The sequence below is a fragment of the Oncorhynchus nerka genome, linkage group LG18 (genome assembly GCF_034236695.1).
Source record: "Oncorhynchus nerka isolate Pitt River linkage group LG18, Oner_Uvic_2.0, whole genome shotgun sequence".
NCBI lineage: Eukaryota > Metazoa > Chordata > Actinopteri > Salmoniformes > Salmonidae > Oncorhynchus > Oncorhynchus nerka.
The window spans coordinates 76,417,481-76,520,477 of record NC_088413.1 but is presented as its reverse complement, the minus strand read 5'-3'; the positions used below and the strand labels follow the sequence as shown (position 1 = coordinate 76,520,477).

The 102,997-nt window shown below is 43.8% G+C and overlaps 3 protein-coding genes across 6 annotated transcripts; 1 reads left to right on the top strand and 2 right to left on the bottom strand.

Moving 5' to 3' along the window:
- Positions 1 to 18,618: 18,618 nt before the first annotated feature.
- Positions 18,619 to 36,856, bottom strand: LOC115133265 (ankyrin repeat and EF-hand domain-containing protein 1-like). The gene is given in 12 exon segments (XM_029666321.2): positions 18,619 to 18,983; positions 20,507 to 20,641; positions 21,502 to 21,656; positions 26,127 to 26,353; positions 27,513 to 28,027; positions 28,361 to 28,680; positions 29,191 to 29,314; positions 33,044 to 33,117; positions 33,120 to 33,192; positions 33,474 to 33,673; positions 35,504 to 35,639; positions 36,123 to 36,856. Coding segments are annotated over 12 exon segments (2,355 nt in total). The 5' UTR covers positions 36,363 to 36,856; the 3' UTR covers positions 18,619 to 18,827.
- A 3,349-nt stretch (positions 36,857 to 40,205) lies between these two features.
- On the top strand, positions 40,206 to 56,272 carry khk (ketohexokinase). 4 transcript variants are annotated; one of them, XM_029666325.2, is made up of 9 exons: positions 40,206 to 40,438; positions 41,023 to 41,139; positions 41,878 to 42,012; positions 42,470 to 42,604; positions 52,213 to 52,285; positions 54,047 to 54,193; positions 55,079 to 55,167; positions 55,413 to 55,570; positions 55,733 to 56,272. In XM_029666325.2, the coding sequence occupies exons 1-9, from the start codon at positions 40,347 to 40,349 to the stop codon at positions 55,828 to 55,830; spliced, it is 1,044 nt and encodes a 347-aa protein (XP_029522185.1). In that variant the 5' UTR covers positions 40,206 to 40,346; the 3' UTR covers positions 55,831 to 56,272. The 4 variants fall into 4 exon arrangements, with proteins under 4 accessions (XP_029522185.1, XP_029522186.1, XP_029522187.1 ...); XM_029666326.2 differs by lacking the exon at positions 41,878 to 42,012 and having other exon boundaries at positions 40,208 to 40,438; XM_029666327.2 differs by lacking the exon at positions 42,470 to 42,604 and having other exon boundaries at positions 40,208 to 40,438.
- On the bottom strand, positions 55,873 to 84,358 carry LOC115133270 (hippocalcin-like protein 1). The gene is made up of 4 exons (XM_029666334.2): positions 84,116 to 84,358; positions 63,739 to 64,287; positions 58,878 to 58,983; positions 55,873 to 57,032 (listed from the first exon to the last, which is right to left on the bottom strand). Exons 2-4 carry the CDS (start codon positions 64,114 to 64,116, stop codon positions 56,935 to 56,937), a joined length of 582 nt encoding a protein of 193 aa, XP_029522194.1. The 5' UTR covers positions 64,117 to 64,287; positions 84,116 to 84,358; the 3' UTR covers positions 55,873 to 56,934.
- Between the last annotated feature and the right edge of the window lie 18,639 nt (positions 84,359 to 102,997).

Below are 102,997 nucleotides of genomic sequence, written 5' to 3'. Positions count from 1 at the left end.
TCCTCTAGTGGGTTGTTCTCTGTCACACGCCATCTCCCTCAACCTCTCCTCCAACAGTCTGATCAGCTCCTCTAGTGCTCTGTTCTTCTCCTGCTGTTGCTTTTTATATTGTTGAAGATGTCTCACCACAGTCCAGAGAGCAGATATGTAGCTCTCCGGGTCTGGTTAAGGGGGTGCTGTTGTGCTGGACTGTTGTCTGGGTCTGTGCTGACTGGAGTGTAATCACCTGCTGTTCCAGCTCCACATGCCTTACCTCCAACTGGGTCAATGTATCCTTCATTTCAATGAGGGGGTAGTACCCTGTGCTGGGAGGTTGACTTTCCGCTTGGGGTTGCTCATCTGTGGGGTTATATAATGAAGAGGTCTGGTCTGACCCGCTCAGGGTGGGGGGTATCTTTCTCAAGGGAGAGCTTCTCCTGCTGGGCTAATTATTTGATTAGGTGAAAGTCCATCTGAAACTGTTTGGGGTTACCCTGTACCATTACTGTTCCGGACTTATAGAGGTTTATATTAGCTGACTCTGAGTCCTCGTTGTCTAGTATCCTGGGTTTCCACCCCTCATTAACACCCCCTTTCTTAACAAAGGGGTAGTGAGCTAATATAGCACTGTGCTATGCCAGGGGAGGGTCTGTGCTAATATAGCACTGTGTCATGCCAGGGGAGGGTCTGTGTTAATATAGCACTGTGCCATGCCAGGGGATGGTCTGTGTTAATATAGCACTGTGCCATGCCAGGGGATGGTCTGTGTTAATATAGCACTGTGTCATGCCAGGGGATGGTCTGTGTTAATATAGCACTGTGCCATGCCAGGGGAGGGTCTGTGTTAATATAGCACTGTGCCATGCCAGGGGATGGTCTGGTTAATATAGCACCATGCCATGCCAGGGGATGGTCTGTGTTAATATAGCACTGTGTCATGCCAGGGGAGGGTCTGTGTTAATATAGCACTGTGCCATGCCAGGGGATGGTCTGTGTTAATATAGCACTGTGTCATGCCAGGGGATGGTCTGTGTTAATATAGCACCGTGCCATGCCAGGGGATGGTCTGTGTTAATATAGCACTGTGTCATGCCAGGGGAGGGTCTGTGTTAATATAGCACTGTGTCATGCCAGGGGAGGGTCTGTGTTAATATAGCACCGTGCCATGCCAGGGGATGGTCTGTGTTAATATAGCACTGTGTCATGCCAGGGGATGGTCTGTGTTAATATAGCACCGTGCCATGCCAGGGGATGGTCTGTGTTAATATAGCACTGTGTCATGTCAGGGAATGGTCTGTGTTAATATAGCACTGTGTCATGCCAGGGGATGGTCTGTGTTAATATAGCACCGTGCCATGCCAGGGGATGGTCTGTGTTAATATAGCACTGTGTCATGCCAGGGGAGGGTCTGTGTTAATATAGCACCGTGCCATGCCAGGGGATGGTCTGTGTTAATATAGCACCGTGCCATGCCAGGGGATGGTCTGTGTTAATATAGCACTGTGTCATGCCAGGGGAGGGTCTGTGTTAATATAGCACTGTGTCATGCCAGGGGATGGTCTGTGTTAATATAGCACCGTGCCATGCCAGGGGATGGTCTGTGTTAATATAGCACTGTGTCATGCCAGGGGAGGGTCTGTGTTAATATAGCACTGTGTCATGCCAGGGGATGGTCTGTGTTAATATAGCACTGTGTCATGCCAGGGGATGGTCTGTGTTAATATAGCACCGTGCCATGCCAGGGGATGGTCTGTGTTAATATAGCACCGTGCCATGCCAGGGGATGGTCTGTGTTAATATAGCACTGTGTCATGCCAGGGGAGGGTCTGTGTTAATATAGCACTGTGTCATGCCAGGGGATGGTCTGTGTTAATATAGCACTGTGTCATGCCAGGGGAGGGTCTGTGTTAATATAGCACCGTGCCATGCCAGGGGATGGTCTGTGTTAATATAGCACTGTGTCATGCCAGGGGAGGGTCTGTGTTAATATAGCACCGTGCCATGCCAGGGGAGGGTCTGTGTTAATATAGCACTGTGTCATGCCAGGGGATGGTCTGTGTTAATATAGCACCGTGCCATGCCAGGGGATGGTCTGTGTTAATATAGCACTGTGTCATGCCAGGGGATGGTCTGTGTTAATATAGCACCGTGCCATGCCAGGGGATGGTCTGTGTTAATATAGCACTGTGTCATGCCAGGGGAGGGTCTGTGTTAATATAGCACCGTGCCATGCCAGGGGAGGGTCTGTGTTAATATAGCACCGTGTCATGCCAGGGGAGGGTCTGTGTTAATATAGCACTGTGTCATGCCAGGGGAGGGTCTGTGTTAATATAGCACTGTGTCATGCCAGGGGATGGTCTGTGTTAATATAGCACCGTGCCATGCCAGGGGATGGTCTGTGTTAATATAGCACTGTGTCATGCCAGGGGATGGTCTGTGTTAATATAGCACTGTGTCATGCCAGGGGATGGTTTGTGTGGAAGATGAGGTTGCTGATGTTCCCATTTTTATAATAGTCAGCAAAAAGTATCTTGATTTTCCATAAGGAGCTTCATTTTGTGATCTTTTCTTGCCTTATCATTCTTTACATACACAGGGTACTGTATTTGAATTTACCTCTGAACAGCGGGAGGGAGCTTCTAAGGCCTCTCCATTTGGTTGGAGTAGACTGTGTGACTCTCCTGCCATTGTTGGGCTAATGGGCTTTGCCACCTCTCACTTGACACATCAGTGCTAATTGAAGTTCGATCAAGCTTGGCAGCATTAATTTAGCATTCAGTCCTTATAAAGTAATGTAATTTTCTTCTTGGCTTTTGGAAATAAAATATAGCTTCAGACTAAACATTACTCACTCAGTTTTAGGTTGGAGGGTGTTTTCAGGTTTCTGTTGTTTTCCAGAGCATTTGCTGTATAGCTTTGGATAATAATCTTTGGTAGTTGTAAGCCTTCCAGGTGATCCGTAATTCAGTTCAAAATCAGGTTGTAGGTTTTGAGTTTTGATTTGGAGTGAAGGTTATGTTGTAGAGGGTAGCATCCCATATTAGTTCCTGACAAAATATCAAAGTTTATCTAACTCTAAATCTATATTTTTTAAATAAAAATACTGAAAAATGCAGGAGCTCATCTGATCATGACCTCCACTGTGCTCTCTGTCTCCTTATCTGTGGATCTCTCTCCCCCCAACTCTCTCCCCCCCTCTATCTGTGGATCTCTCTCTCTCTATCTGTGGATCTCTCTCTCTCTATCTCTCTCTTAACACTAGACCTGAGCCCTAGGACCATGCCCCAGGACTACCTGACATGATGACTCCTTGCTGTCCCCAGTCCACCTGGCCGTGCTGCTGCTCCAGTTTCAACTGTTCTGCCTTATTATTATTCGACCATGCTGGTCATTTATGAACATTTGAACATCTTGGCCATGTTCTGTTATAATCTCCACCCAGCACAGCCAGAAGAGGACTGGCCACCCCACATATGCTCTCTCTAATTCTCTCTTTCTTTCTCTCTCTCGGAGGACCTGAGCCCTAGGACCATGCCCCAGGACTACCTGACATGATGACTCCTTGCTGTCCCCAGTCCACCTGACCATGCTGCTACTCCAGTTTCAACTGTTCTGCCTTATTATTATACGACCATGCTGGTCATTTATGAACATTTGAACATCTTGGCCATGTTCTGTTATAATCTCCACCCGGCTCAGCCAGAAGAGGACTGGCCACCCCACATAGCCTGGTTCCTCTCTAGGTTTCTTCCTAGGTTTTGGCCTTTCTAGGGAGTTTTTCCTAGCCACCGTGCTTCTACACCTGCATTGCTTGCTGTTTGGGGTTTTAGGCTGGGTTTCTGTACAGCACTTTGAGATATCAGCTGATGTACGAAGGGCTATAAAAATACATTTGATTTGATTTGATCTGTGGATCTCTCTTTCTCTATCTGTGGATCTCTCTCCCCCCTCTATCTGTGGATCTCTCTCTCTCCCCTCCCTCTCTATGTGGATCTCTCTACCCCTCTCCACCAGTGGATCTCTCTCTCTCCCCCATCTCCCTCTATCTGTGGATCTCGCCCCTCCCTCTCTATCTGTGGACCCCCCCCTCTCTCTCCCTCTCTATCTGTGGATCTCTCTCTCCCCCTCTCTCGCTCCCTCTCTATCTGTGGGTCTCTCTCTCCCCTCTCTCGCTCCCTCTCTGTCTGTGGATCTCTCTCTCTCCCCTCCCTCTCTATCTGTGGTTCTCTCTCTCTCCCCCACTCTCCCTCTCTATCTGTGGTTCTCTCTCTCTCCCCCACTCTCCCCCTCTATCTGTGGATCTCTCTCTCTCCCCTCCCTCTCTCTCTCCCTCTCTATCTGTGGTTCTCTCTCCCTCCCCCACTCTCCCTCTCTATCTGTGGGTCTCTCTCTCTCCCCTCCCTCTCTCTCTCCCTCTCCATCTGTGGATCTCTCTTTTTCTCTCAATCTTTTATGATCTCACTTTATCAATCTGTTCATGTTATTTTTCTGACCGTCCAGTTCTTGAGTGGTTTAGATCATGTTGTTCTCAGGGTTTTGACTAAATAGTTTACAGGTTGTGTCAGAATTGACCAGAATGGACTTTTCATAGCAGGTTAGGAGAATTTACCCAGCAGGTTTGGATAATTAACGTAACAGGTTAGGAGTATTAGGTTAATATTAGGAAAAGGGTTGGGGTTAGGAATAGCTCAAATACGCCAAAAAAAAAATCTACTTCTGATGTCAATTTGACATAAGCTGTGTTCTATCTACCCATGACCTTTATATGTGGCAACCAGTGTGTTGTGAGATGTGTTTTCTGTGATTGATTGATTTAGGCTCCTTATCTGTGCTGTGAGTCAGTCACCACTGGATAGAGCAGGGTTATCTAGAGAGAGAGAAAGTCATGAGTCTGTCACCACTGGATAGAGCGGGGTTATCTAGAGAGAGAGAAAGGCATGAGTCAGTCACCACTGGATAGAGCAGGGTTATCTAGAGAGAGAGAAAGTCATGAGTCTGTCACCACTGGATAGAGCGGGGTTATCTAGAGAGAGAGAAAGGCATGAGTCAGTCACCACTGGATAGAGCAGGGTTATCTAGAGAGAGAGAAAGTCATGAGTCTGTCACCACTGTATAGAGCGGGGTTATCTAGGAGAGAAAGGCATGAGTCAGTCACCACTGGATAGAGCAGGGTTATCTAGGAGAGAAAGTCATGAGTCTGTCACCACTGGATAGAGCGGGGTTATCTAGAGAGAGAGAAAGGCATGAGTCAGTCACCACTGGATAGAGCAGGGTTATCTAGGAGAGAAAGTCATGAGTCTGTCACCACTGGATATAGCAGGGTTATCTAGGAGAGAAAGTCATGAGTCAGTCACCACTGGATAGAGCAGGGTTATCTAGGAGAGAAAGTCATGAGTCTGTCACCACTGGATATAGCAGGGTTATCTAGGAGAGAAAGTCATGAGTCTGTCACCACTGGATATAGCAGGGTTATCTAGGAGAGAAAGTCATGAGTCAGTCACCACTGGATAGACCAGACACAGGGTTATCTAGGAGAGAAAGTAATGAGTCAGTCACCACTGGATAGAGCAGACACAGGGTTATCTAGGAGAGGAAGTCATGAGTCAGTCACCACTGGATAGAGCAGACACAGGGTTATCTAGGAGAGAAAGTCATGAGTCAGTCACCACTGGATAGAGCAGGGTTATCTAGAGAGAGAAAGTCATGAGTCAGTCACCACTGGATAGAGCAGGTTTATCTAGGAGAGAAAGGGAGAGAGGAAATGGTAGACTGGGGAGGAGGACAAGGGACGAGGGTACCGGAGTGTTACAAGCTGGTGTGTGTGTGTGTGTGTGTGTGTGTGTGTGTGTGTGTGTGTGTGTGTGTGTGTGTGTGTGTGTGTGTACACACAAGTACTGTATGCATTTCAGTGGCGGTCTGAGTGGTTAAGAGTGTGTTTTTTTCGTAGAGTCGTAGAGTGTGTGTCAGGGTGTTCTACAACAGAGAGAAACGATGTGACATGGCTGAGTAGACACATGGCAGTGATACATAGTCTGTGTTTCAGTGTTTGCTGGTGTCCTATCTACATAAACAAACACATCTGTCTGTTTACCTAGTGATCCTGGGTGACCCACTGATTACTAATACAGTAGCTATATTCTCTGATCTTCACTCAGAGGTGCACACAGGTTAGCCTTCTGATCTGAACGACCTTCACTCAGAGGTACACACAGGTTAGCCTTCTGATCTGAAACGACCTTCACTCAGAGGTACACACAGGTTAGCCTTCTGATCTGAACGACCTTCACTCAGAGGTACATACAGGTTAGCCTTCTGATCTGAACGAACTTCACTCAGAGGTACACACAGGTTAGCCTTCTGATCTGAAACGACCTTCACTCAGAGGTACACACAGGTTAGCCTTCTGATCTGAACGACCTTCACTCAGAGGTACACACAGGTTATCTGTCTGATCTGAACGACCTTCACTCAGAGGTACACACTGGTTAGCCTTCTGATCTGAACGACCTTCACTCAGAGGTACACACAGGTTAGCCTTCTGATCTGAACGACCTTCACTCAGAGGTACACACAGGTTATCTGTCTGATCTGAACGACCTTCACTCAGAGGTACACACTGGTTAGCCTTCTGATCTGAACGACCTTCACTCAGAGGTACACACAGGTTAGCCTTCTGATCTGAACGACCTTCACTCAGAGGTACACACAGGTTATCTGTCTGATCTGAACGACCTTCACTCAGAGGTACACACTGGTTAGCCTTCTGATCTGAACGACCTTCACTCAGAGGTACACACAGGTTAGCCTTCTGATCTGAACGACCTTCACTCAGAGGTACACACAGGTTATCTGTCTGATCTGAACGAAGTTTTCAATTTAGCTCATATATCCTGATGGACTCAGTCATTGTCTCATCTGTATGTGCGGTGGAGGTGGATGCTATTGGTTGGGGGATGAGTTCCACCAATTACAAGAAAGCTTTGAGTGTGAGAAAAGTGTCAAAACTTACATTTTAATTACACTATTCTCCTCTATCTGCCATATAAACCTCATAGGATATCATAGTTGCACCAGTGCGTGTGCATTTGTGTGTTTGTGTTTAGAACCAGGCTAGTGTTCAGAATACTGATTCTGCACGGTTGAGTCAGAGATACACGTACCACAGTGGACTAATCCATGCATGTCATAGAGCTAGATGAAAGATTTAAAATGCCTTGCCATTTCACCTGAACCGAATACCTTATCCAAAATTAAATGTCTCATATCTTCTCAAGCCTGGTTCTCATTACTCCGTCCGGATCGGGAAAATCATATTCTATTGATTGCTGTATATATGTTCCATTGATGCCTCTGATGTTCCAACAATAACAGTTATTTATTGATCACGGACACCTTAGTCAATGGTGGATTGTCATGATTTACAAGCAGTATTAGGTACTGGAGGCAAGGCAATCCTCCGTGATGATTAAACAGTGCATTGCTGAACACATACTAAAGCATAGATCACTCACACAGTCCAGGGCTCTGTACCAAGTGCCACCTTATTGCCTACATAGTGCACTACTTTTGTCCAGAGCCTTATCGTTCTAAGGGTTTAACCAAGCAGTGAATGTACAATAAATATGAAGCTGCTATGTCACATGTATGTTGTCTCTAATAGACATGTGACATGCCTTGTAAATACGAGCCAATTAGAAACCTACTTAATATCCGCTAGCTGGGGCCAATAAACCTTTTAGTTTCCTTTATTTAAATAAGCTAAGTCATTGAGAACACGTTCTCTTTTACAACAATACTATCTGACCACGATAGAGCATGTCATGTATGCATTAGAATGGATGGCTGAGGTGCTGATCTGTTTGCAGTCTATGTGAGTGTTACCTTCGTCTTAATGAGACCATAACATCCCCTATAGAGCTATTCTAAGTGATATACTATACAACACATGTCCCAGTACATGCAGGACCTGGTTCATTAGGAGGGTAATGGAGAAAACAGAGGCCCACTGATTTCAGGAAGAGAGTCTGCCGCTGCCATTGGTTTGGTATAAGACTAAGGCTACATTCAGACAGCCAACCCAATTCTGATCTTTTCCCCCGACTAATTTGTCTTTCGACCAATCCCATCAGATCTTTTCACATCAGATCTTTTTCTGAGCTGATCTGATTGGCCAAAATAATTAGTCTGGATGTCTAAACGCAGTCTAATTGCTTCCTGATGTATTGAGTGTCGCTGTGAATTCAGAGAGGCTCTGCATGCTATAGAGCAGTTTCTTTATTCTTAATTCACTAGACTGGAGGGCTGTAGTGTATGGGAATGATTGTGCACTGTTAGACTGGAGGGCTGTAGTGTTTAAACCTCCACCCTGTTAGACTGGAGGGCCGTAGTCTATAAACCTCCACCCTGTTAGACTGGAGGGCTGTAGTCTATAAACCTCCACCCTGTTAGATTGGAGGGCTGTAGTGTATAAACCTCCACCCAGTTAGACTGGAGGGCCGTAGTCTATAAACCTCCACCCTGTTAGACTGGAGGGCTGTAGTGTATAAACCTCCACCCTGTTAGACTGGAGGGCTGTAGTCTATAAACCTCCACCCTGTTAGACTGGAGGGCTGTAGTGTATAAACCTCCACCCTGTTAGACTGGAGGGCTGTAGTCTATAAACCTCCACCCTGTTAGATTGGAGGGCTGTAGTCTATAAACCTCCACCCTGTTAGACTGGAGGGCTGTAGTCTATAAACCTCCACCCAGTTAGACTGGAGGGCTGTAGTGTATAAACCTCCACCCAGTTAGACCGGAGGGCTGTAGTCTATAAACCTCCACCCTGTTAGATTGGAGGGCTGTAGTCTATAAACCTCCACCCTGTTAGACTGGAGGGCTGTAGTCTATAAACCTCCACCCTGTTAGACTGGAGGGCTGTAGTCTATAAACCTCCACCCTGTTAGATTGGAGGGCTGTAGTCTATAAACCTCCACCCTGTTAGACTGGAGGGCTGTAGTCTATAAACCTCCACCCTGTTAGATTGGAGGGCTGTAGTCTATAAACCTCCACCCTGTTAGACTGGAGGGCTGTAGTCTATAAACCTCCACCCTGTTAGACTGGAGGGCTGTAGTCTATAAACCTCCACCCTGTTAGATTGGAGGGCTGTAGTCTATAAACCTCCACCCTGTTAGACTGGAGGGCTGTAGTCTATAAACCTCCACCCTGTTAGACTGGAGGGCTGTAGTCTATAAACCTCCACCCTGTTAGACTGGAGGGCTGTAGTCTATAAACCTCCACCCTGTTAGACTGGAGGGCTGTAGTCTATAAACCTCCACCCTGTTAGACTGGAGGGCTGTAGTCTATAAACCTCCACCCTGTTAGACTGCAGCGTCATGTGACTGGTGAACCAATCCTAATCTAGAAACAAAAGAGCTGGAGGAAGCAGTCATCTGCAACTGAAAAATGGTGGAATATTAATTAGCATTTGTGTTACAATCATGATTATAGGTTGTCAGTAATGGATACTGACGCTAGCATAATAGAATTTACATTTCAAACAAATGTGTCAATCAGACAATACACTTAATTTAAATGCAATCTATACAGCTATACGATTTTCCATGCGGCCAATGGTCAAATATACAGTATATTGCTTGTGAAATCCCAGCACATCTATACCCTGGGGTGATACACAGTAACAGAGAGGTACTACTCCTGCACGGCAGGTAATCACCATGTCAACAATATCCTGCTAGCAGCTGAACTCATGACCCCTTTATTTAGGTGTGAATCTGTTACACTAAGATTGCTCTCCTCCTCAAGCGTTAGGGGCATCCAATCCCAGTGGGAATGCCCACAGGGACACTTGGAACACACACACACACACACACACACACACACACACACACACACACACACACACACACACACACACACACACACACACACACACACACACACACACACACACACACACACTAATGTGTCTTCTAATGTAGAATGTAGAGTCCACTCAGATTCTAATGTAGAATGTAGAATCCACTCAGATTCTAATGTAGAATCCATTCAGATTCTAATGTGGAATCCACTCAGATTCTAATGTGGACTGTAGAATTCACTCAGATTCTAATGTAGAATGTAGAATTCTCTCAGATTCTAACGTAGAATGTAGAATCCACTCAGATTCGAATGTAGAATGTAGAATTCACTCCGATTATAATGTAGAATGTAGAATTCACTCCGATTATAATGTAGAATACACTCAGATTGTCATTCTATAGTGTCAGATTATTGATAGGGCCAACCTTATCCACATTCATAGTGCTGTCTCTGATCTACAGTATGTAGGTTAGGTGATACATAATCGTTATTGTATAAGACAGTAGCATACTAATTCATGCAGTTATTACATAGCGATATGCCCATACATTAAGAACACCAACACACTGGCAACATGAGCAGGGACAGATAAATGCATCACATCCCAAGGGGGGTTTCAGTGTGAAGAGAGTGGGTGGAGAAAGAGAGTGTAGAGAGAAAGAGAAAGATGGGGGATGGAGAGACGAGAGAGCGAGAGAAAGATAAATAAATAAATGAATAAGGAAATGATCTCAACAGAGAAAAATGTCCTCATGTGTGCTACCTATATCCCCCCCAATAAAATCCCCATACTTGCACGATGACAGTATTCCCTCCCAAATATGCCCCTCTAGACACAACTATGACAAAACAATCAACAAAAACAGATAGTACATGGTAGGCTTTGAGGAGACTCCTATGGTAGGTACACCTACAGCTCATCCCTTGGCAGTAGTACTGTAGATTACTTTATCACTGACCTCAACCCAGAGTCTCTCAGAGCGTTCAGTCAGTCCACTAACACCTCTATCAGATCCCAGCAAAATCACAGTCTACCTGAACAGAGCAAAACTCAATCATGAGGAATCAAAGCCAAAGGAACTGAGTAACATTAAGAAATGCTATAGATGGAGGGAAAGTAGTATAGAAAACTACCAATTTTTTTTTTTATAGATAACAACAAATTCAATCCCTTTTAGACAACTTCCTGGACAATACATTTCACTGTAATAGTGAAGGTGTAAACTTGGCAATAGAAAACCTAAACAGTGTATTTGACCTCTCAGCTTCTCTAACAAATCTAAACATTTCAAGAAACAACCTAAGAAAATGAACAACAATGACAAATGGTTTGATGAAGAATGCAAAAACCTAAGAAAATAATTAAGAAACGTTTTCCAACCAAAAACATAGAGACCCAGAAAACCCAGAATCTACACCTTCACTATGGTGAATAACTAAAACAATACAGAAATACACTACGGAAAAAGAAGGAACAGCACGTCAGAAATCAGCTCAATGTAATTGAAGAATAGATAGAATCTAACCACTTCTGGGAAAATTGGAAAACACTAAACAAACAACAGGAAGAGTTATCTATCCAAAACGGAGATGTATGGGGTAAACCACTTCTCCAATCTTATTGGCTCTATAACAAAGATCAAACAGCAAAAACATATACATGATCAATTAAGAATCATCTATTAAAGACGACCAGAATCCACTGGATTCTCCAATTACATTGAATGAACTACAGGACAAAATAAAAATTCCCCAACCCAAAAAGGCCTGTGGTGTTGATGGTATCCATAATGAAATTATAAAATATACAGACCACAAATATACAGACCACAAATATACAGACCACAAATATACACACCACAAATATACACACCACAAATATACACACCACAAATATACACACCACAAATATACACACCACAAATATACAGACCACAAATATACACACCACAAATATACACACCACAAATATACACACCACAAATATACACACCACAAATATACAGACCACAAATATACAGACCACAAAATATGCAGACTAGAATTGTCTATACTTTAACATCATCCTCAGCTCTGACATCTTCCCCAATATTTGGAACCAAGAACTGATAACCCCAAACCCCAATCCACATAAGTGGAGACAAGTTTGACGCCAATAACAACCATGGGATATGCGTCAACAGCAACCTTGGGAAAATCCTCTGCTTTACCATTAACAGCAGACTTGTACATTTACACAGAAAAAACAATGTACTGAGCACATTTCAAATTATCTTTTTACCAAATTACCGTACAACAGACCACATATTCACCCGGCACACCCTAATTCACAAACAAACAAATCAAAACAAAGTATTCTCATGCTTTGTTGACTTCAAAAAAGCTTTAGAATTGATTTAACATGAGGATCTGCTATAACAATTGATGGAAAGTGGTGTTGGGGGAAAAACATATGACATTATAAAATCCATGTACACAAACAACAAGTGTGCGGTTAAAATTGGCAAAAAAAACACATTTCTTTCCACAGGGCCGTGGGGTGAGACAGGGATGCAGCTTAACCCTCTTCAACATGTATATCAACACATTGGCAAGGGTACTAGAGCAGTCTGCTGCACCCGGCCTCACCCCTACTAGAATCTGAAGTCAAATATCTACTGTTTGCTGGTGCTTTTGTCCCCAACCAAGGAGGGCCTACAGCAGCACCTAGATATCCTGCACAGATTCTGTCAGACCGGTTACCAGGACCACAAATATAAATTCCATCTAGACACCGTTACCCTAGAGCACACAAAAAACTGTACATACATCGGCCTAAACATCAGTGCCACAGGTAACTTCCAAAAAGCTATGAACGATCTGAGAGACAAGGCAAGAAGGGCGTTTGATGCCATCAAAAGGAACATATAATTTGACATACCAATTAGGATCTGGCTAAAAAATACTTGAATCCGTTATAGAACCCATTGCCCTTTATGGTTGTGAGGTCTGAGGTCAGCTCACCAACCAAAAATTCACAAAATGGGACAAACACCAAATTGAGAATCTGCTTGCAGAATTCCGCAAATATGTCCTCCTTGTGTAACGTAGAATACCAAATAATGCACGCAGAGCAGAATTAGGACGATACCCGCAAATGATCAAAATCTAGAAAATAATTGTGTACAGCATCACCGCCAGTTATGACGACTGCTTGGCATCCAACCTTAGGGCGCTACAGAGGGTAGTGTGTACAGCTGCTTCCTGCCATCCAGGACCTATACACCAGGCGGTGTCAGAGGAAGGCCCAAAAAATGGTCAAAGACTGCAGTCACCCAAGTGATAGACTTTTCTCTCTGCTACCGCATTGCAAGTGGTACCGGATTGCCAAGTCTAGGTCCAAAAGGCAGTGATGGAAAAATACCCAGTTGTCATACTTGAGTAAAAGTAAAGATGCCTTATAGAAAATGACTCAAGTAAAAGTGAAAGTCACCCAGTAAAATTCAAATTGAGCAAAAGTTTTTTTTAAATATTTGGTTTTATATATGTATCAAAAGTAAATGTAATTGCTAAAATATACTTGAGTATCAAAAGTAAAATTCTAAATAATTTCACATTCCTTATATTAAGCAAACTAGACGGCACAATTTTCTTGTTTTTTAAATGTACGGATAGCCAGGGGCACACCAACACTCAGACATAATTTAAAAACAAAGCATTTGTGTTTAGTGAGTTCGCCAGATCAGAGACAGCAGGGATGTTCTCTTGATAAGTGTGTTAATTTGACCATTTTCCTGTCCTGCTAAGCATTCGAAATGGAACGAGTACTTTTGAGTGTCAGGGAAAATGTATGGAGTAAAAAGTACAATATTTTCATTAGGAATGTAGTTGAGTAATAGTTGTCAAAAATATAAATATTAAAGTACAGATACCCCCAAAAATGACATATGTAGTAGGGTAAAGTATTTTTACCTAAGTCATTTACACCACTGCCAAAAGGCTCCTTAAAATTAACAGCTTCCACCGCCATAAGACTGCATAACAATTAATAAAATGGCCACCCAGACTATTTGCATTGACCCCCCCCCCCCCCCCCCCCTGCTGCTACTCGCTGTTTATCTGCTATGCATAGTCACTTCACCCCTACCGACATGTACAAATTACCTAGACTAACTTGTACCCCTGCATATTGACTCGATACCGTTACCCCCTGTATAAAGCCTCGGTTATTTCATTTTTTTTAAACTTTAGTTTTTTAGTAAATATTTTCTTAACTCTATCTTCTTAAAACTGCATGGTTGGTTAATGGCTTGTAAGTAAGAATTTCACGATAAGATATTTCTTACATCTGTTGTATTTGGCGCACATGACAAATACATTTGATTTGATTTTAATCTTGGTAAGATCATCATATATTGCAGTGTATGTGTCACGACTTCCGCCGAAGTCGGTCCCTCTCCTTGTTCGGGCGGCGTTCGGAGGTCGACGTCACCGGTCTTCTAGCCATCGCCGATCCACCTTTCCATTTTCCATTTGTTTTGTCTTGTCTTCCCACACACCAGGTTTCAATTCCATCATTACATGTTGTGTATTTAACCGGTTTTTTCCTGTAGTGTTTATTGTAGTGCTTGTGCACGTTATGCTGGTGTGTAACGTTTTTTTTCCTGTAGTGTTTATTGTAGTGTGTGTGCACGTTATGCTGGTGTGTAACGGGTTTTGTCCTGTAGTGTTTATTGTAGTGCCTGTGCACGTTATGCCGGTGTGTCCCGGGTTTTGTACCCATTGATTTATTGTTCTGTTTACGGTGGTTTTGTTAATTAAACTGTGCCGTTGTAAATCAGTTTTTGCTCTCCTGCGCCTGACTTCTCTGCCGCCAGTACGCACCCCCTACAGTATGTGACTGTGTAGGCCTACTGAATGGTAAGTATCCTCTCCTCCTGTCTGTCCAGTCAGCAGAAAGCTGATATCTCTACCCTGAGGGACTATCCTGTCTGTCCAGTCAGCAGAGAGCTGATATCTCTACCCTGAGGGACTATCCTGTCTGTCCAGTCAGCAGAGAGCTGATATCTCTTCCCTGAGGGACTATCCTGTCTGTCCAGTCAGCAGAGAGCTGATATCTCTACCCTGAGGGACTATCCTGTCTGTCCAGTCAGCAGAGAGCTGATATCTCTACCCTGAGGGACTATCCTGTCTGTCCAGTCAGCAGAGAGCTGATATCTCTACCCTGAGGGACTATCCTGTCTGTCCAGTCAGCAGAGAGCTGATATCTCTACCCTGAGGGACTATCCTGTCTGTCCAGTCAGCAGAGAGCTGATATCTCTACCCTGAGGGACTATCCTGTCTGTCCAGTCAGCAGAGAGCTGATAGTCCCTCATGGTAGACAGACAGAGAGCATCATCTCCTACACGTCCAGAGGGGATGTGACTGTGTAGGCCTACTGAATGGTAAGTATCCTCTCCTCCTGTCTGTCCAGTCAGCAGAGAGCTGATAGTCCCTCATGGTAGACAGACAGAGAGCATCGTCTCCTACACGTCCAGAGGGGATGTGACTGTGTAGGCCTACTGAATGGTAAGTATCCTCTCCTCCTGTCTGTCCAGTCGGCAGAGAGCTGATAGTCCCTCATGGTAGACAGACAGAGAACATAATCTCCTACAGTTCCAGAGGGGATGTGCTCAGTAGTCATAGTCAGAAACGGACTGGCCAAAGGGCAGTTTGGGCAAAACTCAGATAGTCTGGTCCATTTTTAGACAAGTGTGCCTGTCCAAATGGATGGTTTAGTGCAATTGATTTGGTTAATATAACGGACCTCGAGGAAAAACTTTGGCCAATGTAGGGGCCTTGGGGAAAACAATGGGCCAGTGTGGTAGAAATGCCCAGGCCAATTTCTGGTCCCAGTCCGTCCCTGCTACATACTATTGATCTAAATAATGGAGCCGGCCCCTGTCCCCTCCCCTCTACCCTCACCATTATCCCTGACTCACTCTCCTCTTATCTCCTTTCCTCCACCTCATTCTCTCTATCCTTCTGTTCAATCCCTCCCTCTAACTCCACCCCTCCGGTACCTCCACCTCATTCTCTCTATCACTCTGTTCAATCCCTCCCTCTAACTCCACCCCTCTGTTACCTCCACCTCATTCTCTCTATCCCTCTGTTCAATCCCTCCCTCTAACTCCACCCCTCCGTTACCTCCACCTCATTCTCTCCTTATTCCTCTGTTCCATTCCCTTATTAACAGTATCACTCATCCTCACCCAGTCCCTCCCTCTGGTCTCTGACCTCCCCCACTACACTCTTAGTAAAAAAAACTTGTTGTAAAACCATTTTTGGTACTATGTAGACCCTTTTTTGGTTCTATCTGGAACCAAAAAGGGTTCTACCTGGAACCAAAAAGGATTCTATCTGGAACCAAAAAGGATTCTACCTGGAACCAAAAAGGGTTCTCATTTGGGGACAGCTGAATAACCCTTTTTTCTAAGAGTGCACCCTCGTTCTAGTTCCCTCTCTCTCTCAGCCCTCCAACCATCTCCTCATGAATATCTCCTCCTTTAATGTCTCACGCTCAAAAATCCATTCCCCATCTTTCTCACCCTCCCACATTCCATCCCTCCGTGTCTCTCCCTCCATCTGAGAGTCATGTCTATCACCTCAACAGCATGTTTCACTCTACCCTTCTCTCTCTCTCTCCTCTCGTTCTCTCTCTCTCTCTCCTCTCGTTCTCTCTCTCTCTCTCCTCTCGTTCTCTCTCTCTCTCTCCTCTCGTTCTCTCTCTCTCTCTCGTTCTCTCTCTCTCTCTCCTCTCGTTCTCTCTCTCTCGTTCTCTCTCTCTCTCCTCTCGTTCTCTCTCTCTCTCCTCTCGTTCTCTCTCTCTCTCTCCTCTCGTTCTCTCTCTCTCCTCTCGTTCTCTCTCTCTCTCTCCTCTCGTTCTCTCTCTCTCTCTCCTCTCGTTCTCTCTCTCTCTCCTCTCGTTCTCTCTCTCTCTCTCCTCTCGTTCTCTCTCTCTCTCTCTCCTCTCGTTCTCTCTCTCTCTCGTTCTCTCTCTCTCGTTCTCTCTCTCTCTCTCCTCTCGTTCTTTCTCTCAGATCCCTTTACTGGTTTGAACCCATTCAACACAATGACTCCAGAGGTACAAACCGTGAACACATCATGTTGTTTCACAGCAAACCAGCTCAACATTAGGCTCCAATGGGAAGAGTAGTCTACCTACTAACAGTGCCCTTTCACACGCTGAGAAGAGTTGGCTCCCGTTGTTTTCTCTGCCTTCTTGGTGGCACTGACATTTAATATGTGTCCCAAATCGCACCCTATTCCATATATAGTGCACTACTTTAGACCAGGACCCATGAGGCTTGACACATACTGTCCCAGGTCTCCTCTCCTTCATCAGCACAGGCCGAAAACACAGGATGGGTGACAACAAAGGCAGAAGCCTACTGTAGTTATCTTTTCCCCATCAACAGGCTAGTGAAAGACTGAAGCACAGACTACCGGCTTGGAGAGAGAGAGGGATACTGGAAGGATGGAGGGTGTGTGTGTGTGTGTGTGTGTGTGTGTGTGTGTGTGTGTGTGTGTGTGTGTGTGTGTGTGTGTGTGTGTGTGTGACAGGTGGTGCTCACAGCGAGAGGGACATGTTGTATAAGCACATGAGGGTGGGGTGAGGAAGTAGATGTTGCCAATGAACCCCGGGCCTGGAGATGTGTTCATTTAGCTTGTTAGTCTTTCTGTTTACTATGTAAACAAACGATGGACATTTACAGTGTCAGGTATACACACATAACTACTGTGACCTAAATGCAGTAAAGAAGGGGTTGTAAAGGAATAGGAAAGATTAAACCCTCTTGCTTTCATCTGCAGGATATCTGAATAAAACAGCTATCAACTCCTATCAACTCCTATACTATTAACTCCTATTAACTCCTATCAACTACTATACTATTAACTCCTATTAACTCCTATCAACTATTATATAATTAACTACAATAGTATCAACTCCTATCAACTCCTATACTATTAACTCCTATACCACTAACTCCTATCAACTCCTATACTATTAACTCCTATCAACTACTATATAATAAACTACAATACTATTAACTCCTATATAATTAACTACAATACTATTAACTCCTATCAACTACTATATAATTAACTCCTATACTATTAACTCCTATCAACTCCTATACTATTAACTCATATCGACTCCTATCAACTCCGATACTATCAACTCCTATACTATTAACTCATATACTATCAACCCCTATCAACTACTTTACTATCAAGTCCTATACTATCAACTCCTATACTATCAACTCCTATCAACTCCTATACTATCAACTCCTATACTATTAGCTCCTATCAACTCCTATCAACTCCTATGCTATTAACTCCTATCAACTCCATCACTATTAACTCCTATCAACTCCTATACTATTAACTCCTATCAACTCCGATACTATCAACTCCTATACTATTAACTCATATACTATCAACCCCTATCAACTACTATAATATCAATAAATAAGAATATTAACTTTAATTAAAACATGTAGAGCACAGGAGGCTGCTGAGGGGAGGACGGCTCATAATAATGTCTGGAACAGAGCGAATGGAATGAAACCACGTGTTTGATGTATTTGATCCCACTCCACTGATTCCGCTCCAGTCATTACCACAAGCCCGTCCTCCCCCAATTAAGGTGCCACCAACCTCCTGTGATGTACTAAGAACGGTGGTGTCTATCGTTATGTTACAATGCTTCAATATGGCATATGTGACCTGTATTTCAGTAACAATATGATAGCATGCTGGCATTATAAAAAACTGCTAGTTGAATCAAAACTGACTGGACATATGGTTTATTTTTGTCTCTTTCTGCGTGCATCTGAAATGGACCCCTATTCCCCATATACTGCACTATGTTGACAAACACTATGTTTGTGCCATATGGGCCCTATGGTCAAATGTAGTGCACTATATAATAGGAAAGGGGTTCCATTTGGGACAGCCTGTCTGTGTCAGTTGTCGAGGCCTCCCAGTTCCTGGGCCTTCTGCCTGATGTTCTGGTTGAAAGGCATCATGAAGTCCTCAAAGTCCACCTCGTAGGACAGACGATCTCTCCTCTCCTCCTTCCTCTCAATCAGCTGGCTGCTGGTCAGCTGCTTACCCCACACCTGACAAGGGAGTGAGGAGGGAGAGAGAGAGAGCGAGAGAGAGAGAGAGAGAATTAGGGGAGAAAGAGAGAAGGAAAGATCGGGAGAGAAATAGAGAGAAGAGATGTTAGTGAGAAAAAAGAGAGAGGGGGGTGGGAAGGGCAGCAGAGCGAGACAAAGAGGGTGGGTTGGGAGAGGGGCAGCAGAGCGAGACAAAGAGGGTGGGTTGGGAGAGGGGCAGCAGAGCGAGACAAAGGGGGGCAGCAGAGTGAGACAAAGAGGGTGGGTTGGGAGAGGGGCAGCAGAGCGAGACAAAGGGGGGACAGCAGAGTGAGACAAAGAGGGTGGGTTGGGAGAGGGGCAGCAGAGCGAGACAAAGGGGGGACAGCAGAGTGAGACAAAGAGGGTGGGTTGGGAGAGGGGCAGCAGAGCGAGACAAAGGGGGGCAGCAGAGTGAGACAAAGAGGGTGGGTTGGGAGAGGGGCAGCAGAGCGAGACAAAGGGGGAGGGACAGCAGAGCGAGACAAAGAGGGTGGGTTGGGAGAGGGGCAGCAGAGCGAGACAAAGGGGGGACAGCAGAGCGAGACAAAGGGGGGGACAGCAGAGCGAGACAAAGAGGGTGGGTTGGGAGAGGGGCAGCAGAGCGAGACAAAGGGGGGACAGCAGAGCGAGACAAAGGGGGGGACAGCAGAGTGAGACAAAGGGGGGTACAGCAGAGCGAGACAAAGGGGGGACAGCAGAGCGAGACAAAGGGGGGACAGCAGAGTGAGACAAAGAGGGTGGGTTGGGAGAGGGGCAGCAGAGCGAGACAAAGGGGGGACAGCAGAGTGAGACAAAGAGGGTGGGGTGGGAGAGGGGCAGCAGAGCGAGACAACATTGGGGGAGAGGGGCAGCAGAGCGAGACAACGTTGGGGGAGATGGGCAGCAGAGCGAGACAAAGGGGGGAGAGGGGCAGCAGAGCGAGACAAAGAGGGGAGGGGGCAGCAGAGCGAGACAAAGAGGGGGAGGGGGCAGCAGAGCGAGACAAAGGGGGAGGGGAAGCAGAGCGAGACAAAGAGGGGGAGGGGGCAGCAGAGCGAGACAAAGAGGGGGAGGGGCAGCAGAGCGAAACAAAGAGGGGGAGAGGGGCAGCAGAGACAAAGAGGGGGTTGGACAGCAGAGCGAACCAAGAGGGAGGGGAGGGACAGCAGAGCGAACCAAGAGGGAGGGGAGGGACATCAGAGCGAACCAAGAGGGGGAGAGGGACAGCAGAGCGAACCAAGAGGGGGAGAGGGACAGCAGAGACAAAGAGGGGGGAGTGGGACAGCAGAGACAAAGAGGGGGGAGAGGGGCAGCAGAACAAAACAAAGAGTGGGGAGGAGGGGCAGCAGAGCGAGACAAAGGGGAGGAGGGAGAAAGAAATTGACGTTATGTAATAGCCACCTAAGAGTGCGTCCATAGCGAAAACAAGTTTAGAACAAAACAACAGGCTAATCAAAGGATGAGGTCATTGGCTAGATCAGGTGCCTTCTGTCACGGAGGAAGCGGAGAAGTGGGGAACCTACTGTTTTTGGCACAAAGCTGATGTCGAGGTGGTTGGTGGCTCCGCTGGTGATCTGGGTGTTGAGGAAGATGATGTTGTCCTTCAGAGAAACCTTCCTCACCGTCGTCTCAGAGGAGGTCGCAGACACAGAGTCAGACTGGATGGAGACGGATAGACGGAAACACACACACACACGCACACAAACGTTACACACGAAGACACACATGCACAGGCAGATCCACACATCAAATCAAACACTACACATAACACACATAGCAAATAACATACATATTGAAGCATATGTCATACATTTTTTTTTAAACACACTGAGTATACCATACATAAGGAACATCATCCTAATATTGAGTTGCACCCCCCCTTTCCTCAGAACAGCCTCAATTCATCGGGGGCATGGACTCAACAAGGTGTCGAAAGAGTTCCACAGGGATGCTGGTCCATGTTGACTCCAATCTTTCCCCACAGTTGTGTCCAGTCGGCTGGATGTCCTTTGAGTGCTGGACCATTATTGATACACACGGGGAAACTGCCTAGCGTGAAATACTCAGCATCGTTGCAGCTCTTGACACACTCAAACCGGTGCACCTGGCACCTACTACCATACCCCATTCGAAAGCACTGATATATTTTGTCTTGCCCATTCACCCTCTGAATAGCACATATTAACACAATCCATGTCTCAATTATCTCACTAGAACCTGTCTCCTCCCCTTCATCTACATGTCTCCTCCCCTTCATCTACATGTCTCCTCCCCTTCATCTACATGTCTCCTCCCCTTCATCTAACTGACTGAAGTGGATTTAACAGGTGACATCAATAAGGGATCATAGCTTTCACCTGGATTCACCTGGTCAGTCTATGTCATGGAGAGAGCAGATGTTCTTAATGTTTTGTCCACTCAGTGTATATACAAGACACATAAAACTAGTCTGCAGTATATGTATGTTTGTAACCATGGTGAGGAAATAACATAACCCCACAACCAGGTAGTTATTTACCTTAGGAGCAGCTAGACTGGCTAGCTTGGCCACAGGTTTGCCTCCTCCCTTCCCCTTCCCCTCCTTGGACTTGGGGAGGCTGTCAAACTTAGCCTGGACCAGATCAGTTATCCTGATGTCTCCATATGCTCTGGCAATGTCCAGGCAATTCTGCTCTGAAATGAGACCCATAGCGTTTGAATTAGAACCCTATTCTGTACCTTCCTGAGTAACATAACAGTAGCTAAAGTAGTTACACATGCTCTAGATACACGGTGGTCTTACAGAGCTCAGTTGACACAGCGTGGCGCTTGCGACGCCAGGACAGTGAGTTCAATTCCCGGGACCACCCGTGTGTAAAAAAATTAAATAAGTTTATTCCCACATGACTAAGTCAATTATGATAAAAGCATTGGCTAAATGGCCTATATTATTATACTGAACAAAAATATGAATGTAACATGCAACAATTTCTAAGATTTTACAGTTCGTTCATAGAAGGAAAACAGTCAATTGAAATACATTCATTAGGCCCTAATCTATTGATTTCACATGACTGGGCAGGGGCGCAGAGAGCCTGGCCCAGCCAATCAGACTGAGTTTTCCCCCCACAAAAGGGCTTTATTACTGACAGAAATACTCCTCAGTTTCTTCAGCTGTCCGGGTGGCTGGTCTCAGACGATCCCGCGGATAAAGAAGCCGGATGTGGAGGTCCTTGGCTGGCGTGGTTACATGTGGTCTGAGGTTGTGAGGCTGGTTGGACGTACTGCCAAATTCTTTAAAACAATGTTGAAGGCGGCTTATGGTAGAGAAATTAACATTCCATTCACTGGCAACAGCTCTGGTGGACATTCCTGCAGTCAGCATGCCAAATGCACGCTCAGTCATTGTGTTTTGTGTGGAATTGTGTTGGGTGACAAAACTGCACATTTTAAAGCAGCCTTTTATTGTCCCCAGCACAGGTGCACCTGTGTAATGATCATGCTGTTTAATTAGCTTATTGATATGCCACACCTATCAAGGGGATGGATTATCTTGGCAAAAGATATTCTGGTTAGAGCCATTTTATACTGTTCTGTGAAGGGAGTAGTACACAGCGTTGGATAAGATCTTCAGTTTCTTGGCAATTTCTCACATGGAATAGCCTTCATTTTTCAGAACAAGAATAGACTGATGAGTTTCAAGAAGAAAGTTATTTGTTTATGGCCATTTTGAGCCTGTAATCGAACCCACAAATGCTGATGCTCCAGATACTCACGTAGTCTAAAGAAGGCCAGTTTTATTGCTTCTTTAAATCAGGACAACAGTTTTCAGCTGTGCTAACATAATTGCAAAAGGGCCTTTTTGGCCTTTTAAAATGATCAACTTGGAAATGCTAACACAACGTGCCATTGGAACACAGGAGTGATGGTTGCTGATAATGGGCCTCTGTACGCCAATGTAGATGTTCCATTAAATATCAGCCGTTTTCCAGCTACAATAGTCATTTACAACATTAACAATGTCTACACAACACTGTGTTTCTGATCAATCTGATGTTATTTACAAAAACTGACCAAAAAATGACTTTCTTTCAAAAACAAGGACATTTCTAAGAGACACCAAACCTTTGAAAGGAAGTGTATATTAAAATCTAAACCAGTGATACACAGATACACATGGAGGTAATAATTGGAAATCAATGTGGACAAGAAATAGCATAGATAACATAACAGTCGTCCTCTACTCTGGAGCTTTCATACATAACAGTAGTCCTCTATCCTGCACCTTTCATACATAACAGTAGTCCTCTATCCTGCACCATACATAACAGTAGTCCTCTATCCTGCACCTTTCATACATAACAGTAGTCCTCTATCCTGCACCTTTCATACATAACAGTAGTCCTCTACTCTGGACCTTTCATACATAACAGTAGTCCTCTATCCGGGCACCTTTCATACATAACAGTAGTCCTCTATCCTGCACCTTTCATACATAACAGTAGTCCTCTACTCTGGACCTTTCATACATAACAGTAGTCCTCTATCCTGCACCTTTCATACATAACAGTAGTCCTCTATCCTGCACCTTTCAAACATAACAGTAGTCCTCTATCCTGGACCTTTCATACATAACAGTAATCCTCTACTCCTGACCTTTCATACATAACAGTAGTCCTCTACTCTGGACCTTTCATACATAACAGTAGTCCTCTATCCTGCACCTTTCATACATAACAGTAGTCCTCTATCCTGCACCTTTCATACATAACAGTAGTCCTCTATCCTGCACCTTTCATACATAACAGTAGTCCTCTATCCTGCACCTTTCATACATAACAGTAGTCCTCTACTCTGGACCTTTCATACATAACAGTAGTCCTCTATCCTGCACCTTTCATACATAACAGTAGTCCTCTATCCTGGACCTTTCATACATAACAGTAGTCCTCTACTCCTGACCTTTCATACATAAGAGTAGTCCTCTACTCTGGACCTTTCATACATAACAGTAGTCCTCTATCCTGCACCTTTCATACATAACAGTAGTCCTCTATCCTGCACCTTTCATACATAACAGTAGTCCTCTATCATGCACCTTTCATACATAACAGTAGTCCTCTATCCTGCACCTTTCATACATAACAGTAGTCCTCTACTCTGGACCTTTCATACATAACAGTAGTCCTCTATCCGGGCACCTTCCATACACAACAGTAGTCCTCTATCCTGCACCTTTCATACATAACAGTAGTCCTCTATCCTGCACCTTTCATACATAACAGTAGTCCTCTATCCTGCACCTTTCATACATAACAGTAGTCCTCTATCCTGCACCTTTCATACATAACAGTAGTCCTCTACTCTGGACCTTTCATACATAACAGTAGTCCTCTATCCTGCACCTTTCATACATAACAGTAGTCCTCTATCCTGCACCTTTCATACATAACAGTAGTCCTCTATCCTGCACCTTTCATACATAACAGTAGTCCTCTACTCTGGACCTTTCATACATAACAGTAGTCCTCTATCCTGCACCTTTCATACATAACAGTATTCCTCTACTCCTGACCTTTCATACATAACAGTAGTCCTCTATCCTGCACCTTTCATACATAACAGTAGTCCTCTATCCTGGACCTTTCATACATAACAGTAGTCCTCTATCCGGGCACCTTTCATACATAACAGTAGTCCTCTATCCTGCACCTTTCATACATAACAGTAGTCCTCTACTCTGGACCTTTCATACATAACAGTAGTCCTCTATCCTGCACCTTTCATACATAACAGTAGTCCTCTATCCTGCACCTTTCATACATAACAGTAGTCCTCTATCCTGCACCTTTCATACATAACAGTAGTCCTCTATCCTGCACCTTTCATACATAACAGTAGTCCTCTATCCTGCACCTTTCATACATAACAGTAGTCCTCTATCCTACACCTTTCATACATAACAGTAGTCCTCTATCCTGCACCTTTCATACATAACAGTAGTCCTCTATCCTGCACCTTTCTCTCCACCTGTCCACAGTTGCTACAGGGATTTTGGGGATGATAGACCTGTTATCGTATCACATTTTAATTTCACGCGTGAGTGAGGAGCCAGAGACTGTGAGCTGGGCTGGAAGAGGTTGAGGGGAGGTGGACGGGGTGGGGGAGGTGGACGGGGTGGAGAGGGGAGATGGACGGGTGGGGGGGGGAGGTGGACGGGGTGGGGGGAGGTGGACGGGGTGGAGGGGGAGGTGGACGGGTGGGGGGAGGTGGAGAGGGGAGGTGGAAGAGGTTGCAGGGGAGGTGGAAGGGGTGGAGAGGGTTGGGGGAGGAGGTGGGAGGGCTGGAAGAGGTTGCGGGGGAGGTGGAAGAGGTTGCGGGGGAGGTGGAAGAGGTTGCGGGGGAGGTAGAAGGGGTGGAGTGTTGGGGGGAGAAGGTGGGAGGGCTGGAGGGGAGTGGAGTTATACATCACATCAAGGGAAACAGGGCCATCTGCTGGACTATTGATAACATGAACATGCCACCCTATTCCCGATACACTGAGTTTACAAACATTAAGAACACCTTTCTAATATTGAGGTCATGGACTACAAGGTGTTGAAAGCGTTCCACAGGGATGCTGGCCCCATGTTGACTCCCATGCTTCCCACAGTTGTGTCAAATTGGCTGGATGTCCTTTGGGTGCTGGACCATTCTTCATACAAACAGGAAACTGTTGAGCGTGAAAAAAACCCAGCAGCGTTTCAGTTCTTGACACACTCAAACCGGTGCGCCTGGCACCTACTAACATACCCCATTCAAAGGCACTTAAATATTTTGTCTTGCCCATTCACCCTCTGAATGGCACATATACACAATCCATGTCTCCATTTTCTCAAAAGGGCTATTGAAATCCTTCTTTAACCCGTCTCCTCCCCTTCATCTACACTGATTGAAGTGGATTTAACAAGTGACGTCAATAAGGGATCAAAAGCTTTCACCTGGATTCCCCTGGTCAGTCTATGTCATGGAAAGAGCAGGTGTCCCTAATAATTTGTCCACTACCTTTTGACCAGTCTTACCAAGCGTTTAAAAGAGTATGAATAGAGTAGTATAGTACAGTAGAGTAGTATAGTATAGTATAGTACAGTATAGTAGTATAGTGCAGAGTATGAATAGTAGTACCTTTCTTGTTCTCTGCCTGCACCTTGGCTCCGGCCTTGATGAGGTAGTCCACACAGCACGGTCTGCAACTCTCGATGGCCCTCATGAGGGGCGTGGCTCCATTCATGGCCACGGCGTCCACCACTGACCCAGAATGCACCAGGAGGTCCACGATGTCCACCTGGCCTGCATGGGAGGCGTGGTGCAGTGGTGTCCAACTAAACTGGTCGCACGCGGTCACGTCAGCACTGTAGCAGATCCATATACCTGATTAATGGCCAATAACCTGATCACTGACCGATTAACCACCCGCCAAACCAGTAAAGATGCATCGGCAAGTATCGAATAAGATTCACTCAAAATAGGGATCAATAGACTTGATAAGTGAAAGCCCCTTGTGGTCCAGAGCTGGCTCATTGACTAATGATCAATAAAAAAAACGTATCACTACTGAATAAACCAGCATCAGCACTGAGACCTGATCACTACTGATTAAACCAGCATCAGCACTGAGACCTGATCACTTCTGAATAAACCAGCATCAGCACTGAGACCTGATCACTACTGATTAAACCAGCATCAGCACTGAGACCTGATCACTACTGAATAAACCAGCATCAGCACTGAGACCTGATCACTACTGAATAAACCAGCATCAGCACTGAGACCTGATCACTACTGTATAAACCAGCATCAGCACTGAGACCTGATCACTACTGATTAAACCAGCATCAGCACTGAGACCTGATCACTACTGATTAAACCAGCATCAGCACTGAGACCTGATCACTACTGAATAAACCAGCATCAGCACTGAGACCTGATCACTACTGATTAAACCAGCATCAGCACTGAGACCTGATCACTACTGAATAAACCAGCATCAGCACTGAGACCTGATCACTACTGAATAAACCAGCATCAGCACTGAGACCTGATCACTACTGATTAAACCAGCATCAGCACTGAGACCTGATCACTACTGATTAAACCAGCATCAGCACTGAGACCTGATCACTACTGAATAAACCAGCATCAGCACTGAGACCTGATCACTACTGATTAAACCAGCATCAGCACTGAGACCTGATCACTACTGAATAAACCAGCATCAGCACTGAGACCTGATCACTACTGAATAAACCAGCATCAGCACTGAGACCTGATCACTACTGATTAAACCAGCATCAGCACTGAAAATGAGGAAAAGCAATACTACAGGGCTGTATAATGCTAATTGCTCACCAGGATTGGGGTCAATTCCATTTTCAATTCAAATTGCAATCCCAATAATTTTTTCATGCTTTTCAATTAGGAACATTTGGAATTGGTATTTGGTTAACTTTCTTAATTGACTGGAATTGAAATGGAATTGACCACAACCGTGGTATAACGCTCATTGCTCACCCCAGGCTGATGAGGAACTTGGCCACCTCGTAGTTCCCGCTCCCGCAGGCCGTCATCAGGGGCGTCTTATAGTAGCAGTCCTTCACATCCACAGGGACCCCCTGACTGAAGGCCAGGCTCAGAGACTCCAGGTCCCCCGTCTTCACACAGTAGTTGATGTTGATATAGATTTTCTCCGGCTCGTCCACGTACCACGCTGAGTCGTCTTCGATGGGGTGGCCCGGCGGGTGGTCGCGGTCGAACCGCTTGGTGTCGGTGAACTGCTGGTAGCTCTCCACCATGAAGTTTGGCGGCCCGCCGTCCTCGCGCCGGAAGATGAGCTCCGGAGGGACAATGCAAATGGGCATGGGGAGGACGAACTTACCTTTCTTTTTCCCCTTCCCCCCTTTCCCGGCTTTCTTCTTCTTGGGCTCGTAGGAGGGAAGGGTAAAGGCTTTTTGGAGGTAGCGCACCCCTTTGAAGAAATCAGTCACGTTGATCAGTCCCTCGCGCTTCTTGTCGTGCTCCAGAATCACCTGGATAGAAATAATCACAACAATTCATTTTAATTTTATGTGTTTTTCTTCTGGCATCCATGAAGCTATAGATCAGGACATACTGCAGAATAAGAGCACAATGTAAAACACTATACTAAACCGTCTGCTTCTCAAATTACACCCTATTCACCTTTTTATTGAACTACTGTAGACCAGAGTCACTGTGAAGAAAATGTTCTGCTTTGCCCATGAGGGTTGTCATTAAAGCCATAAACAATAACACAACCCAACATCCCACAGATCAGATATCAAACACATACAGTTAAACATCAGCTCTATACATTCTAGAATGACAATCAGTTCTAGAATGACCTTCTGGAGGTTCTCATCATCCACTGGCGCCCGGTGATCCTGCAGCACCGCCACAAACGTCTCCCGGGTAACCGTCTCCACGGGACCCACAGCCTCCTCAGCGATCTCCATGGCGGTGCGAAGCGACGCCTCGTGCTCGCAGGACCAGTCGTGCAGCGTGAGCGCCCACAACTCATTGGGATTGACGGCACCCGGTTTGGAGAACTTCACCTCCAGACGCTCTGCCTTCTTCAGCTCCTTCATGGCTGGCTTCTGGTTGTTGTTCTTGGCAATCTGACTGGGGATGAAACCCTCAGTGTTCTTCAGCTTGGCGTTGCAGCCTGGGGTTGACACAGGAGGCAATTTGAATTTTAAAATGTAATCTACAGGTAAGAGTTGGCTGGCTTTATCTACAGTATATATGGTGCTGGGTTAGAGTTGCTTGACTTTAGCTATAGTATATATGGTGCTGGGGTTAGAGTTGCTTGACTTTAGCTACAGTATATATGGTGCTGGGTTAGAGTTGCTTGACTTTATCTACAGTATATATGGTGCTGGGTTAGAGTTGCTTGACTTTAGCTACAGTATATATGGTGCTGGGGTTAGAGACTTTCTAATCTTCTGTGGATGAAAGAGAGGTCAACACCCGTGGTCCTAGAGAGGTACAGGGTGTGCAGGCTTTTTGTTCTGTCACTAAAACGCATCCCATCACTAAAACATCCGATTCGGCCAATCAAATGTCTTCATGAGCAGTTGACTGATTTATTGAATTCAGTGTGCTAGCTGTGCTGGGCTGGAACCAAAGCCTGCACAACCCGTGGGCTCTCTGCCCAGTCAGTCAGGTTCCCCACCTCTCTGAGCCAGGAACCTGCAGCACTCAGTGAAGCCTCCAGCTGCAGCCAAGTGCAAGGGGGTGTTCCCGTCCAAGGCAGTCACACTCAAGTCTGCAGAGTAAGCAGACAGCACCACTATCACCTGGAAGGGAAAAGAGAATTAGACCTAATCTATCAATTTGATTTATTTTTAGGGTTGCAAAGCTAGCAGTAATTTACCAAAGTTACGGTAATTTTGGTAATTAACAGGTACTCTATGGCAATGTGCGGTAACGTTGGTAATGTACACTTGAATAACTTTAAAAAATATATATTCCTATATAGTATTAATTGTTGTGTACAGTACCAGTCAAAAGTTTGAACACACCTAATCATTGAAGTAAAAAAGAAAAACTATTTTCTACATTGTAGAATAATAGTAAATACATGAAAAACTATTAAATAACACATATAAAATCATGTAGTAACCAAAAAAAGTGTTTTTAAAAAATCACTATATTTTAGCACCATCACACCCCCTCCTCCATGCTTCACAGTGGGAACCACACATGCAGAGATCATCCGTTCACCTACTCTGCGTCTCACAAAGACAAGGCGGTTGGAATCAAAAATCTCAAATTTGGACTCATCAGACCAAAGGACAGATTTCCACCTGATTATTGTCCATTTCTCGTGTTTCTTGGCCCGAGCAAGTCTCTTCTTCTTATTGGTGTCCTTTAGTAGTGGTTTCTTTGCAGAAATTCGACCATACATTTATTTACTGTATATATGTATTTATTTTGCTCCTTTGCACACCAGTATTTCTACTTTGCACATTCATCTACTGCAAATCTACCATTCCAGTTCTTCTAATTGCTATATTGTATTTACTTCGCCACCATGGCCTTTTTATTGCCTTTACATCCCTTATCTCACCTCATTTGCTCACATTGTATATATACTTGTTTTTGTACTGTATTATTGACTGTATGTTTGTTTTATTCCATGTGTAACTCTGTGTCGTTGTATGTGTCGAACTGCTTTGCTTTATCTTGGCCAGGTCGCAATTGCAAATGAGAACTTGTTCTCAACTTGCCTACCTGTTTAAACAAAGGTCAAATAAAAAAAATAAAAAATGAAGGCCTGATTCACGCAGTCTCCTCTGAACAGTTGATGTTGAGATGTGTCTGTTTCATTAACTCTGTGAAGCATTTATTTGGGCTGCAATTTGAGGTGCAGGTAACTCGAATGAACTTATTCTCTGCAGCAGAGGTAACTCTGGGTCTTCCTGTCCTGTGGCGGTCCTCATGAGAGCCAGTTTCTTCACAGCACTTGATGTTTTTTTTGACTGCACTGGAAGAAACTTTCAAAGTTCTTGACATTTTCCAGATTGACTGACCTTCATGTCTTAAAGTAATGATGGATTGTCATTTCTCTTTGCTTATTTGAGCTGTTCTTGCCATAATATGGACTTGGTCTTTTACCAAATAGGGCTATCTTCTGTATACCAGCCCTACCTTGTCACAACACAAATTATTGGCTCAAATGCATTACAAAGGAAAGACATCCCACAAATTAACTTTTAACAAGGCACACCTGTTAATTGAACCGTCTTCCAGGTGACTACCTCATGAAGCTGGTTGAGAGAATGCCAAGAGCGTGCAAAGCTGTCATCAAGGCAAAGGGTGGCTATTTGAAGAATCTCAAATATATTTTGATTTGTTGAACACTTTTTTGGTTGCTACATTTGTGTTATTTAATAGGTTTGATGTCTTCACTATTATTCTACAATGTAGTAAATAGTAAAAATCAAGAAAAACCCTTGAATAAGTAGGTGTGTCCAAACTTTTGACTGGTACTGTATATGTGTCCATACAGTACATGAGTATCTAGTGGATGGATAGGCCATATGGTTCAAGAGAAGATAGCCTAGTTAATAAAAAAAAAAAAACATCTAATCAAAAATGGAATAATTTTTAATGAACTTTACAACTCTTCCAACTATTGACGTTTTTCACAACTGCCACCAGTTTGCCCTCCAAAAACGTGAAAGTTACCAAAATTCTGGTAGTTTACTGGTAAACTTAGAAAGTTTCCAGTAATATACCCTCCCTTTGCAAACCTATTCATTTTTATTTCAGTGTCATACACCAATTGGTGCCTAGCCCATGGGCTTCTGAGACACTATTTCTGTAAGCAAGTGTGCACAAAATGCAAAACAAAATAATGGATTAATGGATTAAATAAACACATTTCCTCATCAATCTACAAATAACAACCTATAAATGACAAAGTGAAAACAGGTTTAGAAATGTTTGCAAATGTATTTAAAATAAAAACAGAAATGCCCTTCTTTACATAAATATTCAGACAATTTGAGACTTGAAATTGAGCTCAGGTTAATCCTGTTTCCATTGATCATCCTTGAGATGATTCTACAACTTGATTGGAATCCACCTGTGGCAAATGTAATTGGACATGATTTGGAAAGGCACACACCGGTCTATATAAGGTCTAACAGTTGATGGTGCATGTCAGAGCAAAAACCAACCCATGAGGTTGAAGGAATTCCAGTAGAGCTCCGAGACAGGTTTGTGTCGAGGCACAGATCTGGGGAAGGGTACCAAAAAACGTCTGCAGCATTGAAGGTCCCCAATGATGGTGCATGTCAGAGCAAAAACCAACCCATGAGGTTGAAGGAATTCCAGTAGAGCTCCGAGACAGGTTTGTGTCGAGGCACAGATCTGGGGAAGGGTACCAAAAAACGTCTGCAGCATTGAAGGTCCCCAAGAACATAGTGGCCTCCATAATTCTTAAATGGAAGACGTTTGGAACCACCAAGACTCTTCCGAGAGCTGGCCACCTGGCCAAACTGAGAAATCAGGGGAGAAGGACCTTGGTCAGAACCCAATGGTCACTCTGACAGAGCTCCAGAGTTCCTCTGTGGAGATGGGAGAACCTTCCAGAAGGACAACCATCTCTGCAGCACTCTACCAATCAGGCCTTCATGGTAGAGTGGCCAGACTCCTCAGTGACAGCAAATGACAGCCCTCTTGGAGTTTGCCAAAAGGCACCTAAAGAACTCTCAGACCGTGAGAAACACGATTCTCTGGTCTGATGAAACCAAGATTGAACTCTTTGACCTGAATGCCAAGCGTCATGTCTGGAGGAAACTTGGCACCATCCCTACGGGGAAGCATGGTGGTAGAAGCATCATGCTGTGGTGATGTTTCTCAGCGGCAGGGACTGGGAGACTAGTCAGCATCGAGGGAAATATGAACGGAGCAAAGTACAGAGAGATCCTTGATGAAAACCTGCTCAGGACCTCAGACTGGGGCGAAGGTTCACCTTCCAACAGGACAATGACCCTAAGCACACAGCCAAGACAACGCAGGAGTAGCTTCGGGACAAGTCTCTGAAGGTCCTTGAGTGGCCCAGCCAGAGCCTAGACTTGAATCCAATCTAACATCTCTGGAGAGACCTGGAAATAGCTGTGCAGGGACACTCCCCATCCAACCTGACAGGGCTTGAGAGGATCTACATAGAAAAATGGGAGAAACTCCCCAAACACAGGTGTGCTAAGCTTGTAGCGTCATACCCAAGAAGAGTCAAGGCTGTAATCACTGCCAAAGGTGCGTCAACAGAGTAGAGTAAATGTGGTATTTCATTTTTTTTATTTGATTAAATTTGCAACAAATTCCCAAAACATTTTTTGCTTTGTCATTATGGGGTATTGTGTGTAGATTGATGAGGGGGGGGGGGGAAACTATGTAATCCATTTTAGAATAAGGCTAGGGGTCTGAATACTTTCCGAATGCACCGTATGTTGAAGAACCTGGTTTTAAACCTGATTACTAAGGTATCCTTTTGTTAACCAGCACCTCTGTAGTACCTCAAAGAAGCCCCCCTCTGCAGCGAGGTGGGCAGTGTGTATCCTCTTCTTGTCCACAGCGTTGGGGTTTCCCCTTTCTGGAGGATGGCCCTGACCAGGTCTACCGCTCCCGCCCTGGCTGCCTCCATCAGGGCCGAACGACCAGACGCCTGGAGGGGGAAGAGGAGAGCCAGCAACGGGCTAATGTTAATGACAAAGTAAAGGAGACGAAGGCAATGAAGGGCGGAGTATTAGGAAGAGAGCGGAGATCTCGGTTGTCACTATTTTATAATCATTACAAGAAAGGATTGAAGTACAGTACAAAAAGAAAACTCTTCATTTTATCAAGACCAAACGCCTAATTTACACATGTGACAAATAACATGTGATTTGATGTCTGATGATGTCATAGCCAATTGCGTCCTGTCCAGCGCGGTTGTCTTGCGATTACCTCGTTGGTGGCGTTGGGGTTAGCCCCTCTCTCCAGGATGCTGATGCACATGTTCTCACAGTCGTGGGCGCGCTCGCAGGCCAGCAGAAAGATGGGCGTACCGGCTGTGGACACGTTGTTGACGTTGGCCTTGCTGTTGAGCGCCACCTGCAGGCAGCGCATGTGACGCTTGGTGGGAGAGATGCAGTAGAACAGTGTGCCTAGAGAGAAACGTCTTGTCTGTTAGGGTTAAGATGTTAGGGTTAGGTGGGTTAGGTGGGTTGGGGGTTAGGGTTAGGGGGATTAGGGTTAGGGGGTTAGCGGGGTTAGGGTTAGGTGGGTTAGGGTTGGGGGTTAGTGGTTAGGGTCAGGGGGGTTAGGGTCAGGTGGGTTAGGGTCAGGGGGTTAGGGCCAGGGGGTTAGGGTCAGGTGGGTTAGGGTCAGGGGGTTAGGGTTGGGGGTTAGAGTTAGGGGGGGTTAGAACAGATACAAAACTCCTCTACAGTTGGTGTTGTTCAGAGCCATGTATTCAGAGAGATGGGACATTGAGGTTTCCTCATTATGACGCATTTACATGATGATATGGCAGCCATGTTAGCTGTCCATTAACATAACATGAGGAATATTTAAACAACGCCATGCCACTGAATGTCTAGAATTAGAACGATATGAAAGTTGGCCCAACTCTCTAAGTATATGGCTCTGGTGATGTTTGGCCCGTCATTTTCAACATCCCTTAGCCTGCTCCCACATCTGTTTGTTCTGGCTTGACCACGGGAGTCACAGACAACGACCACAGGAGTCACTGTCACAGACAACGACCACAGGAGTCACTGTCACAGACAACGACCACAGGAGTCACTGTCACAGACAACGACCACGGGAGTCACTGTCACAGACAACGACCACGGGAGTCACTGTCACAGACAACGACCACGGGAGTCACTGTCACAGACAACGACCACGGGAGTCACTGTCACAGACAACGACCACGGGAGTCACTGTCACAGACAACGACCACAGGAGTCACTGTCACAGACAACGACCACGGGAGTCACTGTCACAGACAACAACCACAGGAGTCACTGTCACAGACAACGACCACGGGAGTAACTGTCACAGACAACGACCACGAGTCACTGTCACAGACAACGACCACATGAGTCACTGTCACAGACAACGACCACGGGAGTCACTGTCACAGACAACGACCACGGGAGTCACTGTCACAGACAACGACCACAGGAGTCACTGTCACAGACAACGACCACGGGAGTCACTGTCACAGACAACGACCACAGGAGTCACTGTCACAGACAACGACCACGGGAGTCACTGTCACAGACAACGACCACAGGAGTCACTGTCACAGACAACGACCACGGGAGTCACTGTCACAGACAACGACCACGGGAGTCACTGTCACAGACAACGACCAAGGGAGTCACTGTCACAGACAACGACCACGGGAGTCACTGTCACAGACAACGACCACAGGAGTCACTGTCACAGACAACGACCACGGGAGTCACTGTCAGAGGCAACGACCACGGGAGTCACTGTCACAGACAACGACCACGGGAGTCACTGTCACAGACAACGACCACGGGAGTCACTGTCACAGACAACGACCACGGGAGTCACTGTCACAGACAACGACCACAGGAGTCACTGTCACAGACAACGACCACGGGAGTCACTGTCACAGACAACGACCACAGGAGTCACTGTCACAGACAACGACCACAGGAGTCACTGTCACAGACAACGACCACGGGAGTCACTGTCAGAGGCAACGACCACGGGAGTCACTGTCACAGACAACGACCACGGGAGTCACTGTCACAGACAACGACCACGGGAGTCACTGTCACAGACAACAACCACATGAGTCACTGTCACAGACAACGACCACAGGAGTCACTGTCACAGACAACGACCACAGGAGTCACTGTCACAGACAACGACCACAGGAGTCACTGTCACAGACAACAACCACAGGAGTCAGCAAACAGATCCGGGAGCAGGGTAGAGAACCTCTCCCTACCTACCGTTTCCCTCTGTGTCGACCACGTCCATGTTGGCGTGATTCTTGGCCAGCAGCGCGACCATGTTGTCATGGCCCAGCTGAGCTGCCAGGATGACGGGCGTACGCCCCTTCTTGTCCTGGATGTTAGGGTGTGCACCCTGGGAGGAAACGGTGAGGAAGATCAATAGAGCTAAAGGTTTTATCAAATACATTTGTGAAAAAGTGCTTAACAGTAAAAACCTGCTCTAAACCGCCCAAAGAACAAGCAGGAAATATGACGATGGATACTGTAACGGTTCAGGGAATGAGCTAGAGCAGGGCTTGAACCAGAGACTGTATGACTGCACGCCCACCTGCGGCACAAAGGTCCAGACCTCTTGGTCGATGTTGTGCTGTAATCACAAATAGGGGAACTACACTAGTATCAGGATTTAAAGTGACAGCGAACCCTGTTTTGGATGAAGGTGATGGTTTTGATAACGCTAAATGATGATTGGTAGACTGGACACCGGGCCTGATAACGCTAAATGATGATTGGTAGATTGGACACCGGGCCTGATAATGCTAAATGATGATTGGTAGATTGGACACCGGGCCTGATAACGCTAAATGATGATTGGTAGACTGGACACCGGGCCTACCTGTGAGAGTAGGAAGCGCACCATGTCGGTGTCGTTGGCCACGGAGGCCAGGTGCATGGCAGCGTGTCCCTCGCTGGGCTCTGTCAGGTTGATGAGGTTGGGCACGCCCAGGCGCACCATCTTCTCTATCGCGGGCGTGTCTCCCTCGCGTACGCACTGCAGCAGACGGTACACCTGCAGCACCTCCAGACGATCCTCGGCCACCGCGCTGTGCACGTTCACACCTCCACTCTGGGTCATGGTTGCAGCCTGGGGAGGGAGAGGAGATGGAGAGACGATGGGCAGGGGAGAGAAGAAGAGAGTGAATGTAGATACGAGAGAGTAGGGGAGAGAGGAGAGGAGAGGAGAAGAGAGTGAGTGTAGCTACGAGAGAGGAGGGGAGAAGAGAGTGAGTGTAGATACGAGAGGAGGGGAGAGGTAGAGGAGAAGATAGTGAGTGTAGATACGAGAGAGGAGGGGAGAGAGGAGAGGAGAAGAGAGTGAATGTAGATACGAGAGAGGAGGTTGAGAGAGGAGAGGAGAGGAGAAGAGAGTGAATGTAGATACGAGAGAGGAGGGGAGAGAGGAGAGGAGAGGAGAAGAGAGTGAATGTAGATACGAGAGAGGAGGGGAGAGGTAGAGGAGAAGATAGTGAGTGTAGATACGAGAGAGGAGGGGAGAGAGGAGAGGAGAAGAGAGTGAGTGTAGATACGAGAGAGGAGGGGAGAGAGGAGAGGAGAGGAGAAGAGAGTGAGTGTAGCTACGAGAGAGGAGGGGAGAAGAGAGTGAGTGTAGATACGAGAGGAGGGGAGAGGTAGAGGAGAAGATAGTGGGTGTAGATACGAGAGAGGAGGGGAGAGAGGAGAGGAGAGGAGAAGAGAGTGAATGTAGATACGAGAGAGGAGGGGAGAGGTAGAGGAGAAGATAGTGGGTGTAGAGGTAGAGGAGAGGAGGGGTGTATATAGGATGAGTAGGGGAGGAGGTATTGGCAAGGGTTACATTTGATTTTTCCCAAATTGTATTTTCTACCAATACTACTAATAACGCTTACTGTATTTATCTAACCGATTCCACGCCGGGAAAATAGCCAGAAAATATTTTGGGAATCTCAGATTGTTCTCCCAATTCTCACATTGAAACTTCTTTGGGAGGAAGGATGTTTGAAATGCTTTTTACATTTCTACCACAAACTATTTCAGTGAAAATCACATGTGGACATTTTAGGCTCTTTATAGACCTTCACATGCCTTCTTTAAGGCCTCTTAATAGAACTTCACAAGACTTGTAAGGCCTCTTAATAGACCTTCACATGCCTTCTGTAAGGCCTCTATATAGACCTTCACATGCCTCCTGTAAGGCCTCTTAATAGACCTTCACATGCCTCCTGTAAGGACACTTTATAGACCTTCAAATGCCTCCTGTAAGGCCTCTTAATAGACCTTCACATACCTCCTGTAAGGCCTCTTTATAGACCTTCACATACCTCCTGTAAGGCCTCTTTATAGACCTTCACATACCTCCTGTAAGGCCTCTTAATAGACCTTCACATGCCTTCTGTAAGGCCTCTTTATAGACCTTCACATGCCTCCTGTAAGGCCTCTTTATAGACCTTCACATGCCTCCTGTAAGGCCACTTTATAGACCTTAAAAAGCCTCCTGTAAGGCCTCTTTATAGACCTTCACATGCCTCCTGTAAGGCCTCTATATAGACCTTCACATGCCTCCTGTAAGGCCTTTTAATAGACCTTCACATGCCTTCTGTAAGGCCTCTATATAGACCTTCACATGCCTCCTGTAAGGCCTCTTAATAGACCTTCACATGCCTCCTGTAAGGACACTTTATAGACCTTCACATACCTCCTGTAAGGCCTCTTAATAGACCTTCACATACCTCCTGTAAGGCCTCTTAATAGACCTTCACATGCCTCCTGTAAGGACACTTTATAGACCTTCACATACCTCCTGTAAGGCCTCTTTATAGACCTTCACATGCCTCCCGTAAGGCCTCTTTATAGACCTTCAAAAGCCTCCTGTAAGGCCTCATGCACCAATTCATGTTATTACTCCTGTGACCAGAGAAAGTGAAATATTTCTTGATATAAAAAAAAAGACAAGACACTAATATAACAACGCAATCTTATCAGAACACTTTGCTATACTCATCAGTGCAGCTGCAGTGCTGGTTGTAGCCTGAGTGGAAGTAGAGAGAACGCACATTTTATGGCTCATGAAAGTGTTGAACAAAGTGTTGACAGTCTGAATAGCAACTTAAACAGGAACTCAGTCATAAAAATAGCAGCTCTGTGCTGTATTCATTTAGTCTCTCTGACGTCTTGGTTCTAACATTGTTCGAGGCTTCTTATTACTGTCTATGGCTTGAGGAAACTGTACAGACATGGTGATCAGAGCTATCTGATTGGCCTGCGGTAGGCCTATATGGTGCACTTGATTTGCTCTCTGGGCCTGCCGGGGAGCCAGAGTTCTACCTTCAGACACAGGACATTTTTCAAAAAGGAAACACTTTGCCTTCCCGGCGCTAGGGCTGCTGAATCAAGTGCACCTACCACCATCAGCACAAAACCCCCGCAAAAATATGTACACAAGGCTTTATCATTGTTTTTTTAAACAGAAATGTTTGGTGATCGACCAGGAGATCTCTCGGGTTGATGACCACCGCTCTACAAGTACAGCACATTTCCAGAGTGGAGACAGTAGATCTAGCTGGGCTCTCGGCTCATCTTTAAGTGATGATGCATTTAATGAGCACCTCCAACACAGTGAATGGGAAAACAGATTAAAAAAGAACTCCCTCTGTTGGTGATTTACTGAATGTGCAATTGTAAAGGACTGCTGTGATCGGTTAATTAATGACCTATAACATCAATAATGTCATATCTTCAAAAGTACCTGGTAGCCCACTCTGGAAATGTGATGTATTTGAAGAATATAATGTTCCAAACATTATTTCTAAAAATACATTAAAAAAACAGTTTTTTAAATTGATTTTTTAGATATTACCATTTTTCTTTGTTTAAGAAATGAATGTGATTTAAAAAAAAACATTTCATCAAGACACTGCATATGTTAGAGCACACAATGAGGAATATAATGACAACAAGACGTCTGTATCATAAGATGTCTGCATCATAGGGTCTTTTTAGCACTATACATGCTATGTATAGGTCTACAAAGAGCATAAAATTGCCACTTCCATAATTTTCTAAAACATTGTTTTGGATAGAAATGTAAAAAGCGTTTCAAACATCCTTCCTCCCAATGACGGTTCTATATGAGACTTGCCAGAACAATCTGAGATACCAACAATATTTTCGGGCTACCCGATAACATAGTTCCGGCCCCATAACCTTACCCTGTCAAATCCAGGGTCTTCGAATTGCCACTGCCTCTCTACAGTATCCCCAGACAAAAGAGTCCAAATACCACCATTCTATTCAGCAACATGGTGACACTGCGCTGTTGACCACTGTACCTAACTTGTAACAAATCACTAGTGACAGGACATATTGTTTCGAAGCAGAACCTCTCAGTCTGGGATTTGTCTGGTCACCGGAGCAACCGCGCACTGTGAGATCACATTCTGAGCTGGTAGAACGGGTCTGCATTCTAAACGCCACAGGCCAGGAATATCAAGTTACTATTGTAACACTTTATTTCAATGTAAACACTGGGTAAATGGTATATGTCGTAGGCTTTCATGTCAAGTCACTCTGACCTATTTATACATTTAGAAAATGTGCGCAAATAAATAAGCACTTGCAATTTTCCAACACTTTATTCAAGCCATAACAAAATCATTTCTGATATGCTAGCTCAGTGGTTCTCAACTCCGAGCCTAGAGACCCGAGTACTGCTCGTTTTAATTATATCACTCTAATCAGGGACTGATTTAGAGCTGGGACACCAGATGAATCCAATGAACTATCAGGCGAACGCAATTAACTACCAGGTAGATTAGGGTACCTGAAGCATACCGTATGATTAAAGTTGGGCGTTCAACAGCACCATCTTTCGGTTACACTTGGGAACTTTCAGGAGGGGAAAAAAACATGTTTCTTTAAAGATAAAGGATAAGCGGCGCAGGCGCACACGCTCCGCAAAGCAGAGCCAGACCGTGCTCGTCTCGCCCTATTGGTGGTCACCTATCTGGGGTTCAAAGACCACACCAGTGTGATATGAGCAACATTGTATCCGAAGTTCAAAGTCCCGTTATTTCACGCAGAGAACATGGGTGACAAAAAGATACTGTGTATCGGGCTGGTATGTCTGGATATTATCAATGTAGTGGACAAATACCCGGAAGAGGACACTGACACCAGGTAAGTGATGTTTCATACTGAATGCACTCATCATCTCTGGTGCATTTACCGTTTCAATTACATAGCTACAGTCCTAAAAACACTCACACCCTTTTTATGACTATGGAGCGGAGCGAATAAAGCTCTGCGCATGCGCAATACTCTGCTACTTAGCTCATTGCGATGCGGGATCCTTGGTACGTCCCTACCCCATTTGAAGTTGCCATTTAAAATGGTTAAGGTAAGGGTTAGGGTTGGTTAAGGTTAGAATAAGGGTAAGCGTAAATGTTATGCCTAGGGCCTGTGACAGATCCACTTGTGAACGAACTACACACTTCGCTGTACCACTAGCTTGCAAAAATTATAGTGAAGTGAGTTTTACTTCGATCTGACGTTCTTCACGCCTAGACCTACTAAGATATATCCTACTTGCACTAGACTAGCCCGAAAAGAAACATGAAAGCCGTTGTTTCAATATTGCTACCCTAGTCAGTAAATTCACAACAGCAAATGAATGACTTGAAGGAGGGCAGTCATGGTTACTACCTAAACGAAGATATTACAGCTGTCTGTTGTTCCACCCATGCCTCTGCATGTGCGCACAGGTGTTTATCTCAACGATGGCAGCGTGGTGGGAACGCCTCCAACTCGTGCACTGTGCTGTCACTCCTTGGCGCTCCCTGTGCGTTCATGGGGTCCCTAGCTCCTGGGCATGTTGCAGAGTAAGTAGTATGTTGTCAATTTAAAGCAATAAGGCCCGAGGAGGTGTGGCTAAGGGCTGTATGCGTCGTGTGCCTGGACACAGCCCTTAGCAGTGGTATATTGGCCATATATCACAATCCCCCAAAGGTGCCTTACTGCTGTTATAAACTGGTTGCCAACACAATTAGAGCAGTAAAAATAAATGTTTTGTCATAACCCATGGTATACTGTCTGATATACCATGGCTGCCAGACAATCAGCATTCAGGGCTCAAACCACCCAGTTTATAAAAACAGATATTACATCTGACAAACTCTTGGATTATTATAAAAATAATATGTATTTTATTCTTCCTTAGGTCTACTTTCGGGGGATTTATTTCATGTGTTTAGGTAGAATCAATTCCTTAGGTCTACTTTTTGGGGATTTATTTAATGTGTTTAGGTAGAATCAAATCCTCTGGTCTACTTTTTGGGGATTTATTTAATGTGTTTAGGTAGAATCAAATCCTCTGGTCTACTTTTTGGGGATTTATTTAATGTGTTTAGAATCAATTAAGACATGCTATTTTTGTTGTTATTTCACGTCCTTTTGGTGTTACAAAGACATCTTCCAAAACTTCTGTGATCTGTCATCATTTATTCCAGTTTTTCCTGAGGTGGTGGTGGTGCTATGATCAAGAACAGTTATGGATCTCAACAACAACTAACTGTCTACCTAGATGTCTCTCTTTCTTATACAGTGACTATATCCCACAGCTTCGTACTAGATGACTTTCAGAAGTACCAGATTGACATCTCTCTCCTATCAGAACACCCTCACAGCTCCTTCCCTACCTCTATGATCATAAGCAATGTGACCACGGGCACTCGCACCATCCTACACATGAACAGGTTTGTGTGTGTCTGTGTTTAGGTTTGTGTGTCTGTGGTTAGGTGTGTGTGTCTGTGGTTAGGTGTCTGTGGTTAGGTGTGTGTGTGTGTGTGTGTGTGTAGGTTCAATTCAGATCCTCCCCTGAAATTCCACACTCACTTCTCCACTTGGGCTCTCCTGTGCTGCTATCCCTGTCTCTACCACTAGGTGGAAACCTGTCCCCACTAACCCCCTGCTCTACCCCATCTCCCAGGTGTGCTTCTCAGAGGTCATAGGTTATGCCCTGGTCTCCCAGCCTGCAGCAAATGTTCCCCCCCCCCGCTCCGTCCCTTCAGGCCAGAGGAAACGCGTGTTATTTATCACCATTATTCTATTACAATAATGATATGATTATAACGACGATGTATATAGTATCATTATCATTGGGTTCATTGAGGGTTTGCGTGTTTGTGTGTGTCTGTCTCTCTGCTCTGTCAGCTTCATCGTGGGCGATTTCTCGCGCCGCGGGGTGGACATTTCATCCGTTGCCTGGCAGCGGGAGGGGGAGACCCCGTGTGCCTGTTGCGTGGTGTGTCCCCCCAGAGGCTCACGCACGGTCGTGCTCTCCGACACGTAAGACACGCAGGCGGTGGACGATCCTGCGCTGGATTCTGTAATGCTGTGTTTGGGTCTAATACGGGAAGTGCAGCTCCACTGCAGTAGACTAGAGCCAGAATGGAGCGTCACACAACGCCAGATAACTGCCTCACAATATCAGCTCAAAGGGTGTTGGAAGATTGTCATTCTTAGTCAAACTTCTTGAGCCAAGTGAGTTAATAATTAGTGAGTGAGTTAATCATTAGTGAGTGAGATATTCATTACACTATAGATGAATGTTACTCAGAAGCCAAGTCAGTTAAGGCCATGATACACTAGCAAATTTGAGGCAATATTTCCGATGTATCATCAGCTTTACAGTTTGTAGCAGTATGTCCCATAAACGTAGGGTTAGGGGCGTGTCAGTCTGTAGTGGCGCTGCGTGGGTTAATTCTGGGGATCATCTCTAATTCTACCAATTTGATCGCTGCATGCTAAATGTGTTGTCACAATGTCATTTCATCCATTGATAATACTGTCATGTGATTTCCAAGGAGAAGTAGTATTCTACCTTTTTTTTCAACAAAGAACAGACTGAGACCAAGGTCTCTTTTAAAGCTGGGCCCTGCATTATACATGTTTACATATACAGTTCAGGTGCAATGATTAAGAAACTACACTAAACCATCACAGATAACACAAAAAATACCAGCAGATTACATTTACACACAGGTTATTCCCCTAACAGGTTATTCCCCTAACAGGTTATTCCCCTAACAGGTTATTCCCCTAGCAGGTTATTCCCCTAGCAGGTTATTCCCCTAACAGGTTATTCCCCTAACAGGTTATTCCCCAAACAAGCATTTCGCTACACTCGCATTAACGTCTGCTAACCATGTGTATGTGACAAATAAAATTTGATAACAGCACAAGAACTTGCATTACCCGAAACAGTCACAAGCAATAGAAAAATTAAAATCCTCCAATAAATGTTTAAAATGGGCAACAGGGGGACAAGAGTCTCAAGTGTAAGTTTAGTCTGCAGGCTATTCCATAGGCATGGAGCATAACAGGAAAAGACAGTGATAACCAACTCTGGAAATCGCATGGGCCTCAAGTGCTTGAGACCTGGTTTTAGGAATTATAATGTTGAGAAGTGATGATAGAAGGTAGTTTATTCAGAAGTGCTTTATAGACAAACAGTTTGTAGCATGTTGTTCTCGTCTCAAAGTCCAACCCACATTTTGATATTAAACACAGTGGTGAGTTCTTATACAAATACATTTAAACTCACTTTTTCACAAATCCTGATTTTTTTTTTTTTCTCCCCAATTTTGTGGTGTCCAATTGTTGTAGTAGCTACTATCTTGTCTCATCACTACAACTCCAGTACGGGCTCGGGAGAGACGAAGGTTGTTGTAGTAGCTACTATCTTGTCTCATCACTACAACTCCAGTACGGGCTCGGGAGAGACGAAGGTTGTTGTAGTAGCTACTATCTTGTCTCATCACTACAACTCCAGTACGGGCTCGGGAGAGACGAAGGTTGTTGTAGTAGCTACTATCTTGTCTCAGCACTACAACTCCAGTACGGGCTCGGGAGAGACGAAGGTTGTTGTAGTAGCTACTATCTTGTCTCATCACTACAACTCCAGTACGGGCTCGGGAGAGACGAAGGTTGTTGTAGTAGCTACTATCTTGTCTCATCACTACAACTCCAGTACGGGCTCGGGAGAGACGAAGGTTGTTGTAGTAGCTACTATCTTGTCTCATCACTACAACTCCAGTACGGGCTCGGGAGAGACGAAGGTTGTTGTAGTAGCTACTATCTTGTCTCATCACTACAACTCCAGTACGGACTCGGGAGAGACGAAGGTTGTTGTAGTAGCTACTATCTTGTCTCATCACTACAACTCCAGTACGGGCTCGGGAGAGACGAAGGTTGTTGTAGTAGCTACTATCTTGTCTCATCACTACAACTCCAGTACGGGCTCGGGAGAGACGAAGGTTGTTGTAGTAGCTACTATCTTGTCTCATCACTACAACTCCAGTACGGGCTCGGGAGAGACGAAGGTTGTTGTAGTAGCTACTATCTTGTCTCATCACTACAACTCCAGTACGGGCTCGGGAGAGACGAAGGTTGTTGTAGTAGCTACTATCTTGTCTCATCACTACAACTCCAGTACGGGCTCGGGAGAGACGAAGGTTGTTGTAGTAGCTACTATCTTGTCTCATCGCTACAACTCCAGTACGGGCTCGGGAGAGACGAAGGTTGTTGTAGTAGCTACTATCTTGTCTCATCGCTACAACTCCAGTACGGGCTCGGGAGAGACGAAGGTTGTTGTAGTAGCTACTATCTTGTCTCATCACTACAACTCCCGTACGGGCTCGGGAGAGACGAAGGTTGTTGTAGTAGCTACTATCTTGTCTCATCACTACAACTCCAGTACGGACTCGGGAGAGACGAAGGTTGTTGTAGTAGCTACTATCTTGTCTCATCACTACAACTCCAGTACGGACTCGGGAGAGACGAAGGTTGTTGTAGTAGCTACTATCTTGTCTCATCACTACAACTCCAGTCGGACTCGGGAGAGACGAAGGTTGTTGTAGTAGCTACTATCTTGTCTCATCACTACAACTCCAGTACGGGCTCGGGAGAGACGAAGGTTGTTGTAGTAGCTACTATCTTGTCTCATCACTACAACTCCAGTACGGACTCGGGAGAGACGAAGGTTGTTGTAGTAGCTACTATCTTGTCTCATCACTACAACTCCAGTACGGGCTCGGGAGAGACGAAGGTTGTTGTAGTAGCTACTATCTTGTCTCATCACTACAACTCCAGTACGGGCTCGGGAGAGACGAAGGTTGTTGTAGTAGCTACTATCTTGTCTCATCACTACAACTCCAGTACGGGCTCGGGAGAGACGAAGGTTGTTGTAGTAGCTACTATCTTGTCTCATCACTACAACTCCAGTACGGGCTCGGGAGAGACGAAGGTTGTTGTAGTAGCTACTATCTTGTCTCATCGCTCATCGCAACTCCAGTACGGGCTCGGGAGAGACGAAGGTTGTTGTAGTAGCTACTATCTTGTCTCATCGCTACAACTCCAGTACGGGCTCGGGAGAGACGAAGGTTGTTGTAGTAGCTACTATCTTGTCTCATCACTACAACTCCCGTACGGGCTACTCTTGGAGAGACGAAGGTTGTTGTAGTAGCTACTATCTTGTCTCATCACTACAACTCCAGTACGGACTCGGGAGAGACGAAGGTTGTTGTAGTAGCTACTATCTTGTCTCATCACTACAACTCCAGTACGGACTCGGGAGAGACGAAGGTTGTTGTAGTAGCTACTATCTTGTCTCATCACTACAACTCCAGTACGGACTCGGGAGAGACGAAGGTTGTTGTAGTAGCTACTATCTTGTCTCATCACTACAACTCCAGTACGGGCTCGGGAGAGACGAAGGTTGTTGTAGTAGCTACTATCTTGTCTCATCACTACAACTCCAGTACGGACTCGGGAGAGACGAAGGTTGTTGTAGTAGCTACTATCTTGTCTCATCACTACAACTCCAGTACGGACTCGGGAGAGACGAAGGTTGTTGTAGTAGCTACTATCTTGTCTCATCACTACAACTCCAGTACGGACTCGGGAGAGACGAAGGTTGTTGTAGTAGCTACTATCTTGTCTCATCACTACAACTCCAGTACGGGCTCGGGAGAGACGAAGGTTGTTGTAGTAGCTACTATCTTGTCTCATCACTACAACTCCAGTACGGGCTCGGGAGAGACGAAGGTTGTTGTAGTAGCTACTATCTTGTCTCATCACTACAACTCCAGTACGGGCTCGGGAGAGACGAAGGTTGTTGTAGTAGCTACTATCTTGTCTCATCACTACAACTCCCGTACGGGCTCGGGAGAGACGAAGGTTGTTGTAGTAGCTACTATCTTGTCTCATCACTACAACTCCAGTACGGACTCGGGAGAGACGAAGGTTGTTGTAGTAGCTACTATCTTGTCTCATCACTACAACTCCAGTACGGGCTCGGGAGAGACGAAGGTTGTTGTAGTAGCTACTATCTTGTCTCATCACTACAACTCCAGTACGGGCTCGGGAGAGACGAAGGTTGTTGTAGTAGCTACTATCTTGTCTCATCACTACAACTCCAGTACGGACTCGGGAGAGACGAAGGTTGTTGTAGTAGCTACTATCTTGTCTCATCACTACAACTCCAGTACGGGCTCGGGAGAGACGAAGGTTGTTGTAGTAGCTACTATCTTGTCTCATCACTACAACTCCAGTACGGGCTCGGGAGAGACGAAGGTTGTTGTAGTAGCTACTATCTTGTCTCATCACTACAACTCCAGTACGGGCTCGGGAGAGACGAAGGTTGTTGTAGTAGCTACTATCTTGTCTCATCACTACAACTCCAGTACGGACTCGGGAGAGACGAAGGTTGTTGTAGTAGCTACTATCTTGTCTCATCACTACAACTCCAGTACGGGCTCGGGAGAGACGAAGGTTGTTGTAGTAGCTACTATCTTGTCTCATCACTACAACTCCAGTACGGGCTCGGGAGAGACGAAGGTTGTTGTAGTAGCTACTATCTTGTCTCATCGCTACAACTCCAGTACGGGCTCGGGAGAGACGAAGGTTGTTGTAGTAGCTACTATCTTGTCTCATCGCTACAACTCCAGTACGGGCTCGGGAGAGACGAAGGTTGTTGTAGTAGCTACTATCTTGTCTCATCGCTACAACTCCAGTACGGGCTCGGGAGAGACGAAGGTTGTTGTAGTAGCTACTATCTTGTCTCATCGCTACAACTCCAGTACGGGCTCGGGAGAGACGAAGGTTGTTGTAGTAGCTACTATCTTGTCTCATCACTACAACTCCAGTACGGGCTCGGGAGAGACGAAGGTTGTTGTAGTAGCTACTATCTTGTCTCATCACTACAACTCCAGTACGGACTCGGGAGAGACGAAGGTTGTTGTAGTAGCTACTATCTTGTCTCATCACTACAACTCCAGTACGGACTCGGGAGACGAAGGTTGTTGTAGTAGCTACTATCTTGTCTCATCACTACAACTCCAGTACGGACTCGGGAGAGACGAAGGTTGTTGTAGTAGCTACTATCTTGTCTCATCACTACAACTCCAGTACGGGCTCGGGAGAGACGAAGGTTGTTGTAGTAGCTACTATCTTGTCTCATCACTACAACTCCAGTACGGGCTCGGGAGAGACGAAGGTTGTTGTAGTAGCTACTATCTTGTCTCATCACTACAACTCCAGTACGGGCTCGGGAGAGACGAAGGTTGTTGTAGTAGCTACTATCTTGTCTCATCACTACAACTCCAGTACGGGCTCGGGAGAGACGAAGGTTGTTGTAGTAGCTACTATCTTGTCTCATCACTACAACTCCAGTACGGACTCGGGAGAGACGAAGGTTGTTGTAGTAGCTACTATCTTGTCTCATCACTACAACTCCAGTACGGGCTCGGGAGAGACGAAGGTTGTTGTAGTAGCTACTATCTTGTCTCATCACTACAACTCCAGTACGGGCTCGGGAGAGACGAAGGTTGTTGTAGTAGCTACTATCTTGTCTCATCACTACAACTCCAGTACGGGCTCGGGAGAGACGAAGGTTGTTGTAGTAGCTACTATCTTGTCTCATCACTACAACTCCAGTACGGGCTCGGGAGAGACGAAGGTTGTTGTAGTAGCTACTATCTTGTCTCATCACTACAACTCCAGTACGGGCTCGGGAGAGACGAAGGTTGTTGTAGTAGCTACTATCTTGTCTCATCGCTACAACTCCAGTACGGACTCGGGAGAGACGAAGGTTGTTGTAGTAGCTACTATCTTGTCTCATCGCTACAACTCCCGTACGGACTCGGGAGAGACGAAGGTTGTTGTAGTAGCTACTATCTTGTCTCATCGCTACAACTCCCGTACGGACTCGGGAGAGACGAAGGTTGAAAGTCACACGTCCTCCGATACACAACCCAACCAAGCCGCACTGCTTCTTAACACAGCGCCATCCAACCCGGAAGCCAGCCGCACCAATGTGTCAGAGGAAACACCGTGCACCTGGCAACCTTGGTTAGCGCGCACTGCGCCCGGCCCGCCACAGGAGTCTCTGGTGAGACAAGGACATCCCTACCGACCAAGCCCTCCCTAACCCGGACAACGCTAGGCCAATTGTGTATCGCCCCACGGTCGCAGCCGGTTACGACAGAGCCTGGGCGCGAACCCAGAGTCTCTGATGGCACAGCTGGCGCTGCAGTACAGAGCCCATAACCACTGCGCCACCCAGGAGGCCTACAATTCCTGACATTTAATCCTAGTAAAAATTCCCTTTCTTAGCTCAGTTAGGATCACCACTTCATTTTAAGAATCATTTTAAGAATGTAAAATGTCAGAATAATAGTAGAGCAAATGATTTATTTCCGCATTTCTTTCTTTCAACACATTCCCAGTGGACCCGAAGTTTACATACACTCAATTAGTATTTGGTAGCATTGCCTTTAAATTGTTTAACTTGGGTCAAACGTTTTGGTTTAGGATTTTCTATAGGATTGAGGTCAGGGCTTTGTGATGGCCACTCCAATACCTTAAGTCCTTAAGCCATTTTGCCATAACTTTGGAAGTATGCTTGGGGTAATTGTGCATTTGGAAGACCCATTTGCGACCAAGCTTTAACTACCTGACTGATGTCATCTATTTTGTGAAGTGTACCAGTCCCTCCTGCAGCAAAGCACCCTCACAAACATGTTACTGCCACCCCTGTGCTTCACGGTTGGGATGGTGTTCTTCGGCTTGCAAGCCTCCCCATTTTTCCTCCAAACATAACGATGGTCAATATGGCCAGTTCTATTTTTGTTTCATCGGACCAGAGGACGTTTCCAAAAATTATGACCTTTGTCCCCATGTGCAGTTGCAAACCATAGTCTGGCTTTTTTATGGCTGTTTTGGAGCAGTGGCTTTGTCCTTGCTGAGCGGCTTTTCAGGTTATGTTGATTATAGGATTCGTTTTACTGTGGATACAGATACTTTTGTACCTGTTTCTTCCAGCATCTTCACAAAGTCCTTTGCTGTTGTTCATCTCTAGGAGACAGAATGCGTCTCCTTCCAGAGCGGTATGATGGCTGTGTAGTCCCATGGTGTTTATACTTGCGTACTATTGTTTGTACAGATGAACGTGGTACCTTCAGGCATTTGGACATTTTTCCCAAGGATGAACCAGACTTGTGGAGGTCTACAATTTTCTTCTGAGGTCTTGGCTGATTTTCTTTTGATTTTCCCCTGATATCAAGGAAAGTGGCACTGAGTTTGAAGGTAGGCCTTGAAATACATCCACAGGTACACCCCCAATTGACAAAAATGATGTCAATTAGCCTATCAGAAGCTTCTAAAGCCATGACATCATTTTCTGGAATTTTCCAAGCTGTTTAAAGGCACAGTCAACTTAATGTATGTAAACTTCTGACCCACTGGAATTGTGATACAGTGAAATAATCTGTCTGCGGTGATTTTACAGAGAGCCACATCAATTTACAGAAATACTCATAAATGTTGATGAAAATACAAGGAATTACAGAGATACTTCTCCTTAATACAACCGCTGTGTCAGATTTGAAAACTTTACGGAAAAAGCTAACCATGCAATAATCTGAGTACAGCGTTCAGACAACAAAGCAGCCAAAAAGATATCCGCCATATTGTGTAGTCAACATTAGTCAGAAATGGCATTATAAATATTCACTTACCTTTGATCTTCATCAGAATGCACTCCCAGGAATCCCAATTCCACCATAAATGTTTGATTTGTTCGATAATGTTCATAATTTATGACCAAATAGCTTCGTTTGGTAAACGAATCCAAACGCGCGTTCAGGTCCAGCCGAACATCGGACTAAAAGTTTTTAAAAGTTCCGTTACAGCCCATAGAAACTTGTCAAATTAAGTATAGAATCAATCCTTTAGGATGTTTTTATCATAAATCAATAATGTTCCAACCGGAGAATTCCTATGTCTGTAGAAAAGCAATGGAACGAGAGCTAACGCTCTTGTGACCGCGCGATACGAGCCTGTGGCACTCTGCCAGACACCTGACTCATTCCTCTCTCATTCGGTCCCACTTCACAGTAGAAGCCTCAAACAAAGTTCTAAAGACTGTTGACATCTAGTGGAAGCCTTAGGAAGTGCAACATAACCAATATCCCACTGTATCTACAATAGGGGCTGAATTAAAAAACTACAAGCCTCGGATTCCCCACTGCCTGGTTGGATTTATCTCAGGTTTTCGCCTGCCATATGAGTTATGTTATACTCAGACATCAATCAAACAGTTTTAGAAACTTCAGAGTTTTTTCTATCCAATACTACTAATAATATGCATATATTAGCATCTGGTACAGAGTAGCAGGCAGTTTACTATGGGCACCTTATTCATCCAAGCTACTCAATACTGCCCCCCTGTCACCAAGAAGTTAACCGTTTTCCAGAATTTAGCGGGATCACCAGCAGACTCTGTCATAGCATCAAGAAATCACCTAGATGTTGACTTTTTTTATTTTTATTCTTCCGGTCCATTTATTTCTCAATTGCCTAAAAAGCAGCCAATCAGCTAGTAGGGTGGGAGTATGAACTTTCCCTCGTTTCAAGATGAGTTTTCTGTCAAACTTGGTATGGTGCATTTCTGGGGCTCTATGGTGTAACATGACAACCAATCAGATTTGAGATTGACACCCTCCTCTCCTCCCAGTTTTTGATTATGAACTCAGTAGCCTAACTTTTCTCATTCTAATCTATTCTATATCTATTAAGCTAGCTTGATTTCCTATCCCAGCCTGGTCTCATACACTTAATATATAAATGTAAATCCGGGGACACTCAAATTCGTATGATATGTTACGTTTGTTATGTTTACGAAAGACAGAAGGTTACTTAAGGCAAACACTAAAGTAGGGTGGATGAGCAGGCATATAAAGCAAATGTCTAGCAACCCAAAGGTTGTGTATTAGAATGTCATCATGGACAAATTTAAAATGTTTGCTAACTAGCTACTTTGCGGCTAATTGCTACTTTGTAACTTCTTAGCTAACCCTTCCATTAACCTTAACCCTTTAACCTGACTCCCCAACCCCCCAGCCGAGCTAACTTTAGCAATCTAGTATTTGCCACCGAGATAATGCTAGCTACAACAAATTGGAATTCGTAATATATTATACGTTTTGCAAATTCGTAGCATATTGTACGAATTGCAGTTCACAACATATCATACGAAATGGATAATGGACATCAAATTAATACATACCATACAAAACACAACTTTTTATTTCACCATTATTTAACCTGATAGGCCAGTTGAGAACAAGTTCTCATTTACAACTGCAACCTATCATACTAATTGTGTCCCAGAATAACATTTACTATGTTACATCTAACCCTGAGTCCAGGTTGCCTATCCAATAAGGTTACTAATAATTTTGTTTACAAAAGGACATCTCTTTGTTTCTCTTTCCCCCCTCTTATCCCCCCTCTTTTTCTCTTCCTCCCCCTCCCTCCAACTCTCTCCCCTCTCTCTCTTCCCCATCTCCCTCTCTTCCCCTCTTTCTTTCTCCCCCCCTCTCTCTTTCTCTCAGAAACCTGCCTGATGTGTCAGCAGCAGACTTCTCTAAGGTAGATTTCAGTCAGTACAAATGGATCCACTGGGAGGTGAGCTCACAAAGAGATTATAGAACACTCTACTCTAGATTTAGGTTCAACTTTGACCTTATTGATCAAATCAAATGTTATTTGTCACATTCACCAAATACAACATGTGTAGACCTTACAGTGAAATACTTGCTTACAAGACCTTAACCAACAATGCAGTTTTAAGAAAGTATTTACTAAATAAACTAAATTTAAAAAAAAATAAAAAGTACCACAATAAAACCACAGTAATGAGGCTTTATACAGAGGGTACTGGTACCGAGTCCATGTGAGGGGGTACAGGTTAGTCGAAGTAATTTGTACATGTCGGTAGGGGTAAAGTGACTATGCATAGATAATAAACAGCGAGTAGCAGCAGTGTACAAAAGGGAGGGAGATCGATGTAAATAGTCCGGTGGCCATTTTATTAATTGTTCAACAGTCTTATGGCTTGGGGGTAGAAGCTGTTAAGGAGCCTTTTGGTCCTAGACTTGGTGCTCCGGTACCACTTGCCGTGTGGTAGCAGAGAGAACCGTCTATTACTTGGGTGACTGGAGTCTTTGACAATGTATTGGGCCTTCATCTGACACCGCCTGGTATATAGGTCCTGGAGGGCAGGAAGCTTGCCCCCTGTGATATACTGGGCTGTATGCACTACCCTGTGTAGCGCCTTACGTATGCCGAGAAGTTGCCAGACCAGGTGGTGATGCAACCATGCTCTCGATGGTGCAGCTGTAGAACTTTTTTGAGGATCTGAAGACCCATGCCAAATCTTTTCAGTCTCCTGGGGGGGAAAGGGCATTGTCATACCCTCTTCACAACTTCTTCGGTGTGTTTGGACCATGATAGTTTGTTGATGTGCACACCAAGGAACTTGAAACTCTCGACCCGCTCTACTACAGCCCTAGTGATGTTAATTGGGGCGTGTTCAGCCCTCCTTTTCCTGTAGTCCACGATCATCTCCTTTGTTTTGCTCACGTTGAGGAAGAGGTTGTTGTCCTGGCACCATACTGACAGGTCTCTGACCTCCTCCCTATAGGCTGTCTCAGCGTTGTCGGTGATCAGGCCTACCACCGTTGTGTCGTCAGTGAACTTAATGATGGTGTTGAAGTCGTGCTTGGCCACGCAATCGTGGGTGAAAAGAGGGTACAGGAGGGGACTAAGCACGCTCCCCTGAGGGGCCCTCGTGTTGAGGATCAGCGTGGCAGATATGTCGTTACCTACTCTTACCACCTGGGGTCGGCCCGTCAGGAAGTCCAGGATCCAGTTGCAGAGGGAGGTGTTTAGTCCCAGGGTCCTTAGCTTAGTGATGAGCTTTGTGGACACTATGGTGTTGAACGCTGAGTTGTTGTCAAGGAACAGCATTCTCATCTGTGGGTCTGTTGGTGCGGTATGCGAATTGGAGTGGGTCTAGGGTTTCCGGGATGATTGTGTTGATGTTCGCCATGACCAGCCTTTCAAAGCACTTCATGGCTACTGACGTGTGTGCTACGGGGCGGTAGTCATTTAGGCAGGTGACCTTCGCTCTCTTGGGACAGGGACTATGGTGGTCTACTTAAAACATGTAGGTATTACAGACTTGGTCAGGGAGAATTTAAAAATATGTCAATGAAGACTTGAACATTCATTTCATAGAACTCTATATTTAATCATGATTCAACCATTTTTGTATCATGTACTGTTTATAACACTTAAAATACGAACATGTTATAAACATGACCAACAGTGTAACATCCCATGACCGGTTTTGGTCATGTTTATAACATGTTTGACATATGACAGGGCCGTAATGCCGAGGAGCAGGTGAAGATGATCCAGCAGGTGGAGCTGTGTAACAACACGTTGCCACAGCAACACAGGATCACCGTATCCGTGGAGATAGAGAAGACCAGGGAGCCTCTGTACCAGCTCTTCCACTATGGTGATGTGGTACGACTCCCTCGCTGACAGCATGAGTATCACCCATAACACTCTGGAACAATGCCTCCCGACAACATCTAGACAGACAAAAACATGTTCAATGTTCTCTACAGGTTTGGAGATTGATTTTGATACATTTTTATTGTGAGAGTGCCTTGCATCTTCAGGATGCCCAGTCCACATGGCCTTATAAGGATTCCCAGTCCACATGGCCTTATAAGGATGCCAAGTCCACATGGCCTTATAAGGATGCCCAGTCCACATGGCCTTATAAGGATGCCCAGTCCACATGGCCTTATAAGGATGCCCAGTCCACATGGCCTTATAAGGATGCCCAGTCCACATGGCCTTATAAGGATGCCCAGTCCACATGGCCTTATAAGGATGCCCAGTCCACATGGCCTTATAAGGATGCCCAGTCCACATGGCCTTATAAGGATGCCCAGTCCACATGGCCTTATAAGGATACCCAGTCCACATGGCCTTATAAGGATGCCCAGCCCACATGGCCTTATAAGGATGCCCAGTCCACATGGCCTTATAAGGATGCCCAGCCCACATGGCCTTATAAGGATGCCCAGTCCACATGGCCTTATAAGGATACCCAGTCCACATGGCCTTATAAGGATGCCCAGCCCACATGGCCTTATAAGGATGCCCAGCCCACATGGCCTTATAAGGATGCCCAGTCCACATGGCCTTATAAGGATGCCCAGCCCACATGGCCTTATAAGGATGCCCAGCCCCCCTATATAACATGTATAGAATGATAGTTCATCAATATTTATCCTGATTATGTCATTGCTGGCATTAAAGAGGGCATTACCAAACCTGGTAACTGTCATAGCACTGCCCTGTACCTGACCTGAAACAACGTTTTTCTCTCCTCTCCAGGTGTTTGTCAGTAAAGATGTGGCCATGCATTTTGGCTTCCACTCCGCTGCCAGTGCTCTGAAGGGCCTCTACCACAGAGTGAAGAAAGGGTGAGTGGACACACAGATGGAGGAAGAGAGCGAGGTACAGACAGGTAGGTAGGTAGGTAGAGAGACCGATGGACGGAAAGATGGCTGGAAAGAGACTGACTGACAGACGGATTGGGGGAAAAGAGGGCGAGGATGTGCAGGGGGGGGGTACAGTCTAAAACTTTATGCCACTGTTAACTCTTCATATTCTGATCCAGTTTTCCATTGTAGTCTCAACACCTGAAAGCAGGCTTCCTGTGTTCCAGGGCTGTCCTCATATGTGCCTGGGCAGAGAAAGGGGCAGATGCGATGGGTCCTGATGGCATAGTGGTCCACTCAGATGCCTTTCCACCGGAGGCTGTTGTGGACACGCTCGGAGCAGGCGACACTTTCAATGCTTCAGTGATCTACACCCTGTCAAATGGTGAGAGGATATGACTTTTATTTTTATTACACCCTGTCAAATGGTGAGAGGATATTACTTTTATTTTTTATTTTTTTTACACATAGTCAAATGGTAAGGTGATATTTGTATTTTCTACACCCAAAATGCAATCAATCATCTTGTCTCCCTCTCCCCTGGTAGGAGGAGGAGTACAGGAAGCTCTCACGTTCGGTTGCCAGGTGGCAGGCAGGAAGTGTGGTGTCCACGGATATGACGAAATAGTGACAAAGACGGAGTGAAGAATAACGTGCACTGTAGCTGGAGGGTTTTTGACAAAACAATACACTTTATTTTCAACTCTACAAACACAAACTTGGCAGTAGGGATGTTTTGTCACGTCACAAAACTCAACACTCAGCAAAACAGTATTAGAGGTATTCGTTTTAACAGACACATTTCAAGGCAAACCCCTGTGTTTTGGAGGTTAAAAGTAATTATTTATCAGTTTTATTCTCATCTTTCCCTATTTTCGTTTCCTCCCAACCATTGTTAGCTGTTTGTTAAGCAATGTCCAGATTCTCCTGGCTAGCATTTTTTTTGAGAATCTAGCAATGCTAGCGGAAGTGGGTTGTATCAGTTAGCCACACATTCAAAGGCACAGGGCCTAAAACCTAACTTATGGTGAATTTAACCATATGAATTTAACAAAAATGTTTTTGCAATTAAACAGAATAAATATCACATTTGTCGTTCTCTGGCATCAAAGTGTCTTGTAAGTTTTTCTCAGGGGCTTGGGCCTTTCTCAGGTGCCTTGGGTCTTTCTCAGGTGCCTTGGGTCTTTCTCAGGTGCCTTGGGTCTTTCTCAGGTGCCTTGGGTCTTTCTCAGGTGCCTTGGGCCTTTCTCAGGGCCTTGGGCCTTTCTCAGGTGCCTTGGGCCTTTCTCAGGTGCCTTGGGTCTTTCTCAGGTGCCTTGGGCCTTTCTCAGGGCCTTGGGCCTTTCTCAGGTGCCTTGGGCCTTTCTCAGGTGCCTTGGGCCTTTCTCAGGTGCCTTGGGTCTTTCTCAGGTGCCTTGGGCCTTTCTCAGGGCCTTGGGTCTTTCTCAGGGCCTTGATACAGCATATGCAATACTTCACTTCATTCTAGATGTCATTGTTGCACAACAAACACTATCAGGATACTTAAACATACTTATGGACCAAAACATGTGGACACATATTACATTTACAGTGAAATACAATGTGAAAATGATTACATTTTATAAACATCCTCCTATGGATTGAAATGGAACTGTCACAGTACAAATCAAACCCTCTTCAAAAAAAACAGTGATGATAATTACAATATTTATATAATATTAGTCACGTGACAGTGGGCTTAAAAGTAGTGTGTGTGTGTGTGTGTGTTCAGAACTGACTGGCACTGCTGGGGTCACACTGTAACAGGCGGACTATTGACGGATCACTCTTGGCACCTTTGATGAATTCCTCCAGGGACAGCCTACCTGCAATAATAAGCCACATGATTGGATGAGGAACTTGGTTACTCATCGAAGGTTAAGACTAATAAAAATGGATTAAAATAAGAGCTAATGGGTGGAGGCAGAGAAAGGGGTACAGTCTAAAGTGTCTCCCTTTCATACACTGATTTCCCTCTTCTGCAACCCACTTAGCCTGTGTGGCTCAGTTCAAAGCTATCACTTAGCCTGTGTGGCTCAGTTCAAAGCTATCACTTAGCCTGTGTGGCTCAGTTTAAAGCTATCACTTAGCCTGTGTGGATCAGTTCAAAGCTATCACTTAGCCTGTGTGGCTCAGTTCAAAGCTATCACTTAGCCTGTGTGGCTCAGTTCAAAGCTATCAGTTAGCCTGTGTGGCTCAGTTCAAAGCTATCACTTTGCCTGTGTGGCTCAGTTTAAAGCTATCACTTAGCCTGTGTGGATCAGTTCAAAGCTATCACTTAGCCTGTGTGGCTCAGTTCAAAGCTATCACTTTGCCTGTGTGGCTCAGTTTAAAGCTATCACTTAGCCTGTGTGGATCAGTTCAAAGCTATCACTTAGCCTGTGTGGCTCAGTTCAAAGCTATCAGTTAGCCTGTGTGGCTCAGTTCAAAGCTATCACTTTGCCTGTGTGGCTCAGTTTAAAGCTATCACTTAGCCTGTGTGGATCAGTTCAAAGCTATCACTTAGCCTGTGTGGATCAGTTCAAAGCTATCACTTCGCCTGTGTGGCTCAGTTCAAAGCTATCACTTAGCCTGTGTGGCTCAGTTCAAAGCTATCACTTAGCCTGTGGGGAAAGGAAAGAGGGATACCTAGTCAGTTGTACAACTGAATGCATCTTCTGCATTTAACACAACCCCTCTGAATCAGAGAGGTGCAGGGGGCTGCCATAGTCAACATCCACGGCACCGAGGGAAAAGTGGGTTAACTGCCTTGCTCAGGGGTAGAACGACAGATTTTTACCTTGTCAGCTCAGGGATGTCGATCCAGCAACCTTTCAGTTACGGGCCCAACGCTCTAACCGCTAGGCTACCTGTGTGGCTCAGTTGGAAGGTCATGGGTTCAATTCCCCCAGGGATCACACATACTCAAACTCCAGTCCAATGACTATCAACCCAACATAGCTGTTACGCAAAGAGACCCGAACCCTTTGACAAGGTCGCTAGATGTTGGGTTAAGGTCTCTATTGTCGGAGTCCATGTTTCTTATGCCTTCACATAAAGATAGAGGGCTCCTTCACATAAAGATAGAGATTCGCCTAATAAAGCAGGCCATTAAATTATGTGCAGAAATAATTTGATTCTCTCTTTCAATCAATTGCTATCAAACTATTTAAATATCAGACTATCAAACGTTCAGACTATCAAGCTATCAAACTATCAGGGAGAAGAGAGAACCATCAGTAAAGTTGTTTTTATCCTAACCCCTTTATGGGCCTGTAGTTGAATAGCCCTGCAGAAGAAACCACTTAATAGTGACGGCCTGCACTAAAAAGTCCTGGGTTGGGTATGTCCCAAATGGCACCCTATTCCCTATATATTCCCCAAATGGCACCCTATTCCCTATATAGTCCCCAAATGGCTCCCTATTCCCTATATATTCCCCAAATGGCACCCTATTCCCTATATAGTCCCCAAATGGCACCCTATTACCTATATAGTCCCCAAATGGCTCCCTATTCCCTATATAGTCCCCAAATGGCACCCTATTCCCTATATAGTCCCCAAATGGCACCCTATTCCCTATATATTTCCAAATGGCACCCTATTCCCTATATATTTCCAAATGGCACCCTATTCCTTGTATTTGTGGAATAGGGTACCATTTGGGACGAATCCCATGCTGGGTTCCTCACCATCGTTGTTTGAGTCCATCTGTCTGAAGATCTTGTCTGTCCTCTTCTCAGGTGTGGACTCGTCTTCTGGCATCTTCATGACCGAGGACACCATTTTGTAGATGGCCTAGGGAGATGGCACATTGATGAATAGAGAGAGGGCCATAGGAGTAGATACTTAAAGCTAGAATCCTTAATTGAAACAATAACAATGCAGGCTGAGGAATGTATACCTATAACCCCCAAAATTCATATAGAGCTATGGATGCCAGGACTGACTGAAAACTATAGTTTTAACCATGTTTTATAAGCTATACAGTGTTTGTTTACATTGTATATTTTTTATAAACATTGTAGTAAAACATTCTATTTTGGGTTCTGATGGGGTACGACAGTTGGGGTACGACAAGCTCATGAGTTGGAGCCATGGTTAATGATGCGCTTTTTGAGGCACTGTGCTTTTACCGGTGTTTGTAGCATTATCCACTACTGTTGCTGCAGGCAGAAGATTCTAGGAAATGTTCTGTAATTGACACAAGCTTTCTCCAATCAATCCAGGTCTGGTTGTGCCTGTGTATTTGGTGGGGGGATTGCCTAAACCGGGTGAGGCGTAGCTCTGCTAATCTTAATTAAAAAATATATATATATATATATATATATATTTCACAGGGAACACTATTTGTAGATCAGTGATCCTACAGTTGTGGCCAAAAGTTTTGAGAATGATACAAATATTAATTTCCACAAAATTAGCTGCTTCAGTGTCTTTAGATATTTTTGTCAGATGTTACTATGGAATACTGAAGTATAATTACAAGCATTTCATAAGTGTCAAAGGCTTTTATTGACAATTACATGAAGTTACATGATGTAAAGAGTCAATATTTTTCAGTGTTGACCCTTCTTTTTCAAGACCTCTGGCATGCTGTCAATTAACTTCTGGGCCACATCCTGACTGATGGCAGCCCATTTTTGCATAATCAATGCTTGGAGTTTGTCAGAATTTGTGGGTTTTTGTTTGTCCACCCGCCTCTTGAGGATTGACCACAAGATCTCAATGGGATTAAGGTCTGGGGAGTTCATGGGGAGCCATGGACCCAAAATATCGATGTTTTGTTCCACAAGCCACTAAGTTATCACTTTTGCCTTATGGTAAGGTGCTCCATCATGCTGGAAAAGGCATTGTTCATCACCAAACTGTTCCTGGATGGTTAGGAGAAGTTGCTCTCGAAGGATGTGTTGGTACCATTCTTTATTCATGGTTGTGTCTGAGAATGGTTGTGTGGCTGAGAAGCAACCCCACACATGAATGGTCTCAGGATGCTGTACTGTTGGCATGACACAGGACTGATGGTAGAACTCACCTTGATTTCTCCGGACAAGCTTTTTTCCGGATGCCCCAAACAATCGGAAAGGGGATTCATCAGAGAAAATGACTTTACCCCAGCCCTCAGCAGTCCAATCCCTATACTTTTTGCAGAATATCAGTCTGTCCCTGATGTTTTTCCTGGAGAGATGTGGCTTTTTTGCTGCCCTTATTGACACCAGGCCATCCTCCAAAAGTCTTGCAGATGCACTCACACCTGCCTGCTGCCATTCCTGAGCAAGCTCTGTACTGGTGGTACCCCGCAGCTGAGTCAACTTTAAGAGATGGTCCTGGCACTTGCTGGACATTCTTGGGCGCCCTGAAGCCTTCTTCACAACAATTGAACCGCTCTCCTTGAAGTTCTTGATGATCCGATAAATGGTTGATTTAGGTGTAATCTTACTGGCAGCAATATCCTTGACTGTGAAGCCCTTTTTGTGCAAAGCAATGATGACGGCACTTGTTTACTTGCAGGTAACTATGGTTGACAAAGGAAGAACAATGATTCCAAGCACCATCCTCCTTTTCAAGCTTCCAGTCTGTTATTCAAACTCAATCAGCATGACAGAGTGATCTCCAGCCTTGTCCTCGTCAACACTCACACCTGTGTTAACGAGAGAATCACTGACATGATGTCAGCTGGTCCTTTTGTGGCAGGGCTGAAATGCAGTGGAAATATTTTTGGGGGATTCAGTTCATTTGCATGGCAAAGAGGGACTTTGCAATTAATTGCAATTCATCTGATCACTCTTCATAACATTCTGGAGTATATGCAAATTGCCATCATACAAACAGAGGCAGCAGACTTTGTGAAAATTAATATTTGTATCATTCTTAAAACGTTTGGCCACGACTGTACAGTACATCTCACGTTGCTGATCCTCTCCAACAGGCTCAGAGGTTGTGGTAAATAATGTGGGTCAGTTAAAGGTAAAATCCACAAAATAACTATTTTGGTATTTGTTTCATTAGTCCTCTATTGATTCAGTCCCAAACTGTTTTACATGTCAGTGATGAAGTTGTCAAGATTTAGAACTTTCAAAATACAGAATGTTTCACAGTATGATGCATTTTGCACCATTTGACCTCTTGACGAGCTAGATGTTGGCTTAACCTTTTTATTGTGGTGGGCTAAATCAGGATCACACAGAGTGTTTCTTGGTAGTCTTAAAACAAATTCACTTTGAAACAAATGAATACACCTCACACACATGGTTATGGCCTTAAAAACAAGAACACACCTGTACCAATACAGATATGGAGTTTAAATATTAAAATATTACCTTTTGAGTTTGCATCCCAATATTGCACTTTTTACACATCACAGAAGACTGAAATATAACAAAATTGTTTGATAGTGAAACACCGGATTTTCGGTGGGTTATTTTGTTTTAATGTTTATTAATTATGAAAAAGAACAATAGCATTCCACCCATGAGGCCACTAGACTACAGGAAATGGATCTATGGTTGCAACACTACCCCCTTCCTTCAGGAGAGTGTGTCCCCACGCTTACTATACCAACTCCCTCACGTGGAAGGCCTCAAGGGCATCATCCGACTTCTGAAACCAATGTAGTGAATTCTGGGGGAAGCCCCGACTGGGACTCAACCCCTGATCCAGCGTCTGTCAAGCCAACACCTTAACAGTTACACTAAGAGGTCCGTAGCTACAGTGCATTCAGAAAGTATTCAGACCACTTCATTTCCCCCACATTGTTACTTTACAGCCTTATTCTAAAATGTATTAAATGTTTCCCTCATCAATCTACACACATGTTGTTTAGAATTCTTATCACATTTATTACAAACAAAAAACAGATACCTTCTTTACATAAGTATTTTGAACCTTTGTTATGAGACTGGAAATTGAGCTCAGGTGCATCCTGTTTCCGTTGCTCAGCCTTGAGATGTTTCTACAACTTGATTGGAGTCAACCTGTGGTAAATTCAATTGATTGGACATGATTTGGATAGGCATACCACTGTCTATATAAGGTCCCACAGTTGACAGTGCAGAGCAGAGCAAAAACTAAGCCATGAGGTCGAAGGAATTGTCCGTAGAGCTCCGAGACAGGCAGAGATCTTGGGAAGGGTGCCAAAACATTTCTGCAGCATTGAAGGTCCCCAAGAACACAGTGGCCTCCATCATTCTTAAATAGAAGAAGATTGGAACCACTAAGACTCTTCCTTTAACTGGCTGCCCAGCCAAACTGAGCAATCGGAGGAGAAGGGCCTTGATCAGGGAGGTGACCAAGAACCCAATGGTACTACTCTGACAGAGCTCCCAAGTTCCTCTATGGAGATGGGAAAATCTCTCAGAAGGAAAACCATCAATCCGCTCCACCAATCAGGCCTTTATGTTCGAGTGGCCAGACAGAAGCCACTCCTCAGCCCACTTAGAGTTTGTCAAAGGCACCTAAAGGACTCTCAGACCATGAGAAACAACATTCTCTGGTCGGATAAAACCAAGACTGAACTTTGGCCTAAATGCCAAGCTTCACATCTGGAGGAAACTTGCCACCAACCCTATGGTGAAGCACGGTGGTGGAAGCATCACACTGTGGGGATGTTTTACAGGATAGTCAGGATCGAGGGAAAGATGAACGGAGCAAAGTACAGAGAGATCCTTGATGAAAATCTGCTCCAGAGCTCTGAGGACCTCAGACTGGGGTGAAGGTTCATCTTCCAACAGGACAATGACCCTAAGCACACAGCCAAGACAACACAGGAGTGGCTTCGGGACAGGTCTGTGAATGTCCTTGAGTGGCCCAGCCAGAGCCTGGATTTGAAACCGATCTAACATCTCTGGAGAGACCTGAAAATAGCTATCCAGCTACACTCCCCATCCAACCTGACAGAGCTTGAGAGGATCTACAGAGAAGAATGAGAGGAACACCCCAAATACAGGTGTGCCAAGCATCCCTAAGAAGACTCGAGGCTGTAATCGCTGTCAAAGGTGCTTCAGCAAAGTACTGAGTAAAGGGTCTGAATACTAATGTAAATGTGATATTTGCATTTTTGAAATTTTACACATTAGAAAAAATGTCTAAAAATCTGTTTTTGCTTTGTCATTATGGGGTATTGTGTGTGGATCGATGAAGGGGAAAAAATGATTTAATTAATTTTCTAATAAGGCTGTAACGTAACAAAATGTGGAAAAGATGAGGTCTGAGTACTTTCCGAATGCACTGTAATTCCAAAAATGTATGTAGCAACTGCAGATTCTAGCTTCAAGGTGGATAAATGAGGGATACACTGATTACTGTCTACTTACTATGTGATAGATGCTGTGTTTTGACACTTCAGTCTATTAGCTTCCACAAACTTGACTCATTTCTATAATCCATTGGTCCTTGTGTTGATTTTATAACGAATTTTAAATTCATATTTACAACGACGGCCTACCCCAGACCAAACCCGGACGATGGTGGGCCAATTGTGCGCCGCCCTATGGGACTCCCAATCACGACCGGATGTTACAATACACCGCTGGAAGATAGGGGATTGAGACTAACCTGTACGATCTCCAGCATCTCCGCGCGGCTGATGTATCCGTTCCCATCCAGGTCGTACATGCTGAAGGCCCACTTGAGCTTCTGCTCCAGCTTGCCTCGTGACGTTACGCTCAGCGCGATGATGAACTCCCGGAAGTCTATCGTCCCGTCTGCGTTGGTGTCGAACGTGCGGAAGACGTGCTCGGAAAATTTGGAGGCGTCCCCGTACGGGAAGAAGTTGGCATAGATCTTCTTGAACTCATCCACAGTCAGGTGGCCCGTGGGGCAGTCTTTTAGGAAGCCTCTGTACCACTCCTGGAGCTCGTGGTCAGTGAACTCTGTGTTCTCGCGCAGGTCATTCAGCACCTCCGGACGTAGCTTGCTGTTCTGTTTGCCCATGGCTGAGGCAGCCCCTCCTCTCGCCCAGTTTGTGTTTCTCTCCCTCCTTCAAGACGAGTCTTTTGACGTTTTCTTGTTTTCACAGTCTTGTGTTTTCCTCCACTCTCCACTCTGCAACTGACTCCTTTTTCCTGGAGGGGAATGGGCAGGGGGGGGTTGATGAAAGATAGCCTATAGAGAGGACAGAGAGAGAGAACCTGGTAATAGGGATACGTACACTAGGTATATTTTTTATCCTTTAGAAGGCTAGGATCCAGTTTGTATGGAAAGAACCCATGACAACATCTGGCCAACTCTGAGGTAGCATGTGCATGACAACATCTGGCCAGCTCTGACGTAGAATCTGCATGACAACATCTAGCCAGTCTTTAGGTAGATTCTGCATGACAACATCTAGCCATCTCTGAGGTAGAATCTGCATGACAACATCTGGCCAGCTCTGAGGTAGCATCTGCATGACAACATCTGGCCAGCTCTGAGGTAGCATCTGCATGACAACATCTGGCCAACTCTGAGTTAGCATCTGCATGACAACATCTGGCCAGCTCTGACGTAGAATCTGCATGACAACATCTAGCCAGTCTTTAGGTAGATTCTGCATGACAACATCTAGCCAGCTCTGAGGTAGAATCTGCATGACAACATCTGGCCACCTCTGAGGTAGCATCTGCATGACAACATCTAGCCAGCTCTGAGGTAGAATCTGCATGACAACGTCTGTCCAACTCTGAGGTGGAATCTGCATGACAACGTCTGGCCAACTCTGAGGTAGCATCTGCATGACAACGTCTAGCCAGCTCTGAGGTAGCATCTGCATGACAACGTCTAGCCAGCTTTGAGGTAGAATCTGCATGACAACATCTGGCCAGCTTTGAGGTAGAATCTGCATGACAACGTCTAGCCAGCTTTGAGGTGGAATCTGCATGACAACGTCTGGCCAACTCTGAGGTAGCATCTGCATGACAACGTCTGGCCAGCTCTGAGGTAGCATCTGCATGACAACGTCTGGCCAGCTCTGAGGTAGCATCTGCATGACAACGTCTAGCCAGCTTTGAGGTAGAATCTGCATGACAACGTCTAGCCAGCTCTGAGGTAGCATCTGCATGACAACGTCTAGCCAGCTCTGAGGTAGCATCTGCATGACAACGTCTAGCCAGCTCTGAGGTAGCATCTGCATGACAACGTCTAGCCAGCTTTGAGGTAGAATCTGCATGACAACGTCTAGCCAGCTCTGAGGTAGCATCTGCATGACAACGTCTAGCCAGCTTTGAGGTGGAATCTGCATGACAACGTCTGGCCAACTCTGAGGTAGCATCTGCATGACAACGTCTAGCCAGCTCTGAGGTAGCATCTGCATGACAACGTCTAGCCAGCTCTGAGGGAATGAGTTAAAATGTCATAAATGTCTAATTGATCCACAGCCCTGCCACAAGCCATTACTCATTCTAGTTCTCAATCAATGAAAACCAAACAGAAAAACTGAAGTCTTCAATAATGGTATAATCTGAAATGAGTCGACTTATATTACAACTCTGAGGTAGCATGTGCATGACAACATCTGGCCAGCTCTGACGTAGAATCTGCATGACAACATCTAGCCAGTCTTTAGGTAGATTCTGCATGACAACATCTAGCCATCTCTGAGGTAGAATCTGCATGACAACATCTGGCCAGCTCTGAGGTAGCATCTGCATGACAACATCTGGCCAGCTCTGAGGTAGCATCTGCATGACAACATCTGGCCAACTCTGAGTTAGCATCTGCATGACAACATCTGGCCAGCTCTGACGTAGAATCTGCATGACAACATCTAGCCAGTCTTTAGGTAGATTCTGCATGACAACATCTAGCCAGCTCTGAGGTAGAATCTGCATGACAACATCTGGCCACCTCTGAGGTAGCATCTGCATGACAACATCTAGCCAGCTCTGAGGTAGAATCTGCATGACAACGTCTGTCCAACTCTGAGGTGGAATCTGCATGACAACGTCTGGCCAACTCTGAGGTAGCATCTGCATGACAACGTCTAGCCAGCTCTGAGGTAGCATCTGTATGACAACGTCTAGCCAGCTTTGAGGTAGAATCTGCATGACAACATCTGGCCAGCTTTGAGGTAGAATCTGCATGACAACGTCTAGCCAGCTTTGAGGTGGAATCTGCATGACAACGTCTGGCCAACTCTGAGGTAGCATCTGCATGACAACGTCTGGCCAGCTCTGAGGTAGCATCTGCATGACAACGTCTGGCCAGCTCTGAGGTAGCATCTGCATGACAACGTCTAGCCAGCTTTGAGGTAGAATCTGCATGACAACGTCTAGCCAGCTCTGAGGTAGCATCTGCATGACAACGTCTAGCCAGCTCTGAGGTAGCATCTGCATGACAACGTCTAGCCAGCTCTGAGGTAGCATCTGCATGACAACGTCTAGCCAGCTTTGAGGTAGAATCTGCATGACAACGTCTAGCCAGCTCTGAGGTAGCATCTGCATGACAACGTCTAGCCAGCTTTGAGGTGGAATCTGCATGACAACGTCTGGCCAACTCTGAGGTAGCATCTGCATGACAACGTCTAGCCAGCTCTGAGGTAGCATCTGCATGACAACGTCTAGCCAGCTCTGAGGGAATGAGTTAAAATGTCATAAATGTCTAATTGATCCACAGCCCTGCCACAAGCCATTACTCATTCTAGTTCTCAATCAATGAAAACCAAACAGAAAAACTGAAGTCTTCAATAATGGTATAATCTGAAATGAGTCGACTTATATCTTGAAAACTTCAATGCTGACACACCTTTTGGGGATTGTATTATTAACAGCGGACTAATTAAAAAAACAATATAAATAGTTTTGAGTGAACTATCCCTTTAACATACTCATTCACAAATGAAACAAACAAGAGGTTACTAAGGCAACGAGCAGCTCAAAATATGAAACTCCAGCTGTCCGTAATGAAATACAATGAGATCTACATTTTTAGATAAATTGCTTTATGCATCTGATGGAAAACCTACAACACATCAATTAGCTGGTAAATCCTGACTAATTTTCCAATTCATTTGTCTATTAGGAGATGAAAACTTCACATGCAGCGCATATTCATTAGGCATCATTATTGACCTTAAAGAAACATGTTTATATCATCAGGATGTTTTACAATGATGTCTAAATGGTTTTTCAAATACATGTGTGATTTTCCATTGTCGTAAGTTTAGCTATGCACACGGAGTGTATGTGATTTTCCATTGTTGTGAGTTTAGCTATGCACACTGAGCGTATGTGATTTTCATTTGCCGTGAGTTTAGCTATGCACACTGAGCGTATGTGATTTTCCATTGTCGTGAGTTTAGCTATGCACACTGAGCGTATGTGATTTTCCATTGTCGTGAGTTTAGCTATGCACACTGAGTGTGTGATTTTCCATTGTCGTGAGTTTAGCTATGCACACTGAGTGTATGTGATTTTCCATTGTTGTGAGTTTAGCTATGCACACTGAGCGTATGTGATTTTCCATTGTTGTGAGTTTAGCTATGCACACGGAGCGTATGTGATTTTCCATTGTCGTGAGTTTAGCTATGCACACTGAGCGTATGTGATTTTCCATTGTCGTGAGTTTAGCTATGCACACGGAGCGTATGTGATTTTCCATTGTCGTGAGTTTAGCTATGCACACTGAGTGTGTGATTTTCCATTGTCGTGAGTTTAGCTATGCACACTGAGTGTGTGATTTTCCATTGTCGTGAGTTTAGCTATGCACACTGAGCGTATGTGATTTTCCATTGTCGTGAGTTTAGCTATGCACACTGAGTGTATGTGATTTTCCATTGTCGTGAGTTTAGCTATGCACACTGAGTGTATGTGATTTTCCATTGTCGTGAGTTTAGCTATGCACACTGAGTGTATGTGATTTTCATTTGCCGTGAGTTTAGCTATGTACACTGAGTGTATGTGATTTTCCATTGTCGTGAGTTTAGCTATGCACACGGAGCGTATGTGATTTTCCATTGTCGTGATTTTAGCTATGCACACTGAGCGTATGTGATTTTCCATTGTCGTGATTTTAGCTATGCACACGGAGCGTATGTGATTTTCCATTGTCGTGAGTTTAGCTATGCACACTGAGTGTATGTGATTTTCCATTGTCGTGAGTTTAGCTATGCACACGGAGCGTATGTGATTTTCCATTGTCGTGAGTTTAGCTATGCACACTGAGTGTATGGGATTTTCCATTGTTGTGAGTTTAGCTATGCACACTGAGCGTATGTGATTTTCCATTGTCGTGAGTTTAGCTATGCACACGGAGCGTATGTGATTTTCCATTGTCGTGAGTTTAGCTATGCACACTGAGTGTATGGGATTTTCCATTGTCGTGAGTTTAGCTATGCACACTGAGCGTATGGGATTTTCCATTGTCGTGAGTTTAGCTATGCACACGGAGCGTATGTGATTTTCCATTGTCGTGAGTTTAGCTATGCACACTGAGTGTATGGGATTTTCCATTGTCGTGAGTTTAGCTATGCACACTGAGTGTATGGGATTTTCCATTGTCGTGAGTTTAGCTATGCACACTGAGTGTATGGGATTTTCCATTGTCGTGAGTTTAGCTATGCACACTGAGTGTATGTGATTTTCCATTGTCGTGAGTTTAGCTATGCACACTGAGTGTATGTGATTTTCCATTGTCGTGAGTTTAGCTATGCACACTGAGTGTATGTGATTTTCCATTGTCGTGAGTTTAGCTATGCACAGTGAGTGTATGTGATTTTCCATTGTCGTGAGTTTAGCTATGCACACTGAGTGTATGGGATTTTCCATTGTCGTGAGTTTAGCTATGCACACTGAGTGTATGGGATTTTCCATTGTCGTGAGTTTAGCTATGCACACTGAGTGTATTAGTTGTGTGTATGCCTTTATTTTTGAGTGTCTGATAATCCATTAATTAATAAGACTGCATTACGATTAATGACAAACAACTACCATCTGCTATAAAATTAACACTAGTTTAAGATGAACTACAGGAAGATGGAAGGTACCATAGAGGACATGATGAACTACAGGAAGATGGAAGGTACCATAGAGGACATGATGAACTACAGGAAGATGGAAGGTACCATAGAGGACATGATGAACTACAGGAAGATGGAAGGTACCATAGAGGACATGATGAACTACAGGAAGATGGAAGGTACCATAGAGGACATGATGAATTACAGGAAGATGGAAGGTACTATAGAGGACATGATGAATTACAGGAAGATGGAAGGTACTATACAGGACATGATGAACTACAGGAAGATGGAAGGTACCATAGAGGAAATGATGAACTACAGGAAGATGGAAGGTACCATAGAGGACATGATGAACTACAGGAAGATGGAAGGTACCATAGAGGACATGATGAACTACAGGAAGATGGAAGGTACCATAGAGGACATGATGAACTACAGGAAGATGGAAGGTCCCATAGAGGACATGATGAACTACAGGAAGATGGAAGGTACCATAGAGGACATGATGAACTACAGGAAGATGGAAGGTACCATAGAGGACATGATGAACTACAGGAAGATGGAAGGTACCATAGAGGACATGATGAATACTTTTAATCAAAGGGATGTGGAATGAGCAAGTTAGAGTTTTTCATCATGGGTCTTGTTCTGGTGTCAGCTCTGCAGAGTGAATCTGATTTTCAACCAAACCTTACTCACACTGCTAACCCTAATGCCTAACCCTAACCTTAAATAAGGAACAAAAAGCTTTTTTTCCCTTTTTTTAAATATTTTTTTTTACAATTTAGCCAGTTTTAACTTTGCAGCTGGCCTATCTAAGGGGAAATCGGTCAGTTCTGCCTCCACGGCAAAACTCATAATAAGGGCTAACCTACGGCCTGACCCATCTCCTTATGTATTCCTAACCCCCTGTTGCAAAAAGTGACATCCACAAAACATATTACATTGTACATTTATATTTGAGTAATTTAGCAGACACTCTTATCCAGAACGACGTACAGTAGTGAGTGCATATATCTTCATACTGGTCCCCCGGTGGGAATCAAATCAATATACAACCCAAAAGGCTCCTAGCGTCCCACGCATGTTTTCTTTAACCTAAACACTAAAACTAAGGGCATTTATACATATGAAATTCACTACCCTGGTTTAGTTCCTGGAGTGTTTGTGAGAATTCAACAGAATACGTTTTGCTTTCACAAAACAGTTTCAGGGTGCGATTAGCAAGACGCACATTCTACATGACGTTCGTGAGATTGTTTACAACGGGCACAAAAATTCCACGAGACTCGCGCTGCCGAGTCACAGTACCTGGTAATCTGGTCCTGGATCTTAGACCCACTACTCATGGATCTTGGACCCACTACCAAACGCTCCCATATCTGGATCATAAGGGGATATGTGAAAGTGGCCTAAAACTGAAACTAAGGGGCTGGATTCAATCCGTGTCGCCGAAGTATCGTGGAAGATCCGCATTAAAATATAAAGGTAATTACAGATTGAGCCGACAGTGTTTACCGTGAATGCAGTCTCCGCTTTTAATTGCCAATCGCGCTATAAAGCGGATCTCGAGCAATACGGATTGAATAGAGCCTTAAATAATATTAAAACAAAATAGAAATATCTGTATACAACTTCAACTAAACAAAAAATAGCGAATCAAGTCTGAAAAACTATTTAAACTAAACTGAATTCAAAATACATGTATAATATAAACACTATAATAATCTTGGTGTGTGTCTGTGTGGGAGACCTGCTAGTGGCTCTAATGCCCTGATGTGAGTAGATGGAGCATGCAGAATGTGTTACACTGCAGTCGTTCTCTGTGGAAATCTCATATCAGGGCATTAGAGCCCTGCCCCACACACACATGCGCGCGCGCACACACACACACGCACGCACATGAAGTGGTGCTGGATGATCATTGACTATAGGAGGGGTCGAATGCTTCGGCCTGCTAGTCAACGCAAAGATCGTTGCAGCAGACACTCAAGTCAATTCCAATCCAAACTGCTTAATCGGACTAGAGTACAACATCATTTCTGCTGCTTTTTCTCTCATTAGTCAGCTCAGACACACAGTTGTTAGATAGAAACTACGTGTGATTGTTTGAAGGATGATGTGCCAATTAGCTGACGCTTTTATTTGAAAGCAACTTACAATGATGCGCGCTTACATTTTCCATAAGGGTGTCCCCAGCGGGAATCGAACCCACAACCCTGGAGTAGCAAATGCCTTCCTTTATCAACTGCGCCACAGAGGATCACATATGTCCCCTATGTTGTTATATGCAAATGCAATTGACTGCAGCCCTTTTGATTTGAACCAACAACAAAAAAAATGTTTGTCATGTGGAACGCTATTTTGGCTGACTGTCATTATGGATGACTGTCATTATGGATGACTGTCATTATGACAGTTATCCATCCTGTCTGCCCAAAATATGCCCTCTCCTGGGGGTGCTTGTTCCAAGCCAGGGCTGTTCAATTACGGTTCTGAAGGGTTGAAAAACTGTTTTGTTTCTACCTGGTAGTTAATTGCACTCGTCTGGTGTCCCAGGTCTGAATCAGTCCCTTATTAGAAGGAGAGGATGTAAACCAGAAGGGATTCTGCCCCCCAAGACCGACATTGATCATTCTATTTGCCATGCGAATATAGTGTAACAATATGTGCTCCCTCCTTTCCCCCTGGCTTAGCACCCCCTGGCTTGGCTGTGTATTGTGTTGGCAGATGCTTGGCACCCCCGTTGGCTTGGCTGTGTATTGTGTTGGCAGGTGCTTGGCACCCCCCTGGTTTGGCTGTGTATTTTGTTGGCAGGTGCTTGGCACCCCCTGGCTTGACTGTGTATTGTGTTGGCAGGTGCTTGAAACCCCCTGGCTTGACTGTGTATTGTGTTGGCAGGTGCTTGGCATCCCCTGGTTTGGCTGTGTATTGTGTTGGCAGGTGCTTGGCACCCCCTGGCTTGGCTGTGTATTGTGTTGGCAGGTGCTTGAAACCCCTGGCTCGGGTCCCAGTGAGCCCTTTGTGTGATGGTTCGACAGCTGGCACTATGCCCTCAGAGCCAGGAGGCCAGGGCATCTGCTTTGGAGCCTTCTGGGACTTCCCTGGGTGGTTTTCTAAGGACTGCTGCACTCACTACCCCATAATCACAAACGGGTTGAATCAATGTTTTTCCACATCATTTCAACAGAAAAATGCAATGTGATGATGTTGTGGAAAACGGTCTGGATTTGAAAAAAGTCTCAATGTAAAGGAATTTGGGAAATATGTTTTCATGTTGAATTATTTTTAGCAGACAACTCAATGAAATGTAAATCAAACTAGGTGTTGAACTGAAGGGGTATTGTTTCACCTCACAACAATAGTGAGCGCAGGGTTCAGACTGTTCAACCAGAGCTAGGTTTAGTAGTTCAATCAAATCTGCACTAAAAAAAACAATGTTCCTGTCTGCACCTTGAGAAGACTTGCTTCAGATCATATAACTGGGACTAAGCTAACTGGTTTGCGACAGATCAACTGTTATACATTTCATATGTATGCATGTACACTGAACTAACATATTAACACAACATGCAACAATTTCAAACATGGCGGCAGATAACAGGGATGGAAACACATTTCTGCACACAATTTGAGCAAATAATATTTTTGTGCGTATGGAAAAGGTCTGGGAGTCTTTTATTTCAGCTCATGAAAACATGGGACCAACACTTTTACATGTTGCGTTTTATATTTTTTGTTGAGTGTATTTTTCTCCATGCAGGGAAATGCGCTTTTCGAAAGTGCAGGTTTATTGAGGAGACCAAAGTTAACACACTATTGTAACGTTTCTGAAATATTCTCTTCATAACATTGTCGTGTTGCTGTTTGTTGCGACTTGGCTACCTGACAAACTTTTCATTTTTTACTTTTAATAACCATTTAACCAAAACTCTGAATTTAACACATTTAACACGAACATCTTAGTTTTTTTCTCGCTCAACTTTCTTCATTCAACTTTCAACCCTGCACGCTTTAATACTTGGATACCAACAACCGAGCCAGGCTACCAAGAGCTGAACTCATTCAGCGCCCTCTTTGGGTGTTCCCTCCACGGCTGTGGATGTCCCTCCAGCTACCTCCCCTTGTCCTAGTCAATAAACTGCCTGGGCACAGCCTGGCCCACCGCGGCCCCCTTCCCCTGGGCCGTGCTCTCTGGATCAGAGCTCTGTCCCTTTGGCTGTTGAGGCCTGCACACAGCCCTCTTCTCAGGTGAGTTCTTTGGCTCTGGCCTCACAGTCTGCTTTGAGACACGGCAGATGCTGGATCATTCCGAGCTATTGTGATAGGTTCGATGTTGAGGTATATATCTAAACCTGGGGCAACGACTTTGTGTTTTCCTGGGGCAAAAGTTCAGGATATCACCAGGTTGCTTCCTGGGCTGTGTGTCAGGGAATGATACTGTCATGGTTCATGTGGGGTCAAAGTTCAGGACATCATCAGGTTGCTTCCCGAGGCTGTGTGTCAGGGAATGATACTGTCATGGTTCATGTCAGAACAGCTGAAGATGGATTTTAAAGAACTGATTGTTGGTGACAAGTAGTGACCCAAACGCCCCATAATATCTCTCCCTCTGCCCTCCCTAAATCATGGCATTGAACGGTTCAGCAGGCTTTTATCCCTCCATAACTGGCTACCAGACTATGGCAGCTCTGTGGGTGAAACATTTATTGACCATTTTGATACCTTCTGGAAACAATGATGGCATTATAAAGAGGATGTGATCCACCCAAATCATTTGGGTTCCTGGATCCTTTCACAGCCTTGTAAGGCTGTGTTGACACAATGACTTATCAATTACCCAAGCCCAGCTCAGCTAATCCCTACCATTGTGTCGCTGAGTTGGCATAATGCTTAAGCAAATGTACATTATCCCAGGCGCGTTGGAAGACAATGTAAGTAACCTAATTTATGTCCCTCTTACTGCCCTGAATGGCTCTGCTGATCCTACAGCTATTGTATGCAGCAATCATATGCCTATGAACCATTTATATTGTTAGCACTGAGGTGGTGTGTCCTAGTAGGAAGTCCACTGTGTGCAGCTCACCCTGCACTAACATAAATAACACAAGCATGTCTACCTCTGCTAAGCTTCCCAGTAAAGCAAGTTAAACTATCAAGAATCCCAGAAAAGGGTTTAAAAATAGCTCACGTTAACATATGTAGCTTAAGAAACAAGGTTCATGAAATCAATAATTTGCTAGTAACAGATGACATTCATATTCTGACAATCTCTGAAACTCACTTTGATAAAACCTTTGATGATGCTGTCACACCCCTATTTGTTTCACCTGTCCTTGTGCTTGCCTCCACCCCCCTCCAGGTGTAACCCATCCAGGTGTTGGCCATCTTCCCCATTACCCCCTGTGTATTTACACCTGTGTTCTCTGTTTGTCTGTTGCCAGTCATCTTGTCTGGTCAGGTTTTACCAACCCCGAGCCTGCCTGCCTGCCATCCTGTACCTGCCTGCCATCCTGTACCTGCCTGCCATCCTGTACCTGCCTGCCATCCTGTACCTGCCTGACTCTGACCTAATTACAAACCCCTGCCTGACTCTGACCTAATGACGAACCCCTGCCTGACTCTGACCTAATTACGAACCCCTGCCTGACTCTGACCTAATTACAAACCCCTGCCTGTTGTCCTGTACCTGTCTGACTCTGACCTGATTACAAACCTCTGCCTGTATTCGAACTGCCCTTTGCCTGCCCCGTGTTTACAATAAATTATCTGACAACTGTACAGTCTGCTTCCTGTGTCTGTATCTGGGTCATAGCCTGAGTCGTGATGCAGTGGTAGCAAGAACTATAGAAAAGACAGAAATGCCAAAGGTGGAGATGTGGCTGTTTTATATTCAGAACCACATTCCTGTAAAGCTTAGAGAGGATCTCATGTTAAATACTGTTGAAGTAATATGGCTACAGGTTCATCTACCTCACCTAAAAAAACATTCTGGTGGGAAGCTGCTATAGACCACCAAGTGCTAACAGTCAGTATCTGGATAACATGTGTCAAATGCTTGATAATGTGATATCAATAGAGAGATTTGACTGGCTATCATCAGGCTGCCCACTCAAGAGAAATCTACAAACTGTAACTAGTGCCTGTAACCTGGTACAGGTTAACAATCAGCCTATCAGGGTTAACAATCAGCCTATCAGGGTTAACAATCAGCCTATCAGGGTTAACAATCAGCCTATCAGGGTTAACAATCAGCCTATCAGGGTTAACAATCAGCACAGGAATGAAATCAACCAACATGTATTGATCAAATCTTTACTAATGCTGCAGAAATGTGTTTGAAAGCAGTATCCGAATCCATTTGATATAGTGATCACAATATAGTAGCCATATCTAGGAAAACCAAAGATCCATATCCTAAGGCTGGGCCTAATATAGTGTATAAGAGGTCATACAATAAGTTTTGTAGCGATTCATATGTTGTTAGTCTGTGGTGTGTAATGTGGAGCAACCAGACGCTGCACTTGACACATTTATGAAATTGCTTATCCCAATTACTAATAAGCATGAATCCATTAAAAACCTCTTAAGTCGACCCTCTACTTTTTTGAACATTCTGTTAAAAATCGCGCAACATTTCAGCGCCCTGCTACTCATGCCAGGAATATAGTATATGCATTTGCTTAGTCTGTGTGGATAGAAAACACTCAGACGTTTATAAAACTGGTTAAATCACTGCTGTGTCTTTACCAGAACGGCATTTACATCGAAAAGCACAGGAAAAACTGATCACTGAAAATGGGAAAATATATCCATGCGCTACTTGAACCCATTGATAAAGGTGAACCACAATTAATTGACTGAGGTTGCAGTACCTACAGCTTCCACACGGTGTCTAGAGTCTTGTCATTTCCCTTCGAGTTTTTTCTTGGTCAAACACATGCAGGGCACCGTATCTCCTATGGTCTAGGACCGGATATTTTCGTTGAGTTTCTAGCCGGACATTTTTCCAGACGGACAGCTAATGATCTTTACATCGCCTCCTGATGAATTTTATCGCTTATTAACGTTTACTAATACCTAAAGTTGCATTACAAACGTATTTCGAAGTGTTTTGTGAAAGTTTATCGTCGACTTTTTGAATTTTTAAAAATGACGTTACGTTTTGAAACGATGTTTTTTTCGTTTATCACACAGTCTACATATAACGATATCTAGGCTTTATATGGACCGATTTAATCGAAATAAAGACCCAAATAGTGTTTATGGGACATCTAGGAGTGCCAACAAAGAAGATGGTGAAAGGTAATGAATGTTTTCTATTTTATTGTGCGGTTTGTGTAACGCCGAAATGCTAATTATTTTGTTTACGTCCCCTGTGGGTCTTTTTGGGTGTTACATGCTATCAGATAATAGCTTCTCATGCTTTCGCCGAAAAGCATTTTAAAAATCTGACTTGTTGCCTGGATTCACAACGAGTGTAGCTTTAATTCGATACCCTGCATGTGTATTTTAATGAACTTTTGAGTTTTAACTAATACTATTAGCATTTAGCGTAGCGCATTTACATTTCCAGAGCTCTAGTTGGGACGCAAGCGTCCCGAGTAGAAGCAACAGGTTAAGAAAATTACTGTATAAAAATAAGAAACTACACAATGAAACCAATATATACAGTGGGGCAAAAAAGTATTTAGCCACCAATTGTGCAAGTTCTCCCACTTAAAAAGATGAGAGAGGCCTGTAATTTTCATCGTAGGTACACTTCAACTATGACAGACATAATGAGAAAAAAAATCCTGAAAATCACATTGTAGGATTTTTTATTAATTTATTTGCAAATTATGGTGGAAAATAAGTATTTGGTTAATAACAAAGTTTGTTCGTTGTTCATTCTTTTAATAAAGAGAATGTACGCATACCACGCATACCAATTGGTCTCCTTCATACGATGAACGTGACAACTACACATCCAAGTATATCTGACCAAATTATGAAAGGCAAGCATTGCAATTTTGAATCCCGTAAAGTAAGTGTGGAAGGGGTGAAAAAAGTATTGTTGTCTATCAATAACGACATGGCACCAGGGTCTAACAACTTGGATGGAGGATAATAGCAGAGTTTATTGCCACTCCTATTTGCCATATCTTCAATTTAAGCCTACTAAAAAGGGTGTGCCCTCAGGCCTGGAGGGAAGCAAAAGTTATTCCCCTACCTAAGGATAGTAAAACCCCCTTAACTGGCTGAAATAGCCAACCAATCAGCCTGTTACCAACTCTTAGTAAACTTCTGGAAAAAATGGTGTTTGACCAGATACAATGCTATTTACAGTAAATAATAATAATAATTTTGCACGCCCAATTTTTCAGTTTTTGATTTGTTAAAAAAGTTTGAAATATCCAATAAATGTCGTTCCACTTCATGATTGTGTCCCACTTGTTGTTGATTCTTCACAAAAAAATACAGTTTTATATCTTTATGTTTGAAGCCTGAAATGTGGCAAAAGGTCGCAAAGTTCAAGGGGGCCGAATACTTTCGCAAGGCACTGTAATCTAGGTAGAATCAGGAATTCCCCAGGGCACAGTCTAGGCCCCTTACTTTTTTGCAATCTTTACTAACGACATGCCACAGAGATACACACTGAGTAAAGGCATTGTGTCTCTGTATGCAGATGCCTCAACACTAAACACGACAGCTACCACAGCGACTGAAAGGACTGCAACACTTATCAAAGAGCTGCAATTAGTTTCAGAATGAGTGGCAAGGGATAAGTTAGTCCTAAATATTTCAAGAACTGAAAGCATTGCATTTGGGACAAATCATTCACAAAATCCTAACCCTTAACTAAATCTTGTAATGAATAATGTGGTAATTGAGCAAGTTGAGGAGACTAAACTGTTTGGAGTAACCCTGGATTGTAAACTGTCATGGTCAAAACATATTGATACAACAGTAGCTAGGATGGGGAGAAGTCTGTCCATAATAAAGTGCTACTCTGCGTTCTTAACAACACTATCAGCAAGGCAGGTCCTACAGGCCCTAGTTTGTCGCACCTCGACTACTGTTCAGTTGTGTGGTCAGGTGCCACAAAGAGGGACTTAGGAAAATTGCAGTTTACAGCATAGCTGGTCCTTGGATGTACACAGAGAGCTAACATTAATAATATGCATGTTAATCTCTCCTGGCTAAAAGTGGAGGAGAGATTGACTTCATCACTACTTTTATTTGTGAGAGGTATTGACATGTTGAAAGCACCGTGCAGTTTGCCAGTAGTTTGAATTACTGGCACACAGCTCGGACACCCATGCATACCCCACAAGACATGCCACCAGAGGTCTCTTCACAGTCCCCAAGTCCAGAACAGACTATGGTAGGCGCATGGTACTACATAGAGCCATGACTACATGGAACTCTATTCCACATCAAGTAACTGATGCAAACACACACACACAGAGGTACAGACACATGCATACAAACACACGATAACATACGCACTATACACAATGTTGTGGATATGTGGTAGTAGAGTAGGGGCCTGAGGGCACACACTTAAAATGTAGTGAAATCTGTTGTGAATGTCTTGTAATGTTTTAAAAATATTATAACTGCCTTAATTTTGCTGGACCCCAGGAAGAGTAGGTGATGCCTTGGCAGCAGTTAATGGGGATGCATAATAAATCCAACTCAAACTGTAACGTTTAAAGTCACATTGCTCAATGCTCTGGCCACATCTGCAGTGACCGAGGGTTAGCTCAATGATTGTGTTCATGTCAGAAAAAGTTATATACATGATTTACTTCCTGATTTACCTTCAACCTGACAATTGTGTTACTTTATATTACATTGACTAATTATATTACTTTGACATTACATTCACTATTAATAATGCTTTATGACATCACATTCACTATTAATAATGCTTTATGACACCACATTCACTATTAATAATGCTTTATGACACCACATTCACTATTAATAATGCTTTATGACATCACATTCACTATTAATAATGCTTTATGACATCACATTCACTATTAATAATGCTTTATGACATCACATTCACTATTAGTAATGCTTTATGACATCACATGCACTATGAATAATGCTTTATGACATCACATTCACTATTAGTAATGCTTTATGACATCACATTCACTATTAGGAATGCTTTATGACATCACATTCACTATGAATAATGCTTTATGACATTACATTCACTATTAATAATGCTTTATGACATCACATTCACTATGAATAATGCTTTATGACAGCACATTCACTATTAGTAATGCTTTATGACATCACATGCACTATGAATAATGCTTTATGACATCACATTCACTATTAGTAATGCTTTATGACAATACATTCACTATTAGTAATGCTTTATGACATCACATTCACTATGAATAATGCTTTATGACATTACATTCACTATTAATAATGCTTTATGACATCACGTTCACTATGAATAATGCTTTATGACATCACATTCACTATTAGTAATGCTTTATGACATCACATGCACTATTAGTAATGCTTTATGACATCACATTCACTATTAATAATGCTTTATGACAATACATTCACTATTAGTAATGCTTTATGACAGCACATTCACTATTAGTAATGCTTTATGACATCACATTCACTATGAATAATGCTTTATGACATCACATTCACTATTAGTAATGCTTTATGACATCGCATTCACTATTAGTAATGCTTTATGACATCACATTCACTATTAGTAATGCTTTATGACATCACATTCACTATTAGTAATGCTTTATGACATCACATTCACTATTAGTAATACTTTATGACATTACATTCACTATTAGTAATGCTTTATGACATCACATTCACTATTAGTAATGCTTTATGACAATACATTCACTATTAATAATGCTTTATGACATCACATTCACTATTAGTAATGCTTTATGACATCACATTCACTATTAGTAATGCTTTATGACTTTACATTCACTATTAGTCATGCTTTATGACATCACATTCACTATTAGTAATGCTTTATGACTTTACATTCACTATTAGTAATGCTTTATGACAATACATTCACTATTAGTAATGCTTTATGACATCACATTCACTATTAGTAATGCTTTATGACATCATATTCACTATTAGTAATGCTTTATGACATCACATTCACTATTAGTAATGCTTTATGACATCACATTCACTATTAGTAATGCTTTATGACATCACATTCACTATTAGTAATGCTTTATGATATCACATTCACTATTAGTAATGCTTTATGACATCACATTCACTATTAGTAATGCTTTATGACATCACATTCACTATTAGTAATGCTTTATGACAGCACATTCACTATTAGTAATGCTTTATGACAGCACATTCACTATTAGTAATGCTTTATGACATCACATTCACTATTAGTAATGCTTTATGACATCACATTCACTATTAGTAATGCTTTATGACATCACATTTACTATTAGTAATGCTTTCTACCTTCCCCTCCTCTAATCCCGATTCCCTCCTTTACTGAGTGCCTCCTCTCCCCTTATCTAATAACCAGGAAGGAAGAATAAGGAAGGAGAACTAGATACCAATCTCTAACTTCCTGGGATACACAAACACATCATAACACTGGAGTCTCGTTTAAATGATGAGTTGAGTTGTAACTTAAGCAAATACATGTTGTGATTAAAGATAGGAGGGGAGTGCCTTAGTTTTTGTCAGCCATTCAGAATGATTAGACTAAGTCTGAAAGGAGTGTGACTTTTCTGGACAGGGTGAGGCTTTAGGAAACATACAGTAGTGTATGATCCATCATTTTAAACCTTCTGGAAATGATTCAGAAAAATAAATCATCCAACCATCATAATAAGAAACATTTAGGGGGTGGGACAACAACAAGGAATAAGAAAAACAGGAAGTGGAAAATCGAGCAGCCCCAAAATATCCTGTGGGCTGCTGGGTAACAAAAGGGCCATCCACTTCCTGGTGTGGGGTTTTGGCCATCGCCTCCGTTCATCGAGGGAAGGAAGTCATTGTGGATGACAATAGGCTTGGAGAGCATACCCAGCCTGGACACACACACACACACACACACACACACACACACACACACACACACACACACACACACACACACACACACACACACACACACACACACACACACACACACACACACACACACACACACACACACACACACACACACACACACACACACACACACAGAGTGAAGGAAGGATCTATTTTTATTACTGTAGCACATTGATTGAAATGTAAAATCTGTGTCCTGTGTCTCACCACATTAAGTATTTTGTATAAATAACTTCCTTAATTTCTTTCTCTCACCTTCTGTTTCTGTCTAACGGGGTATGCCTTCTCCCAGGGTGCACCACACATGAAATGAGATGACACTGCACACTCTTAAAAGCCCAGTGCAGCCAAAAGTGTGATTTTCTTGTGTTATATTTCCACACTATGATGTTGGAATAATACTGTGAAATTATGAAAATGATGATAATATCCTTTTAGTGTCAGAGCTGTATGGAAAGACCTACCTGAAATTTCAGCCTGTTTTGGTGGGATGGAGTTTTGGCCTGTGTGATGACATCACCAGGTGGAAAATTAGTTAAAGATGAACTCCAGGATCTTAACCTCAATAAATTCGTAACATATAGTACGAATTGGATTCGTGACGTAGTACACAACAAAAACAGGGATTACTTTTGGCCACTTTCAAAACCACTGGCTGAAATTAAACAAAAGTTTGACAGTGTAGGCCTCCTGAGTGGCGCAGTGGTCTAAGGCTCTGAATCGCAGTGCTAGCTGCTATTTTTGTGTCTTTTTGCCTATTTTAATTGAAAACAGTAGCAGCAAGGTGCTTAATTGTCACCCAGAAAGGATTTGATATTGAGATAAAAACGGCCGCATTGGACCTTTAAAGCAACACTATTAGGCCACAGGGCTACATTCAGTAGCCAAACGTTATCGAACATTGCAGATTACAAGTGGATGTCATAAGGTGAATGCACCAATTTGTAAGTCGCTCTGGATAAGAGCGTCTGCTAAATGACTTAAATGTAAATGTAAACAAGTGCCACAAACAGCCAATGGGATGCTTTGATGTGCATACATGTCAGCCATGTTTATTCTACATAGTGTATTCCTATCTGAACGTTCCTAAAGGTTGTGTCCTGCTGAACGCTCCCCAAGACAGGAAGGGCGAGCGATTTCCTGTGAAAACACGATGTTAGGAAACGGAATTCCCCACCGTACCTCTCCCCTATCTTAGGGACACGTTCTGAATGTCTCCATGTTGCTAATGACTTACTGTAACACGTCTACCTGCACTCGTCCCTCCTTTTAAAATTCACCTCTGTTTTTAGTTGATACAATGCAAGGAGACCAACAGAGACCCTCCAGTGGAGCGGTACGTTCTAAAGCTGTCAATCATAGGACATGATGCCAGTTCCTCAGTCATTATCAGTGATAGTCATGATGTTTAGGGCAGCTCTAACCTTTTCGAAAGTGTGCTAACCACAAATTGCTCAATAAATTCAGGACATCGCTAGACTTCAGTGATTGAGACAGTTCATAGTATTTATCGTAGACTCCCTTTGCAACGTTAAAAGAAACAATAAGGAGTTGACACAATAACAGATTGCCTGAGGGGCCATCTTGGCCACCTCTGTGTACAGCACCACTTTCAACTACAATCCAATTCAGTGAAGCACGTTTCAGGGGATCCAATCAATCCTAATGTTTTCACACAGAGAGAGATGATCAATCCAACTCAGAACGTTTCAGGGAAACCAATCGATCCCAATGTTTTCACACAGAGAGAGATGATCCCTTTAGCTTTGGGCTCAGTTCCTTCCTCTGGCACTTGCAGGCTTCTTGTGTGTTGTGCGGAATCTATAATAATTCGTTTTAGGTTTCTAGCTCACTGTCCTTTTAAACGCAAGTCCTTGGCTTGAAGCACCATTATATTTATATTAAATTAATGTGTGAATAAAATTAAAGGATTTCACTATCAGACAAGTCAGGTGACGTACTGATTTAATCAAAGCATCAAATGTTCTAAAGCAGAATTTGGTGAAAAAACAGGACTGATGATTTTTGCAACGTCAGTTCCAAATTAATTTCCAAATGTGTTAGTACACTACTGTATAGCTACCAACCATATCATATATCATATATCATATATATGTATATTTTTTTTAAACAGCAAAAAATGTCATTCCAAAAAGGAATGCATTTGATGGTCCCTGAATCGGTTTTTTGACTTTCTCCAGTTCAACTATTCGTAACGGCCAATTACAACAGCGGCCAATTACAACAGCGGCCAATTACAACAGCTAAACTCTAAAGTCCTAATGGCAGCAGGTCCTTAATACATGGAGACAGGGGATCCCTATCGTCACATATCAAATACATAAACACTCAGACAGACAGACAGACAGACATACAGACAGACAGACAGGGGATCCCTATCGTCACATATCAAATACATAAACACTCAGACAGACAGACAGACAGACAGACAGACAGACAGACAGGGGATCCCTATCGTCACATATCAAATACAAAAACACTCAGACAGACAAACAGACACACAGACAGACAGGGGATCCCTATCGTCACATATCAAATACATAAACACTCAGACAGACAGACAGGGGATCCCTATCGTCACATATCAAATACAAAAACACACATAAACACTCAGACAGACAGACAGACAGACAGACAGACAGACAGACAGACAGACAGGACACACAGATGCACAGACAGACAGACAGACAGACAGACAGACAGACAGACAGACAGACAGACAGACAGACAGACAGACAGACAGACAGACAGACAGACAGACAGACAGACAGTACACACAGACAGAGAGGACACACACACACACACACACTCCAAATAACAGCTCTCTTTCTCTCTCCCAGAATAAGCGTGCATATCTAGTCAGCTTACCACATGGAACTCTGACTCCCTCTTCTTCTCTCCACTGTCTTCTCTAAGCCAGAGTGTAACAGGATTCAGAGGGGCTCATCTGATCTGATCATAGTCGAGGCCCCCAGGCAAAACCACCGCTACTCCGCCACTAAGTACTGCCTAACGACGTCACTCCCGGGAGAAATAGAGAGAAGTGAGGGTAATTCTCTCACTGCGGCAGGCAGGAGACATTCACCAGATCTCCACACATCCCACTTCCTCCTCCTCTAACAGGGTCACTACCCCTCCCAGCACTCACTCACACACACACGTAAACACACACACACACACGTAAACACACACACACACGTAAACACACACACACATGTAAACACACACACACACACACACACGTAAACACACACACGTAAACACACACACACACACACACGTAAACACACACGTAAACACACACACACGTAAACACACACACACACACACACACACACACACACACACACACACACACACACACACACACACACACACACACGGTCGCTCCTCCCAGCAGGCTTGACGGCTAACACACTCTGCCTGGAGGATGCAGTTAGTTCAGAGATAAGTTAACATACTGTATTAGAACACATTCAGACATAACATACTGTATTAGAACACATTCAGACATAACATACTGTATTATAACACATTCAGACATAACATACTGTATTAGAACACATTCAGACATAACATACTGTATTAAGACACATTCAGGCATAACATACTGTATTAGAACACATTCAGACATAACATACTGTATAATAACACATTCAGGCATAACATACTGTATTAGAACACATTCAGACATAACATACTGTATTAGAACACATTCAGACATAACATAATGTATTAAGACACATTCAGGCATAACATACTGTATTAGAACACATTCAGGCATAACATACTGTATTAGAACACATTCAGACATAACATACTGTATTAGAACACATTCAGACGTAACATACTGTATTAGAACACATTCAGACATAACATACTGTATTAGAACACATTCAGGCATAACATACTGTATTATAACACATTCAGGCATAACATACTGTGTTAGAACACATTCAGACATAACATACTGTATTAGAACACATTCAGACATAACATACTGTATTAGAATGACTTAAATGTAAATGTAATGTAGAACACATTCAGGCATAACATACTGTATTAGAACACATTCAGACGTAACATACTGTATTAGAACACATTCAGACATAACATACTGTATTAGAACACATTCAGGCATAACATACTGTATTAGAACACATTCAGGCATAACATACTGTATTAGAACACATTCAGGCATAACATACTGTGTTAGAACACATTCAGACATAACATACTGTATTAGAACACATTCAGACATAACATACTGTATTAGAACACATTCAGGCATAACATACTGTATTAGAATGACTTAAATGTAAATGTAATGTAGAACACATTCAGGCATAACATACTGTATTAAGACACATTCAGGCATAACATACTGTATTAAGACACATTCAGGCATAACATACTGTATTAGAACACATTCAGGCATAACATACTGTATTAAGACACATTCAGGCATAACATACTGTATTAAGACACATTCAGGCATAACATACTGTATTAGAACACATTCAGGCATAACGTACTGTATTAAGGCACATCAAATTATCCTGACAAGACCAAACTGGTAGTGGGAGTGGGGAAGTTTTTTTTTCTCCATTAAAAAAAGAGAGGTTTCACAGACTTGACAAGGAGAGCCTTGGACCGAAACAAACAAAAGATACTGCAATTAAGGAACATACCTGGGTTTAAATAGTATTTGTAGTTTTCTTTCAAATACTTGAAAGGATCCTGAGGCTAGCCTGGCGCAACAGAGCCAATGGAATGCTGTTTTTATTTTATTAGGTCAATCAGTTATGAACAAATTCTTATTTTCAATGACAGCCTAGGAACAGTGGGTTAACAGCCTTATTCAGGGGTAGAACAAAAACTTTTAAGTTCTCAGCTCGGGGATTTGACCTTCCAACCTTTCGGTTTCTAGTCCAATGCTCTAACCACTAGGCTACCTGAGCCCAGGTCTACATTTGTGAAACAATGAACATTCTTACTACCCAGTCTTACTAACGACATACAACACACACAACAACGAGAGAGGAGATTGACTAGGAGAACCCTTGACTAGGAGAACCCCTGACTAGGAGAACCCTTGACTAGGAGAACCCTTGACTAGGAGAACCCTTGACTTGATCTAAGTTCTTACAAACTTCACAAGTTTATTCAATGAGAATAACAGGACATGCAGAGATCTAAACATGGCGAGGTCTGGTGGCTTTCAGTAAGGACACAAATACTGTCAAACTCTGTGTTACACAATAGTATTAATATGACTATTTTAGCCCTAAATGTATAATCATCAACTCTGCCAGACAGACACTTGGCTTTCCACTCCATAGTCTTTTTCCATGAGACCCTGACGGTTTTATAGTGTAATTATGTAAATGTCTGACAGTTAAATCACTGTGAAAAATGAGACCTTGAATGGTTTTTATTCTTTGTTTAACATTCTATTGGTGTGGCTTAAAAGGGTCAAGTGAGAGTTGGTTTCAGCTTTATATCAACTGTCATCACCCCAATCTGCTAATAATAATAACAATAATAACAATAATAATAATAATAATAATCATAATAATAATAATAATAATAATAATACTAATAATAATAATAACAATAATCACAATAATAATAATAATAATAATAACAATAATCATAATAATAATAATAATAATAATAATACTAATAATAATAATAACAATAATCATAATAATAATAATAATAATAATAATAACAATAATAACAATACTAATAATAATAATAATAATAATAATAATAATAATAAAATAATCAATAATAAATAATAATAATAATAATAATAATAACTAATAATAATAATAACAATAATCATAATAATAATAATAATAATAATAATAATACTAATAATAACAATACTAATAATAATAATAATCATAATAAATAAAAAATAGTTGTAAAAATAATAAAATAATAACAACAATGATAATAATAACAATAAAAACAATAATAATCATTATTATTATTATTTATTCAGCTTGTATAACGCTCTTCATTACATAAATAATCTCAAAGGGCTTTCAAGCAACAACAAAAAAGACAATCAATTTAGAAAAAAAACATCATTCATAACGCTCATAATGCCATTTCAAACTCCTTTTCAGTACCCGTTTATACCTGGTGCTAACATGGGTCCTTTGTCCTGATCCTGTCTACATTCTGATTGTCTGATGTCCTCACCACTAATAGATGTCAGTCTGATGTCCTCATCACTAATAGATATCAGTCTGATGTCCTCATCACTAATAGATGCCAGTCTGATGTCCCAGTCACTAATAGATGTCAGTCTGATGTCCTCATCACTAATAGATATCAGTCTGATGTCCTCATCACTAATAGATGTCAGTCTGATGTCCTCATCACTAATAGATGCCAGTCTGATGTCCCCATCACTAATAGATGTCAGTCTGATGTCCTCATCACTAATAGATATCAGTCTGATGTCCTCATCACTAATAGATGCCAGTCTGATGTCCCCATCTCTAATAGATGCCAGTCTGATGTCCCCATCACTAATAGATGTCAGTCTGATGTCCTCACCACTAATAGATGTCAGTCTGATGTCCCCGTCACTAATAGATGCCAGTCTGATGTCCCTGTCTCTAATAGATGCCAGTCTGATGTCCCAGTCACTAATAGATGTCAGTCTGATGTCCTCATCACTAATAGATGTCAGTCTGATGTCCTCATCACTAATAGATGTCAGTCTGATGTCCCAGTCACTAATAGATGTCAGTCTGATGTCCCAGTCACTAATAGATGTCAGTCTGATGTGCCTGTCACTAATAGATGTCAGTCTGATGTCCCCGTCACTAATAGATGTCAGTCTGATGTCCTCATCACTAATAGATGTCAGTCTGATGTCCTCATCACTAATAGATGTCAGTCTGATGTCCCCGTCACTAATAGATGTCAGTCTGATGTCCCCGTCACAAATAGATGTCAGTCCGATGTCCTCGTCACTAATAGATGTCAGTCTGATGTCCTCATCACTAATAGATGTCAGTCTGATGTCCTCATCACTAATAGATGTCAGTCTGATGTCCTCGTCACTAATAGATGTCAGTCTGATGTCCCTGTCTCTAATAGATGCCAGTCTGATGTCCTCATCACTAATAGATGCCAGTCTGATGTCCCAGTCACTAATAGATGTCAGTCTGATGTTCTCATCACTAATAGATGCCAGTCTGATGTCCCAGTCACTAATAGATGTCAGTCTGATGTCCTCATCACTAATAGATGTCAGTCTGATGTCCCTGTCTCTAATAGATGCCAGTCTGATGTCCCAGTCACTAATAGATGTCAGTCTGATGTCCTCATCACTAATAGATGTCAGTCTGATGTCCCAGTCACTAATAGATGTCAGTCTGATGTCCCAGTCACTAATAGATGTCAGTCTGAAGTTCCTGTCACTAATAGATGTCAGTCTGATGTCCCCGTCACTAATAGATGTCAGTCTGATGTCCTCATCACTAATAGATGTCAGTCTGATGTCCTCATCACTAATAGATGTCAGTCTGATGTCCCAGTCACTAATAGATGTCAGTCTGATGTCCCAGTCACTAATAGATGTCAGTCTGATGTGCCTGTCACTAATAGATGTCAGTCTGATGTCCCCGTCACTAATAGATGTCAGTCTGATGTCCTCATCACTAATAGATGTCAGTCTGATGTCCTCATCACTAATAGATGTCAGTCTGATGTCCCCGTCACTAATAGATGTCAGTCTGATGTCCCCGTCACAAATAGATGTCAGTCCGATGTCCTCGTCACTAATAGATGTCAGTCTGATGTCCTCATCACTAATAGATGTCAGTCTGATGTCCTCATCACTAATAGATGTCAGTCTGATGTCCTCGTCACTAATAGATGTCAGTCTGATGTCCCTGTCTCTAATAGATGCCAGTCTGATGTCCTCATCACTAATAGATGCCAGTCTGATGTCCCAGTCACTAATAGATGTCAGTCTGATGTTCTCATCACTAATAGATGCCAGTCTGATGTCCCAGTCACTAATAGATGTCAGTCTGATGTCCCCGTCACTAATAGATGTCAGTCTGATGTCCTCATCACTAATAGATGTCAGTCTGATGTCCCAGTCACTAATAGATGTCAGTCTGATGTCCTCATCACTAATAGATGTCAGTCTGATGTCCCCATCACTAATAGATGTCAGTCTGATGTCCTCATCACTAATAGATGTCAGCAGCAGAAACCAGATCCGCTCCCAATGCTACACGGCACTCCACACACACAGGGGGACAAAGAGATGGATACAAGAGTGGAAGAGTGGTGGGGATAGTGTAGGAAAGAAGCACAGGAAAGAAAGAATAAGCAATGAAAACTGGGAAAATACGACAATGAAAGACAAGGACGATGGTCTAAACAGAGAGTGGTACTGGAATAGTTTGGATCAAGTTTGGGGTTAATCCACTTGACTCAGGGGAAGAGTTGGAAATGTTCCTTGAAAATTCACAAACGGTGATTTGTGCCTGGATCAAATTGATGACACCAGTTACCCAATAAAGACATCAGAATGCACCTGACCATGTGCTCTCTTTGACACCTGGGTTCACTTGAGTTCAACATGGGTTCAACATGGGTTCACATGGGTTCAACACCACTTTTATCTGACAATAACATTATCAGCTACTTTACTCCTATACTTTTTTTGTAATGTTTAAGATTCTAAAGCCTGACGCACCCACCGTGGGTTCAACCTGGGTTCAACTTGGATTCAACAATAACATTGTCTGCGACATACTCGTTTGAATTAATATACTTTTTCTTTCAAAGACAAACATACAGGTATTGGCACCAAAAATGCTTTGTAGCCAATGTACCCAATACAGACAAGCAGACAGGCAGACAGACAACGCCCCCAAAACACAGTAAGTACCAATACACACAAACGAGAACCAACTTGTTTCTTCAAAAGAGGGTTATGTGAAGGTTCTCTCTTCAGTCTCAAAACCACTAGTTCAGACAGATAATTAAATTGGTGCTGAAATGAACACTACTATCGTGTGCATGCACCATATCTGTGGCAATACCCCAGAGACTTTCTGACGTCACAACCAGAAACACCAGATAATAGCCAAGCCACAGGGTTCGTCACAACTAGTCCTGCCACTCTATCGGGGCTGACGTCACAACCAGAAACACCAGATAATAACCAAGCCACAGGGTTCGTCACAACTAGTCCAGCCACTCTATCAGGGCTGACGTCTCTCTTGGTTTTAGGCCTAAACTCTAAATCTGTCCCCTATTGGTGGGTGCATCAGGCTTTAGAATCTTAAACATTACCAAAACAAAGTATAGGAGTAAATTAGCTGATAATGTTGTTGTCAGATAAAAAGTGGTGTAACGAATCACAAAGCATTGTCCCATGTTGTTTTTCTGCTGGTTGCTAAAAGCTGTTAGGTCCTCTTTCTGTAGTTCTTTAATACCCAAAATCTCCCACATTGTTGCCGTTTGTAACATTGTCGATAATACAGTATCTAAGATCTTAAACTGAAAACTCAAATCGGAGTTGTGTACAAAGACACACTGAGAGGAACAGGAATCCTAGACACAAGTTACATAACAAATTGGTTCTTAGGTGTGAGCCAGCAACATGCTTTGCCCCTAACTCAGGGTTTAAAATCAAATAACGATGCCGTGACTGAATCTCAAGTCGATCTCAAATGGATTGTCTGGGGCCAAATTAACCTGCCCTTTCATGTCAGAAAGTCGTGACCATCATGCTTTTAGGGAAAGTGCGCGTTTGACTAATTCCAGTCCCCTTGCTTAGGTCCTCCCCGGGATCATTTTTAGAAAGAAGTACCGAGAAGCTCAGTTCTGGTGACTTTTTAAAAAGTCATATTACTTCAAAATGAATTAAAATGAAATGATGCCGACACCAAATGAAATATAATTAGCATCTCCAGAAATGAGCCCAAAAACATATTGGTAAAAATGAAGGGGAGGAGACAGGTTAAAGATGCTGAAACTGTGTTTACATATTGGACCATATGGCCTATTGGTCTATTATCAGAGTTGCTATTAGCAATAAGCATTATCAACTGATGCAGCATAGTGGCTTAAAATGCACGTACGGCGAAGCATGCCATTGTTCCATCTGCATTTACCCCACTGGGAACAACATCCTGATTGATATTATTATTATTAATTATTGTTTCATTATAAATATAAATAATTATTATTCACTCAAAGAAAAAAAAAAAGGAGAAAAAAAAAATGGTTTCTATTACAAAGTCTGTAATTACCCTTTTAAACGACATTGTCCCCTTTGAGCTCTGTTCTGTAGTGAGTCTTTTCTCTGACCCGGATCATTTGGCTCCATTCACCTACAAGAGCCATGTTCATTTGGCTCCATTCACCTACAAGAGCCATGTTCATTTGGCTCCATTCACCTACAAGAGCCATGTTCATTTGGCTCCATTCACCTACAAGAGCCATGTTCATTTGGCTCCATTCACCTACAAGAGCCATGTTCATTTGGCTCCATTCACCTACAAGAGCCATGTTCATTTGGCTCCATTCACCTACAAGAGCCATGTTCATTTGGCTCCATTCACCTACAAGAGCCATGTTCATTTGGCTCCATTCACCTACCAGAGCCATGTTCATTTGGCTCCATTCACCTACCAGAGCCATGTTCATTTGGCTCCATTCACCTACAAGAGCCATGTTCATTTGGCTCCATTCACCTACAAGAGCCATGTTCATTTGGCTCCATTCACCTACCAGAGCCATGTTCATTTGGCTCCATTCACCTACCAGAGCCATGTTCATTTGGCTCCATTCACCTACAAGAGCCATGTTCATTTGGCTCCATTCACCTACCAGAGCCATGTTCATTTGGCTCCATTCACCTACAAGAGCCATGTTCATTTGGCTCCATTCACCTACAAGAGCCATGTTCATTTGGCTCCATTCACCTACAAGAGCCATGTTCATTTGGCTCCATTCACCTACCAGAGCCATGTTCATTTGGCTCCATTCACCTACCAGAGCCATGTTCATTTGGCTCCATTCACCTACAAGAGCCATGTTCATTTGGCTCCATTCACCTACCAGAGCCATGTTCATTTGGCTCCATTCACCTACCAGAGCCATGTTCATTTGGCTCCATTCACCTACCAGAGCCATGTTCATTTGGCTCCATTCACCTACAAGAGCCATGTTCATTTGGCTCCATTCACCTACAAGAGCCATGTTCATTTGGCTCCATTCACCTACAAGAGCCATGTTCATTTGGCTCCATTCACCTACAAGAGCCATGTTCATTTGGCTCCCAAACGGTTCTTTGTTCAGTAAGGCTTAAAAATGGAAGAAAAAAAAAACATTATGTCATATAGTGAAATGTGCCATTCAAATAGATTCTTACCTGAACACATTATTAGATGGCCTGCAATTGATTTTATTACGCAGTGAAAAAATGAGCGTGGACCAGAATGATGATTGATGTGCACTTCCGGGTTGGAGCGAGCGGTCGCATCTGCACTCGGTCCGCAGGTAGTATTACATTTCATTACATTTCATTATAGTACAACGGTTTGATTTGTCTAATCTTATCAATTTCTTCTTAGCTAGCTACACAGCCGTCTTTGTTTCATAGATAATTGCGTAATTATCGTATTTCGTCGTCCTAACGCAGTCTACACTGCCCTGCAGCTAGCCAGCTAGCTAACGTCCACCGTTAGCTAGTCCACCGTCTACCGATTAGCAGCACAACTATTACACTCAACCGAACGACTTGATTAGTGTAGTGTTAGCTAGCTACATAGTTGTCTTTGCTGTCTTCGTACCCAAGATAATTGTGTAGTTTAGAGTGTGTAGTTTTATGTCGTCCTTAACATAGGAGACTCTGCTAGCTAGCCAACAGCTAGCCAACGTCTACCGAACAGAACTTCTGCACTCAACAATCCGGTCGCATTTAAACCGCTCCACAGGTAGTATCACATTTTTCATTTCATTTCATTACAGTACAACGGCTTGATTTGTTTGATCGTAGCTAGCTACATAGCTAGCTACACAGCCGTCTTTGTATCAAAGATAATTGTGTAGTCTAGAGCGACTTCCTAGGTTAGTTAGCCAGCTATTGTCGTTCTTTTAACGCAACGTAACGTAATCAACACTGCTAGCTAGCCAGCTAGCCCCGAATAGCAGCACAGTAGAAACTATTACACTCAACGGAACGACTTGATTAGTGTAGTGTCAACAACGCAGCCAATGCCAACTAGCCTACTTAGTCAACAACGCAGCCTCTGCCAGCTAACCTACTTCAGCAGTACTGTATCATTTTAATCATTTTAGTCAATAAGATTCTTGCTACGTAAGCTTAACTCTCTGAACACTCGTGACGTGTAGTCCACTTGTCATTCCAATCTCCTTTGCATTAGCGTAGCCTCTTGTGTAGCCTGTCAACTATGTGTCTGTCTATCCCTGTTCTCTCCTCTCTGCACAGACCATACAAACGCTCCACACCGCGTGGCCGCGGCCACCTAATCTGGTGGTCCCAGCGCGCACGACCCACGTGGAGTTCCAGGTCTCCGGTAGCCTCTGGAACTGCCGATCTGCGGCCAACAAGGCAGAGTTCATCTCCGCCTATGTCTCCCTCCAGTCCCTCGACTTCTTGGCACTGACGGAAACATGGATCACCACAGACAACACTGCTACTCCTACTGCTCTCTCTTCGTCTGCCCACGTGTTCTCGCACACCCGAGAGCTTCTGGTCAGCGGGGTGGTGGCACCGGGATCCTCATCTCTCCCAAGTGGTCATTCTCTCTTTCTCCCCTTACCCATCTGTCTATCGCCTCCTTTGAATTCCATGCTGTCACAGTTACCAGCCCTTTCAAGCTTAACATCCTTATCATTTATCGCCCTCCAGGTTCCCTCGGAGAGTTCATCAATGAGCTTGATGCCTTGATAAGCTCCTTTCCTGAGGACGGCTCACCTCTCACAGTTCTGGGCGACTTTAACCTCCCCACGCCTACCTTTGACTCATTCCTCTCTGCCTCCTTCTTTCCACTCCTCTCCTCTTTTGACCTCACCCTCTCACCTTCCCCCCTACTCACAAGGCAGGAAATACGCTCGACCTCATCTTTACTAGATGCTGTTCTTCCACTAACCTCGTTGCAACTCCCTCCAAGTCTCCGACCACTACCTTGTATCCTTTTCCCTCTCGCTCTCATCCAACACTTCCCACACTGCCCCTACTCGGATGGTATCGCGCCGTCCCAACCTTCGCTCTCTCTCCCCCGCTACTCTCTCCTCTTCCATCCTATCATCTCTTCCCTCTGCTCAAACCTTCTCCAACCTATCTCCTGATTCTGCCTCCTCAACCCTCCTCTCCTCCCTTTCTGCATCCTTTGACTCTCTATGTCCCCTATCCTCCAGGCCGGCTCGGTCCTCCCTCCCGCTCCGTGGCTCGACGACTCATTGCGAGCTCACAGAACAGGGCTCCGGGCAGCCGGCGGAAATGGAGGAAAACTCGCCTCCCTGCGGACCTGACATCCTTTCACTCCCTCCTCTCTACATTTTCCTCTTCTCTCTCTGCTGCTAAAGCCACTTTCTACCACTCTAAATTCCAAGCATCTGCCTCTAACCCTAGGAAGCTCTTTGCAACCTTCTCCTCCCTCCTGAATCCTCCTCCCCCTCCCCCTCCTCCCTCTCTGCAGATGACTTCGTCAACCATTTTGAAAAGAAGGTCGACGACATCCGATCCTCGTTTGCTAAGTCAAACGACACCGCTGGTTCTGCTCACACTGCCCTACCCTGTGCTCTGACCTCTTTCTCCCCTCTCTCTCAGATGAAATCTCGCGTCTTGTGACGGCCGGCCGCCCTACAACCTGCCCGCTTGACCCTATCCCCTCCTCTCTTCTCCAGACCATTTCCGGAGACCTCCTCCCTTACCTCACCTCGCTCATCAACTCATCCCTGACCGCTGGCTACGTCCCTTCCGTCTTCAAGAGAGCGAGAGTTGCACCCTTCTGAAAAAAACCTACACTCGATCCCTCCGATGTCAACAACTACAGACCAGTATCCCTTCTTTCTTTTCTCTCCAAAACTCTTGAACGTGCCGTCCTTGGCCAGCTCTCCCGCTATCTCTCTCAGAATGACCTTCTTGATCCAAATCAGTCAGGTTTCAAGACTAGTCATTCAACTGAGACTGCTCTTCTCTGTATCACGGAGGCGCTCCGCACTGCTAAAGCTAACTCTCTCTCCTCTGCTCTCATCCTTCTAGACCTATCGGCTGCCTTCGATACTGTGAACCATCAGATCCTCCTCTCCACCCTCTCCGAGTTGGGCATCTCCGGCGCGCCCACGCTTGGATTGCGTCCTACCTGACAGGTCGCTCCTACCAGGTGGCGTGGCGAGAATCCGTCTCCACACCACGTGCTCTCACCACTGGTGTCCCCCAGGGCTCTGTTCTAGGCCCTCTCCTATTCTCGCTATACACCAAGTCACTTGGCTCTGTCATAACCTCACATGGTCTCTCCTATCATTGCTATGCAGACGACACACAATTAATCTTCTCCTTTCCCCCTTCTGATGACCAGGTGGCGAATCGCATCTCTGCATGTCTGGCAGACATATCCGTGTGGATGACGGATCACCACCTCAAGCTGAACCTCGGCAAGACGGAACTGCTCTTCCTCCCGGGAAGGACTGCCCATTCCATGATCTCGCCATCACGGTTGACAACTCCATTGTGTCCTCCTCCCAGAGCGCTAAGAACCTTGGCGTGATCCTGGACAACACCCTGTCGTTCTCAACTAACATCAAGGCGGTGGCCCGTTCCTGTAGGTTCATGCTCTACAACATCCGCAGAGTACGACCCTGCCTCACACAGGAAGCGGCGCAGGTCCTAATCCAGGCACTTGTCATCTCCCGTCTGGATTACTGCAACTCGCTGTTGGCTGGGCTCCCTGCCTGTGCCATTAAACCCTACAACTCATCCAGAACGCCGCAGCCCGTCTGGTGTTCAACCTTCCCAAGTTCTCTCCCGTCACCCCGCTCCTCCGCTCCCTCCACTGGCTTCCAGTTGAAGCTCGCATCCGCTACAAGACCATGGTGCTTGCCTACGGAGCTGTGAGGGGAACGGCACCTCAGTACCTCCAGGCTCTGATCAGGCCCTACACCCAAACAAGGGCACTGCGTTCATCCACCTCTGGCCTGCTCGCCTCCCTACCACTGAGGAAGTACAGTTCCCGCTCAGCCCAGTCAAAACTGTTCGCTGCTCTGGCCCCCCAATGGTGGAACAAACTCCCTCACGACGCCAGGACAGCGGAGTCAATCACCACCTTCCGGAGACACCTGAAACCCCACCTCTTTAAGGAATACCTAGGATAGGATAAAGTAATCCCTCTCACCCCCCCTCCCCCTGAAAAGATTTAGATGCACTACTGTTCCACTGGAGGTCATAAGGTGAATGCACCAATTTGTAAGTCGCTCTGGATAAGAGCGTCTGCTAAATGACTTAAATGTAAATGTAAATGTAATGATTTCTCCTCACTATGTTGTTCCTCAAATCAAATCAAATGTTATTTGTCACATGCCCCAAATACAACAGTTGTTGACCTTACCGTAAAATGCTTACTTATACAAGCCCTTAACCAACAACGGAGGGTTTAAAAAATATTAACTATGAAAAATTTGCTAAATAAACTACAGGAAAAATAGTACCACAATAAAATAACAATGAAGAGGTACAGAGGCAATGTGCGGGGGTACAGGTTAGTCATGGTAATTGAGGTAATATGTACATGTCGGGGTAAAGTGACTATGCATAGATACTAAACACAGTGTAGCAGCAGCATATGTGAAAAGTGTGAACGAATGTGAATGTGTGCGTGTGTGGGTAGAGTCCAGGGAGTGTACATTGAGACTGTGCAAGAGAGTCAGTGTTGAAAATAACAATAAATAATAATAAAATAAGGGGGTCAATGTAAATAGTCTGGGTAGCCATTTGATGAACTGTTCAGCAGTCTTATGGCTTAGGGGTAGAAGCTGTTCAGGAGCCTGTTGGTCCTAGACTTGACGCTCTGGTACTGCTTGCTGTGCGGTAGCAGAGAGAACAGTCTACGACTAGGGTGGCTGGAGTCTTTCACAATTCTTATGGTCCTCCTCCGACACCCCTAGTATAGAGGTCCTGAATGGCAGGAAGCTCGGCCCCAGTGATGTAGTGGGCCATACGCACTACCCTCTGCAGTTGGCATACCAAGCGGTGATGCAACCAGCTCTCATTGGTGAAGCTGTAGAACTTTTTGAGGATCGGAGGTCTAAGGTCTCTTTTCTTTTCAGCCTCCTGAGGGGGTAAGAGGCGTTGTGGTGCCCTCTTCACAACCGTCTTGGTGCGGTTGGACTATGATAGGTCCTTAGTGATGTGGACACAAAGGAACATGAAGCTCTTGACCCGCTCACTACAGCCCCGTCAATGTGAGTTCTTCAGTGATGTTCTGGACCAGTCTGTGAAGAAGTATTTTTGCTGGGACTTTGGCAGCAACAGTTGTTGTATTATTATTGTATTATTTTGGTGTGCCACCACTGCTGGGAGACGGTTTCATGCTCCCAGACTTTGGTAATAAACAGAGTGTGCTGGGAGACGGTTTCATGCTCCCAGACTTTGGTAATAAACAGAGTGTGCTGGGAGACGGTTTCATGCTCCCAGACTTTGGTAATAAACAGAGTGTGCTGGGAGACGGTTTCATGCTCCCAGACTTTGGTAATAAACAGAGTGTGCTGGGAGACGGTTTCATGCTCCCAGACTTTGGTAATAAACAGAGTGTGCTGGGAGACGGTTTCATGCTCCCAGACTTTGGTAATAAACAGAGTGTGCTGGGAGACGGTTTCATGCTCCCAGACTTTGGTAATAAACAGAGTGTGCTGGGAGACGGTTTCATGCTCCCAGACTTTGGTAATAAACAGAGTGTGCTGGGAGACGGTTTCATGCTCCCAGACTTTGGTAATAAACAGAGTGTGCTGGGTGCACGGGTTTGGACATCTCAGCAGGGATGCTGGCGGGGCCAGGGGTCTTGTTGTTCTTAGGGGATTTGTCTGCAGATCTCTAAGGTTGGTGAAATCTCCAGGTCTTGGCCACAAAAAGGCATAGTATAGTATAGTCTAGTATTAGAAAAGTACAGTATAGGGGGAGTCTCACCATAAAGGCTAGCTGCAGTGCCCTCTGCCCTCCTTTCTCTCAACCACCCACTCGTTTTCTCCTTTTCTATTCTTCTCTCTCTCTCTCTCTCTCTCTTCTCCTACTTCCACCTGTTTTTTTTGACATACCTTTCATCTCCTCTCTATTGTTCCATTCTCCACTGCTTCTCTGTTCGCTTCGGCATGACAAAAGACAGAGGAAATTGTAGGGGTGCTGTGTGACTGTCATTTTTCATGGTTTATTCTTGTCTTTCTGAATAAAAGGCTTACTATTTGAACATCTTTCAATCAGAAGAATATCCACCAATCCCACCACTGAAGAAAACAAAATGGAGGACACTCCATGAGGTTTGTGAATGGTGAATGTCTTTAGAAAGAATCTCTGGAAAAAATAAATATTCCAAGAACTGCTACTGTAACGGTTTTCTTGTGGTTAACGAGAGGCGGACCAAAACGCAGCGTGGTTTCTATTCATGGTTCTTTAATAAAGACTAAAACCTTTAACCTTTAATAAAAACCTAAAACAGCCCTATCTGGTGCAAACACAGAGACAGGAACAATCACCCACAAAACCCAACACCAAACAGGCTACCTAAATATGGTTCCCAATCAGAGACAATGACTAACACCTGCCTCTGATTGAGAACCATATCAGGCCAAACATAGAAATAGACAAACTAGACATGTAACATAGAATGCCCACTCAGATCACACCCTGACCAAACAAAACATAGAAACATACAAAGCAAACTATGGTCAGGGTGTGAGAGCTACACAATTTACAGAAACACTTAACTGAAATATAGATATGCTTCTGCATATGCTTGTTTTATTGTGTATAGTATAGTATAGGTTATATTTAAATACCCAGAACCGTACAGAAAGGACAGGCATCTCTTTGTCCATGTTAAAAGGAATCAAATCAAATCAAATGTATTTATATAGCCCTTCGTACATCAGCTGATATCTCAAAGTGCTGTACAGAAACCCAGCCTAAAACCCCAAACAGCAAGCAATGCAGGTGTAGAAGCACGGTGGCTAGGAAAAACTCCCTAGAAAGGCCCAAACCTAGGAAGAAACCTAGAGAGGAACCAGGCTATGGAAGTAGCCTTGACCCAAATGGCTCGTAGGAGCAGATATCCTGTTTCTGTAGCTTGACTAAGCTTGATGTACACACTCTGGACAGGATGCTAGCCTGTCGCAGGGCCTTACTCCTAATCTACATTTACACATTTTAGTCATTTAGCAGATGAGGACAATTCCTTCGACCTTATTTTGCTTTGACATGCACTGTCAACTGTGGGACCTTATATAGACAGGTGTGTGTCTTTCCAAATCATGTCCAATCATTTTAACTTACCACAGGTGGACTCCAATGAAGTTGTAGAAACATCTCAAGGATGATCAATGGAAACAGGATACACCAGATCGGAATTTTCGAGTCTCTTACTAAAGAATCTGAATACTTATGTAAATAAGTTTTTTGTTGTTGTTATTAATAAATTAGCAAAACATCTCAAAAACCTGTTTTCACTTTGTTATTGTGGGGTATTGTGTGTAGATTGATGAGGAAAATATTTAATGTAATCCATTGTTGAATAAGGCTGTAACGTAACAAAATGTGGACAAAGTCAAGGGGAGTGAAGTCTGAAGCTACCAAATAAAACAAATAAAAACTTGGTGGTTCATCAGCAGTTTTCCTCAGTCACTCAATTAGCCCATGTCAGCTAAAATGTTTTGGATTGGTAAGTTAGTCTACGCAGCTATCTAAATCACAGCTGAATTACAGACCGGACGTGAAGGACACGTGCCCAGGGGCCCTGACCTCCAGGGGGCCTCCATTGATTTTGTTATTCATTCTCACTCTGCTATCATACTAACATGGCATAAGAGATAGCATCAGAAATGGCTAAATGTGTAGAATTGCAGATCACTAGATTTAAAACTACAGATGTTTCTCTCCGCCCCATGGCAAAATGTGTAGAAGTTTAGGAAATGAACTTAACTTCTTAGGGCTAGGCCCCTTTCTTCTCCACTTCCTGTCTGAATGACGTGCCCAAAGTAAACTGCCCGAAGCTAGGATATGCATATAATTGGTAGCATTGGAAAGAAAACACTTTGAACTTTGTAGAAATGTTAAAATAATGTAGGGGAATATAACACAATAGATATGGTAGGAGAAAATCCATAGAAAAACAAACCTGAACTTTTTTTATGAGAGACCATCCTCTTAGAAATGCAAGAAAAAGGTCATATACAAAATTAGCTCCCTGGATGCAATTCATATGGCTTCCACATGGTGTAAGCAGTCTATGTTCAAGGTTTCAGGCTTTTTACTTCAAAAATAAGAGTTTAAGGGAAGATTTTCGGATTCCTTTCTCTGCAAGTTGAACGAGAGGATTACTCAAATCGATGGCGCCAACTAAACTCACTTTTTGGGATATAAAGAAGGATTTTATCTAACAAAACGACGCTACATGCTATAGCTGGGACCCTTTGGATGACAAATCAGAGGAAGATTTTCAAAAAGTAAGTGAATATTTAATTGTTATATTTGAACTGTGCCGGTGGAAAAATATTTTGATGTGGGGCGCCGTCCGCAAACAACCGCATGGCATGTTTTCGCTGTATTAGCTACTGTAAATCAGATAGGGCAGTTAGATTAACAATAATTGAAGCTTTCAGTCGATATAAGACACTTATATTTACCTAAATGTTTAAAATCCATAAAATGTATGATTATTTATTTGAATTGCGCACCGTCCAGTTTCACAGGAAGTTGTCCCGCTAGCGGGACACAGATACTAAAAGTTTATTTTTCAACCAAATCTCGCAAACGACTAGGGCCCTATTAAGGAGCTTATAATGATCACCCTGTTGTCAGAGATTTATTGTATTTGAATTTTTAAATGTTCTGAGTATTTGAGTTATAAAAAGGCTCGTAACGATTTTAATTTCCAATTAAAAATGTCAGACTTGATTTGCGAGAATATTTTTTTCCCCCATCAACCCCTTCAAAAACGTCCATTAATTATAATCCGCATAATAATTCAAATTTCCTGTAGCTGTAGGATTATTTTCCTGCTGTGAGAAAATGGTCAAATTAAGATCCCGTGTGTCATATCTATATCTCTCTCTCTTTTCCATAAAATAAAATAATCTTGCATTGTAAGAGGAGAGCATGTAGTCATATTTTTGTCACTCTGAGTTTCACATCCCCCTTTCCCTATTCGGTGGTGAGTGGAAACCCCCCAGTGGTTGCTTGAGGTTTTAACCCCACGTGTAATCTGTGTTTCCCCTTTTCTCCGTGCTGGACTGACACTGTGCCGGTTCCAGCCTGTTGTTTCAATAGTGTGTTAGGAGGTCGGGTGCTGTGACAGTAAAAATAAGATATTTGTTGTTGTACAATGGATTGATAAAAATGTATGTGGGGGGGAGGGGACTTCTACTTTATAACTCCTAATGAATGATGTCCAATAAATGTGTTATGGTGGTTGTTATGAATGATACTGCAGAAGTAAATGTGTTGTGGTGGTTGTTATGAATGATACTGCAGAAATAAATGTGTTGTGGTGGTTGTTATGAATGATACTGCAGAAGTAAATGTGTTGTGGTGGTTGTTATGAATGATACTGCAGAAATAAATGTGTTATGGTGGTTGTTATGAATGATACTGCAGAAATAAATGTGTTATGGTGGTTGTTATGAATGATACTGCAGAAATAAATGTGTTGTGGTGGTTGTTATGAATGATACTGCAGAAGTAAATGTGTTGTGGTGGTTGTTATGAATGATACTGCAGAAATAAATGTGTTGTGGTGGTTGTTATGAATGATACTGCAGAAGTAAATGTGTTGTGGTGGTTGTTATGAATGATACTGCAGAAGTAAATGTGTTGTGGTGGTTGTTATGAATGATACTGCAGAAGTAAATGTGTTGTGGTGGTTGTTATGAATGATACTGCAGAAATAAATGTGTTATGGTGGTTGTTATGAATGATACTGCAGAAATAAATGTGTTATGGTGGTTGTTATGAATGATACTGCAGAAGTAAATGTGTTGTGGTGGTTGTTATGAATGATACTGCAGAAATAAATGTATTATGGTGGTTGTTATGAATGATACTGCAGAAATAAATGTGTTATGGTGGTTGTTAGGAATGATACTGCAGAAATAAATGTGTTATGGTGGTTGTTAGGAATGATACTGCAGAAATAAATGTGTTATGGTGGTTGTTATGAATGATACTGCAGAAATAAATGTGTTATGGTGGTTGTTAGGAATGATACTGCAGAAATAAATGTGTTTATGGTGGTTGTTAGGAATGATACTGCAGAAATAAATGTGTTATGGTGGTTGTTAGGAATGATACTGCAGAAATAAATGTGTTATGGTGGTTGTTAGGAATGATACTGCAGAAATAAATGTGTTATGGTGGTTGTTAGGAATGATACTGCAGAAATAAATGTGTTATGGTGGTTGTTAGGAATGATACTGCAGAAATAAATGTGTTATGGTGGTTGTTAGGAATGATACTGCAGAAATAAA

What these genes read in the sequence shown, in the direction of transcription:
- khk (XM_029666325.2), top strand. Translation starts at nt 40,347, where the DNA reads ATGGGTGACAAAAAGATACTGTGTATCGGGCTGGTATGTCTGGATATT. An exon ending in ACCATCCTACACATGAACAG is followed by an intron (nt 42,013 to 42,469) that starts GTTTGTGTGTGT and finishes CTGCTCTGTCAG; the next exon opens with CTTCATCGTGGGCGATTTCT. An exon ending in TCTTCCACTATGGTGATGTG is followed by an intron (nt 54,194 to 55,078) that starts GTACGACTCCCT and finishes TCTCCTCTCCAG; the next exon opens with GTGTTTGTCAGTAAAGATGT.
- LOC115133270 (XM_029666334.2), bottom strand. Translation starts at nt 64,116, where the DNA reads ATGGGCAAACAGAACAGCAAGCTACGTCCGGAGGTGCTGAATGACCTG. An exon ending in AGATGCTGGAGATCGTACAG is followed by an intron (nt 58,984 to 63,738) that starts GTTAGTCTCAAT and finishes CCATCTCCCTAG; the next exon opens with GCCATCTACAAAATGGTGTC. An exon ending in GATGGACTCAAACAACGATG is followed by an intron (nt 57,033 to 58,877) that starts GTGAGGAACCCA and finishes TTATTATTGCAG; the next exon opens with GTAGGCTGTCCCTGGAGGAA.